Source organism: Eriocheir sinensis, chromosome 22, assembly GCF_024679095.1.
Source record: "Eriocheir sinensis breed Jianghai 21 chromosome 22, ASM2467909v1, whole genome shotgun sequence".
Taxonomy (NCBI): Eukaryota; Metazoa; Arthropoda; class Malacostraca; order Decapoda; family Varunidae; genus Eriocheir; species Eriocheir sinensis.
The window spans coordinates 5,851,661-5,995,839 of record NC_066530.1 but is presented as its reverse complement, the minus strand read 5'-3'; the positions used below and the strand labels follow the sequence as shown (position 1 = coordinate 5,995,839).

The following is a 144,179-nucleotide window of genomic DNA, read 5'->3' as shown; positions in this document are numbered from 1 at the left end:
GAGTGGGTGAAACGTGGTGCGCCGAGATGGTTTGGACATGCGATGAGAATGGGGGAGAATGAATTCATGAAGGGAATGTATGAAGGAAGGATTGAGGGAGGCGCGGCAAGGGGAAGACCACCTGTGAAGTGGATCAATAGGGTGAGTGAGTATTGAAGCAAGAGTTGAAAGTAGCAGGATTGAGTGTGCTGAGAGGGAGTGCCAGAACAGGGATAGATGAAGACACTTCTGCCGCGTCCACCCCCTGGAGGGAAGTTCCCGCAAGGGAGCAGGGTGTCTGAGATATAAATAGATAGATTGAAAATCAATATTATTCCCTCAATGAGACTGAATCGAGGCCTCTTACCTGCATTGTCCATGAACACCAACTCTGGCTATAAAAGCATGTGGCACAGTACCCAAAGTCAATCCTCCTCGCCAGATTGTTTCTGTAGGAGACAATCCCGAATGGAGGAGTCTGAGGAGATATCCAGAAAGTTAATGGATTGAGCAAGTCACTGGATCTTGCCATAAAGTTTTTTAAGATGGAAAGTAGGCCTGCATATATTGAATTGCTCAGAGGGACCCCTAGGATTGGCATTGTAGAGTGGGCAAGGCAACGTAGCCCCCAAAGGTATGCCTCTATTGACTTTTTGATAGATTTGCTTTTCAGTGAGCTGGTAATTAATGAAAATGAGGATAATAATGATGAAGTGTAACTTGATGCGAGAATAATGACATTTTTTTAATGGTATTTTGACTAATACCATAAGGTGGAAGTGCTTAAGCAATTTGTCTGATTTATTAACATTTATTAAAAATTCTAGTAATATTTTCAACCTAACATGTAATACAAGAATATCTGCCAAGCAAACTAGACATTTCTATCAGTTGAGACAAAGAGAAGGCTGAGCAGGTCTCTTGATAGTAGCTAGTTAATTTGTAGTTCAATGGAATGTCTTAGTATCATAAAATCACTGCCTATTTTTATTATGCTTCTCAATCTTTCAAACTGTGAGCATGTCTGCAACAATATAATTCACTAATGTAATAAGCAACACCAAGTAAGTTCCTGTTGGTCTTTTGTTACTTGCCTTTGCTTACATGCTTGACATATAGGGAGTTCACTTCAAATTCCAGACATTTATTAATTTTAAGTATGTTTACTTTCCTTCACAAATTTGACATGCACTTTCTTTCATTTCATGTTTATAAGAATTTGTACAACTGGGATTTTCAGATTATTTTTTTTTTACTGTACAGCAAATGTTTTGGATGCTTTCTAATGAAGTATATGAAATTATTTTTATTATATTTTATTCATTTTAGTTTTTTTTTATGCTCAGCCTATTGTACCAGTAGCTAGGCTTTCTTGATGGGGCCTACTGGTTGAACTCACCCCATAACGGCATAGGGAAGTGTTTTATAGTTTGCTTGTCTCATGCTGCCCCCACAGCTCATCTCTGATCCTCTTGAGAGTTTATCTAGAGTTCGGGTTGATTGGTGGTCTTCAGGACAGCATGTAAGGCAGCCTCAGGCCACTTGGCGATGACTGAAAATTGTAAGCTTGTAGCAGCGGGCGGGACTGGAACCCAGTGAGGTGTTGTGAGCTGCGTGGTTATCTTAAGCTGTCCAGGCTGATCTCCCCAAGTGCAAGCTCACCGGACTTCATTACAAACACATTTCATTCCCGAAATAAAGTCTTTAAAACCTTATAATGAGCTTACCTATTTTTTCACATGATTTTCCTTCTGTCTACTCAGAGTTCCCTTCTAACTCACCATCAGGTTAAACAGACACACCTATGGGGTATATTCATCCTTACGAGATGTTACCAACGACTACGTCTTTGTGCCCATAAAGCTTGAACTTATCTTTCAGTTAGTGTAAATTATTTGTGTTTCTCTGGGACTTGTAACAATTCCATTTCAATACAATAAGTGATACTATTGTTTATAAAAAGGTAGTTGATCAGTCTCGTTTTATTTATTGGTAAATGAAACAAAATAAATGACTAATTGGAAACCTATCCCTATTAAAACTCTTCTTGCATGAAAGCCCTGCAAAATCAAGCAGAATTGGACATTTTGAATTTTTTTGTCTATATGACAATATTTGCTGAGTACCTGCCGTGGGTATGTCAGTCTCGCCTTCAACCAAATTCTAATTAACCCCTTCACTATGGCCGGGCCAAAACAGCGCCCCGCGCCGTATCCAAGATCACCGCGCGCACCAAATTTCAAATGTCGCTATTGAATATAACAAGTTTTCAGCCATAGACTCAACATAATCATCATGTATTATATAATATATTTGAGGGACGACGTATAAAATTAGTGCCCCCCTTAGAAACACACCTGGGCAGCGTTTGAGAGAGGGAATCGGGACTCTAGGAATATCCCGAGTGCTCTCAAACGCTTGACGCGGCAGCACGAATTCCCAACTCGGCACGTCCGCTGGCTCCCGGCTTTGAGGGCCAGTCTTACAGTCCAGTCCAGCACGTTTGTAAGCTCCCCAACCAAACACAAAACACGACGAAAATGCCTTGTATAGTGTTTTTTTTTCTTCTTTAAGGGCATAAAAAAAAGTAACAAATGTGAAAAAAACACTATACAAGGAATTTTGGGCGTGTTTTGTGTTTGGTTGGGGAGCTTACAAACGTGCTGGACTAGACTGTAAGACTGGCCCTGAGAGATGGAGCGCCTCATGCTGTGATGACGTCATCAGCAAATATGGCGGCCCAAACAAACACATATAAGTGTTTCCATTGCATTTCACCTCTCTGTGCCACCATTCCTTTTCATCTTCTGTTGTAAAGAGTTCGTCAGCCACGACAGCTGGTAATGCATGTTAAACGTCACCAGGAAGATCAGCGTACAACATTTTGCTGCGAGTGAGACTCTGTTACCATAGCAATGACAAGGCTTAGTAAAAGGACGACCTTTATCTCCACTCTTGCAGCGCTCATGGAGCACTGGCAGTTACTGCGGCAAGAGGGAGTAAGCCGTTTCAAAGGCTGTAGTTAGGACCGAAAGGGACAACTACCTCCCGAACCAAGACCAAGACCAAGATGATAGATACAGCGAACCCTGCTCTCATTCACATGATATGCTCGCCCTACTGCAACGTAATTCATCCCAAAACGTAACTTCTCCTAAATCTGAATTCTTCTGCAAGGTGAACACCTATCTCGAACGCTTTGGGGTTCTTTCAACAGGTGTTTTGGTAGAACAGTGTTGCCACCCACGCCATGGCTACTTGGTGCGACGAGCGGTAAATTTAAAACTCCTAAAAAAAATCTTCTTTGACCATCAGTATAAATCCGGAACCGTACTATTGGAAACCGTACTATTTAAGGGACGACTGTATATGAAAACATGCAGAATTAAATGTTGCGCATAAAGAACCATAAATTAATTGATAATTTTGAGATGTAAGCATAAATTTAGAGATAAAATAACTCGTTTATTGGCTAAAGCGAGCCAGGACGCAGTATGCGCGTCCTCGGATATGGTAAGGGGCACGCAAGGACACAGTATACGCATCCTCGTGTTGAAGGGGTTAAAGTGTAAAATAAGTACGTGGTATCTCAATGACCATCCTGTATCCAAGACTCACCAAGACTTTTTACAAACTGTGGCACTTTGCTCACCTGGAGGGGCAATGGGTCTATAGCATAGCTGGGCACGATAACAGAAAACCTTATTCCCGATAACCGATAACTGATAATGGAAAACCTTATCGGTAATAACCGATATTCGTTAACTGGAAATACAAATATAGGCGATAACCGATAACCGATACCCGATATTAATCCACAATTCCGATACTAGCTAGCGATAAGTCCGATAGGCGAAAACGATACTATATTGATATTTCAAATAAAAAATATAGATGAATTCAAATTTTTATTATCTGTATTTTAGAAAACTTACAAAACCTGAAAACCACACGTTGACACGTAGCTACCGATGGACGGTAATACTGGAAACGCCTGAATTGGTGTTGTGTTATTTGGCGTCCCCACATTCATAAGCTGGTTTGTTTCACACTGGTCTCTCGTGAACTGCATGCTCAGACCAGCAGCGTAGACCTGTACAGTCTCACAAAGCTTTTAACCGTAATTAGGAGTTGCTGGAAGGCTGAATCAGACATACATTATCTCGCTGTTTCTAGAACGACACTGTACGAGTTGTATTTATATGTACAGAGTGTCGTCCTAGAAACAGCGAGGATGGTGGTACTGTTTGTCTGATTCAGCCTTCCAGCAACTACTCTTAATTAATGTGTTAAAAAGCTTTGTGAGACTGTACAGGGCTACGCTTACTGGTCTGAACATGTGTAGTTCACGAGAGACCAGTGTTTGTAAACAAAAGTGCCAGCTTTTGATGATGGGACACCAAATAACACAACACCGGGTGCCTTCAGTACCATGGCATGCTCACAAACGAATATGGATTATCAAATTTGAGGCAGTGAATAAACACTTTTTGGGCAAAGTTAAATGATTTTTCTCTTTGATATATTGATTATTGAGTCTAACATAAAAAAATAACCTAGTGTTTTAATGTTAATGATCTAAATATGAAATCTCTTCACCGAAGATATTTCATACCCCGAAATTTTTTCATACAACACCGGGCGCCCGGGCCACGCATGCGCAGTAGGGAGGAGACAACGTTTTTTTTTTTCTTCTGAGAGGCGGAAAAAGTAGCGATTATCGCTAGTTTAGTTACAAAAGTAACGAAGATACCGATATACATTTAAATAAGTAGCGGATGGCCGATAACCCGATTTTGTTATCAGCGAAAAAGTATCGCGATAACTTATTGCGATAACGCCCAGCTATGGTCTATAGTATAAGCCAGAGGTTCCCAAACTGGGGTCTGCAGACCCCTGGGGGTCCGGGAGAAGGCCCTAGAGGGTCCGCGACACAATGAAAGAAATTAATAGTATTTTTCAACTCTACAGAAAAAATATATTTACAATAAAAAAAAAAATATATCACCAATTCTCTATCCTCCTAGTGTCGTTGGTATCAATACTTTGGTGTGCTAACAGATAGCTTGTGCATTATTATATTATTATTTATATCATAAACTTATTCTCCAATTAATTACGACATAGCAACTCCTATCCGTCGCCATCCATACCGTCACTCGTGAGACTCGTGACTCTCGTCCCCAATCCAGTAAGATCTGGCTGATCCATCCATCTGGTTTCTACGCACTACATACTGTTGTGCTGGAAGCTTCCCCCGGCGACCATAGGCCTCTAGAAGGCTCCCGGAGAAACGAGCAAGGGGGCGCGGCCAGGCGCCAGGCGGGAAGTGTTGCCAACTCGCATATATTTTTGCTACATGTTCTTGTATGATCTAAAATATACTGTGACATTCTAGACTGTACTGTTCTGGATATATATAGGAGAAGAGGGCGAGAGAGTCCCAGTCATAATAAGCTAGTGGTAAGTGAAGAGTCCGAGTGAAGTGTACTACTAAGGAAGAATATTAAACTACAGAAGCTGTGCAAAGTGTTTACATATCTCCCTCCCACGGAGTCTCCTGACGGCGACACGGAACCCAAGTAACACGTCCGGCATAACATTGGCGTCAGGAGTGTAGCCATTTGTTTTTCGCCATGGAGACTCGTTCCCAAGCTGCCCAGAGGGACGACATGTTGACTGAACTTTTGGAAGCCTTGAGACTACAGGGGGAGAAACAAGAAAAAGCACAGCAACAACAAGAAAGAGCACAGCAACAACAAGAAAGAGCACTCCAGGAACTCAAAGAACAACAAGAAAAAGCACACCAAGAACTCAAAGAACAACAAGAAAAAACACTCCAAGAACTCAAAGAACAACAAGAAAGAGCACAGCAACAACAAGAAGGAACACTTCAAGAACTCAAAGAACAACAAGAAAGAGCACAGCAACAACAAGAAGGAACACTCCAAGAACTCAAAGAACAGCTAGAAGATCGCTTCACAGGATTACAGCTACAGCTAAAAGCAGTACAAGATGAAAGTGAATCAGTGCGAAGAGAAATGACTGATGTGACCACGAACTTGGGACAACGCCTGATAGAAGTGGAGAAAGAACACACAAATCTTCAACAAGAGATCGATGGAGGTGGTACGAGAGACGACACACAAAGAAATATTAGAAGTGCAGGGAAAGGTGAACCGTACAGAACAGGCAGTTTGTGATGTAAGTGACAGAGTGAAGGCCCTCGAAGACTGCTTGGCTGGAAACGGACAGCCAGTGCCTGCAGGGGCATATAGTTGTACCCAAGATGCTTCTACGCAAGTCCGGGGTAGTTTGAGCCCTGCTTCGCCTGAGTTTATCCCCGCAAGAAGTTCCGCCAGCCCCAAGAGTCTGCTGGGTTCGCCTGTTAGAAAGAAGCCTCAGGAGTTTGATGGCAAGGTCTCCTGGGAGGCTTACCGCGCTCAGTTTGAGCTGTTGGCAGCCCGGAACGGATGAGATGACCAAGAGTGCGCGGTACAGCTGGCCACTAGCCTGAAAGGGGCGGCGCTGGAGGTCCTTGCTCAGCTCGATAATGCAACAAAGGGCAGCTACAGCGGGCTGGCACAGGCGCTGGAGCAACGATATGGGACCAAGCACCAGAACGAGCTCTTCAGGGTTAGGTTCAGAACCCGCAACAGGAGGCGCGGCGAGTCTCTTCAGGAACTCGCTCAGGACCTTGAGAGCATGGCACACAAGGCATACCCAGGTGCCACCCCTGACCTGCTGACGGTTTTGATGCGTGATCAATTCATCGATGCCCTGGACAGCCCTCAGCTGAAGATACAAGTGAACCAAGCTAAGCCAACATCAATGCAGGAAGCTCTGGCACGTGCCATGGAGTTTGAGTCCTTTGTTAGGTCTAGCTTGTCGAGCTTCAGGGACGACTCGACTTCTGGCTTTAGGGCACGAAAGGGCGCTGTCAGCGACACAGACAGGTTCCAAGGAACGTGCTGGTACTGCGAGAAGGTTGGGCACAAGGAGAACGAATGCTATAAGAGGAAGAAGGAATATGAAGGTGCCGCTAAGAAGAAGCCCAGGGAAGGACCCAAGTGCTGGACCTGTGGAGAAAAGGGGCACTGGAAGAATGAGTGTCGGAAAAATGTGCCCCCAACGAGGGACCACCACTCGGGAAACTAAGAAGGACTGGTTCACGGGGGCAACAACCAGTCTGTCCTGTACATGCCCCGAAGATATCAATGTGCAGGAGAACCACCATGACGAGCTGCCAAGTGGAGGGCAAGGTTGACGGAGTGTTGTGGCCTGTGGTCGTCGACACTGGCTCGGAACGCACATTGGTGCGGCCTGACGTGGTGAGTCATCGTCGGCTTCCTAAGACGTCGCATCGACTGTGCGGAGTCACTGGACACTATGCAGAGCTCAGAGGCCCAGTGGACGTGAAGTTTGAGCTCGGAGGAAAGGAAGAGTCCCTCTCTGTGTACGTGGCTGACATGGACGACCCCTGTATCCTAGGTATGGATTATCTTGTCTCCCACAGGTGCGAGCTGAACTTCGCGCTAAGCAGCTGACTGTAGGAGGAAGGAGGGTGCCACTGACGACTGTGAACAAGGAAGACCTGCCAGTGACGGTCAAGCGCACCACCATTATCCCTGCGAGGTCGGAGATGCTGTTACCCTGTCAAATTACGGGTGCCCCCCCGGCTAGCCTGTGTGTGGTAGAGAGTGGAAGTCGATGTCCGGTAGAAAACGGGGTGATTGTAGGCAGTACTCTGGTAGACCCTGCTGCAGCGGAAGTGCCTGTCGTCGTGGCCAATGTCTCCTTCAGTCCAAAGAAAATAGAACAAGGGACCATGGTGGGGTTGTGCCAAGAGATCGACCAGGAACCGAGAACCTGTGTCTGCAGGAGAACCCTGACGAAGCCCCAGGAGGAGCTGCCCGACTACCTGCGCGACCTGTTTGACAGGAGCTCCAAGTGTCTAGAGGAGCCCCAAGTGGAACAGCTCAGGGAGCTTCTCGTGAGGAATGCAGATGTGTTTTCCACAGGAGACCTGGACTTGGGGTGTACGGACCTGGTAGAGCACCACATCGACACAGGTAGCCACCGCCCAGTGAAGCAAGCTCCTCGAAGGATGCCACCAGCCCGTCGCAAGGAGATGGATGAGGTAATGGATGATCTCCGGCAACAGGGGTTAATCGAGCGGTCCAGCAGCCCGTGGGCGTCTGCTGTAGTGCTCGTCAGAAAAAAGGACGGTTCCCTCAGGTGCTGCGTGGACTACCGAGCCCTCAATGATCTCACCATCAAGGATTCATACCCACTCCCACGGATCGACGACACGCTCGACGCTTTGGTGGGCTCCAAGTGGTTTTCAACACTGGATATGAAGTCTGGGTATCACCAAGTCAAAATGGTGGAGCAGGACAAAGAGAAAACAGCCTTCTCCTACGGTCAAGGCCTGTGGCAGTTTAAGGTCATGCCCTTTGGCCTGTGCAACGCGCCGGCCACGCTCGAGCGGCTGATGGAGAGGGTGCTGGAGGGACTTCACTGGAAGACGGCACTCATCTACCTCGACGACGTGATTGTCTTTGGCCAGACCTTCGAGCAGGAGATGGAAAGACTATCAGAGGTTTTCGCCCGGTTTAGAGCTGCACACCTTAAGCTCAGCCCGAAGAAATGCTGCCTATTCCAAAGGGAGGTCCAATACTTGGGACACATCGTGAGCGAGGCTGGAGTACGCACTGATCCTGAGAAGGTGGCTGCGGTAAGGGACTGGCCGACACCCACCAACGTGAAGGAGCTGCGGAGCTTCCTCGGGTTGTGCTCATACTACCGCAGGTTTGTAAAAGGCTTCGCTACGATTGCTGCACCACTGCACCTCCTGACGAAGAAGGGGCGCAAGTTTGAGTGGACAGCGGAAACTCAGGTTGTCTTTGAGAAGCTCAAGGAGGCCCTCATCAGCTCGCCCGTACTCACCTACCCAGACCCCTCTAAGCCTTTCATACTGGATTGTGATGCCAGTGATGAAGGGATTGGAGGAGTGCTGTCCCAGGCATGTGCCGACATGGAACGGGTTGTGGCCTACTTCAGCAAGAAGCTCACCCCAGCCGAGAAAAACTATTGCGTGACCCGGAAAGAACTCCTGGCAGTAGTCAAGAGCCTTGACTTTTTCCATGCTTACCTGTACGGTGCAACTTTCACCATCCGCACGGATCACGCTGCATTGCGGTGGTTGAAGTCACTGAAAAACCCTGAGGGCCAGCTTGCTCGCTGGATAGGTAAACTAGAGCAGCATCACTACACTATTGTGCACTGATCTGGGCTAACACACGGTAACGCGGACAGCTTGAGCCGGCGCCCCTGCCAACCTGAGTGTCAACATTGCCTCCAGAGGGAAAGCGTCCAGAATATGTGCCGCCGCACTACAGTGGAACAGACAGCGGAGGTGCCATGGGAAGACTTGGGAAAACTGCAGCGGGAGGACCGAGATCTGAGACCAATTATGGAGTGGCTGAGTCAGTCGTCAACGCGACCTGGGTGGGAAGTCATCTCGAGAGAAAGCCCTACCACCAAGAATTACTGGACTCAGTGGGACACTCTTCGAATAGACGACGGGGTGTTGCAGCGACGCTGGGTCTCTCATGATGGTCTTGACCACTACTGGTCCACGGTGCTACCTGTGAAGTCCCAGGAAGGCGTCTTGAAAGAAATGCACGACAGCATCACCAGCGGACACCTTGGGGAAAGAAGACACTGAGTCGCCTGCGCCAAAGGTTCTATTGGGTTGGCATGAGGAAGGACGTGGAAGAATGGTGTCACGCGTGTGAGGTGTGCTGTGCAAAGAAGGGCCCCAAGAAGCGTCACCGTGCCCCATTGCAACTATACCAGGTTGGAGCCCCCATGGAACGGGTGGCAGTGGATATAGCAGGACCCTTGCCTCTGACGACGAACGGAAATAGGTACATCTGCGTCACAATGGATTACTTCACCAAGTGGCCGGAAGCCTACGCCATCCCTGACCAGGAAGCCACTACCATCGCCAAGGTTTTGGTGGAGGAGTTCTTCTGTCGCTTCGGTGTGCCTAACAAGCTCCATTCCGACCAGGGAAGGAATTTTGAGTTAACAGTCCTTGCTGAGTGCTGCAAGCTTCTGGGTATCAAGAAGATCCGGACCACCCCTCTGCACCCACAGTCAGATGGAATGGTGGAGAGGTTTAATTGGACGTTGGGCCAGGAGTTGGCCAAGCAATGCAACAATGATCAGTCTTCATGGGATCAGAAGCTGCCTGCGCTCCTCATGGCCTACAGGTCTGCCGCCCACGAGACTATGGGGTATTCACCGGCAAAGCTGATGTTTGGACGTGAGCTGCGATTGCCGGTGGACCTACTGACAGGAAGGCCTCCTGGAGAAAGCCTTCCAAGGGACGCCTCCAGTTTTGCCCGTCAACTAGAGGAACGGCTGGAAGAGGTGCACCATCAAGTCCGAGGTGCCTTGAAGTTCTCCGGGGAGGCCATGAAGCGCGGTTACAATATGAGGGCAAGCCACGTTAACTTCAAGGAAGGAGACCAAGTCTGGCTTTACAACCCGCAGAGGAAGAAAGGACAGTCTCCGAAGTTACAGAGCCCCTGGGAAGGCCCTTACACTGTGCTAGAACGCCTCTCCAACGTGACTTACCGAATCCGGAGAACGGAAAGGACCAAGCCGAAAGTTGTCCATGTCAACCGCCTATGGAGGTACCACGGTCCGGGAAACTACACCTGGAACAACTACAGACACCCAGCAGCCGACGAAAACGCAAGGGACGTCCAGGACCGAGAGGAGGTCGACGACGACATAAGCCTTCTGGACCTTTCAGCCGAGGGAGATAACCTCCCGGCTTCGGCAGATGTTCCAGGGACACCCCAAGAAGCGGACGACGACGAGGCGCACCAGGAGACAGACGCGCAGGAGGCACCGAGCAGAAGACAGAGACAACGCAGGCGTCCACAGCGATACGACGATTATTATGTTTTTGATTAATTCTCTTACGTTTGTATATAGTTAAGTGTGTGATCGGGACGATCACAATTAAGAGGGGGGGATAGTGTTGTGCTGGAAGCTTCCCCCGGCGACCATAGGCCTCTAGAAGGCTCCCGGAGAAACGAGCAAGGGGGCGGGGAGCAAGGCGAGCCGTCCGCGCTCCGCGGGGCGCGGCCAGGCGCCGGGCGGGAAGTGTTGCCAACTCGCATATATTTTTGCTACATGTTCTTGTATGATCTAAAATATACTGTAACATTCTAGACTGTACTGTTCTGGATATATATAGGAGAAGAGGGCGAGAGAGTCCCAGTCATAGTAAGCTAGTGGTAAGTGAAGAGTCCGAGTGAAGTGTACTACTAAGGAAGAATATTAAACTACAGAAGCTGTGCAAAGTGTTTACATATCTCCCTCCCACGGAGTCTCCTGACGGCGACACGGAACCCAAGTAACACGTCCGGCATAACAATACTGTGGGTTAGCTTAGCTAGCTATCAGGTATAGTTTAGATGTAATGCGGGGAAAACTGAGAAATCAAAAACCTGTAATAACTAAAGTGTTGCTTGTGAATCAGGTGGTTACGAACCGCAAGACAGACAGACGAACCAGATGTGGAGCTGGTGGCGTGACTACGCCTCGGCCGAAGGTGCCGAATGATCATTAGATAGTTTTTTTCATGGAGGATATATAAGTTTAGCAGGTTTGGAGTTAAAGTCCTTGCTTAACTTATCTTTTTACTGGTTTTGTGTCTTACACGGAGCGTGTGATGTGAACTCTATCGAGACGAAATGATGACTGCTCTCGGCAGCCGCACAAGCTATGTGCGTCATCTTTCGTTCATGAGGTTGCCTAGTCACAAAAGGATTTATACAGATAGAAGGAGCAGAAGTGGAAACGGATAGATATTTAGGATTAATATTTACATGTTTACAATGCTCGGTCAGGCTAGCGTGGCGCCCACGCCACGATGAGAGTAAAACTCTATGTACAAGGATGGCCGGGCAAAATGAGGTATAGAAAGTATGAAGACGAGAAAGGAAGTACACAGTATAAGGGAATGGGAAAAAAAAAATAATGAATGGGATACAGGATGATAAGCCCATGAGGGACAAATAGCAGGTAAATGCAGTTAAACAATTGGCACATGGTTACATGACCTATAGTAATGGTGTATAAACAAATAAAAACAAGTGCACAAAAAAAAATATTTGTTTTCTAATATCTAAACTCCCGGGAGAATGATTTATTAACTAAATATAACATGAGAAATAATATATAGTAGAAAATATTATCATGATCATGGAATAAATGGTATGGGAATACATACATGGTTAAGTTAAAATATAGAAACAAAAAAAAATTGGTTGTATATGGAGATATAGGCGTATATACAAATGGTAAATAGATACATATCACAGAGGACTTGCATGTTAGTTAGTTATTGTAAGAAATTATCCTGTCCTCTGGGTATAGATAAATGGCATATGAATACAATTATGCTCAATGAGAAGAAAAAATATTATTGGACAACGGGAATATGGCCTATGCCGTTGCGGGCTGTAAGGGGCGCTGGAGGACGGCTCGACGCAGGAAGGCGTAGCGGCGGTGGAAGACACAGATGAGGAGGGTAGCCAGGATCACAGTGAGCGTCAGTACCGTAGTCAGTGACGCGAGGATGGGGTATACTGTGTCGGGGCGAAGTTCTGGCCAGATGGCGAGAGAGGAAATGAGTTGGAGGGTGATGTTCGGTGCAGTGAGTTTGGGTAAGGTGTCTCCTAAAGAGTGTAAGGGTTTGAGTTGTAGGGGAGTTGTTGGTGTCGGCAAGTGAAAGGGTTTGAGGTTGTAGGTATGAAAGGTTTGGTTAAGCAATAGATGGTTAGATTGTTTAGTGGTTAGGTTGTGGGATGTGAGACTGCAGGCCTCCAAGATGACAAAGGAGCCGTGGACAGCGGTGTTGCTAGGTCGGGATCCAGGGCAAGTAACTGTAAGAGCAATTGAATGATGGAAATAGAAGTAACGCCAGGGTTGCACTCTAAGGTGGAAGATGGTGGTATCCTCGACTGGGGTGAAAAGACATAGAGATTCAATTGGGGAGTTTCTAACTAGACCCAGCTCACAAGGATAATTACTGGTAGGCAAAAAGACGTACTGGTAAGCAGGGCAAAGGTACATCTGGAATCGGGTGATATGGCAATCATGAAAGTCAGCTGGAAAAGCAATGTGCATGAAATCTGATGAAACCAAGAGAGTGGTATGAGATGTAGATAGTTGGTAGATGGAAGAATTGACAACTGTAGGGAATGGATGAATGTGATAGATAGTGAACATATCTGGCGACCTAAAGGGTATATGCACCAAGATACCATCTGTAGTCAATGTTGCCTCCATGTAGGGATAATAATATTGAACCTGGGTCTCACTGAAAACAGGAGTTAAGCCTTTTTCTGTGCTGGCCCAATCAAGGACATGCTTAAGTTCCTGAGGGGTGAGAAGGGAAGGGGTTACAACACCATCTAACACGTCTCTGAGGAGTGTAAATGTGTCCTGCAGTGCTAATTTAAAATTTGTGATTGCAAGGTAGACAGCTCTGAGGTTTGCTGCCATTAAAGCCAAATGGTGAGCCAATAAGTACTGGTGTTGGTCCTGCTGAAGCTGGGTTATGAGGGATGTGAAGTTGTTGAGGCGGTCTATGATAACTTTTTGAGTCTGAACAACCGTCTCAATAGCTTTGTTTTGGGAACTGAGAACAATAGCCTGGTTATTCAAAATAGTACCCCATTTGTCTAACTGATCGTGAACTTCAGCAACATCGGCATCTGTAGCTGTACCAATGAGGCCTTTTAACAATCTCCCACCAATGTCGATGAGACCACGCTTGGACCTGGCGTGGGCTACTGGTGTTTTAAGGTAAGTTGAAAAAGGGGTCCATTCTAGCAGACTATCAAAGGATTGTTGGATATTTAGGAAAGATAGCATGAGAGTAGAGAAATATGTCAGCGTGAGTGGATGGTTTAGTTTATGAACTGTGTCCGAGGTCTGCTGGAGAACCGCTTCCGCTTGCTGGATCTGGCGCCGGAACTGGGGTATATGGAGTCGCTCCAGCTCACGAAAATCGCATAGGGTAATGCGGACATCGACCACGTCCTCCACCACCATCACGGGGCCGTCTGGCTCCACGATTGCCCCCACACGTAGGTGTTGTTCATAGGAGGGCTGCTTCGTGGCATGTGTGGGGAGGACCAGGAGAACACCTCCCAGGACACATAGGCAAGGGAGTAGCATCGCAACTGGGTGAGATAATAGAAAGTGGTTAGTGGATGGATAAGGTAAAAAAAATTTGTGGGAGAAGAGAAGGGATGAAGATGGTTCTCCGTACAAATGCATCAGTGTGCAGATGTGTATGATCTTAGTTTCTTCCTGTAGTCGTTGGTAGTGTCCACCTCAGCTGGGCCTGGAGTACTTGTCGGTGTCGTTAGAGGGTCGTCAGGCGCAGGGGTCGACGCCTCACAGGTTGAGGAAGAAGGTCGGTTAGTGCGTTTTAGGTGGTCTAGGTGTGCAAGCTTCGTTTCCAAGGTAGTCAGGTGGCGGATCTTGACCTTATTCCCTTTGTCGTAGGACAGTACTCGGTACGGTCCCTCAAAGCGAGGTGCTAGTTTGTTTTTGGGTTCCTGAATTTTTAAATAGACAATGTCCCCTGTGACCAATAATTTGTCGGTAGCTGATTTCCATTGTGACGCATTCATGGCAGCCTTGCTATCCTCGATGTTGGAGGTAACCCGTTTATAGATCTTCTGGAAGTCTGTCCCTCTGACTCGAACGTAGTCATCAAAATTATAGATGGGCGTGTCCTCTTTGAGGAGGAATGAGTACGGCAATCGATGGTCCTGGCCAAAAATGACAAAATGAGGTGTGTCACCTATTGATTTATGGAGAGATGAGTTAAGAGAAGCCATTACCTGAGGCATCCATTCGTGCCAAGTTACTGAGACATCACCGACCAGAGAGCGAAGTGTCTGAATGATTTTTCGATTTTGTCGCTCGACCATGCCATTGGAAGCTGGATGATAAGCCATGGTATTTACCTTATCAACTTGGTATTCCTTGCAGATTGCCTCCAAGATTTTATTGTTAAATTCTGTGCCATTATCTGAGATGAGGACTTTAGGGGTGTTATATTTACAAAAGACTTCATCAATGAGAGCTTTAGCCACAGTAGTTGCTTGCTTGTCCACAATGGGGACTAGAACCGAGAAACGACTGAAATGATCAATGGCAACCAATAGGTATTTGTGGCCTTCAGTAGTTTGGGGTAATTTTAATAGGTCAATAGCAATGGTATCCCATGGCTCCAAAGGTATGGGATAGCTTTTGATGGGGACTTGCTGAGTAATGGATCCATAATTTTCTGCACAAGTGTGGCAGTTGTTGATGTAATCAATGATGTCGAGCCGCATACGTGGCCAATAATATAACAAACGGGCTTGCATCAAAGCTCTACTTTTTCCAGGATGGCCTGCATGAGGGGAAGAATGTATGTTATGCAAGATCATAGAGACTAGGCTTTCTGGTACGACGATTTGTGTAACTTCCCTATGCGGACCGTATTTAGTTGTGATGTATGTATTCCTGACGAGAATGCCGTCGTTGAGATCAAAGTCAGTTAAGGGGACAGGTAGTGTTGGCAAGGAATTGGGGTCGCCACTCTGCAGATAGTATAGGATGGGTTGACAGAAGTTATCTGTTTGTTGCGCTGCGCGTATGGAATCATTCAGAGTTGGGTCATGAGGTCGACTTGGGTCTTCAAAATGATCTACATCCATGTCCATTATCGCGCCGATATTTCTGGATAGGGCGTCCGCTACCTGATTTACTGCTCCAGGGACATGAGCAAATGAAGGATTAAAGTCTTGGACAATGAGGCTCCATCGGGCCAATTTCCCCGTGAGGGTTTTAGTATTGAATAATTCCACCACGGCTGCGTGGTCGGTTCTGACATGGATATTGTAGCCATAAATGATGTCACGAAAATGACGTAATGCCCACACGACCGCAAGGGCCTCAAGGTGGGTAGTACTGTAGTTTGATTCTGCTTTGTTGAGCGTGCGACTTGCATATGCTAGAGGTTGTAATTTATTTCTAACATCATATTGCATGAGAGCGGCTCCTAGGCCCTTGCCACAAGCGTCTGTGTACAGGAAAAAGTCTTTTGTGTGGTCTGGGTAGGCCAGGACAGGCGGGGATGTTAGTGTTGTTCTAAGGTAATCAAAAGCTTCCTGATGTTCCGCCCCCCATGTAAATGTGGAGTCTTTGCGCAAAAGTTGAGTGAGGGGCCTTGCAATGCGTGAATAGTCCTTGATAAAGGATCGATAGTACCCGGACAGTCCTAGGAAAGAGCGGACAGATTTCACGTCTGTTGGCACAGGATAGTTAAAAATAGCCTTGACTTTGTCAGGAGTCGTATGTACACCATTCTGATCTAGGACATGGCCTAAGTATGTGATGCTTGGACGCAAAAAATGACATTTTGGGAAACGCAGAGTTAGACCTGCCTGGTAAAGGCGATCAAATACTTCTTGTAGTAAGGTAATGTGTGAGTCGACATCCTGTGACACTATGATGATGTCATCTATAAAGGCGAAAACCTGTTTGCCAAGGAGGCCATGCAAAACTTTGTTGACTAGCCTTTGGAACGTTAGTGGCGCACCACTAACTCCAAAGGGGAGTTTACGAAACTGCCAGTGACCCGAAGGGGTAGAGAAAGCTGTGAGCGGTTTACTATGCTCATCGAGGTCAACCTGCCAATAGCCACTTGCTAAATCTAAGGTCGTGAAAACCTTGTTGGTGGTGCCCATGCTGCTTAAAATATCCTGCAAGTGAGGTAAGGGGTATCTTTGAGGGTGCGAAACAGCATTTAGTTTCCTGTAGTCTACAACTGGCCGAAATTGGCCGTTTTTCTTCTTCACAAGGAAAATGGGAAAGTTCCAGGGAGAAGTAGTGTGTTCTATAATACCTGATGCTAACATGTCTTTGACTGCAGTATCTAGGATAGGCCTTTGAGAGTGTGGTGTTCTGTATGCAGGCACATAGATGGGGTTGGTATTGGGATCAACCGGTATTGAATGTGTTAAAACATTTGTGGATCCAATAGGATCATCCGGCAGACTGACAATGGAGTGGTATGTCTCTAGTAGGTTGTGCAATTTCTCCCTTGCTTCTGGAAAAGCCAGATCTTCTAGATGAGTAGTTAGGTAATCATTTACTTTTTGTTTATGTTGATCACTCCGCAAGATCTCAGAGGGGGAGATGATCTCTGATTCCTGCACGCTACCGATGCGTTCAGGTAGAACTTCAAAGTCAACGACGCATGTCCCTTGACGGAACTTGCGTACGTATGGGGATGAGTTGTGCATTATTAGGAAGGTTTGACCATTTTTATCTACTTTGCAAAGTGCATCCTCCATAGTCATGGCATTCATCTTCAAGCTCTCACTCATACAGATAGCCTCACATTCATCACTTATACCAGCAAGACGCATTTGAAGCATAGCTGATCCACGTCCTTCTAACGTGACGTCATTCGCCAGAACGCCGTGGACCCTCAAATGCTCTTGCGAAGAGGAAGAAGAGGGAGAGGGAGGTAATGTATTGGAGGATGATGCACTTTGTTCCTTAATAACATGCACTGCTGGAGATGAAGTATCAACCAGTGACCGCTGGGCCACGCTAGAAAGATGAGTATATTCTCCATCGGCGGAGGGAGAAGTGCACAACAATGGCTTTGGGGCCGTGAGTGTTCTAATTGGTGTTTCATGTTGGTAAACACAATCTTCTGCTGGAGCTAGGGACAAGCAGTGTTCCCGCATAGATTGAAGACCCAAAAGAATATCACCTGGGATATTCAAACCATGACACACATGAAAGGTGGCTGTAATCGGGGACAGGGAGTTAGCCAACTGGATAGACAAGGGGGTGTGTCCAACTACTTTAAATGATGTGTCATCTAGTCCACTTAATTTTAGGCAGGGAGGTTCCAATACCAAGGTTGTCTTTGCGTCATGTAAGGCACGCAATGTTCCGATGTTTATGATATTGGGACATGCCCCTGTGTCCATGAAAACACTAATTTGGCGACCATTACACTTAGCAGGGACAGTCATGGCAAGGGAGGATTGGGGATAAAGAGCAATGCGGTGGTGTTTCATGGTAGTGGTTTCAACATCCGTAGGTTGGGTTTCAATGTCAAAATGAGCTGTGGAAGTACTTGGTTTGTTTAAAGGTGTGCGGGTTAGGGTTGTTGTATGAATACCACGCACCTGGTGTGATTTTGTACCTGAGCCTATGTTATTGCGGGAGACATGGCGCGCGAGGCTTCCCCCGACGAGGTACCTCCCCGGGGCCTCGCGCGGCAATCCTTGGTGTTATGGCCTGATGTCTTATGGTAGGAACAATATTGATTTGACTGTTGGGTGTTGCTGCCGTACCAGCAATTACGTGTATGGTGTCCTGTGATTCTGCAGTTGTAACAATATTGAGTGTTATAGCCACGCCCGCGACCCCTGCCTCTAGTGTAAGGGCGGCGGCCGCGGGGTGTGGTAGAGCGGTTCCTAGGGGTCTGAGCTCCGGTCGGGGAGCGACTTTGGGGACGTCCCCTCTGAATTCTGACACCCCTCACCGCTGAGGATGGGGGTTCTGTTGGTGGCTCTCGTCCCGACAGGGGACTGATGTGGTTGAAAAGGGTTCTACCTTTTGGGAGGGGTTCTTCCTTTTGTAACTCTTTGAAGAGTGTCTCCGTGCAATTGAGGAGAAAGACAAAGTATGAGAAAAGGCGGCTCACATCCTCAAGGTTCATTTTCTCATCGGTAGTCCACGGGGAGTGACGGAATTGGGTTTCAAACTCTGTGAAGGCTCCACCCGCGACGCCTAAACAGTCATCCACTGCAATATTAGCCTTTATTTTGGGACGGTAGGTAGCCGCTAGGCGGAACAAGACTGACAGGGCACCTTGTTTGCATGTGGAGCCGAAATGGTTGATGAGATTCGCTTTCGCTTCATCATATGTTTTGGCTTTCTTGAATGCGTCACTTTTTATAATGGATTGAGCCCGACAAGGGCCCGTGTGGATGCTGTCGTAAAGGTGGGCCAATTTCTCCTTTTCATTTGTATAATGGAATTTGGTAAAAGCATCCTCTACCCTCTGCAGGTGAGTTAGGAGGTCGGGGCCGGTCTCCTCTGAGCCCGTATATTTTGGATTTTTATCCTCGCCCCTTAAAATGACGTTTTGAGGTTTGTCACTCATGGTTGGGTCACTTTGGTGCTGTTCTGTCTGGGAAGAAGTAGTCCGGGAAAGCTCTGGGGGGGAGTCTGAGGGGGGCTGCTCAGCAGGAGGTAATGGGGTTGCTGGGGGAATAGGTTTTGGATAAGCAGCTCCTGAACGGAGGACTGTGTGATGGGGAGTATCAATTGTTAAACCGCTGAAGGCAGAGGATAAAGCCTCTTCCAATTTTCGATCCTGGGACATGGGGAGTTAGACGGGGGAGTCACTTAGCTGTGTCTGATGCATTTGTAAGGAGACCAGAGCATGATGGTATGGCTGATGTATGGTGAGGGGGGAGACTGGGACGCAGGAGATGTGGGTTAACTCACTTCTCTCTGCTCACCGGCACAAGCTGTAATGTACGGGAGATATTAGGACGTATATAAGGAAAATTATAGGAAGGGAAATTTTTAGTAAGATTAAAGGGAAGATTATAGGAAGATTCGTAGGTAATCCGTAAGGAAATGGTAAGATACCTTGGGTGTGAAGCAGTCGTGAGGTCGCTGGAGGAAGGAGTGGGGCGGTACAAGGGCATAAATGACTGGGATCAGCAGATGTGCGGATGGAGACACATATCACTGGGATCAGCAAGGCGTGGCTGCCGCCGGTGAAAGAGGGGTAGGGCTGGTGAACGGGGAGGGGAGGAGCGCTGAAGGCGAACGGTATTGAATACAAGAGAGTAGGGATAGGAATTTAAATGTAATCCGTGTAAGGGATTAAGAACAAATGAAATGGCGATTATATATGGGTAAATTAGTGGAGAATGGGAGACGAGGGTGAGAATGTTATTTGAAGTGGGAGGTTTCGACAGTACATGTACTAAATTATGGAACAACGTTTCGTCTTACTTGAGTGATTGTTCAGGTGACAAACCAAAATTGTGCGGCGTGTTCCACTAGGCCGGGGGTGGGTGTTGACGATGCTGTGATTGACGGCACGCTGACGCTGACCGCTGACGCGTTGATTTGAGCTGCCTGGCCGCAGCTACTACCTCTTCACTACTAATACGGCTTCCTCTTCCTCCTCTTGTGACTGTGAAGATACAGGGTTGGGGGAGCTCGGCAGGGGTTATAATCCCGTTAATTGAGGTGGGATTTTTGGGTAGACTGGTCACGGACGTTTGCTGAGTGGTGGCAAAGATTGTTGTTTTGGTGATACAACGTAGGTGATGACCTCTTTTGTAGGTGCAAGTACGAGCGATGGGGCTGGTAGTCGTCTCATAGGGACTGTAGTAATCCCGTAATTGTAGAGAGGGTGTGCTGGATTTTTCGATTGTGCTGGAGTTCACACTGGTTCACTGGTATGGAGTCACCACGTAATTTGAGGCACTTTGTGTAGGCCAGTATTATTTGATGATAAATCCTTTGTAATCGCTTTGTAATCGCTCTGTAATCGCTTTGTAACCGCTGCCACCAATATAAGTTTAGCAGGTTTGGAGTTAAAGTCCTTGCTTAACTTATCTTTTTACTGGTTTTGTGTCTTACACGGAGCGTGTGATGTGAACTCTATCGAGACGAAATGATGACTGCTCTCGGCAGCCGCACAAGCTATGTGCGTCATCTTTCGTTCATGAGGTTGCCTAGTCACAAAAGGATTTATACAGATAGAAGGAGCAGAAGTGGAAACGGATAGATATTTAGGATTAATATTTACATGTTTACAGATTGACGAGCAGAATTTTTCACCTGTATTGAGTGAGAGAAAACCAGTTGCTTCGGAACTCCTTCTGAACTGGAAGAACAGGTCAATTGTATGTTAACTAAACCACCGATAAATGGGTTCACTAGCCTCTGGCTAGCCGCGGGCAGTGGGGGGAGGTGAGAAGCCGACTGTGTGAGGGAGTCTCATGTTAATGTTACTTAAAGAGTTGAATTGACACACACCGTCTCGACCTTACCCCCACAGGTTCCCTAGCACACTGACCGAGCTGGTACCTCACTTGTGTCATTATATAGAGTACGTATGTGAACATCCCCTTTTGTGTGGGCTTATGATCACCCCCTTGGTATCTTAACCCCACACGAATACCTTGCCCCATGATCATCTTTGTGAACGCATATCGGTGGTTGAAGGGAGACATTTTATGCACCATAGAAACTTGACTAGGGTAGTTTTGTTAGCTATGGCCAGGACTAATATATCTATATATATATATATATATATATATATATATATATATATATATATATATATATATATATATATATATATATATATATATATATATATATATATTATGAAATGTTCTGTGAAGAGAATGCCCTACTGGTGATTGGAATGATGAGTTGTAATCAGTATTGTAAAGTAACTCCGTTAAAGCTCGCTACCATTACCAACAGAATAATGAGTTGTCAATAGCATTGTTAATTAACTAAAGTAAGCTCGATACCATTACAAACAGAATGATGAATTGTAAATAATATTGTTACTTAACTTCCATAAGCTCGCTACCATTATATACCAACATAATGTGAATAAACCTCATAATAATTTAACCTTTGTGTTGCATCACCCTAACAACTATGATTGATTTGATTGATTGATAGTTTATTGTTGCAGGTAAACAACAAGGGAGAAGGGAGGAACATGCCATCCCAACCCCCAGGCAGGACAGAGTGTGATTATACAACTATTAATACATGTGTAGGGAGCATCATCAACTATGAAGCTCACTTGAAAGGAATGTATTAAAACAGAAGATCGAAGTTGAAGGCAACACATAAATAGCTAGTGGGTAGTCTAGTTAGCTAGCGGGTAGATTAGTCAGCTAGCAGGCACCGCCTGGGAGCCCTGTACCCAGAGGCAACTGAGTCAGTTAGGTGCATCCCTCCACTCTGTCAAGGTGCTCTACAGGCACCCGTAACTGCCTGTATAGGAGAGGGTTGATAGTTCGGTCGGTGGGATACTCCGGCCATTGCAATTTCTGAGGCTTCAGGGCCGGTACTTATAAAAGTTCATAGCGCTATGAATTTTTCATAAACCTTCAAAATGGCGGATATTTTTCATAAATATTTCATAAGCAGTTCATAAGCCTTAAGAAAAATTCATAAGCGTTAAGAAAAATTCATATGGTAAGACAGCGCGAGAGGTGTCATACGAGCTTATGAAATTTTCATAGGTACAAAGGACTGACTCTTCAACGGGTCACATGTACATGAAGGTTAAGATCAAGATCAAGGCATCATGGCTGGACAACAACAACAAGCCCGTGTACGTCAGCCAAGGGAATTTCGAGAAAGGTTCGATAACGGGCAGCCATCTTGGAACAAGTCCCCTTGTTCCCAGTCTGCAATTTTACCACTATCACCTCGGGCCCCGGCCCACAGTGCTTCCCAATACAACCCCAAGCTCTGCACGACACCCCAGCATACCCCTGGATGCCGTCAGATCCGGGAGAAGGCCGCGAGGCCATCTCCGCCCACCAACCTCCCCAGCTTGAGACCTCCCCCGACGTCTCCAGGCCCCCACCTTCACCCGTCATGGAACAGATGGACTCCGCCACCTTCTCCATCAAACGGCCTCGCTCCCCACTTGGTGATGTACCCTCCAGCGACCCCAAACACCATCATGGTTCTCCTCCCTCTCCTGACCCCATTCTCACGCCCGCCGCCCAGCCCTCCACACTGTCCTCCGCCCTCGACCCCGGGAACCTCCCCCCTCCTCCACCCCCCGAGGACCCTCCAGAGTACCCTGCCCTCACTCCAGCCCTCCCTTTCCCCAACAAGCGAGATCCCGCCGGCAAGGCACCACTAGTAGTATGCCTCTCCTCCTACGACCACACCCGCTGCTTCATCCACCCGTCCAAGGTGGCCAGTGCTCTGCACGGCTCCATCTTCCAGAAAAAAGTGATCGAAGATACCCTGCAAATCACACACGGGGGGTACGGGTTACGCTTCGAGGTCGCGAACCTCGACAACCTAACCCAGCCCCCAGAGTCAGTGACCTCCCTGGGGAAATGGCCCGTCCGCTGTCGGGTGATTGACCCTGACCCGGCCCACAAACATACATACGGCCGGATCTACCCGGTCGACACTGCCCTGCCTGACAGTGTCATCCTAGAAAAACTGACCGTTCTGGGGGGCTCCCACTCCCTCCCATGCGCCATCTGCCGACTTCCTGGCCAGTTCCTAGACGGTGCCAGAGCCAAGGGCCTGGCGATCCGCATTAAATTCCAAGGCCCTCTCCCTCCTCACGTGGCCATCGACAGTACGGCCTATACAGTGCGGCCCCATTCCATTCCTGTCCTCCAATGCTACCACTGCCTGGCATACGGGCATGGGACGGGGACCTGTAGGGGACAGGTCAGGTGCCGCACCTGCAGCGGTCTCCACGCTGCAAAGGACTGCACTAAGGACCCTCGCTGCCTCTACTGCCAGGGTGCACACACATCCACCTCCAAACTCTGCCCAGCTCATGCAGCAGCAGACGAAATTCAAAGCAGCCTTAACAACGGCGACCTGACGGTGCTTGAGTCCCGGCAGCGGATGCGGGAGCTCAAACCCGGATCCTTTCGCCCGGGACCACCACTCCTGCGCCCCCCCTCAGCCCTGCTGCTACCTGCTTCCGGAGTGTTGGATCCTACCCCTTCCACCCACTATCCTGGAGCCATTGTCCGTCCCACTCCCCGTCTCCTCGCCCTCGCGCCCACTCCACAACGCCCCACCACCCCGCCCCCACAGCCCCTCGGCAACACTGCTCCCCTTCCGCGCATCCCCCCTCAACCACCTCACTCTGCCCACCCACACACACAGAGGGCCACCCACTCCCCGCCCTCTCCCCGCCCACCCACCTCTAGGTCCACCACCCGCCCCCCGCAGCCACTGATTTCTCCCCGCCGTCGCCCGGTCAGCGATGTCCTCACCCCTCTCCCCAGCGCCATCAACGCCCCTGCTCCCGACCGCCCTGCTGATAGCTCCCCCGGCCCCGCTTCCCTTGAAGGGCACACCCATACCGCCCACCCCCTACCCCTCCACCCCTTACCCTCCACCCCTTGACCCTCCCCAGGGCCTCCCTGACAACCCATCACCACTCCTCCTCTTACCGGTACACCACGCCCACCCTCCATTCCAACCCATCTCCCACCTCCCAGCTGCCCCACTCCCCGACTTCTCCCCACCCCCTCACTCAGCCGACACTGCTGCCCAGCCCACCGCGCCCCTTTCACTCACCTCCATCATTTGTAACCTCGCCCCGGTCATCCTGACCTTCTGCTCTCTCCTTTCCGCCGGCCACTCCCTCTCAGACTGCTTCTCCAAAACCCTTCCTTCCCTCATCTCCTTCTTTGGTTCCCTTTCAACGTGAATCCTCCACCAACATCTCCCTTTCTTTTCTGGAACGCCAGGTCCCTTTATCACAAGCTACCACAATTCAAAACATACCTATCCTCCATCTCTCCTCTCCTCATAGGTGTCTGCGAGACCTGGCTCGCTGAACCCTACTCCCCGTCATTCCCTGGCTACTTTCCCTATCGGCGGGACCGCCGAACTGGAGCGGTGGGCGGAGGCCTCCTGCTGCTAGTCCGGCGGCCCCTTCCCTCCTGTCAGCTATCCCTCACCCCTTACCCGGGAGGCCACTTGGAGTTCCTGGGCGTCCGTGTCACCTTCAGCTCGGGTCCCCTTGACGTACTTATCCTCTACAACCCGTGTCAGGACATCTCAACACTAGAATACCGCCACCTCTTCAATCAGCTCTCCTCCCCTGCACTTATCATGGGTGACTTCAATGCCCACCACACTCATTGGGAGCCGTCCCTCTTTGCGGCTCAGCAGAACCGTTCCGGCCACTCCTTAGTGGATTTCCTCGCCGGCAGTGCCTCCTTCTCTCTTCTCACCCCCCCGGACCTTCCCACCCGGATTGATCCCGCCACAGCCAGGGCCTCCACCCTTGACCTGTGTCTTGGTAGTGGTCCATTGCACCTCATCACTGTCACCACCGGGCCACACATCGGCAGCGACCATCTTCCTGTCATTCTTACCTTCCCGTCACTACACCCGCCACCCCAGGCCCCAGGCCGCCCTAGATGGTCCCTTAGGGCTGACAACTGGCACTCCTTCCTAGAACACCTCTCTTCCTCGCCCCTCCCCCCCAACCCTTCTTCTGACACAGCCATAGAGGCCCTAGCTGACACCTTGGTGGTCGCGGGGTCCCATTGCTTCACCTTTCGTTCCTCTCAGCCCCCACGTCTCCTTCGGGCCCCTTGGTGGAACAGACAGTGCGAGGCTGCGGTGAGGGCCAAGCGCGGGGCATTCAATGCCTGGCGTCGCAGGCCCATCCCGGAGCTGCGCCGGAGGTTCCACCAGTTGGAGGCTCGCTGTAAGCGCACGATCTTGTCAGCCAAAAGGGCATCCTGGTCCGCCTTCTGCGCCTCCCTAGACTTCTCCACTTCACTCACAAAAACCTGGCTATTCTTCAGGAAGATGGTCCGGCCCCAGGCCCCTCTCATGTTCCCCCTCCACCACAACGGGGTTCCACTAGCTGGGGATGCCCAGAAGGTGGAACACCTAGCTTCACACTTCCGCACACGCCTGGGCTCCCCGGACCCGGTCCCTCCCCCCATACTACCCCAACAGTCCACCATCCACCCCATCGCCCAGCCTTTCTTGATCCATGAACTCGCCACAGCCATAGCTGCACTGCCGGTGGGGAAATCCACTGGGGATGACGACGTTCCCAATGAATTTCTCAAACACCTCCCAGAGGCCTACTCCCTCTTCCTCCTTCAGCTCTTTAACCACAGCTGGCTTTCTGGCACTTTCCCTCATCAGTGGCGCCACGCCATCACCCTTCCACTCCCAAAGCCAGGGAAGGACCCCGCCTCACCCTCCTCCTACCGACCTATCAGCCTTCTTTCCTGCATCAGCAAACTCTTTGAACACCTCGTGCTAACAAGGCTTTCTTGGTGGCTGGAACACAATCATCTCCTTCCCTCTAACATGTCTGGCTTCAGGCCCCGCCGAGGAACCATCGACACCCTCCTTGACCTAGACCATCATGTTCAGGAGGGTTTTGGCCGGGGGCGCTTCACGCTGACCGCCTTCTTGGATCTCGAAGGGGCCTTTGATTCTGCCTCCCACAATGCTATCCTCTACAAACTCTCCTCCCTGGGCCTCTTCGGCGCTCCTCTGCTCTGGGTCCGCTCCTTCCTCTCGAGTCGCACCTTCTCCGTCTCTATCGGGACCACCTTCTCCCACCCCTATCCTATCCGCAGAGGGGTTCCCCAAGGCTCACCCCTAAGCCCTCTCCTCTTCAACGTTCTTCTGTCCGACCTGCCTTCCCCTCCTAGCACTCATACCTTCCTCTATGCGGATGACATTTCCCTCCTATGCTCCGCTCCTTCTCTTCCTGAGGCACAAACCCTCCTCCAAGGGGGGCTCGACGCCATCAGCCAATGGTGCACTCAGTGGGGCCTCACCCTCTGTGCACCAAAGTCGTGCCTCATGTGCTTCACCCGTCGCCGCATCCCCGCCATCCCTCAAGCACACCTCACAGGCACAGTCATCCCTTTCCGCACAACACACAGATTCTTGGGTCTAGTGCTGGACGGCCCTCGCCTCACATGGAAGCGCCACATCAGTGCCCTCCGATCCTCCTGTCTGCCCCGGCTGAACCTCATGAGGGCCCTGGCGGGTGTCAAGTGGGGAGCCGACAGAGCGACGCTCCTCCACTTCTACCGCGCCTACATCCGTAGCAAAATCGACTACGGATGCGAGGTCTACGGTTCAGCCTCCCCGACGCTCCTCCGCCAGCTGCAGGTGGTGCAGAACACCGCACTGCGGATAGCCCTCGGCGCCTTCAGATCGTCTCCCACCCTGGCCCTGCAGGCAGAGGCGGGCCTTCCCTCACTAGACCACAGACGCAACACTAAGACAGTCACCACCTTCCACAGAATAACATCCTCTCCTCACTCCTCCCTTCACACTGTCCTGTCCCAACACCAACCTGACCCACTTCCAGCCCCACAGGCCTTCCACGCTCACACGCCATTCATCACCCGAGCCCTCTCTATCTACACCGCTCTCTCTGTCACCCCTCCATCCTTCTCCCCCCTTGCGCACCTCTCTCCCCTAGGTCCATGGTTCCCCCTTCCTTCATTCATTTCCCTACACCTTCAGACACCATGGACCAAAGCAGACTGTCCTCACCAGGGAAAGGCCCTCTTCCTGACTCTCCTCTCCACCAAATACAGGGACACCTTTTTCATCTTCACAGACGGCTCACACATTCCCTCCCCTCCCTCCACTAGTGCGGCCATATACCTCCCAACCCTACACACCTCCACCAACTGGAAACTCCAACCCCACACCACCATCCTTGGGGCAGAGCTTTTTGCCATCAGGGAAGGCCTCACAGCAGCAACAACGCTTCCCCCACACCTATCGGTCTCCCTCTTTACTGACTCCCTCACTTCCCTCCAACTCATCTCAACTCACAGACCTCACACACATCACACACTATGCTTTGCCATCCACTCCCTCCTGGCACAGCTGACCTCCGGGGGCAGACGGGTCCACCTTCAGTGGGTCCCTTCTCACATAGGCATCATGGGCAACACAGTGGTGGACCAAGCTGCCAACCTGGCACACACACATCCCCAGCCAATTCCCAGCCCTCCGGACCACAGTGACCTCAAGATCCACCTCCGACAGTCCTCCAACCGCCACTGGACCACCAGACTGACGATAGACCTCAGACAGCTCACCCTCGGCCGCTACAGACACTCCCCGCCCAGCACTGGCGCCCTTCTCCCCCCTTCGCCCCCTGGACACAGCCATCACCCGTCTCAGGATTGGACACACCCGCCTCAATGCCCACCTGCACAGACTGAACATAGTCCAAGACCCACACTGCCCATGGTGCCCCACACAACCTGACACACCAGAACACCTCCTCCTCCACTGCCCAAGATTCCACTCCCTCCGCACCACCCTCAAAGCATCCTTAACCAGTCTCCGTATTCACAGGCCAACCCTAGAGGACCTGCTGGGCAGCGACGCCCTCACCCCCACCACTGCCTTCCACGCCCTCAAGTGCACGCAAACCTTCCTGCAGAAGTCGGGGCAACTCGACAGGATCTAACTCCCGCCCTGGTGACAGGCCGGCCAGCACAACCAACAACTCCTGATAACAACTACCACTGACGGGGCTCTAGAGGCTGTGGGTCCACAGCCTAAATAGCCCCATAAAACACCCACGAAGAAGAAGAAGAAGAATTTCGAGAAAGGAGACACGTCCTGAATGAACTGAGTGATACAGAACTGATCAGTAGGTACCGACTTGATCGTGCTGGCATTGTTTTTGTGACAGACTTGGTGAGGCCCGTGTTACTGAGACCAACGGCGACCAACAATGCTCTCACTCCCGAGCATAAAGTTTTAATAACCTTAAGGTACCTAGCGACGGGGAAAATGCAGCTCTGTAATGGTGATGACTTGGGAGTGTCCCAACAGACAGTGAGCAGGGTCATCACGGAAACACTGGACGCCCTAAGTGCCCCACACATACTGAAAAGATTTATAAAGTTTCCCGCCAATCAAGATCTCCAGCAAAAAAAGACAGAATTCAGGGACGTTGCTGGCTTTCCTGAAGTGGTTGGTGTTATTGATGGAACTCACATCAGAATTATGAGACCAAGACAGTTTGAGGCAGAATATGTAAACCGCAAGAGATACCATAGTATAAATGTGCAGGTGGTTTCGATGCCAAATACAAGATTACTGACTTAGAAGCGAAGTGGCCAGGCTCAGTTCATGATGCACGCATTTTGAATGAAAGTGGGCTCAAGAGGATGTTCGAGACTCGTGCTGTTCCAGCTGGATGCCATCTGCTTGGGGACAGTGGTGGTAACAAAACTTGGCTGCTGACACCATATCTGCGACCTCAGCATGAATACCAGCTAGCCTACAATAGGTAAGATATGAAATAATCTGCATTTCGTAAAACTATATGATGAACTGCAATAGCTTCTTGATATGATTTGGATAAACAACGTATATTACAAACAAAATATTTGCCTGGCAAATTTGCAGTTTATGACCCCACACCCTATTTTGATTTTCAGTTTCCCTAAGAATAACAAACATGGGGACCTAATGGGAGTTTGTGATTTTAGGTGGGGGACTGCAAAATCGGGCACTCTTGCCAGTCTCGCAGTGTTACAACTTTCAGCAATCTAACCTAAACAGTATTATGTAAAAGAATTTTATTTCTACTTTTCAGAGCTCACAAGAAAACACGGAGTATTGTGGAGAGAGGAATTGGCCAGTGGAAGCGAAGATTTCATGTTCTCCACAGTGAAATTCGTGTAACTCCCCCAGGGAAAGTATGTAAGATTATTTTTGTCTGCGCTATGTTGCACAACATATGCAAAGACAGAAATATTCAAATACTTTTGGAGGGTGGTGAAGAACATGGCCAACCACAAGCAGAGGACAAAATCCAGATGGCTGCCGGAGAGGAAAATGACGACAATGGTGGTCATGCCGAGCCGCTCCCTGCAGGTCAAGACCGTGATGGATTGCGGTACAGGGACGAGTTTGTCAGACGCTATTTCAAGTAAGTTATATTAATGGAACTAATTTTAAACCCCAAAACTAATGGTATTATTACAGTGTGTTCCCTGTCTCACTGTTGCATTTCTCACCCTCATACTGGGTTAGTTCTCACCATTCTATAAATTTCTTACCCCTATAAACTGGTAGAAACGCCGTTACTGATTTTTTTTTAATTAGAGATTTCCTTATGGGCGACGCTCAGCCTGTGTCCCGGCGCATTACACGAGCCTTGGGCCAAGTGCACCATGGAAAATGGTCTCCAATGACATTTGACTCTAACCTAGGCTAGGTCTTCCGATAGATTATAGTCAAATGTCTTCCGGCGTAGGTTATTAGTATTAGAAAACACGCCGAAACATGATGCGTGGCAACCCTTTCCATTAGCTTAAAATTGAAAAAAATTAGTGAATCATTCAAAACACACAAATATACCAAGAAAATATATTCACTTCATAATTTGCGAGACAGGAGAGACACTGGAATTTTAATTACCAAACTAACAATCATGCTAAAACCACTGTTGTACATTTGGGAAGTACTAGTATTCAATAATGTGTAGTATAATTGAATCATTTCCTTGTAATTTTAGCAATCACTTGCCCTACAAAATCTTATTTTAGCTATGTCTTTTTTTTTCAGTGTTGAACTGTGAGGAACTTCGATGTACAATCGTGCCAGAAAAAACTGTGTAAGTAGAGGAATTTAATAGAAAGACAAGTTTAAGCAATCATATTTATTTATCATATTTATTTTGTATTTTGGTTCCACTTATCACACACTTGTGCAATTTTTTCCATTGCCATCCTAACTGCTCTTTGCTTGGATTTGTTCCTCCAGTAGCTGAAGCTCAAGTTTCCTTTTTTTTTTTATGTTGCAGCTCCTCCTCATCTACCATGAAGACTGTTCCGTCTTCCGAGGCAGAGGGAAGCAGCACACTGGTGACTTCTGTGGCAGGGGCAGAGGGAGCAGGCACGCTGGAAATCACCTCAGCAGCAGCAGCAAATAAGGCGGGCAGATCTTGGGTAGCACCCTCCAAGAGCGACGCTGGGCCAGTTTCTGCATGACTGGTTAACTCACTCATGCAGACACTAAGGAAAAAAAAGTTTAAATTATTGATAAGTCTAATTGTACAGTGCTCGCAAAAAGTTTAGACGCCTATCAGCGAACGCAGGTCGCTAGGTAACTCACGCATTAGAAGAAAAGAGCTGAAAAAATCTGAACAATGTATCGAAACTGCTTTGCTTTGTCTTTGCAACGTGGGTCTAGTCTCCCGCTAAGTACTGACAACACTGAAAATGAGCTGCCAGTTAGTTTTAAAAATTTAAGTAGTGAAGAAATAACCTTTCCACCCCAGCCCGCTCCACAGTGACGCTTTGAAATTATGTGTATCTACAGATTGTGTTGTGAACTGGATTTAATATTGGGAAATATGAACAATTATCACATGATATACTTGCAATGATAGTTGCTTTGCATAAGGCTGGGCAGCAAACCAAGGAGATCTTGATACAACTCGGTGTGAGTGAGTGTTCTCTGAGGAAGAACGTTGCCAGGTTTCACCAGCGTGGCGAGGAAACACCCACTCAAAACCTCGGTCTGTCCACCCTTATAAGGTCTTATAACGGCCGTGGAGCGGCTGGGGTGGAAAGGTTATTTCTTCACTACTTAAATTTTTAAAACTAACTGGCAGCTCATTTTCAGTGTTGTCACTACTAGCGGGAGACCACCAACGTTGCAAAGACAAAGCAAAGCATTTTCGCTACATTGTAACGATTTTTTCAGCTCTTTTCTTATAATGCGTGAGTTTCTAGCCGCCTGATCGGCGCTGCCTAAACTTTTAGCACTGTGCTATGTTAAGTCTGATACACATTGAGTAAAAATGCAGCCTCAACCTTCTTTCTAATACTCCCCAGTGAATCAAGAAAGAGTTCTGGGGGGCAGCATGAGCTAAACATAACAGGCACCAATTTAAACAAATTCCTTATGCCATGACGAGCTTCATGAGACTACCATGCCCTTAAAAATAAACAAATAAATTATTCAACAAATACATAAAAGAAAACTACAGGCACTATAGGTTGACTTGAAATAAATAAGTAAAGTTCCTAGAACCACGAGATTTCCCGCCAATATGCACTAGCATGTTTACGTCCAGCAGTTTTGGTGTTGGGCATACTCTGAATCCAGGTAAGCTTTTTGTGATTTTTCACTACTTGTATGTGATATTTCAGGTTCGTAACGTAAGCCTTAGATTTGTGAATATATCGGGCTGCTCACTGATATATTATCATGGTGATTCTTTGTTGTTTAATGGTAGTATTGCCATGCCTGAGTTATATGAGATGCTTGCATGTATCATCTGAGTGGCCATAACAAAAAAATAAACATTAGGGATGGTTCTGTCAACACCGAGGTGGGATGGTTCGTCAGTAGTCGAACTATGTGAGTAACCAGAAATCACTATTTCCTTTTTATCTTGAAATACAAATGAATATTATGTTCTTTAAGCACCAGTGAATTAAGGAGACAAATTACTTTACATTTTTAATGGTTGAAATCATTGAAATCACGATTTATTAAACAGTGTCTCTTTTTACAAAGGATGATAGGTATGGATGGTTTTCAATACAATAAAGTATTTATTTTCTACACACAGATGTTTCTTATGCCTATAGATAAATTATGTCATTATGGATTTTATTTTAAGTCTTGTACCTGTTTTGTTGATAGTCAATGTGCCTTGTATGCTCTTCTGTCCTCCTTCCCTTCTGACTGTGATATAGTCAATAAGTGCCTTAGTGCCCTTAGCCTGCAGCGCTGTGGTGCTACTGCACACTTTATCTCGGTGCCCTCACATGTTGGGCTGCCCCATAATGAAAAGGCAGACAGACTTGCTCGTGCTGCCTCTGATGATCTCAATGTACACCCAGGTGTTGAATACACCTATAATTATGTTAAGAATTGACTTAGATCCCTTGTTAGTGAGTCTGTTACCAATCAGCTTGCCTTGAGGTGTCAGGATGGTAGTCCCTCCAGCATTCACTATGCCCAGGTATCAAGTATCTGCACCCACACTTATAGTAGGCTTAGTGCATCCTATGATCTGATGGTGATGCGGCTGAGGCTGGGCTATAGATGTTACTGGAAGGTCAGTGGGGCTGACCCTGTACCTTGCCGCTTGTGTGCCAGGCCAGGGGGTCACACGCTCAAACACTATGTCCTGCAATGTTCTGCTGTTAGTGCCTACCGCCCACAGGGCCACTGGGACCTGCCTGGGCTGGTGGCCTGGTTCATTAACAATAATGTTCTTTCAGCTGTGCTTAGTATCCTGCATTTGCCTCTAGATTGTAGTCCATATGTACAGTCCCTTATGTCTGCTCCCTTGACTAAATCAAGGCCTTTATTTTTTTAGCACTTGTCCCCTTCCATTGTCTCTTTTTAGTTTCCTGGTGCTACTTACACATGTATCCTTAGTTGTATAATCACACTCTGTACTGCCTGGGGGTTGGGAATTGGGATGGCATGCTCCTCCCTTCTTCTTTGTTGTTTTACTTGCAACAATAAACTATCAATCAATCAATTAAACAATGAATTGTCGTGGTGAAATACAGGATGGCCGTTGAACCACCACTCACTTAATTTACACTTTCATGAAAATATCGTCAAAGGCAAGACCCAAAACAGGTTCTCAGCAAATATTGTAATGTGAATGGATTTTTTTAAAAAGTGGTAGTATCGTAACCAATGAGGTTCATCCGAGGTGTGTTGTTGCTGATGCGTAAAGCTCCCTTGTTTTGGGGTATTGGGAAATGAGCAATACGGCTACCCTCTGACTGGGAAGGTAGCCTACCCCATCCTCACCTTCACACGGTACGCACCGTTAGTATACCCTGCGGGGTAGCACCAACGGGGAGGGGGGCAGGGACCATCAGCTGTTGTTTTTAATCCTTTTAGCCCGGACAAGGAGAAAGTCTCCATAATACAACATTGGACTAGCCACCCATTGGTGGCCTCTAATACTTTTATCGAGTTTTAGAGGCAGGAGCAATAGCCAGGGGGCAGGAGAGTAGGGAATGCTTGAGACTGGTGTCTATAAATGTGAACGGGGTAGGTGATGAGGAAATGAGGAGAGTGATGATAGAAAATTTTGTGAATGGTAGAGTGGATGTGTTGGGAGTGAGTGAAACACATATTCGAGGAACTGGTGTGAGTGATGGTAGAGAGGGTACGTGGGAGGGTGTGCCTAGGGGGGTTGTATGGACGGGGATGGATGAGAAGTGTAGAGGAAGGATGAGCTATTGTGATGTCTAAAAGGGTGCATAATGGTATGACTGATTATGGTTCGTAGGGATCAAGAATTGTGCGGGTGAAAGGAAAAGTAGGTTTAGTAAAGTATGTTTGGGTATGTATATATGCACCAGTAAATGTGAAAAGTAAAAGACTGAGAGAAAGGGAAGCTTTTCGGGAGGAAGTGAATACATGTCTGAAGAGCTTTGAGAAAGAAAGGAAACTTATTATGATGGGAGATATGAATGCTAAAGTGGGTGATGAATGTGTGATGGATGTGGTGGGAAAATGGGGGATACCTGGAAATAATGAAAATGAAGAGTGCCTGGTGGATGTCTGTGCTGAGAGGGGGCTGTTCCTAGCGAACACCTTTGAGCACAAGAATATCCACCGATACACATGGAGGAGGGGAGAAGACTATGAGCAAAAAGGATTGATTGATTATGTGGCAGTAGATGGAAGGCTTAGAAAAGATATTTGTGATGCGAAGGTAGTAAAAGGAATGTTCGATGGCTCTGACCATCTTGCAGTGCTGGCAAAATTAAAACTGAAAGAAAAATGGGTGTTTGAAAGGTGAAGTAAAAAAGGAAGTACTGAAGATTTTTTTTTTTTTTTTTTTTTTTTACAACAAAGGAGACAGCTCAAGGGCACAAAAAAATATAAAAAATAATGAAAAAAAAACGCTACTCGGTGCTCACAAAAATAATCCAAAGAAGTGGCCGAAAGAGAGGTCAGTTTTGGGAGGAGAGGTGTCCAGATACCCTTCTCTTGAAAGAGTTCAAGTCCCTCACCAACGTGAGGGATGAAAGAGTGAAGATGCTGGTTAACTCTTGCATAAGGGGTTTGGACAGTATAGGGATGAGCATGAGTAGAAAGTCGCGTGCAGCAGGGCCGCGGGAGAGGGGGAGGCCTGCAGTTAGCAAGTTCAGAAGAGCAGTCAGTGTGAAAATATCGATAGAAGATAGAAAGAGAGGCAACATGGCAGCGGAAATTAAGAGGTAGAAGACTATCAGCAATAGGAGGAGAGCTGATGAGACGAAGAGCCTTAGACTCCACTCTATCCAAGAGAGCTGTGTGAGTGGAGCCCCCCCACACGTGAGATGCATACTCCATACGAGGGCGGACAATGCCCCTGTATATGGATAGCAACTGTGTGGGGGAGAAGAGCTGGCGGAGACGATACAGAACGTCCAACCTTGAGGAAGGTGATTTAGTAAGAGACGAGATGTGAAGTTTCCAGTTAAGATTTTGAGTTAAGGATAGACCGAGGATGATTAGTGTTGAAGATGGTGACAGCTGAGTGTTGTTGAAGAATAGGGGATAGGTGTTTGGAAGATTGTGTTGCGTTGATAGGTGGAGAAATTGGGTTTTTGAGGCATTGAAGAACACAAGGTTCCTTTTACCTCAATTGGAAATGATAGTAAGGTCTGAGGTTAAGCGTTCTGCAGCCTCCAGCCTGGAGTCATGTAATTCCTGTTGAAAGGGTCTTCTGTTGAAAGAAGTTGAATAATGCAGAGTGGAGTCATCAGCTTATGAGTGAATAGGACAGTTTGATATGGAAAGAAGATCATTGATGAATAACAGGAAGAGAGTGGGTGATAGGACAGCCCTGTGGAACACCACTGTTAATAGGTTTATGAGAAGAACAGTGACCGTCTACCACAGCAGAGATAGGATGACCGGAAAGGAAACTGGAGATAAAGGAACAAAGAGAAGGATAGAATCTGAAAAAGGGCAGTTTAGAAAGCAAAGACTTGTGCCAGACTCTATTGAAGGCTTTCGATATGTCTAGCGCAACTGAGAAAGTTTCACCGAAATGGCTAAGAGAGGATGACCCAGAATCGGTTAAGAGAGCAAGAAGATCGCCAGTAGAACGCCCCTTGCAGAACCCATACTGGCGATCAGATAGGTTAGAAGTGGAAAGGTGCTTTTGAATCTTCCGGTTAAGGATTGATTCAAAAGTTTTAGATAGACAAGAAAGTAAAGCTATAGGGCAGTAGTTTGAGGGATTGGAACGGTCACCCTTCTTAGGCACAGGCTGTACGAAGGCGTACTTCCAGCAGGAAGGAAAGGTAGTTGTTGATAGGCAGAGGCGAAAGAGTTTGACCAGGCAGGGTGTCAGCACGGAAGCACAGTTTTTAAGGACAATAGGAGGTACTCCATCAGGTCCATATGCCTTCTGAGAGTTGAAGCCAGAGAGGGCATAGAAAACATCATTAGGAAGAATCTTAATAACAGGCATAAAGAAGTCGGAGGGGGGGATGAGTAAGAGGAATTTGCCCAGAATTGTCCAGAGTGGAGTTGTTACAGAAAGTTTGAGCAAAGAGTTCAGCCTTAGAGATAGAAGAGACGGCAGTGCTGCCGTCTGGGTTAAGAAGAGGCAGGAAAGAGGAAGAAGTGAAATTGGAGGAGATATTTTTGGCTAAGTTCCAGAAGTCTCTGGAAGAATTAGAGAAAGCAAGGTGTTGACATTTGCTATGGCTAAAGGAGTTTTTGGTAAGTCGAAGAATAGATTTGGCACGATTCCGGGTGGAAATGTAAAGATCATGGTTAGCGGGAGTTCGAAGGCTCTGGTAGTTTTTGTGAGCTGCCTCTCTATCTTTGACAGCATGAGAATAAGCGTGATCAAACCAAGGCTTTTTAGCATGAGGAATAGAGAAAGTACATGGAATGTATGCCTCCATTCCTGAGACAATCACCTCTGTGATGCACTGGGCACAGGTCTCTATCCTGGAAGCAGTAATCATTCCACGGGAAATTGGAAAAGTACATCCTCAGGTCATCCCACCGAGCTGAAGCAAAATGCCAGAAGCATCGCCTCTTCGGTGGGTCCAGAGGGTGTACAGGAGCGATAGGACAGAATACAGAAATAAGGTTGTGATCGGAGGAGCCCCAAGTTACAGGAAAAAGAAATAAAAGATGAGTATAAACGTGAAATGGCAGAGGCTTTAAGTGAAAAATGGGAAAATGTAAAAGATAGTACAAATATTGAAAAAAGTTTTGGAACTTTTAAAGAAGTAATGGTAACTACAAAAAAAAAAAAGTGGTAGGGATGAAAGTGGTGAGGGATGGAAAATGAAAAGGAAATTCATGGTGGACAGAAGAGATAAGGAGCATAGTGAAAGAGAAAAGGGAACTTTTTAAGAAAACTCAAGAAAGAAGTGTGGCTGAGCAAGTAAAAAGGGAAAGGAAAAAGAAATATAGAGAATGCAAACTAAAACTAAAACAAGCAATAAAAAAAAGTAAGAAGAGTTGATGAAGACTGGAAAATGACTAAGTGAAAAATATAAAGGGAACAGGAAGTCATGTTGGAAAGAAGTAAAAAACGAAAGAAATACAGAAAATATCTCCCCAAGTAAAATAAATGAAGTTATGGATGAGAATGGAAAGATGTTGAAAGACGGGGAAGCTGTGAAAGAGAGATCGAGAGAATATTTCAAAAACTTAATGAATTTTGAGGATGGACGTCCAGCAGCTGTAACAGCAGCAGTTTTGAGTAGATGTAGAGGAGGAATATATGAAGAAAGAAGTATAACATATGAAGAAGTAAATCAAGCAATAAAAAGATAAAAAAATGAAAAGGCAGCAGGAATTGATGGAATCACAGCAGAAATGTTGAAGTGTGGAGATGTAGTTGTTAAATGGATGGTCAAGATATGCGAAGTAGCATGGGAGGGGGGGGGGGGTGCCAGCAGACTGGACAAAAGCCATCATTGTCCCACACAGTTGACCTCTGACCTCGTTAGGGTTCACAGTGCCTTCGCTCAGGAAGTGACCTCCTGTACAACCACGTGGCTTGGTGAGAGGAAGTGGTGGCCTCACCACAGTTCCCTCACTGAGTGGACCAATAGTATGGCTAGTGCTCTATGGCCTCCATCATTATTGCCGAGTGACGACGCTTTAGCGGGGAGAAATGAACTGGAAGCGAGAAATGGAGATTGTGAGATGGGTGATGGGAGCGAGAGCTTAGCTGCAGAGATGGACCACGAGACAACCAGCAACAAAAGAGGGAGAAGTAGCGTGGAGACGGAGGCAGTGGACAGGAGCAGCAATGAGGAGAGAGCCATTAAGCTAGCTAGGAAGACGAAGAATGGTGGAGATGGCAGCCAGACAGAGACGACCTCATCGGGCGGCGAGCTACACAAGAGGGAGGATGGCAGAGACGCGGAACCCAAGGTGGCGAGGCACAGACTCCTGTTTCCGGACGACTGTAAGCTCTCCTATCAACAAAAGGTACTGTGGACAATGAAGATCGACCGGGAACACAGAAGTTTTCCGCCGATCATGAAGGAGGGAAGGAACAAACCCTACATCACGGTTGGTAGCGAGGAGGCAGTGAAGCATCTTACTGAGAAAGGATATGAAGGTGTGGTGCTAAAACTTTTACTACAGGAGCAGGAACAGGCCAACAAAATCATCATTTTTCGGTACCCAGTGTGGCTCAAGACAGACTATCTACTCAATGATCCAAGAATCGTGTGGCCCAGGAGGAACAAGGTGAGAGGGGAAGCCAGAAGCCAAGTGATTGCACTGTTGAAAGGAGAGTTACCAGACACACTCTTTGTAACCAGAATAGGCAGGTGGCCGGTCAAGCCATATACCAAGGAGCAGCCCATGTGCCTGAGGTGCTGAAGGTGGGGACACCGGGCTTGGAGCTGCATGATGGACGAGCGGTGTCGTTTCTGTAGGGGGAATCACATCTCCACACATTGTGGCGAGAAAATAAAAGCCAGCATGAGGGTGGAGCCACGATGCTGCAATTGCGGTGGCCATCATAACGCAAAGTCAAGTGCCTGCCCAAAAAGACCCAGACTACGCAACGAAGCCTTGGACTACTCATCACATGGCGTGGTAGGGAAGCGACTAGAAACCCTTGAGAAAATAGTGAGCAACCAAGCGAGCAAAGTTGTGGAAAGTGCAGGACATGCTAGTCCCCCAGCTAAGGTGCTGGGAAGTGTGAGTGAGGAAAGAGAGAGTGTCAAGGATGAGTGTAAGCTGAAGGTAATGGGAAAACAGAAAGTCCTTAAAGCACACAGGTTGATGACAAGGGGTGTGTCTGGGTTGGAGGTTGTACTAGGGAAATGTGGAGATGAAAGTAAAAAAGAAATGTTATATAAAGGGTGGCTTGAAATGCACAGGCACATGGATAAAGTAATGGATATAATAGAGGGACTACCTAGACAACAGACGGATACTCAAGGTGAAAATGGCTGCTAAATCTACCGTAAAGATTATTTCGTGGAATGTTAACGGTTTAAAGACTAGGTGTTGTGATATACACTATTATGTCCATAAGCATGACATTGATGTAATTCTCCTTCAGGAGACTGGGGACAGGAATGGGGGATTGCTGAAGCTCAACGGTTTCACAAAGTATCAACTGCTGGCAGGTGTGGGCACTAGGGGCCCGGCAACATATATAAGAAATTCCATCTCTTCACAGCTGACAGAGGAGCCGAGAAAAAAAGATGGAGTTGAGTCTATTCTTGTGAAAGCTCACCTAAAGGAGGGGCAACTAAACATAGTGAATCTCTATGTCACCAAAAACTGTTTTTCTGTCCATGCATTACCTGACAATATATTTAATAGCGCAACAATTGTAGCTGGGGATCTGAATGCAAGACACAGGGAATTAGAAAGGATTGGGAAAATGAACACCAATGGTGTCAGATTTCATCAATTTTTAAGAGACTATCCTGATGCAACACTGCTAGGCTCAAGTGATGCCACACACATACATGGGGGGCGACTTGACTATGCATTTATCCTCAATGGGCAGGGACTGGGTGGAGATTGTGTGGTTGTGCCTGAGTTACTGAGTGACTATTTTTCTTTGGCTATCTCTATACCATTAGGGACCCTCAAGGCAGGCCGCAACACCAGAAAAGATTATTTCTTCATAAAGATAAAATAGGGTACTTCCTTGAAGGCATTCAGAACTGGTATAGAAACTATAATCCCGAGAGTGCAGATAAGTTTTACGAAGATATGGTCCGAGTAATGGATGATTTATTGCGCAGGGAGGAGAAAAATCCTAGTAATGAGCCCCGATCAAAGAGGGATTGATACTACAATGACAAGACACTGAGGGAATGGACTTTAATGTTACAGCGGGCCCACAGAATATGGGCGGACGAGGGAGGGGACGACTCCGAGAAAGACACCTTGCTTGAAGCTGCTAAAATTTGCGGTGAACTTCGTAGAGAAGCGAGAAGTAAATGCTGGGAGAATTTTGCTGGGCGGATAGGAAACTGCAAAAACATCACCGAAACATGGAAAGAAGTAAATAAGGTCCGAGGAAAAAGGGTGAGCAACGTCTCTCACTCACAGCCCGATAGACTGGCTAACGATTTAATGGACGACTGGGCCCAAACTGCCAGCAGCGCCTCGCTGCCTCAGGACGTCAGAGAAGCTCTCAAAGGGTGGGAGGGCGAAAGGCAGAAATTCATACTCCGCGCCTTAAACATTGGTGATGTGACAGACACAGAGATCACCAGAGATGAACTTCTCAGGGCAATCAAGATAGGGAAGTCTACCGCACCAGGGGAGGATGGAATTACTTATGATATATTGAACTGTCTTGCCAGCGTCGAGGACGGCCCCTTGCTGCACCTATACAATTTAAGTCTTAGAGAAGGAAAGCTCCCTAGAGCGTGGAAGAAGGCGATCATCATTCCTGTCCCCAAGGCTAATGGAGGCAACAGGCCGGTATCTTTAACATCTTGTTGCTCAAAAATGATGGAAAGGATAATTTTGAACAGACTGTTATATCTCGTTGGCGACCAACTTAGTGAGAACATATATGGATTTACAAAAGGAAGAGGTACATTGGACACTGTAATTCAATGCCTTTCCAGCGACTTCGACTACTGCCGGGTTTTTGTGGATCTCAAGGGTGCATTTGACAAGGCTAATGGCGAGGTGATTCTATACGAACTCGCTAGACTAGGTGTGAAAGGCAGGATTCTGTACTGGATTGGAGACTTATCTTTTTGGCTGAAGGGCACAGGTGTGTTACCAGGGGCACCTCTCGCAGGAGAGACACCTGGAGTTAGGGACGCCTCAGGGTGGAGTATTGAGTTCAACCCTATTCAATATATTAATGAACAAGTTAGCTGAGGAAAAATTGTCTGCAGGGGTTAGCACAATAATATATTCGGATGATATATTGTTGCAGGGCATCTCTACAGACTAGATGCAGGTAGCACTTAATAAATTCGGCCTTACTCAGTCAATGGGTCTGATTATAAATGAGGATAAAACAAAATTTCAGTGTAGGGCTGCAGGACATGTGAAGTATCCATAAATGGGAACCATATTGAGAGAGTACGCAGCTACAAGTACCTGGGCATGCACGTTGGCTATGGTACAGACAGCAAGGAAACAGAGCTGAACCATTTAGTGGTTCAGTGCATGGCCCGAATGCAGCCCTTGAGATCCCTGGCCTGGAGCGGCAGAGGTGTCGGAGTGCCAGTGCTGCGGATGATGTACCTCACCACCATAAGATCTGTGATAGAATATGCCAGTCCTGTCCTTTCTTGCTTTGCTGAGGGGAGATGGGAAAAGTTAGGAAAAATTCAAAATGAGGTGATGAGAATTGTTTTAACCCGCCCAAGGAATGCAATGATAGATGCCATGCATCTAGAGCTGAACTTGGGCGCTCTACGAAGTAAAGTTGAGGAAACAAACATTATAGCAGCACTGAGGCATATGAGATCAGGGGCAGGGAACAAGCTGGCATGTGTTGTGCAGGACAGTATTAGGGAAAGCAGGGCCCTCTGGAGGCAAGGCAAGAGAGGATACCAAAACAGGCTGGCGGAAGCTATGGGCAAATACGACCTCCAAAGTCATTGTGTAATTCAAGGAAAGATTTGGAATCTCCCTCCCTGGGAGGAGGAGTGTATAGCTGTTGACAGCCTCACCTTAGAGAGAAAAAAATGTATGTATAGTGCTGCCGACTTAAAGGCCAGAACTGATAATAAGATCATGAGCCTCTGTGACGAGGGAGTAATCCAAGTTTTCTGCGATGGCGCCGTCATGGAGAATGGCAGGGCGGGGTGTGGGATCTTGGTGCAGCAATTAAATGCGAGTTCCGTGGAAGAGCGGGAGTACAGCTTCCGGATATCGGACAATGTCTCCTCAACTCAAGCAGAATTGTATGCCATATTCCTCGGGTTGCGGGAAAGAGGATACGGGAGGTAACGTACTCTTTTTTGTAAACAGCTGCAGTGCAATAGAGTCCCTTACAAGCAGGCACCCCGTGTGTGAAGATACGGTCAAAAGGTGCAAAGTAACAATGAGAAAACTAATCAGGCAGAACAGAAATGTAACTTTTGTATTGATACCGTCACACATCGTGGTAGAATACAATGAACGAGCTGACAGACTCGCCAAGACGGGAGCAGACCGGGAGCTATAGACCTCACATGTACTCTAACCTTGAGACAGATTAAAACACATATTAGGAGAAGGCAGGATGAGGAGAATACTGTTAGGATTGGGGGGAAACACACAGGCAGTGAAACCTTCCAACACTATGTTAAAGTTTCACAGATGACTGACTTCACATATGGGAGAATGCACAGCTCGTGGAGGGTTAGGCTACAAATATCTGTGGCAGTTCGGGGTGGAGAAGGCAGAGGATGATATCTGCTGTAGACTCTGCAACGAGCCAAGATCCCACACCTTACAATCTTCGAGTGTCCAATTCTGTACAGATTCAGGAACCAGCAAATTATGAATGTCACTGACCAACTCATCTGGATGTTTAATAATACAAAGATAGAAGAAATGACAGGAAAGTGTAAAGATGTTATGTGTATCATAAGGCAATTACAAGTGTACTGGATGTGTCATAGTGTACGGAAATATAGTGTAATTTAACGTAAGGTAATGTTAAGACAATACAGCAGGGTTGGGGTAAAGTCAACAAAGGTACCTTCATCCTTTTGAGGCTATATATGTATGCTGTTATATGTATGTGTATATCTCAATAAATGTATCAAATCAAAAAATCATTGTCCCAGTTTACAAGGGGAAGGGCAGGAGAGGGGAATGTGGGAGCTATAGAGGTATAAGTCTCCTGAGTATACCCGGAAAGGTATATAGAAAAGTCATAATAGAGGGTGCAAAGACTTACAGAAGAGAAAATCAGTGAAGAGCAAGAAGACTTCAGGAAGGGAAGGGGATGTGTGGATCAGATATTTTCCTTCAGGAAGGTAGTAGAAAAAATAAAACCAAAAGGAAAGAAACTATACGCTGCCTTCATGGATTTGAAAAAAGCTTATGACAGAGTCAATTGGATTGCACTGTGGGATGTTTTAAAAATTTATGGTGTGGGAGGAAAATTGCTTAGTGCACTAAAATCTTTCTATGAGGATGCATCTGCATGTCAAAACTAGTGGAGAAACAAGTGAACATTTTGAGATAAAAGTAGGCTTAAGGCAGGGAAGTGTAATGTCACCATGGTTGCGCAATATTTATATGGATGGTGTTATTAGAGAAATGAAGGGCAAAGTTGGGGAAGTTGGAGTAAAAATGTTCACTGAGGGGAGGAAGTGGGCACTGAATTCGATACTGTTTGCTGATGACAAAGTGCTCATTGCAGAAAATGAAAGCGACTTACAAAATTTGGCAGTGTTTTTGATAATGTCTGTAAAAGGAAAAAGCTGAAAGTAAATGTCAACAAAAGTAAAGTGATGGTTTGTGAGCGAAGTAGAAGTGAGGTTGTAGATCTTGTAATGCCCATATAGAGTGGGTATTGAATGTGAAAAAGAATGCAAAATAATTTTGAATGGTGAAGAAATGGAGGAGGTCAATGAGTTTAAGTACCTTTGTAACGGTGTACAGCTTGGTTGCGTGGAGCTCAAACAGGGTCTTGGTGGGCGAACAGGGGCGTGAGGGAAACACTCACTGCCCTAGGTGAAATGTATTCTTAACCTAAAAATACAGCGAGCGTTGGAGAGAGAGCCGAGACAATAGGTCTGTGTCAGTCAAGCTCTCAGGAAGGAGTGACGTAACAGACTTGGAAAATAATGAAATTACAATTGTTCACGTAAGTCAAGGTGACCCCTAAGGTGACGAAGTGTTTGTTACACATACCGAGAACGAACGGATGATAAACACTGACAGATGACATTCCTACAATGGTGGCGTGATCTCTCTGAAGTGGGTATTTTCCACTATACATGCATTCCTAATCCATGGTAATATATAATGATAATAATGATACATTGATATAATTACAACTACTATAACACCTTGGATCAGTTATGTGTAAGCATGGTGGTACGGACGTAGAGATAAAAGAAAGGGCATTGCAAGGAAGAAGGGTGGTAGGGTCTTTGGGACGAATTATGAATGGCAGAAGTGTGAGCATGGAGGTAAAGAGGGATTTGAGAAATACAATAATAGTACCAACCCTCACATTTGCGAGTGAAACGTGGGCCTGGAATGAAAGTCAGGGGTCTAGAGTGCAGGCAGTGGAAATGAGTTATTTGAGGAGTGCCTGTGGTGTGAGTAGAATGGATGGAATGAGTAATGAAAGTGTGTACGAGCATTTTGGAATGTGTCACGGGGGTGAAGGGAAGAAGTGAAGCGACAGGCTTTAAAGTGGTTTGGCCACATGGAGCGAATGGAGGAGAGTAAGATGACCAGAAGGGTTATGTGAGTGAGATAGAGGGAGGGAACGCTAGAGGATGACCTCCAGTGAAATGGAGAGCTAGGGTGCAGGAGTACATTAGGGAGATGGGGGAAAAGATCTTTGAGAAACTTTGGGCAGACAAGGAGTGAGTGTCTGAATAGAGAAAGTTGAAAACTTCTGCTGTGGTGGTCATCCCCTGGTGGGAGCTACTAGGAGCAGGCATCGATGAAATGATGATGATGATCCAATTCTGCTTGATTTTGTAGTGCTTTCATGCAAGAAAGACTTAAATGAGGATATGTTTCATATTAGTATTTTATTTTGTCTCATTTGCCAGTAAAATAAAACAACAAAACCAGATCTGACTAAACCCCATTGATAGTTGACATATTGGCCTCCTTTCACCCTTGAACTCTGAGGGGACAGAAGGAAAATAATAAGATAAGCTATCAAAAGATTTAATGCAGTGTATGAAATTTGTAAACAAAACCTGGACAGCTCACGCATGCGCAGATCAGACCCGGACAGCTCACAACACCAACCTGGGTCCTCCAGGACACCACGCCCGCACGCTGACCACTCAGCCACCGCCTCCCCAAATGTGTACATGTTTCAGGTGGTGTCTCCCCCTGTCAGATATTTTTCATCCTGTGAGGTGAACTTCTCTGCCAAGTCCCGGGGCACATCCACACTGGAGAGGTCATCTACACCTATCTCTTCCTCTGTCCTGTGAGAGAAAGAGAAAAAATTAATATATACAATCCTGATTACTGTGTCTATTCATTTATTCATACAGAAGGAATCACAGAGTTATGAGATGACTGCAATAGCTTGCTTAGCCAACACATGGCAGCTTCTAAGTTCCAAGTTAATCATCATTTGCAATCCCAGTCCTTATATCTACCGTATTTGACGACTTATAAGACACACTTTTTTAATTAAAGCGGATGTTTGTTCACCAAACCTCTCCGCAAACGTAAACAAAGTGGCAATCACTGCTACGTCAACAACGGCAACTTTTTCTAAACTATGTATAATAGTAGTACTTACTGCTACTTCATATAAATTAACAACAGTTAGGAAGAAAATTAAGTGATGATGCTTAACCATGCTTGTATGAAAACAAACTAGCGAACGTCTCCTTCTCGCTCAGCCAGCGGTGCCAAATTATCATACTGGACATCGTATTTACCATTCTTAAGCCTCAAACTTTCGTGACCTACACAAATAACGATGGAAAATTAAAAGAGTTAGCAATAAGACTGTTATTCATTGATGTTTCTTTGTTTTTTGCAGTAGTTATCGGTCGAAAACTACGAAAAAATGCAATGCGATGAGTACGATAGTTTGGCAACAATGTGCTCAGCCCGTGGCATCAGTGTTTACTGGGCCCTTGAAATGTGTGAACGGCACACTGCTCGTCTTCCACCCCGTCATCAAGTATTAGTGAATTTTCGTCTCTCCCCTTTGTGTTAATGTTCATATGTATATCCATATAGGGTGAGGTGGACACAACCCGTACTACTAGTGGGAAATATTCATTAAAAATCTGTATTTGCCCTTACAGGCAAAAGAAAGAGTGCATAATACTCCTCAGGAAATGGGCTTCCCCAGATATTTTTTTCTCCATAGGAAGGTTTTTTTTTTTTTTTTCAATTGCTGTACGGCTTGTGACCAAGGGGGTTACGGCTCGTACACGAGGTGTTCACGGCCCATACAATTTTAAAAATAAATTTCTTAAAAATCTAGCTTTGCACCAAGACTCAAACCCAAATGCCTAAAGTAATCCTTAGGCTGTGGGCCTCCTTTAAGGTACTGTAGTGTGGCGACGGCCTGATGAGCAAGCCTCCCAATATATATATATATATATATATATATATATATATATATATATATATATATATATATATATATATATATATATATATATATATATATATATATATATATATTTGTGGATGTATGCATTTGTGTATGTAGGTATGCACACATATCTCTTTCTATGACTTGCACTTCATCTATTAATTTGAACTTCAACTTTTTTTTATTTGAACTTCAACTTTTTAAATTTCAAATTCAGCTTTTCTAATTTGAATTTCAACATTTTTAATTTGAAATTTGAATTTGAACTTTTTTTAATTTGAAATTCAACTTTTTAAATTTGAACTTCAACTTTTCTAATTTGAATTTCAACTTTTTTGATTTGAACTTCAACTTTTCTGATTTGAAATTCAACTTTTTAATTTGAAATTCAACTTTTTTAACTTGAAATTCAACTTTTTTAATTTGAGGGTGAAAAGGTGTAGACTCTAATAGACAATAAGGATACAATTACAGCAGCCATTGTTACTGTTCTGACAGATTATATATTAACAGAGACCCAGACAGATATTCCTTTATTCAAGGGCTGACTTAGACATGATCAAACAAGACCTAACTGCTTTCAGCACTGACTTTTTTGCGACACAAGACTTCCTTCCACCGACTGGAACAACCTGAAACACACTATACACGCCTCAATGAACAGACACATACCACCAAAAACACTTTCTAGTAGGTACACACTTCCCTGGCTTTCCAGGGACCTACGCAGACAACATCGCAAGAAACAAAGACTTTACAGACGTGCGCAACACAACAGATAATTGGACCGCTTACAAAAACTACCAAAAGACACTTGCCAAAAAACATTAGATTAGTGGAACGCAAACACATAGCAACTTACCTCGCAGACAACGTAAGAAATAACAAAAACTTTTTCAAATTCTTTAAGGTGCGCAAACATGACACTAAGATGATTACATCACTGAAAGACAACAATAACACATTAGTAACCAGCCCACAACACAAAGCACAAATACTCAACACAGTTCCAATCGGTGTACACACAAGAACACAACCTAACACCAAACATGCCACACAGCCCCTTCCCCCCGATAGCCCTCCTTGACGTTATGACTAACAGAATACAGAAACTACTGGAAGGACTTGACACAACTAAATCCACTGGCTCCGACAACATTCCCGCATTCATCATTAAGTCCTTTATCGGACTCCCAGCAAATCACAAGCGTGCTTTCAGAGCTCAGCCAATCGTAAGGCTTCATCTGTGGCTTTAAAACGACCCGTTCTCTTCCTGTTTTCTTCCTTTTTTCCAAGGTACGTATTTTGAGATAACAAGGGAGTAAAGGAGGAAAAAAAGTGAGCTCTGGGGGGCAGCATGAGACACTATAAACAGTTGCCTGCGCCATGATGTCCTCGGGGCCGACCATCAGGCCCAGATGTATAGTCTACCGGCGCCATAGCCCACATGTAAAATATAAAAAATAAAAAAATAAAAATCTCCACGGGTCGGAACAGATAAGCGCTTTTTCAGTGTTTTCAATACCTCGAGTTTCGCGATCCTCTAGTTTAGCACTATACCTTTGGAACGAAACGAGCGCAAAACTCAAGAGGGTACTGTATAGTCTATAGAATCTAACGAGCCTTTAGACACGGCTCCCCTGAGCACTAATGCCACATCACCCCATCATTCTCCTCAGAGGAGCTCGCTACCCCCCCCCCCCCCTCTCTCTCTCTCTTATTTACGTTATATATAATAATTTTTCCTTGGCTGGACAGGACATGAGAGTGAGACCTACGTGACCCTTCCGTTGGTGGAAGAAGGGTGAATGGTGTGGCACCATCGCATGAGCCACGTTGCCAAGTGAAATGGAAGGTTTACAGAGTCGTTGTCTTTCCCTCAAATCCCAAGCCCTTCATAACACCGTGCAGTCATATTATGAATATACATATACAGTGGTACAGTGTACCTCGTGATTCGAACGCCTTTCAATTCAAACAATTCTCAATTTGAACACATTTATCAAACAAATTTTGTCCTCCAATTCGCAAGTGCATCGTAATTCAAACACAAACAAACGGCTGCAGATGAAGCCACCAGTGTAGCCAGGTCGGTGAATGTGATAGCGCGGACTCCAGCCTCAAAAACCGCCAACCCGCAACTGCCATTTTTTCCCGCACACTCCCTTAAAAAATAGCCCAACTGCGCGGGATAACAATGTGTATAACAGTAGTACTTACCACTGCTTCGTATAAAATGACACTGGTTAGGAAGAAAATTAAGTGACTTAATGCCTGTACCTAAACAAACTAGTGGATGGCTGTACACGTACATCAAACCTGACAACACGCGCAAGACACGCTTCTTATGTCTTATGTTTCCTTAGAAGACAGGGATCATTGAGGTAAGACAGACCTTCTTCATAAAACTGTTTAACTTTGTTTGATTGATAAACACAAACAATTTATGGATAATATTGAAGAGATATTGAAAAGATCGATTATTATTCTATATTTACAAGTGCCTGTTTTATCATTTTGCACTTATCTTTTAACATTCGTACTTTACATATGAGTTCAGCAAACACTGAAGCACATTCAAGTTTGAAATTTCACACTTTCTTAAGTTTCAAAAATATACTAGAATATTACAACAACTAGACTTATGATGAAGAATAATAATAAAGAAATATGATGCATGAACTTTATACCCGTTATCCCTCTGAATGTTGATGTCTCTGCCATGTTTGTTTGCATTTCAAAGCAGTGCCATCGAGTCTATAAGACAGACCAATTCTGGTAGGTCCCAGCAATTATTAAGTGTTTTAAACGTATTTATTTGAGTGATCTGGCCACAGGGCACAACATAATCCCATAAAAATGTTAAAAAAATATGAGGATTTTGGGGCCTGGAATAGATTATTTTCTACATTCTACATTTCTACATATTTTCTACATTACAATGGGATAAATTGCTTCCTAATTCGAACATTCTCAATTCGAACAGCCCAAATAAACCAATTAAGTTCGAATCACGAGGTACCACTGTATATATATTCCATAAATAGATAACGTACAGACTAACAGTGAGACAGATCGCCATACGCAGGTCATCACTAGATGTGTAAACAATGGGGGTGGTACCCAGACTAAGCCACAGGGTTCAAGTTAGAGTCGATGGACTATAGGGTAGACAGCAAATATTGCGGTAGACAGCAGGAGACAGTGGCTGAGTGGTTAGTGTGCCTGCGCCGCGTCCGGGTGATCCAGGATGGACGCGGGTTCGAATCCTGGCCGCCACACAGCTGGGATTTTTCAGTCACCGCCGAGTGGCCTAAGACTACCCACATGCTGCCCTGAAGACCACCTATCAACCCAGACTTTAGATTACCTCTCCAAAGAGAGGCTCAAAGATGAGCTCCGGGGGGCAGTATGAGCCAAAACAAGATGGTGCCACTATAAACACTCACCTGCGCCACAACGGGCTAGGCCGACCATCAGGCAGTGAAAAAGCCTAACGACTGCGAAGTAAAAAAAAAAAAAAAAAAAAAAAAAAAAAAAAAACTGAAATAGAACTATCGCCACAAGGCTTAGACTGTGCTGTGCTGTGCTAGCGTATTTCCTTGTGTGCCTCTCCTCTCGTGTGTGCTACTACGTGGTGCTTTGCAAACTCATTCCGTGCTGTTGTCTGCAATTTTTTGGTGTGTATATTCAGAAACAACTGTCCCTGAACCCAGTTGGGCCATGCCTTTCAGATGCAGAAATCCCTCCTAGACCTAGCGCCTCCCTCCCACCCCACCTTAGTCTCACCATCTACTCCAGCTACAGTTCAAGAACTGGTCACCTGTTCAAGACAACACCTAGTTGCCTGCCCATCTTGCCAGTCATATCCTGCTGCACATGAATGAGTTCTGTGTGGTGTTCACTGATTCCATTCCATATTGCTGTGTGGCAGCTCAGTATGCACCCTTCAGTGTGTGCCTTTGTGGGTAATCAATTGGCACGGCAGTGATTGTGTGTTGTTGACATTTGTGATAGCATTTTTTTCATTGATGCGCACATGCTGGTGGCAACATAGATCAGAGTTTCATGTTGTTTTTTAAAAACTTGTGATACATTCATGCATGAGGAACTAATCTTGTTACCAGATGTTTCCAGTGAGTAGGTACAGTACATCTTTCTGCCCACAGTCTGAAATAATTCTTAATTAAATCCTTCCTGAATACAACAATTTTATTTATTTAACCCCTTCAACTTGAGGATGTGTATACTGCGTCCTGGTTCGCTTTAGCCAGCATATGTGTTATTTCTTCCTGGATATTGTACAGTAGTTTTCATAATGTAGATCGAATATGATACGGTGTCTTGTTTGACTTTCAGTATTATTACAATCAAACCTCACCATTTGCGCACATATGGGCGGTCTGAAGGAGCGCAAATGGCGAATGCGCAAATGGCGAACTTAATAACCTATAGGGGAAAATACATCTGGGCGGTCACGGCCCCAAAAAAACCCTACTAGCTAAAAAAAAATAATAATAATAATCTGCTGGCAGGAAACACGTCATACTCACGGCCAATCTCTCGCTTTTTTCTTTCACTGTCCACCTTCTTAATCACTTCCACCTGTGCTATGGTCATCATCGGGTTCTTCCGGTGTTTAGGCTTCGATGACGCTGCGTGCAGCATGATGGTGGTGCAAAGATGAGGCAGAAAACATCAAATAATCGCAGTCACCACGAGACCAGGAGAGGCGATGGGGTTATGGCGGGAAACGACATGTTGTGTACGTTGGCAGTGTTCTTCACTGGCGGCAGAGGGCGCGCGGGTGGTAGACAGCTGTAGCTCACCAGCGGACACCATTTTGCTGCCAGAACAGCTAGTAAACATCCTCAGAAGATCAGCGGACGCCATTTTGCTGCCAGAACAGCTAGTAAACATCCTCAGAAGATCAGCGGACGCCATTTTGCTGCCAGAATACCTAGTAAACGTCCTCAGATCAGCGGACGCCATTTTGCTGCCAGAATACCTAGTAAACGTCCTCAGATCAGCGGACGCCATTTTGCTGCCAGAACAGCACAGCAGAAAAGTTACAGGAAAAAGAAATAAAAGATGAGTATAAACGTGAAATGGCAAAGGCCTTAAGTGAAAAATGGGAAAGTGTAATAGATAATACAAATATTGAAAAAGTTTTTGGAACATTTAAAGAAATAATGGTAACTACAACAAAAAAAAGTGTTAGTGATGAAAGTGGTGAGAGATGGTAAAAGAAAAGGAAATTCATGGTGGACAGAAGAGATAAGGATAAGGAGCATAGTGAAAGAGAAAAGGGAACTTTTTAAGAAAACACAAGAAAGAAATGTGTCTGAACAAGTAAAAAGGGAAAGGAAAAAGAAATATAGAGAATGCAAAATTAAATTAAAACAAGCAATAAAAGAAAGCAAGAAGAGAGTTGATGAAGACTGGAAAAAGACTAAGTGAAAAATATAAAGGGAACAGGAAATCATATTAGAAAGAAGTAAAAAACGAAAGAAATGCAGAAAATATCTCCTCAAGTAAAATAAATGAAGTTATGGATAAAAATGGAAAGATGTTGAAAGACGGGGAAGCTGTGAAAGAGAGATGGAGAGAATATTTCAAAAACTTAATGAATTTTGAGGATGGACATCCAGCAGCTGTAACAGCAGCAATTTTCAGTAGAGATAGAGGAGGAGTATTTAAAGAAAGAAGTATAACATATAAATCAGGCAATAAAAATATTAAAAAATAGAAAGGCAGCAGGAATCAATGGAATCACAGTAGAAATGTTGAAGTGTGGAGATGTAGTTATTAAATGGATGGTCAAGATATGTGAAGTAGCATGGGAGGGGGGGGGGGGGGGTGCCAGCAGACTGGACAAAAGCCATCATTGTCCCAGTTTACAAGGGGAAGGGCAGGAGAGGGGAATGTGGGAGCTATAGAGGTAGAAGTCTCCTGAGTATACCTGGAAAGGTATATGGAAAAGTCATAATAGAGAGGGTGCAAAGACTCACAGAAGAGAAAATCAGTGAAGAACAAGGAGGCTTCAGGAAGGGAAGGGATGTGTGGATCAGATATTTGCCTTCAGGATGGTAGTAGAAAAAATATTAGCAAAAGGAAAGAAACTATACGCTGCCTTCATGGATTTGGAAAAAGCTGATGACAGAGTCGATTGGATTGCATTGTCGGATGTTTTAAAGATTTATGGTGTGGGAGGAAAACTGCTTAGTGCAATTAAGTCTTTCTATGAGGATGCATCTGCATATGTCAAAATTACTGGAGAAACAAGTGAACATTTTGAGATAAAAGTGGACTTAAGACAAGGGTGCGTCATGTCACCATGGTTATTCAATATTTATATGGATGGTGTTATTAGAGAAATTAAGGACAAAGTTGGAGAAGTTGGAGTAAGACTGTTCGATGAGGGAAGGAAGTGAGTACTGAATTCGATACTGTCTGCTGATGACACGGTGCTCATTGCAAAAAATGAAAGTGACCTACAAAATTTGGTCAGTGTTTTTGATAATGTCTGTAACAGGAAAAAGCTGAAAGTAAATGTCAACAAAAGTAAAGTGATGGTTTGTGAGCGAAGTAGGAGTGAGGTTGTAGATTTTGTTTTTGAATGGTGAAGAAATGGAGGGGGTCAATGAGTTTAAGTACCTTGGATCAGTTATGTGTAAGCACGGTGGAACGGAGGGAGAGATAAGAGAAAGGGCATTGCAAGGAAGAAGGGTGGTAGGGTCTTTGGGACGAATCATGAATGGCAGAAGTGTGAGCATGGAGGTAAAGAGGGATTTGAGAAATACAATAATAGTACCAACCCTCACATATGCAAGTGAAACGTGGGCCTGGAATGAAAGTCAGAGGTCTAAAGTGCAGGCAGTGGAAATGAGTTATTTGACGAGTGCTTGTGGTGTGAGTAGAATGGATGGAATGTGAGTAATGAAAGTGTGCACGAGCGTTTTGGAATGTGTCACAGGGGTGAAGGGAAGAAGTGTGGAGTGGTGGAAGAAGTGAAGCGACAGACTTTAAAGTGGTTTGGCCACATGGAGCGAATGGAGGAAAGTAAGATGACCAGAAGGGTGTATGTGAGTGAGATAGGGGAAGGGAATGCTAGAGGACAACCTCCAGTGAAATGGAGGGATAGGGTGCAAGAGTGCATTAGGGAGAGGGGGGAAAAGATCTTTGAGAAACTTTGAGCAGGCAAGGAAGGAGTGTCTGGATAGAGAAAGTTGGAAGCTCTACTGCCGTGGCCATCCCCTGGTGGGAGCTCCTAGGAGCAGACGTCGATGAAATGATGATGATGATGAACAGCTAGTAAACGTCCTCAGAAGATCAACGGATGCCATTTTGCTGCCAGAACAGCTAGTAAACGTCCTCAGAAGATCAACGGACACCATTTTGCTGCCAGAACAGCTAGTAAACGTCCTCAGAAGATCAGCGGACACCATTTTGCTGCCAGAACAGCTAGTAAATGTCCTCAGAAGATTAACGGACGCCGTTTTGCTGCCAAAACAGCTAGTAAATGTCCTCAGAAGATTAACGGACGCCGTTTTGCTGCCAAAACAGCTAGTAAATGTCCTCAGAAGATTAACGGACGCCGTTTTGCTGCCAAAACAGCTAGTAAATGTCCTCAGAAGATTAACGGACGCCGTTTTGCTGCCAGAACAGCTAGTAAATGTCCTCAGAAGATTAACGGACGCCGTTTTGCTGCCAGAACAGCTAGTAAATGTCCTCAGAAGATTAACGGACGCCGTTTTGCTGCCAGAACAGCTAGTAAATGTCCTCAGAAGATTAACGGACGCCGTTTTGCTGCCAGAACAGCTAGTAAATGTCCTCAGAAGATTAACGGACGCCGTTTTGCTGCCAGAACAGCTAGTAAATGTCCTCAGAAGATCAACGGACGCCATTTTGCTGCCAAAACAGCTAGTAAACGTCCTCTGAAGATCAGCGGACGCCATTTTGCTGCCAGTGAGACGCCGTTACCATGGCGGTGTGGTGCGCAAATGGCAAGACCACCTGTGCAAATGATGGGATGATGGCCGCAAATTAAGGCCGCGCAAATGGTGAGTGCTCAAATGGTGAGGTTTTACTGTATAAGTTTTACTGGCATAAGTGTGCCTTGCACGCATTTGTGAGTCACACTAACAATCAAATCAAACACAAAATAACCAAAATACTGAGAAACAAAAAATATATATATATATATATATATATATATATATATATATATATATATATATATATATATATATATATATATATATATATATATATATATATATATATATATATACGTGTGTGTGTGTGTGTGTGTGTGTGTGGAGTTCCTCTTCCCATGAGTTGCCAAGTAGCTAGCTGGTACATTATCTCACCACCACTTCAGTCTGGGACGTAAAGTCTATGACATGTGGTCACACTGTACAGCAACGCTGCACGACGCTCCCCCGCTACCACTCTTGACAAAATGTTTGATGTGGAAGAAGAAAGATAAATAGATGCAAATGAAGGTGAAAAGAAGAGAAAGGGAGAGAGGAAAGGAAGATGAAAACGAAAGAGAAGAAAAGAAAGCTAAGAAACGAGTAAATACGAAGAGGAATGGGAAGAGAAAGACAGATAAAAGCAAAAGAGGGCGAAAAGAAGAAGGGAAAGGGAGATGGGAAAGGGAGATAGGAAAAGAAATGAAAAAGAATGAAAGAGGAGAAGAAAGAAAGCTAAGATGAGAATAAACAAGGAAAGGAATGAGCGGAGAAAGATAGATAAAAGCAAAGGAAGGCAAAAAGAAGGAAGGAGAGAGGAAAGGATAACAAGACTTTGAAAGGGGAAGGGTGAAGGGAAGAAGAAAATGACTGAGGAGAAAGAGGAAGGCAAGATAAAAGTAATCAAGAAGAGGAATGGGAGGAGAAAGATAGATAAAAGCAAATGAAGGCGAAGAGAGGAAGAGAAAGGGAGATAAGTGTTACCCTTCCCGCCTTCCCCACACCCAAGAGAACGCCTTGGCCGCACAATGTGACATGGTACAGAAAATGCTGCGGAGCCGCTGCGGCACCACCACACACGGCGGTGCAGCATAGTGTGACACCGGCCTAAGCCTATAGGAAACATTTTTAGGCCTGAGAAGAGAGAGAGAGAGAGAGAGAGAGAGAGAGAGAGAGAGAGAGAGAGAGAGAGAGAGAGAGAGAGAGAGAGAGAGAGAGAGAGAGAGAGAGAGAGAGAGAGAGAGAGAGAGAGAGAGAGAGAGAGAGAGAGAGAGAGAGAATCAACAAGTTAAGCTTGATTCCGCTAAACACGAGGTACAACATGACGTACTTTCAAAGTCCAGTTCCAGCATGGCTTCCCTGCCAGTGAGACGCTTAACTCTCCTGCTTCATAAAACATATAATACCTAAACAAATTTTGTTCTAGTTTTCTTTTTCTTTTATTTATTTGTTTCACAGCCATGGTAGCAGCGTACGTGCCTCTCTCTCTCTCTCTCTCTCTCTCTCTCTCTCTCTCTCTCTCTCTCACACACACACACACACACACACACACAAAACAAACACACAAGACCCACCTTCAGAACTCCTGGAGGACGGTCTTTCAACCTTTTACTCAGTCAAATGTGCATATTTCCAGTGAATCAGTGGGATATGTTCCATGATCTTACGTCTGTGTCCTTCCTTTCCCTCTCCTCCACTTTCCTCCACAAATCTATTTGTTTATCACAACTAATTTAAGGAAATGCAATTCAGCAGATTCACGTCATCAACACATAACACAAATTTTTCTGTATATTTATGCATGCATCTCAAAATTATCAATTAATTTATGTTTCTTTATGTGCACCATTTAATTTTGCATATTTTTATACATAATACATGATGATTGTGTTGAGCTTATGGCTTAAAACTCGTTATATTCAGTAGCGACGTTTGAAATTTGGCGCGTGCGGCCAGACCAGATATCACATCATACCCCCCAGACCAGCGTCCCCAACTTCCTTGAAACACAGTGTCAACTGGTCAATTTGTTACTACGTGATAAAAAAAAAACATACAAACAGAAAAAAATGAAGTCGTGTGTATCGTCAATGAGTGATGACATACGCATGTACTTCATCGGTTCCTTAGCCAAAATTTTATATGAAGTACTATGGTACGGCATCGGTAATGAAGGGGTTAGGGTAACCGTGTCTAAAATTTGGTGTAAAGGGAAATGCAACAAAAACAAGAATTAACATACTTTACAACACAGCTTACCTGATGAGAAGGTTTACCACATCTTCATTAAGTAAGAGGCAGTGGCGGTCCTCCTCCCACTTGTGGTGTTCTCTAAGAATCAAGTAGGCATTCTGCTCCCTTAGCCTTTCCCTCCCTTGCCTTGTCACACACAGCTGAAGGGCAAAGCATTCAAAAAATTCAAAAAAATTCTCAAGGTGGTCATACTTGTTTTTGCATCTTATATAATACATAGGAATACATAGGAAGAACAGACACCAGAAAACCTGGCGGTCTATGGCAAGGGTGTCTGTCTACTACCGCTACTACTAGTAATCTACGTGTGGTAGGACAGGATAGAATTGATGAAGGCTCCTCCCCACCAACCTCTCCCTCTGGCAACGTGCCAGCAAGAAATACAGTATCTACCCTCTCGAGTTTCGCACTTTCCGAGTTTCGCAATCCTCGAGTTTAGCGCTTAATCCTAAATTCTTACCATCCCGACTTTCCCGCATTACCGCCCCGAGTTTCACGGTGCTTTGACATGTATGGGTCGCTTCTACCTACCGTCGGCGTCATGCGTGCTGCCTTAAGAGGCGGTGTCCAACCACTGGGGCTATGGGTAACCGCGGTTGCCCGTATGCCCAAACGGGAGCGAGTTAATTGTTGGGTGTCCGTATGAATGGAGAACGGTTGTGGGTACGAGCGTGGGTAAGTGGGTACCTCACAACTGTATGTAAACAAACAGATGACGGCAGTGGCTGAGGAGTGAGGAGCAGTGGAAGATGACCCACCAATAGACTCGTAAAATGAACTGGCAGAGCTGGTTTGCTTACTACTTAATTAACAAGATAAGAGAAAACCCCGTGCTGCGGAACAACAGTCCAAAAAACTTTTCTCCAGTCTATGAAAATTGTAGAACTCTCGGTGTTGTTTTCCTCTTCTTCTTTTGACCTGTAATGCATGGCAGCGACAGTGAAAAGTAATAGTGGAAAATAGCAAAAGGGCATAGAAAAGCAAAATCAGGGAAAGAAAAGGACAGAAAAACACCTAAGTTCAGGGTGAAGTGAATAACCGCCATATTCTCAGTGAAGCTCTTCCTCTTCGTCAAGCGTCTCTTAGAGAGTGTGTTTCCGTTGAAGGGTATGCCCAGTCCCTAACCTTCGAAACAATCTTTCCGTGTAGTGTTGGTACTACTGCAAATCAAACAAACGTTGAAAACCGAAACCTTAATGCAATTTAGGTACATTTCTATAATGGATTATATAGTGTGACTAATGTTTATGTAAACAGTGCTTGATACAGTGACATACATTATATATAGCAGAAATTTTACATTGATGCATTTAATTGGTTGGTACCCATGGCTATGTTTGCTTCGCTTTCATATCATCCCGTTACCTGTGGGCGGAGCTTAGGAGACCTCGTTAGAATAAACTGCTTTTATTTTCTTTATTTTCCTCCTGTTCCATGAGACATCTCTTTCTCCCTTCGTTATTTCTCACTTGTAAATATATTTTAACTAGCTTTAGAGCTCCTATCAGTGGGTGGAAAATGATATCATCTATATTGCTGAGCTTTGCTAAGCTCCACCCACAGGTGACGTCACGAGTTTGGAGATTGGCTGTGGTAAGCCCAGCACGGAGTACCGAATACCACCACATATTCATACAGACTTGTGAAACAAACGCCCGGAGAAAGCCTGTTAGTCCGTCACTTTAAAATTCATCCCAGCAATCTTAATTCATGCTTACGCTCAAAAAAGATAACTGTTGTGAATAGTTGAGACTAAAGGGCGGGGCGTGCTGGTTGAGAGGTGTGTTCCAGTGTTGTCTTAAATTATCATAGGAACCGTGAAGTCTTGAATAAACAGAAAAATATTGTTTCTCACATTGTATTATTTTTTATATAAGGCCTAGAAAACTTAAATTGTTCTTATACCCAATTAATAATACAGTAACAAGGAAAAATGTTGTAATAAAGCATTAAATGTGCGAAGATATTAGCGAAGTGCGGGCCTTCACCTCCTCTTCGTCAAGAGAGGAAATTAGTTCATTTTTTTCCTGCTCGCCGCTTCGCGCGCTGCATCAAAGACACTCCTCGTCACTGAGAATACCGTTTGGTCCACGAAGCCTTGTTTCCTCGCGTGAAGGGGGAAGAGATTCACTGAGATTACGGCCGTAAGTGTGCACTGTGAAGTAACTAAGTGCATGGTGTGAAGTATAAAAGTGTGGAGAAAGAGGACCTAAGAAGCGATACAAAGCGTTACAGGTCAAAAGAAGAAGAAGAAGGAGGTCCACTACACTGGTGCCGTTGTAAAGGCAATACCTCCAACACCATCACATCACATGGCAGCAACGGTCGGGTCCACTACACTGGCCGTGTCATGAGCTCATTCCAAGAAATAGCCAAGGGGAACTTTCCATTTTCTTACTCTCCAACGGGTCACCTGTAGGGTTGCACCAATAAGCAATTTGGCCGATTACCGATTAATCGATAACCAATAATCGGCTGATACCGATTAATAGGCCGATTATTTAGAAATTGTAAATGTAATTATTCTTCATTAATTACTGGACATTGATACCACAAAGTTAAAGAAATACCGTAACCCTCTTGTTTACAACTTTGTTTACTGGCCAACTGTCATCTCCTTTATGGAGAGCAAATACTTTTCGTAATTTGTTACTTATAATTTAGCCTTGCTTTGTGGAAACATCCTGATTTTAATATGTCAGAATTTGCCAGTTTTCTCGTTCTTGTGGTGATCCTAGATGCTAATAGAAATGGTAGTGTACAGAAGGTTTATCAATCTTTCGTCTTCTACTAATTTACTGTTTGTTACACTGTGTTTGCTTACTTCTAAACTAAAAAATGCATGTTTTGATTTATTTTATTAGTACAAAATATACAGTATGATTACTGCATATTAATATGAAATAACTTTATGTAGCTACAGTGATGATAAAGTTGAATAATGTCCCTCAATTAGGTAAAATTGAAAATGGTATAAGCGTACCGTATGAAGTCTGTATCTGAACGTGTCCACTACCAGTACGGTGAGACTCGGTGAGAGTCCGTGAGACCCATGCCACAGGCTATCATTTGTCTGTCAGTCAGTCAGTGTGTCTCAGTGAGCATGTTGCCTATGTTATGTAAGGTGGTGACGTTCCACATATTATTTATAAAAATTCATATAAGTTTTGTGGGGACGATCTACTGAGTAGTGACATAACAATGCGATACGGACTTAACACTTGCAGGACAGAATGGGTAAACGGAAAAACTCTTACAGCGGTGGAAGGTGTTCCAGTGAGAAGTGGAAGACAGAAAGGGTAAATCACAGTGGCTTTACACAAGTTTTGTGGGGACAATCTAGTGAGTACAGAGTAGGGCTGGGCAGGTACCGTTAATTTGAGTACTGGTAGTGCCTGTACCGTAAACTCGGGTGCCGTTAGTACCGGTACCCGATACCGGTACCCAAAGGAGTATTTTTTTTTATCTTAATGACATCTGATGAAATTCCTAAATAAATTTTCTGTAAAGAAAACTCTCTCTCTCTCTCTCTCTCTCTCTCTCTCTCTCTCTCTCTCTCTCTCTCTCTCTCTCTCTCTCATTTGCCTCAAGATAACCTAAAGGTCCTTAGTTTCAATGGGCGTAGCCTAAGAAATAAGTTTGATGAACTGAGATGTCTTGCTCTGACAGAAAATTTTGACGTAATTGCTATAACCGAAACATTTATCGACACCACAAATATTGATTTAAGTACAGAATACATAGATGGCTACAGACTCTTCAACAAAGATCGTGTAAACCGTAGAGGTGGAGGTGTCGCCCTTTTTGTCAAAAGCTATTTGCAACCCACTGACAGAACACCAGGAGACAGTAATGTTGAACATTTGTGCGTGCGAGTAAACACTGCAAAGGTTAATTTAAATATATCTGTCACCTACAGGCCTCCGGAGCAATCACTCGATGTCGATCTTGAAATGTAGTGTTTTAAGGCAGTCAGTTAATAACAGCGACTCACTGATATTAGGAGACTTCAACCTCCCCCATATCGACTGGGCTACACTGTCAGGTACAAAAGACGAGTCACATAGAATGATCGAATTTTAAGAAGAAAATTATCTAAGCCAAATGGTTTCTGAACCAACTCGACAAAATAACATACTAGACCTTGTTATAACGACCTAAGATAACCTAGTCAATAATTTCACGATAGGAGAACACCTCGGTTCTTGCGATCATAAATTAGAGCGCGTCGACATTAGAGCTCAAACATCAGTGACTAAAAATAAAGTAAAGGTGCCCAGTTTCAAGTGCTAACTTCGTAGAAATCCGACGTAAACTAACAGAAATGCAACTATCAGATGACGATAACGTAGAGGACACCTGGCTAAGCTTTAAAAATCATCTACTCACTCAGCAGAATACATTCGTCCCTTTGTGTGAGAAGCGAAGTAACACTAATAAAAGCCCACCTAATTTAATAGCGAAATTAAACACTCAGTCAAGGAGAGAAAATTATTTTACAGGCTGAAGAAAGAGCAAAGCCCGCCCGAAAACATTAGACTTTATCATGATGCCAGGCGACGAGTAAAAAGATTAGTATGTCAGGCAAAGCGTAGATATGAAGAAAATATTGCGGCCAACTGCAAAAATAATCCGAAATCCTTCTTCAGTTACATAAACAACAGAAAGGTGATCAGAAGTGGAATTGGACCCTTAACAAACAGCGACAGTGCACTAGTAACTGACAGCCAACACATTGCAAACCTATTAAACAATTACTTTTCCTCGGTGTTTAATATTAACAGTCCTCCCACCACTACCACCAACACCAGCACTAATGTAAATCCCAAGCATGTCTTGCCTAACTTTGAAATAACAACCGATGAAGTCCTTAAACCCCTCAAATCACTTAAAACAAATAAAAGTCCTGGACCTGACAAAGTATATCCTACACTGCTCAAAGAAACAAAGAGCGAAATACTCTCCTCCCTCACAACCGTATTCAATATGTCCTTGCAACAAGGAATCATCCCTTCGGATTGGATTGGAAAAAGGCTAATGTGACACCGATTTTTAAGAAAGGAGACAAAAAATTACCAGGTAATTACAGGCCCATTAGTCTAACTTCAGTTGTAGGTAAGCTACTTGAGAGCATAGTTAGAGACAAAATTGTGAGTTAACTTGAAAGCCACTCATTAATTGGGGACTCTCAACATGGCTTCCGTAACAAAAGATCCTGCCTATCAAACCTATTGACCTTTAATAACGACCTCTCCACAGTTTATGACATAACCAAATCACTGGACGTAGTCTATCTTGATTTCCAGAAAGTGTTTGATAAAGTCCCACATCATAAATTACTTTACAAATTAAAGCAAATAGGTATTGACAGTCAAGTACACCAATGGATAGCGAATTGGTTGAGTAACAGACAACAAAGAGTGGTGATTGACGGATTTAACTCCGAGTGGGCGCCGGTCACTAGTGGCGTCCCTCAGGGCTCGGTTCTTGGCCCAGTGCTCTTCATTATTTACATCAACGATGTGGATGTTGGACTCAATAATCGCATTAGTAAATTTGCAGACGACACAAAGATTGGTAACTCGGTTCACACTGACGAAGATAGGCAAAGCCTCCAAGAGGATTTTCACAAAATTTCAGCTTGGTCAGATAGATGGGAGATGCCCTTTAACGAAGATAAGTGCCAGGTCCTTCAGGTTGGAACAAGGAATAAAAAGTTCGATTACGAAATGCGCAGCGTTAAACTCAAAAGCATTCAGTGCGTTAAGGACTTGGGGGTTAAAATCGAGTCAAACCTCAAATTCTCACAGCAATGCATCGATGCAGCAAATAAAGCTAACAGAATGTTGGGCTTCATTAAAAGAAACTTTTTATTCAAAAATAAAGATGTAATACTTCCACTCTACAACAGTTTAGTCAGACCCCACTTGGAATCTGCGGTACAGTTTTGGTTTCCCCACCATGCAAAGGACATTACTTAATTAGAAGGTGTTCAGCGTCGGGCAACAAAAATGATCCCTTCCTTGCACAACAAATCTTACGAAGAAAGGCTTTCCACCCTTAACATGTTCTCTCTTGAGAACGTCGCCTCCGTGGAAAACTGATCGAATATTTTAAAATACTTAATGGTTTCACAAATGTAGACAGATCAACATTGTTTATGATCGATGACACTTTGCATACGAGGGACAAAGGCGTAAAACTCAAATGTAGACAAGTAAATTCAGACTGCACCAAATTTTTCTTCACCAACGTTGTAGTGCGAGAATGGAATAAGCTCCCACCGTCAGTGGTCCAGTGTAACACGATTGGCTCCTTTAAAAACAAGCTTGACCGTCACTTCCTTCAACTTAATATTAACTAGAGCTGAAATGCAACGTTTTGGAGCCATCTGATTAATGTAGAATCACTTAGGTTTAAGGACAGACCACCTAGTCTGGACCATAGCGTCTGTGTGGTCTGATTTTCTATGTAAGTCTATGTAAGTCTCTCTCTCTCTCTCTCTCTCTCGCCTGATTGAAGTGAATATTTTTTTTCAAAAAAAAAAAAAAGCATGTATACGTAGTTATTATGGATGTACAGGAAATCCCCGATATACGAAAGCTCGATGTACGAAAATTCGGATATACGAAAGTGAAAAATATAGGACAATTTTCGGTTCACGAAAGACATGCTTCGCATATACGAAAAGTACGACAGTTTCCGCCCACTGTTTCGCACTGATGTCTATATCGGTCGCCACGTCAACAGCCTCACGCACACTCGCAGTGATTAGGCAGCAAGTGTCCATGTCCAGTCCCCTCCACTTCAACGCTCATCACTTAGCGTTGCCAGTTTGTGAACCCCTTGCTTCGACTCGAATCCGAAACACATCCCAGCCAGCGTGAGGAAACGTGAGGGTGATGGAGGGGTTGGGGGGGGGCTTGGAGTGGTGCGGTGGTGTACTGTTTGGCACGTGTTTCGGGCACGAGAGTCGAAACTGGCCTTTCACAGCTTGGGAAGTAAACATTGGCAATGTTAAGTGATGAGTTGTAGTGACGAGTTAGAGGGGATTGTCCTAACATATGTAATGCATTTCTATAACAGTAAAGGAACAGGAAATGGTAATTGTTTTTAATTATTTATGAGCCTTGCGTTTCATTGTATTGTGAGTAGTAAATTGCTTTTAAGCATAGTTATATTTAACTTTGGTTTTTTTTTTTTTTTTTTTTTGCTGGTCCCTAACCCCCCTATTTATTAACAATCCTATGGGGGAAATGGCTTCGAAATACGAAAAATCGATAAACGAAAGGTTTTTTCAGTCCCTAACCCTTTCGTATATAGGGGATTTCCTGTACTCATAGTCTAATAACAATAACAATATATATTAGCATCCTAAAAAAAAAGAATCGGACATGAAGAATTATTCAATAAATAAATCCAATAATAAAATAATGGAGACGGGAGCTATGATGGAAACGAAAAGCAGGACAAAATGGTGGGAACTTGGGAAGACGGTCAGTGAGGCAGTGACTCAGCAGCCAGCACAACATTCAAGGCTTAATTTCTCTCCACAAGGCCAATACCGCATGGCGACTGGCTACCGCCGAGCAAGATCCAACCGGTATCTGCACTAGTGGCAATGGTCAGTGCCGAGTGATCATGAGTCTTCTCGGCACTGGTTACCGGTACCAAGTGCCGACTGAATCGATTCCTCTCGGCACTTGGTACCGGTACCGAGTGCCGACTGAATCGATTCTTCTCGGCACATGGTACCAGTACCAAGTGCCGACTGAATCGATTCTTCTCGGCACCTAGTACTGGTACCCAGTGCCGAGAAGACTCATGATCACTCGGCACTGACCATTGACAATAGTGCCGGTACCGGTTGGATCTTAGTGACGCTCGCTAGCCAGTCGCCATGCGGTATGGGCCCTGTGGAGACGAATTAAGCCTTGAATGTTGTGCTGGCAGGTGAGTCACTGCCTCGCTGACCGTCTTCCCAAGTTCCCACCATTTTGTCCTGCTTTTCGTTTCCATCACAACTCCCGTCTCCATTATTTTATTATTGGATTTATTTATATATATTGGATAATTCTTCATGTCCAATTCTTTTTTTTTAGGATACTGATATGTATTGTTATTATTATTAGACTATGAGTAAATACATAATAACTACGTATACATGCTTTTTTTTTATAAATATTCACTTCATTCAGGAGAGAGAGAGAGAGAGAGAGAGAGAGAGAGAGAGAGAGAGAGAGAGAGAGAGAGAGAGAGTACAACAGAAGAAACATCCTAATTATTTAATTAATAAATGAAAGGAAAAAGTCCACTGTGTCTGTGTGTGTGTGTGTGTGTGTGTGTGTGTGTGTGTATGTGTGTGACACACACACGCACACTCATACACTCCCCCATACACACACAGTAGACTTTTTCCTCATTTATTTCTGCCCTTAATTAGGATGTTTCTTCTGTTGTACACACTCTCTCTCTCTATCTCTGAATGAAGTGAATATTAATTTTTTCGATAAAAAAAATAGCATGTATACGTAGTTATTATGGATGTAATTGATCATAGTCTAATAACAATAACAATATATATTAGCAACCTAAATAAAATTTAAAAATCGGGCATGAAGAATTATCCAATAAATCCTATAAATCAATCCGAGCAATCTGGTACTGGTACCGAGCAATCTGGTACCGGTACCGTACCGTTTAGCTGGTACCATTAGTACCGGTACTGGTACCGGTACCTGTCCACCCCTAGTACTGAGTAGTGACATAACATAGGGACTTGTTTGAAATAAATGCTGTGGAAAGGTATCGAGAGTATTCTTTAAACATCACCATCCTTACATTAACATTATTAATATTTTGTTATGTACATTATATTATAAAAGAGAAAAAAAAAAATAATCGGCCCCGATTAATCGGTCAAAAAGCCGATTACCGATTAATCGGCAAAGTGGCCAATTAGGCCGATTACCGATTACTTACCGATTAATAGGTGCTAACCTAGTTACCTGTACAGCGAGAGCAAGAGTGGGCAGAGCTTATTCAAATAATATTATCGCCTATTGCTGCCAATGCTGAAATATTCGTGGGATGCATGACCCACTATTACTTAGTGCATGGTGTTAGGTTATTAATAAATAATAACCCATAGCCGTAAAGCCGTTAGATTAAGTGTAATCCAGAGCAAGAGATGTCAGTTGTGGCGAGTGCTGGCATCTTGGCTGCTGGGCAAGCCGTGGCGAGCCAGCCACACGCTACTTCTCAGAGTGACCCAGCCGTGACCGGAGGTGCTTCCCTCTACCTCCCTCATCCCACGTGTTCGTGGTGGTCTTCCTCCCCTGCCATATCCACAAGTCACCTCGACTGTGTCTGCAGGCAAGGAAAGCCCTGGGAGGTTACAGGACGGCCCTGGGAAGTACAAGAGGCGGCGTGTGGCTGGATTCGGGACATCATCGTGGGCGTGAGACCACGTGGCACCCGCGGGCGGCTTCAGGCGCGCCCATCCACGGAGCTAAGTATAGTGTTCTTGTCTAGGGTATTTTAAGACAGTTAGCTAGGTAGCTGTGTGCCTGGATTTATTAATTATTCCTCATTTCCAGCAGAGTTTTCCTTGTTGTGTCAAATATACTTATGAGTACGATACAGCTGGTTTTTGCTTATCCTATGAGAGTGTGATCGGTCAAAATAAGACTTAAAAGCATGTTGTGCAAAGAGCCCATTTTGCAGCTGCCTGATTTCAATAAACAGTTCATTCTGCGTACCAATGCATCACAGGAGGGCATTGGTGCCGTGTTGATGCAAGAGAGTAATAATCAGGTGTTTCCTGTAAGTTACTACAGTGGGAAGTTGCGTGCAGCAGAGAGAAATTACTCTACGGTAGAGAAAGAGCTCCTTGCAGAAGTAGAGGGAATCAAGAGATATTATCTTTACCTATATGGCGATCAGTTCATTCTCGAAACTGATCATTTGCCCCTAGCCAGTTTAAAGACTTCCAAGAATGCAAATGCACGCCTGATGCGTTGGCCGTTGTATCTCCAGCAGTTTCAGTTCACAGAAAAGTACATAAAGGGGCAAGCCAACGTTGGGGCAGACTTCTTGTCACGTCTGGTAGCAGAGTAATCTGATCGAGGTGGTAGTGAGGTGTGGGTGCAGTGAGGTGACAGGATACTGGAGCATACTCTATACCAACGGTAAACGAGGATCAAGCCTCTACCTGTGACCCCTGAAACTACACCTCACCCATTATGAGTAGTGGGGGTATTCTGGTGCTGCCCCATGTAGGCCACTCGGTTTCCTGCAGTCTTTCCGTGTTCTTATGTTCTTATGTTCTAACCAAGTTGTCATGCCCCGACGAGCTTATTTTCCTTTCTATTTCCCAACACGACCTCTGCGTGTATCGAAACAACACACGAGAAATTAATCAAGACCAGGAGAGGGTATTTGCCGGCTGCCTGGGCTGGGATTGAACCCGCGACCAGCGTGACGGAAGAGCCACTCCTTACCGAGTCGGCCAAAGAGGTACCCCACTGGCTAAGTGGGTTATGGGAGGCTCGTTCATCAGGCCGTCGCCGCACTACAAAGTGACTGAAATGGACAGATTAGGTGGCTCGGAGACTTTATGTTCGGATCTTGGGGCCTCAGATTCAGCTGAATCGAGGAACCAAGTGATGAAAGGTGCAGATTAGGTGGCTCCGAGGGTGGTTGGCGGTGCACCCCACCATCCAGGCATGTGTTTTTCGAGCAGATAGGAGCTGTCATAAACCATAGGTGGTGGAGTTGTAAATGCAACCCTGAAAAAGCTGGTTTGGCCTGAGAGTTTTACGGCATGCTTAAAATTTAAGTTGCATGGTATGGTGCATGGTGTGATAATGTAGGAAAAATTAGGCAGATGGTCAGGACTTTATACAATAAGTTACACCATTTTACACCTATCTACATCTACTCCACATCTGTCCCACATACACTGTGTATACATACATAACACCACTCACATATTGTGAATAAATGTGGTGAAGCTCGCCAAGCCGCTCTAACATGCAATGGCACCTTGCTAGGGAGTTTTCCCTCTAGTTTGAGTATTAACGTAAATGTTGAGGTTTTTCACTCACAGGCAAACCATCATTTACCTGAGCAGAGGTTAACTGACATACACCACAGTATGAGAGGGTGCATGGAAGCGTGTGAGAACGTGCTGTCAGGAACATGCTAAGTACTATTAGGAACAGGTATCCTGTAGGTGCAGGTGTAGGGCTTGATAACCATCTTGGCAGCGTAGCACAGTAAAAACTTTTCTCCTGGAGAAAAAGGTTTCTTAGAGGGGGGGTGAAATGTCATGAACTCCTCATTCCAAGAAATAGCCAAATGGAACTTTCCATTTTCTTACTCTCCAATGGGTCACTTGTACAGCGAGAGCAAGAGTGGGCAGAGCTTATTCAAATAATATTATCGCCTATTGCTGCCAATGCTGAAATATTCGTGGGATGCATGACCCACTATTACTTAGTGCATGGTGTTAGGTTATTAATAAATAATAACCCATAGCCGTAAAGCCGTTAGATTAAGTGTAATCCAGAGCAAGAGATGTCAGTTGTGGCGAGTGCTGGCATCTTGGCTGCTGGGCAAGCCGTGGCGAGCCAGCCACACGCTACTTCTCAGAGTGACCCAGCCGTGACCGGAGGTGCTTCCCTCTACCTCCCTCATCCCACGTGTTCGTGGTGGTCTTCCTGCCCTGCCATATCCACAAGTTACCTCGACTGTGTCTGCAGGCAAGGAAAGCCCTGGGAGGTTACAGGACGGCCCTGGGAAGTACAAGAGGCGGCGTGTGGCTGGATTCGGGACATCATCGTGGGCGTGAGACCACGTGGCACCCGCGGGCGGCTTCAGGCGCGCCCATCCACGGAGCTAAGTATAGTGTTCTTGCCTAAGGCATTTTAAGACAGTTAGCTAGGTAGCTGTGTGCCTGGATTTATTAATTATTCCTCATTTCCAGCAGAGTTTTCCTTGTTGTGTCAAATAAACTTAAAAGTACGATACAGCTGGTTTTTGCTTATCCTATGAGAGTGTGATTGGTCAAAATAAAGACGAGAAGGGGCTGTGAGTCTGAGAACTCAATTTTCAGATATTTTATTTTCTATTTTTTTATTGCTGAGAATCTTCGAAATCTTCAGAAGTCCAGACCTTTTCAAGAACCCCACAGGCCAGTGTTGTGAGAAATATCTCCACGCTGAAATTAGTCATTCTGCTGTCCAACACGCATGTGCGCTGTGGGAATACACAGTATTAAAAGTATTAATTTGCCTTGTTTTGTTTTAGTTTGTCCACTTGTGATCCTTGTGAACAGTGAGAGAAATATTTAACAGTAAGCAAGTTGAACCTCTGTGCGAGCTGTTTTGCGGCTGCGGCGGCAGTTTACGTTCAATAGGCATTGAAAAGTCAATTACAATATTAGTGATTTAATGATTTATAGCTGAAAGAGTTAGCAGACTATATCATAACACACACAAAACTACCAGAAGGTTTGTCCAACTGTACCACGGGTGACCGCGAGCGACCGCCCTTACTTTAGCAGACGACACCACGTGGATCACAAGCGTGGTTTCAGAGCTGCCAGCCAATTGTAAGGCAGCCGCCTTCAACCGCGGCTTCAAAACGACCTGTTCTCACTTCCCATTTGCTGCCTATTACCACGGTACTATTTTGAGATAACAAGGGAGTAAAGTCGAAAAATTGTGATAACAAAGGAGTAAAAAAAAAAAAAAGTCATTTTTTTCCACAGGTCGGAACCAATAAGTGCTTTTCCATGGATTTCAATACCTCGAGCTTCACAATCCTTGAGTTTAGTGCTATACCTTCGGAATGAAGCAAGCGCAAAACTCAGGGTACTGTAGTTAGAAGAGAACACCATGTGCCTTTAAGGAAGAGAGGGACATGGAAATTTTACAGTAAAAAGAGAAATAAGAGGAAATTACTGCCCTTAACTTGCACTACTGGTGACCTAAGCTGTGGGAGAAATTATTAACGTAAAGTCTTCAGGTTGTAGCCGTGCTGCAGCGTGTCTGAAACATACGAAAAGGGTCAGTAAAATCCTATATCCCTGAAGTACGTGTACTTATCTAATGAAGACTTGAAGCTATTGATACTCTGTGAGCTAACTACTGACAACGGGAGTATATTCCAGTGATTAACGATTCTATTATTGAAATAACTTCTGCACGCCAATGTGTTACATCTGTTTTCCTTTAACTTCCTACCGTTGCTGCATGTAATTGTGCTGGGGTCTCTCTGAAATAGACTATCTGGGTTAATGTTTTCGAATCTATTAAGGATTTTGAACACTTCGATTAAGTCCCCTCTTACCCTCTGCTTTTTTAAGGCAAACATATCTAAACGCTTTAAGGGGAGTGTCCGCCATGTCTTAAATCATTAGCATATGATCCTGATTATATTCATGTGAAATGTATGCTTATGGGGAAGTAATATGCACTTACTTTCAGATCTATAAGTTGATACATAATAGCAGGAAAAAATAAAATGAAAATTTTCAACAAAACTCAACTCTCAAAATCTCTATCATCTAAAGACCTATGCTGCTGAAAAAATACCAAGAAACTTAAAGCAGAATCCAAAAGATGCATTGTTGAAATTTTTTCAATTTTGCTTTTGTTAAATGATGAGAATTTTTAAAAATTCTGTTGGTGTATCTAACAATATTATTTTTTTCCGACAACTGTCCCTCAATTAAAAAGAAAACTCATGATGGAAAGTTTGCACTTCTGCTCCTCTTTCCAATGATGTATTGTTTATTAAAATCGGTCAAATAGCAGCAAAGATTTTGAAGAAAAAATTAAACTAATCCCGTTTTCTAAAATGGAGAGTTAACGTCCACGAATTTATAGAGTTCGCCCTTTAAACCAAGATGCCTTCCCAGTTGGTATTCTTTACTGAATTGCAGTTTTTTCTTTGTTTTGAAGCCCCACCACTACCCGAGACCCCCTATACCCTTTTATATTGTACATTTTCCTTTTTTTTTCTATTATATTTCAAAATTGTATTTTTGACATGTATATTTTCAGCTTTACAGCTGCAATCACTTAATAAACCATTTATTATTATTATTATTATTATTATTATTATTATTATTGTTATTATTATTATTATTATTATTAGACTACTCATAAGACTCCTCTTGCTCCCAAAAGAGCTCTCAGTGTGAGTGCAGTTGGGAGAGAGCTGAAAGTGACTTTTTCAAGCTTTGAAAGCAGTGTTACTGGTGAAGACAGTGACATCAACCACTGAACTCCAACCCTCGTCTTATCAGGAAGGCTGCGCCTCATTTTTGTGCAACCTAAGTTTAGTGGTCATCCTGTAGTTCAATCTCATTACGGTGATGGTGGAAGTGATATTCAGGCCACTGAGGATGCATCCCACCACCCTTCAGTGTTATCAAGTTGAAAACACGAGGGTAATGAAGGGGTTTGTAATGGGGTCGAGGGTGAGGGGGGCTGCCAACTACGCAGTGCTGCGCACACAGGCTTGCTTCCACCAAAAAGTTACTGCGCTTCATCACATCACCACGGAAACACCACATGACGTAGAGATTTCGGGTTTGAGGCAGACTGAAGAGGAAGGATGGATTAAGTGAATGCTTATAAATTTAAAGCTAATGGCTTAGGTAGAGCCGTGAAATTGATAATGGATAGTGACCAATTTTCGGGATAGCATCAGAACTTTGCCGTATGGGGAGAACCGACTTCACGGTACACCCCCGCCCTTAAGGGGTTAACAAACATTTTGGGAAATTGTACATGTAAAGTAAACCGTACATATTTCTGAGCATTTTAAGCAGTGAATATTTTTTTTCCAAAATTGTTGTCTTAAAGATGCGTGTTATATGCTGGAGCACGTTATACGCCGCAAAATACAGTAATTAAGTGACGAGCAGAAGAGGCGGGGAGGGGGGGAATTCAGCCATAACTCTGTCATTTTTGCTTATTCTTCATAATATTTTGCCACAAGCTAGCTGAGGGGTGTACATATACATATCGATTCAATTTTTTTTAAAGACTAACGCTGGACGCTCTCCTTAAACGCTCATCATACAGCAAGTTACGGAACGCTGGAATTTGTTTGGTTGCTCATCTCTATCTTTTTTAGCAAAACTTAATTTTTCATATAATTCGGTGACCAGAACTGAACTGCTAGGTGTGGTTTTACAACTGCTGAATATCTCTTCATAAGTTCAGGTGATACAGGTAACTCTCAATTTACGTGAGTATTGTGTCCTTGAAGAGGTCGCGTAAATCAAAAACAATGTAAATCAAACAAGAGGTAGGTTTCTATCAAAAAATAAATATTCACTCCATTCAATGGAGAGAGAGAGAGAGAGAGAGAGAGAGAGAGAGAGAGAGAGAGAGAGAGAGAGAATAACCATATCACCGTGATATCCACTCAGGCACTCAGTCTCAGCCTCACTCGTGTGAGGAAGAAATGAGGGACACCATGAGCGACTAGCTAGTATTGGTACCGGTACCGAGCAGTCTGGTACTGATACCGTACTGTATAGTTGGTAATTGCTAGTACTGCATTGGTACTGTACTACCTGCCCACCCCTATTGCTGAGTAGCGTGGCAGCGTGGGTACTGTATTGTTGTTCAAGTGGCACGCGGGAAGAACTGAGCTCAGCTGTGTGGCCACGGCGCCATGTGAGTCCAGTTGCGTGAGACATCCATAAAATATCGCGTATAAGTGAAAAAAATGTGTAAATTAAACCTTTATTTAAATTTTGGACCCCGCGTTATTTCAAAAATGCGTAAATCGAGTTACCTGTATATAATCAAAGTTTCTTGAGATTAACCTTAACATCATATTGGCTTTTTTACTCGCCGCAGTAAAGTAATCCCTCGCCATATCGCGGCTCACTTATCGTGGTCTCGCTGTATCGCGGATTTTAAAATTGTAAATATTTAGTTTCGTATCGCGGATTTTTCGCTATATATATCGTGGAATTTTGCGGTATAGAGGTATTTTAATATATTTATTATTTTACTTATTTTGCAGTAAAATAAGCATTTTCTAGCCTAAAAAAATGTAAACAATATAAAAAAATTAAGAAAGTATTAATAAGAACATATCAAAATAATATTAAATTGAAATAAAATACGTAGCGCACAGCAGATGAGTAGACAAAGACTCGCACGTATGTGAAACACAGCTACGGCCGCTTCCGCTTGAGCTAGTTTGCCCACGTGTGATCGTATACGCCACACTATTGGCTGATGGATGGGAGGCGACCAACCAGAGCACTGTGTTCTGTATCCTGGGCGCTGATTGGCTCAGCGACCGTAGCATTTGTTGGTTCGTCAGTGGTTAGCTCGAAGACAAAGGGAGAGTGTGTTACAGCTTGCTACCGTTAAATGCTCGAGAAATTGGCAGTGAGGACCCAGACAGGATGAGGCAATGACTACACTTGAACAAGACTAAAGTCCTAAACTTGCTCAAAATGATTACTCCAAGCTTATCTAGTTTCTGGAACTCTTTGCGGTACTGGAATAAACACGTGGAGAGCTACTGAACCGAACAGCCGATACGCTCTTCTTCTTCTTGTGACCACAACTTACTGACCGGCGACCACACGAGTAACCGACATGTTGGTGACTGAGTTTCTGACTAAAATTTCGATGAGTTTCCCGTGAAATGTAGCCGACTTTGAATCTCGCGAGAAACTAGTGGTTGGGTGACCTTGTTCACATGGACTGAGGCGAGATTCACAGAGATATGCGTGCTTATATAAATAATATATATAAAATATAATATATAAATTATATAAATAATAAAATAAATATAAGGTCGCTATTTCGCGGATTTTCGCCTATTGCGGGGGGTTCTGGAACCTAACCCCCAAGATAAACCAGGGATTACTGTACATTGATCTCTCATTTTAACCCTTAGATTACGGCAATCGTATATATATAAGTGCGCTACCACACGCCCCACCCGTACGGGGATCATATATATAATCATCACACTCTACGCTCCCTACGTTTCAAATATACCGCCAGTTCTTGACTCAGAAGAATGGTGGAGGCATGTGGCATCCGTACACACTCTCATTCGTCTCCAGCGCGTGGCCTACCGAAGGCCACAGATCATTTTCCACTTTTGTTCGAAATGCATCTGTCATGTCTCGTGACACGTCAAGCAGTTCCTCTGTTCTGGGCGGAAGTAGAGCGCGAGCGAATCAAAGTGACAGTGACTCTGATGACTGCTATGGTAGTGACATTGACAGTGATCCTAGTGACAGTGACTGGCTATCCAATTTTGGAGACATTAGTCAACGAAGCAGTGATAGTGATGTATATATACCGCCTGCCTCGCAGCGTCTCCCTACCCCTGCCCCGAATACTTCAAGACAGAGGCGTGGCCGTGTTTCTTCACGATCTAGGATTACTGCAACAAGAGGGTGTGCAAGAGCTAGTGCTGCTTCTAGTGACAGAAACTTTCAGTGGACCAGTGGTGATTTTTTATAACAAGTGTGCCTCAGTTTGACGGTGTTCAGGTGGGAAACACAGATAATTTCCCAGAAGTGCAACAAGAATGTGATTATTTTCTTGCATATATGGATAATAATTTACTGGATCTAATTGTCACGGAAACAAACAGAAATTTTGCATAGCGTGGCGAGCACGTGGGCTTGTATGAGAGTGAGCGGGGTGCTTCCATGCGACATGTCACGGCCACGAGAAAATGTGCAATATTTTCGGCTGTCATAACTTTTTTATTATTATTAGGAGAGAAGTTGTATTACGCCAGCATATATACTAGAATAACTAGATGAATATACAATCATTGCAAAGAAGAAAGACACCATTTCCACCTCTTTTAAATGTCTAAATTTTCCCAGTGCACAGCATCCAGAGAAATATATCGCCACCCGTACTCTAAGGGTTAAGAGTCTTACTGATAATGACACCAAGATCTTTTTCTTGTTTTACTTCGCTGAGCTCATGTCCTTGAATCTGATATTAAAAGTTAGGGTTCTTTTCACCTATGTCCATTACTTTACATTTATCTACATTGAAACACATTTGCCACTTGTCACTCCAGTCGGCAAGTCTTATTAAATCTGTTTACGCTCGCAATTTTTACTGTTCATTACCGTACCTCCTAATATGGTGTCGTCGGCGAATTTGGCTACTTTTGACAGGATATCAGTCTCTAAATCATTCACGTAAATTATGAATAATGTTGGCCCCAGGACCAATCCTTGGGGCACGCTACTAGTTAAAGGTTGCCAATCTGATGCTTCGCCATCGAGAACTACATGCTGTTGTCTATCTGTGAACCAGTCATGAATCCACGCGCACAGATGGTCCATTATATCATGAGAATGCAGTTTTGAAATAAGCCTAAAGTGGGGAACTTTATCAAACGCTTTCTGAAAGTCTAGTTAATTAAATTACATCACATGGGGCTCGGGCGTCCCAGCATGAGTAAACGTCGTTGAAGACAGTTAATAAGTTGGTAAGGCAAGATCGAGTACTACGAAAGCCGTGCTGATTATCAGTTATCAAATCATTTGTTTCGAGGAAAGTGATCACTATATCCCTTATTATTTTTTTAATACATAGTTTAATTAGGACAGACATAAGGCTTATAGGACAATAATTACTGGCTCTGCTCCTCATATCGGAGAATAAATAACATGTATTTTTAAATGCTGCTACTCAAGTGAATCAATCAGATGTAAAAGTCAACCCACTCAAGGTTATGGTGTGTTAGATTAAGAAATAGATTAAACCCCGTGAACATGGGAGTGTATAAAGGGAAAAAGCTGGAAAAGTCCCCCTACACTTTACAGCACTCTCAGTCCAAGAGTACAGGCCAGTCAATGGACCAACGATCCTTGCAAAATCCCATGGAGTCACAGGAGATCCCAGAATGCCTTGTGATTTAAGATCAACATTGGCTGCTAGCATTCCCTGTTGAAACTTACATTGGTGCTCCACCAGTATGTGAAGTGCTAGAATGCAGTCAGTTATTGACTTGCCAGGCAGGAATCAGACTGTTCAGGGGTGAGATTCTTGAAGGTTATGCAGTCATATGCCAATGAAGTCTTAATTGAAGAGTACAAACGACTTGTGCCTAAAGCTAATTCTCAAAGGAGATTGCAGGCAAGCCCACTGGTGAAAGATTTGGAGAGGGGTGATGTGACATCATTAGTTACCAGTAGATCAGTCACTTCTCGAAGTGTGCCAACCAATCACAAGCCATGCCTGATGCCCTGCTGCAATGATGAGTGACCCTCTCCCTTTCACCATTGCCTGCCTCAACAAGTCAGTTGCTACATACTCATTAACCCCAAATGGATGCAAAAAATCTAAAGGGTGACTCCAGAGAACACAAAAAATATCCATTTTCTTGCAAAAACTCATTTGATTAAAGTATTGCAGAATTTCAAGCAGGTTCTAATGGTATAAACATTTTGTCAATTATTCTTATAATTACCCTGGAAATTATGAAAAAAACTGAAAATAAGTTTAATTTTCAAATTCACTGGCGAAAAGTTTTAGATGTCAGAGATAAATACTAAAATGTAAAAAAAATTTATGAAAAAATCAAAATTGTAATAATGTCAAGGCAGGTTAGGAGTGGCGCAATAGGACGTACCCATAGCTGTGCACTTCAGCGGCTTTGGAACCTTCCACAGATTTTAGAGCCTGATGAGGTGTGGGTGAAGGGGGCGTCATGTTGTGTGGTCAGGGGTCCATCCAGACATGAGAGGATGAGTCACAGACCCACAACGACCCTCACCCTGACCTGACCACCTGGCACATGATACGTGGGCGACAGGGGCAGGTACTGAATACTGGCAATTGCCAGACCAAGTGCAGTAAACATCTGGTGTGTATTGAACATTTTGAGGTCCCCTCCTGGTAATCCAGAAAATCTGCTATAGTGAAACCATTTCACCAAGTCCATTGAGTTGCTGGCTCCCGCTGGTCCTTTCCTCCCCTCTGCTCTGCCACACAGTCCCAACACCTATCTCTTCCTCTCATATGTTATCTATAGGTAATAAATGAGGAAAAAATAGATGCTGGGACTGTGTGGCAGAGCAGAGGGGAGGAACGGACCCATGGGAGTCAATGCCTCAACGAACTCAGCGAAATGGTTTCACTATAGAGTCACCTCTCGATTAACATGAATTTAAATAACACGTTTTTGACTTAACACAAGTTGATATTTAAGGATATACGTTTAACTAACGCTATATGGGGAGGCGGTGGCTGAGTCGACAGAGTGACGGTGCCGCATTGAGGACGCGAGTTCAATCCCCGACCGGTGCCACCAAGCTGGGATTTTTCAGCCGCAGCCGAGTGACTTAAAACTACCCACATGCTGTCCAGAAGACCACCTATCAACCCGGACTCTAGATTCTAGGATTAAAGATGAGCTCCAGGAGGGCAGCATGAGCCAATGCAAAATGGCACCACTATAAACACTCGCCTGTGCCAGAACGGGCTGGGCCGACCATCAGGCCCCACCGGGAAGAAGCCTTGGGCCGACCATCAGGCCCCACCAGGAAGAAGCCTACCGCTAACAGGCCGCTACAAAAAAAAAAAAAAAAAAACAAAAAAAAAGTTCAATTTAAAACTTAACTTCAGGGCCCAAATTCACAAACAGACTCAATAACTACGAACTAACATAACTACGCACTATTGATTTAGCTACCGACGTTAGCATCAGATTCACGAAGCAAACCTTAGATTGTAGTTAACCCCTAAAGGACCGGAGGCGGCTATAGCCGCTTTATCGGGGAAGGGCCGGAGGCGGTTATAACTGGCGAGCTCACTCCAAAAGTCTATCCTATTCAACTCGCTGGTTCTCCGTAACCACGGCACGTAGGGACTTCTAGAGACTTCTGGATGGCGTCTTTGGAAAGAGGAAGACTTGGTGGTTAGTAAAAAATCTATCTTATTCACTCGTGCAATGTAGGTTAAGCGTGTGAATACAGGAAATTTCCGGGTTTAGCGCGGGAAGGCCGGTCCCAGCGGTACCGAAAATAGAGCCACCCCCGGTCCTTTAGGGGTTAAAGGCGCGCTAAGTCAGCGAGGCCGCTGATTGGTTGATGACGTCATTGGCCTTGCAGCGAATCGCAAGCACGTTTACAGAACCGTCAGCCAATCCTAGAGAGCCCCCTCCAGCTGCTGGTTCAAGAAACCCATTCTCTTTTCCCATTTTTCTTCCTTTCAAGGCAAACTGTACTAAATCGTAATCTACGAATTCAATTATTTCGTTGTTTGCTGCACATTTACGTCAAAGTAGCTCTGCTGTTCGATGTCTTGTTACCTACAAACATGCTTAAGATGAAGAAAAAGAAGATACGGAGGAGATTGAGGCAGGAAGAAAGCAAATAGAAATATGGGACAGATATCGAGGCAGACAGAACGAAGGACGGAAGGAAGGAATAGGGAAAATTAAGACTGTCTTGCCATATCTGCGGCCCAACTCATGGGCTAGCTGTCACCCGACAAAGGTCCATGGTCCCTCCACGGATGGGGGCGGTGTCACGGGCAAAATTAAGCCCGGGCATCCACATGCCTCTGTTATCTTAGCTCAAGCTCGTGTATGTGGAGTTCTTTTCGACTGATATGGCGTCTAGAACTAGCATGATCGTCATTCTTTATTATGATGACAAAGAGCATGTCAAAATTTGCCTCATTAAATAAGAAAGTACATAAAGTTCGGCAGCTTTTCCTCATCGCCAAGCCATCCTCCAGAGCAGCACTCAGACACCCATGATCGCACATTCATTTTTCTCAGAAAATAGGATACCAATCACATATACATCAATATATTTCCACAGGTGAATACTTAGGCCATGTTCACACCAAGTTGCGACACCTGAGATTCATTAATAATGACAGGGGAAGGAAAAATATAGGCCCCTGTCATCAACAAAATTGAGCCTCAGGCAGAATTGAGCCTGGGCATCTATATGCCTCAGATTTCTTCGCTATTATATATTGTAAGATCATTCTGTTGACATGTATGGGTAAATTAACGCTTTCTGTATCTACATATAGAAGGAAAACGCAAAATTCTCCCTAGTAAATCAGAAATTACATAAAGTTCGGCAACTTTTCCTCGTCGCCAAGCCATCCTCCACAGCAGGCAGAGGAGGGATGTCTGGCAATCCCCCGGCCGGGTCTTCCCATTCCGCCCACACTTATCATATACCTCTCAAGGGGTGCATATCTCAACATTTTGTAAAGAAATGGGCCTCCTCTACTCGCAAAGTTATATTTCAAGTTGAAAAACGCGATTTATAAGCATTTATACGTAAATCTGATAATATTGTTAGCATTACCGTCAGCTCCAAGGCAGTAGTTATTTAACAACAAATTTAACGTCACACAGAGCGCGGTGAACGTTTGTAGATCTGCGCGGTAACCCGTGACGTCATCGATTAGTTGGTAGTTATGCAGCACGAGCTTTGTGAATCTCGATGTTCTCAAAACTACGCACTAAGGGCCCAAAACTACGAACTAAGCCTTTGTGGATCCGGGCGCAGGCCTTCTTGATGCCCTTGATAGGTGTTGAGATCGAAGGGCCTCCATCTTGTGGATGAAATTCACTGGAAGGTGAAAAGAGGTGGGATGTCTAGCAGACATCTTCTTAAAGCTAGCACAAGGCATACACTGACCAATAATTAGCCAAGGGAGCATGGTTGGGTATTGTTTGAAAGAAAACGACATCCTTACCCTATTTCAGCATAAACAAATTAAATTTGATGGCACGCTAATTTAAAAAATGCCTTGTTGACTATTGTCAACACCCACAGTTTGAGCCCAGGCACCAGGTGTCGACACCCACGCTTTAAGGGTTAATGAGCGATGACGTACGCATGTACTTCATTGGTTCCTTAGCCAAAATTTTAAATGAAGTACTATGGTACACCATCAGTAATGAAGGTGTTAAGAAGATCCCATGTTTTCACTAACCAACAATACTTAGGGTCTAATATTTCAATTAGATAACTTCTAAGGTTTGAAGGAAATAAAACTTATCCAGTCCACTCCATCCACTAATAGGTGTGGAATAAGCATTGCTCACAGCTCCGATTACATTGTCTTAGTTGAATTTCTTTTTATGACTTCCTTCTGTGCATACTACTTTGTTAGCATTTTTCTTGTTGCCTGTTTTTATTACTTTGTATGTTACTTATCAAATACAAAAGCATCTCTGGGCCTGATATAATGCTGTTCTTTCATAATGGATTTTCTAATTTCAGTTTCTTCTGATGCCACAAAGTATCTATCACCATCACCCACCTGCATGAGAGCCTCCAGCAGCAGTTTGCGAATCTCAGGATCTGGCTCCCTGGTCTTATCATCGGGCAGGTACTGGAGGTCAAGGGGTAGGCTGTCATTTTCTTCCTCAGTAAAGGTGTCAGGGCCAGCAAGGGGCAACAGCATCCTGCCAGCCACCTCCACGTCCTCCCCAAGAAGCCATGCATGACTCGCTGCCAAAGAAGAGTAAATGAAAATGCATTTCTGACTACAAGGTTACTTGACTTTATTATCTAAACAGGTAAGAGAGACTCACAGAAGGAGGATGAAAATTTAATTGCACCGAATTAAAATGTTTCGACCCACAGCAATGGGTATTGTAGTAAAGTAGTCATTACTAAGGGTCCCAGGTGTGTGGTTGAGTCTGCTCCAAATCCTACTCAGAGCTAGTCCGGACATAAGCAAAGAAACTTGGCGAGTGTGTGAAAAAGAGCGTCAGTCACTTCCCAGCCCTCATTCAGTCAAGGTCTTTTCCTTGGTGTTACTCCAGGTGGTTGTTATAGTTTCATGGTTGTGATAGTTTACTGTACATGGTCCCTAGGGTTGTTGTATTTGGGTTGCTTTTGTCGAGTGTCACAATGGGTTCGGTCGCTCCTATATGTGTGGTGTACTGAGGGGTCCTGAACAATGCCCAATACAGTTCTGAGGGTGATTAACTGTTAAGTATGTAGTAGCTGATTTTAATAAGTAGCTGTAGGGTAACCCCTGCAGTTACTTTAGGTAGGTCAAGCAGGGGAGGCGGTGGCTGAACAGATAGCGAGACGGCCCCGCGTTCAGGAGGGCGTGAGCTCAATCCCCGACCAGTGCCACCAAGCTGGGATTTTTCAGCCGCCGCCGAGTGGCTTAAAACTACCCACATGCTGTCCAGAAGACCACCTATCAACCCGGACTCTAGATTCTAGGATTGAAGATGAGCTCCGGGAGGGGAGCATGAGCCAATGCAAGATGGCGCCACTATAAACACTCGCCTGCGCCAGAACGGGCTGGGCCAACCATCAGGCCCCAACGGGAGGAAGCCTTGGACCGACCATCAGGATCCACCGGGAAGAAGCCTACCGGCGCAATAGGCCAAGACGTAAAAAAAAAAAAATAAATAAAAAAAAAAATAAATCCTGGTTTAAAAGGGAGAGAGAACCTACTATGATATTCAGAGCCAGCGTTACACTGTTTCTCGTTAATAACTTTTTAACAAAGCGTCGGATGAAGATGACAATCTGCCAGGGTATGTTTTCCACACCATCACACCATCCACACATCAAAAAATCATACAAAAACTAGGGCGTACGAAAACCGAGGTTTGACTGTACATTATAATGTAAAAAATTATGTTTTGATAGTATGGAAAAGAAAACGCAAGATATTCAACTGAAATTTGGAAATTAATTTGAATATACTGTTATGGTGTTTGTGTCCTTAACCCCTTCAATACGATGACGCCTACGTAGGCGTCATGAAGCCCCAGTAGCATATACGATGACGCCTACGTAGGCGTCATATTTCTATTCTGTTTCTTCTTCTATTGAGTTGTCCCGGACTTTGTGTTGGTTACTAAGTAAAGACGCCGTATGCTGTCCTTGAAATCCTATTGCTCCTCCCACCATCCTTGTTCCCACCAATCACAAAAAATGAGCTACAGTATGCACCGCCTTCTTCCTGCATTGTGTCTAAGATTAGGAAGTCTCATTGGCTGTCTCTCTCTCTCTCTCAGACACTGAGGCGCCGACACCATCACGTCTCGCCCACCTCTCTCTCTCTCTCTCTCTCTCTCTCTCTCTCTCCCAGACACCAAGGTGCCAACACCACCACTCCTTGCCTTTCAACGTGACCGTGACGTGTTGACTGAAAATTAGCAGCATAATATACGGAGGCGACAAGCAGATACATGCCGGCTCAGGTTTCCCGCGCGCAGTAGCGCGCGGCCAAGCACGCCGTATATCAGCCAGGCGGGCTTTTTGAACGTCCAGTGCGAAGGGGTTAAGAAATATATTATAGATATACAAAAGAAACATCCAACACAGGACAACATTTATTCCATGTCACTATTGAGGAAGAGGTCTTCATCCCCATCCTCATCATCACTGGTGATGTTAATGATGACAGGCTCCACACACTCGTGAATAGTCATCGTCCAGTACTCGTCCCAAAGTGCTGGGACTGTCGAACAGAACCCGCCCACACTTCCTGGCGCAAAGCCTGGCATCCTCCAACCTGGTCTACAGCTCCGTCTGGATGATCTGCTGGAGGCAGGAGCTCACGTAGCGCTTCATACACCCCCTTACCTGCTCAAAGGCGTTGAGCTCGGGGTGGGCGGGTGGCAGGCGTATGACCTCATGGCCCCACTCACTGATGTAGTTGTCCACTTTATACCGTGGCTCTGGCCAGTTCATCTATCAGTTTTCACGTCGTAGCCTCTAAAACCACATCTTGGTGGGCGGAGCCTTTTGACGTGTTTTACATCAAGGAACGTCTCTGAACCCTTAACTGAAGATTGAGACGGTTCTGGCTTCGCGGATGCTTATTTTACTCCTATAAGTACTTTAATCATTAACACATATCTTGTGGCTGGCAGCAACCCCGCCACCACGATGTTGCGGTGATTTGAATGTGAATATCTCCAGTTTGCCAGTAGCCACTGGACAGAGAAGAGGTTGGTGTTATGCTGGCGGCTTGTAGAGCGTAATTGCACCTGGCAGAAAGCCTGAACCACATGGGGGCAGGCCGCAACAATACAATGTTTTATGAATCTGTTGCGGCCTGACCCATTTTGGGGCAGGCCATCAAGATGGCTTTTCTGTGCATATAAGAGAATATAAACTACTGTATATGATTTGTTATTACAACTGTTCAACTGATTGCCTTTCAATACAGTAAATTAACCAATTCAACTTGTATTTTTTTACTGGTAATGGAACCCATCAATTTGTCTACCGTGAAGAAGGCGAAGAGTGTCATTCCAGAATATGGCTCAGGTAATGAAGATTCTTGTGGTGACTCCTACAGTCCATCTTCAAATTATGACTCCTCATTGAACGAAGGATGGAAAATTGCAGCAAAAAGAGCAAAGAAAGTTGGCTGTGAAGGTAGTCCATTCATGTGCCTGGATTGCTTCAGTGTGAAACATCATGGCTAAAATTATGCAAAGAGAGAACAATGAACTCAAAATATGGGAATGCATATCTTTCTTTTATTCATTATGTGTTCCAAGCCAAGGATAGTTATTTGTCATGAAGAGGAAGATTTTTTTTTTTAATGTTATGTTTTTTTTGTCGATTTATATTCTATGATGAAAAACTATAGGGAATATTTGAAAATAAGACAATTTTCAACCACTCAAGTTAAAAAAAGACCAATTAAATGTGATTTAGCATATTTCATAATAGTCTCAATTCAAAGTAAAATTGAAATGGTTTAATGGTCAACAAACAATATTATTTTTATTGATTATCTTTCTTCAATGCCTTATCCATAGAAAGAGAATCTTTAATACAAAAAAAGATTAATAGGTGGATCCTATATTGGATAATAAGGAGGATAGTAATTACCATTAAAATGACCATCAGTGGGTCAGGCCGCATGGAATGTGTTAAACATAGGTACTAAAGCATACTGTCGAAAATTAGGAAGAGGTGTAAAACATATTCTAACAAACTATCGTCTTTATCCGACACTGGTAAAAAGTTAATGCCAAAAACAGTGTAACACTGGCTCTGAATCCCATAGTAGTTTACTAATACAGTAGTGTATGAATAATGCTTTGTTTTTAACTATGGTGCTGGCACAGTAATAGACTTTTTTAGTGGGGCATGACAGTCAGCCCTAGCCCATTATGGCACAGGCACATGTTCATAGTGGCACCATCTTGCTTGACTCATGCTGCCCCCAAGGCTCATCTTTGATCCTCTCTTTTTAGAGGGAGAATCCAGAGTCTGGGTTAACAGGTGGTGTTCAGGACAGCATGTGGGTAGTCTTAGGCCACTCAACGGTAACTGAAAACTCCCAGCTTGTGGTGGTGGATGGGATGTGAGCCGCGTCTTCCTGGATGCTTCGCTGGCACACTAACCGCTCAGCCACCACCTCCCCAAGCCAGTGGCTGAGTGAAACATTTGCAATTCATGCTAATGCAACTCAAAATTTTATATGTAAATTAAATATATTTATGGGCAACTGATGAAAAACAAGTGCTTAGAAGCTGCCATATATGGGCTGCGTTCCAGTTTTCTGAGACCCTTATGTATCCTGCAGTATTACATGTATATTTTCATTCAAAATAACTTTTCAAGTCAACTTTCATATTACCTAACCTCACTGCTGAAAGGAGCTATTAAATTTTGTATGATTTACCATTTTCCTTCAACCCTTTAATGAACAATCAAAAGAGAAGCCAATGAATAGCTTTCAGCTCTGTGATGCTGAAGAAATAAGGCAGATTTGTTTACACTTTTCCAACAGGTATTCAATGGGAAAAATGTTACTTAGGAAAACTGAGTAGACATACTGAAATTACTACTATTGTCAAAATAATGATTAACCCTACATTAGTACCCTGGTGTGTTTGAACACCCCCCAAAAACATTTTTGATCACCGTCTTGAATTGGCAACACTTAGATCCCTCTCCTTTCAAGTACCTTCCTGAATACGTGAGAGGAGAAACCACTGAAATTTTCACAGTCCTGTGCCAGGTCCTCTGAAATATAGACACATCTGTTTCCTTTGGGGTGTCTTGTCACCAGCGTTGCCAAATTATCGTACTCATCGCATTGCATTTTCATAGTTTCTGACCGATAACTTAACAAAAAACATGAACATCAATAAATAATAGTTTTAATGCTAACTTTGATGATTTTCTGTCGATATTTGTGTAGAGTTTGAGCATAAAAAATTATAAATACGTTGTGGTGAATACGATAATCTGGCAACGCTGCTTGCCACCCCACGGTGCTAATAAACTGACATTGTGAGAAGCATGTGTGCAGTGACCACAGCAAGCTGTCTGTAAGTTGCATGTAATGCCAAGATTCTGTATCAGGTGACGGATTCAAGTGATGAGTACTGGTGATGCTGTTGCAACAAGATTATCATATGTGGTTTAGAGTTACCTTATTATGTCAGTGGGTATGGAGTTAATATACTATGCTTTTTTCTGCAATGTCATGTTTATTTGTTTATTAGATAAGTATACACGTCTTACTTTTGGTGACACACTTTTTTTTTGTGTGGTTTAGGAAGCATGAACAATATATTTTTTTTTTTCATAGCTAAGCACCAGTAAAACTACTTTTACTAATAAGCAAATCTAACTTATTTCTTTAGGATTTTAGTAATGAAACTCTAAATGAAAATTATTTAGGTCATCATGTTCTTGACGATAATACTTAGGAAATGGAAACGACATTGTATGAAGTACTGTATACCTTTATCTAAGAAATGATCGTTAGAGTCCAATTTTTTGTGTGCGTGTGTGTGTTTGACCAATTCCTTTACACAAATATTCTCCAATATCAGCCATAATGACATTAAGCTATTCGTTAGTGACTGAAGTAATGTTTGAAATCGAATATATGCATATATTGGAAATAGTATCAACGATACATTATTTCTTAGGGGAGGGGTGTTCAAACACCCCAGAGTACTAACGATGTTCCAAAACCCCAGGGTACTAACGCAGGGTTAAAAAGTATCAGGGAGGCAGTGGCCGAGTGGTCAGCATGTGGGCGTGGTGAGCCTGGGGACCTAGGCTCAGAGTCCCACCAATGAACACTGACAATTTTCAGCCATCGCCAAGTGGCAGAAGATTATCCACATGCTGTTCAGATCTTCAATCAACCTGAACTTCAGCGACTTCGGTCTGGAGAAGCAATAGGGTGAAGCATGGGTCAAGCAAGAGTCATACATCACAGCAGCCACTATAAAATGTGCCTGTGTCACTAACAGGCTGGGGTCATTCAAGTAACCCCTCAAGAAAGCCAACCAGATCTACAGGCAGCACCTAAAGTTTATTTTTTTAAATCTAAGTTTTGACAGTTCATTTTTATGACAGCTTGATTTAAAGCTTTTTTTCTTGCCCTTGAACTACCTCCTTCATTGTATAACAAAATTCTTTTCCTGATTTGAGTGAGTAGTAGTTGGAAGGGTGCATACAAAATCCCAAACATAAGCTATAAAAAAGGCTACAGGAACAGCCCACCTTTGTCGAAGCAACAGTTGTGAACAGTGGCAACAGCTGAGTGTCGGCGACCCTTTGCTCCTTCATAGGACATGAACGGGAGCAAACGGTGTAGCACAAAGCCGTCCTTGTCCATGATCTGTCTGGGGGTAGGCAGAGGATGATGTAAACATAACCACATATATCCCAGTACATATTCCTTAGAGCCTATATCTGCACATAAATGAATATACAAGTTGTCACTGAGTTACGATGTATACAGTGGGACCCCATGTATAGCGATAAGAAGAGATTGAAAAGACGTCACTAGTTCTGAAACTGCTGGTTTGGGGACAAACTTTAAATGGTAAAAAATAAAAACTGACTTGAATTCAACTTTTCAGTTGACCTTTTTTTTTGCTCTATTTCACCTGCTTTTAACAACTAAATTTTATATACAAACGTAATTAATAATAGGCAAAGGCAACAAAAACTTGCCATTTAATACTTTGAATGTTCTCTCTGTTGAATAAGGAAATTAGGAGTGTGTCTGCTTACTCAGAGCTTGCCATGCCACCACCACCACCACTGCTGCCTTGCTGCACACCAAGATGGGCAGAAGCTTCCCTCAGCAACTCATCTTGTATTACAGCAGTTCATTATCATTAATGTAAAGTAATGTAAAAGTATAGTAAAATGAAGTAAAGTCCTCAGGGTAGGGAAACAATCGGAAATTGTATGCCTTGTTGAAACTTCTGTAAACTGTGGTATACAAGTCGACCTAGCATACAAGTTGACTTCAAGATTATTAGCTCAAAATTATGGGTTAGGCCTATACTTGCCATATAAGTTGACCCCCAAAATACAGTAGAGGCACCATCTGGCTATCAAGAAGTACCCCAGAGTGAGCAAGAATTTCCCAAAATCTTGCAAAATTCTTGCATTTCTTGTTCTGGCACGTCAGATTTTCAAGACGTCCTTCCAATTCTTGGCAAGAAATGGGGATCCAGCACAAGCAGCGACAAGGCTGGTTTAGCCACTTTCTTGCCAGCGACAGGTAAGCACACTGCGCCACACCTCCTTAGGCCTGTGGTGATGACCATTTCCTGAGCTTTCACCTTGCCAGGTAGGGGTGGATATAGGGTTCAGGATTTTACTGTTGTGTTAAAGATGCACCATAGACCATTTTAAAGCATCACTGTAGGATAAGCCACTCCTAGATCTCAGGCACTTTCCAATGCACTCCTTGGCAGCCCACAGAGTCTCATGTCAAGGGTGCTGAGCACATCGAACTGATTTGAGACTGTCACTACATAGTCTTGAGCACATGCCAGGTCTTTCAGCCTCTCGAGATGGAACACAGCATTGTTGCATCTCGAGATTCTTCTTGACCTGACGTGAAGCTTGAGTGTGGCAACATCAAGCCTATGGTCAGTTGCAAAGAACTCAGCACTCCGGTAAACCCTGCAGTTCTGAAGGATCCTCCAATGAGTACTTACGAGGATGTGGTCAATCTCCTTAGCATTGCTATACCAAGTCCAGCGATGCAGCTCTGGTCTCTGGTACCAGGGGAGGGCACGTGTGTAATAAGGAGTTAAGTTTGGCGTAGAACATCTTTCATGCATCTCGGTAGGAGCGTACACTGCACCAAGACACATGAAGCCCAGTGTGTGCTTCAGCCTCACTCGCATTATATGCTCATCAACCGTAGCAACCTCAACAACAAATGGCATCAGTTGACTGGATATGCCCATAGCTACCCCCTTGAGATAGAAGCCATTGCTCATGCCGGACCAGTAGATGGTGTACCCCTCCTTGCTGATCTCGCCACTGCCAGGCCTCCTCATCTCAGAGCGTGCCACTTTGTCCAACCTTGGCAGCCTGAGCTCATTTGATAGGCAGGGCAGTCGATCATCATCCCAGAGGCTCCGGATGTTCCAGGAGCCCACATGCAGAGAGCCCTCTGAAGGTTAACCCCGGGCCTGGTTCTGCGGGCGGGCACAGCCTTTGCACCACCCCGGCCACCCCCAAAACGAAAAGAGGGGCTAGGGGGTCCTTCCTCCTTCAAGGTGCAGGGGTCCTGAAGGCTTTGCCCTGCACCCGTCACTGATGGCAGGTTCCCCGTACGTGGATGCATCAGGAAAGCCTGCCGCACAGTCGTGCCCCCCAGCAAGACCGGATCAGGGTCGAGGCTCACACCACGACCCCGACCTCTACTTTTAATTTTGTTTTTGGCTGAGATAAGATATTTATAGGATGTTATAGTAGGATATCAATGTATTATTATTATTTAATATCACCACGAATTAGGCATACAATTGTCAATGGAAAAACCCACGACAGACAGATCACGCCACCTTATAGGAATGTCGTCCGTCAGTGTTTACCGTCTCAGTTTTGTCTACTTCGCATTTTATGGTGCGTAGAGGTCACCTTGACATACATGACCAATTGTAACAATTATTTTCCAACCTGTAACTCGTCAATCCTTCACGAGAGTCCGACTGACACACAACGACAGTCGCTCTCACTCCGACGCTTTTTGTACATAAAGGCTATGAATATAATTCGCCTTAAGGAAGCTGAAGTCTTAATCAACACCCTTTAAACGCCCCCCGACAAGCCCGTTACATTTGGTTGGCAGCGGTCACCCGCGCCTTGTGTTTCGCTACCTCGTTCTCCTCCAAGCTCCAAGCCACGAGAACTCACCAACAAACTCCAGGGACAGGCGTACAAGGGAAGAAGGAGTCAACGCACCTGCCGTCCGCGGCAACGCACCTGCCGTCCGCGGCAACGCACCAGCCGTCCGCGGCAACGCACCTGCCGTCAGCGCGTAACGCACTGCCGTCCGCGTAACGCACCTGCCGTCCCGCGTAACGCACCAGCCGTCATGTAACGCACCTGCCGTCCGCTGCAACGCACCTGCCGTCCGCGGCAACGCACCTGCCGTCCGCGGCAACGCACCTGCCGTCCGCGGCAACGCACCAGCCGTCCGCGGCATCTCACAAGGCGCCAGCTACAAGCTCCTCACAGGGCGCTGGCTACAAGCAACTCTACAGGCGTCCAGCCTACAAGCCTCGAGCACACCAGCTACAAGCAACTCTACAGGCGTCAAGCCTACAAGCCTCGAGCACACCAGCTACAAGCAACTCTACAGGCGTCCAGCCTACAAGCCTCGAGCACACCAGGTACAAGCAACTCTACAGGCGTCCAGCCTACAAGCTTGAGCACACCAGCTACAAGCAACTCTACAGGCGTCCAGCCAACAAGCTTGAGCACACCAGCTACAAGCAACTCTACAGGCGTCAAGCCTACAAGCCTCAAGCACACCAGCTACAAGCAACTCTACAGGCGTCCAGCCTACAAGCCTCGAGCACACCAGCTACAAGCAACTTTACAGGCGTCCAGCCTACAAGCCTCGAGCACACCAGCTACAAGCAACTTTACAGGCGTCCAGCCTACAAGCCTTGAGCACACCAGCTACAAGCAACTCTACAGGCGTCCAGCCTACAAGCCTCGAGCACACCAGCTACAAGCAACTTTACAGGCGTCCAGCCTACAAGCCTCGAGCACACCAGCTACAAGCAACTCTACAGGCGTCCAGCCTACAAGCCTCGAGCACACCAGCTACAAGCAACTCTACAGGCGTCCAGCCTACAAGCCTCGAGCACACCAGCTACAAGCAACTCTACAGGCGTCAAGCCTACAAGCCCCGAGCACACCAGCTACAAGCAACTCTACAGGCGTCAAGCCTACAAGCCCCGAGCACACCAGCTACAAGCAACTCTACAGGCGTCAAGCCTACAAGCCCCGAGCACACCAGCTACATGCAACTCTACAGGCGTCAAGCCTACAAGCCCCGAGCACACCAGCTACAAGCAACTCTACAGGCGTCAAGCCTACAAGCCTCGAGCACACCAGCTACAAGCAACTCTACAGGCGTCCAGCCTACAAGCCTTGAGCACACCAGCTACAAGCAACTCTACAGGCGTCCAGCCTACAAGCCTCGAGCACACCAGCTACAAGCAACTCTACAGGCGTCAAGCCTACAAGCCTCGAGCACACCCACCGGCCTACGCAGCCGAACGCGAGGGACACAATCTACAAGCCGCTCCCCCGCTTCAAGCCAGCACTGCTACGAACACTGCAAGCCACTCCACGATACGGCGGAAGTATTCACACGAGCAAGGAGGAGGCACGCCCCGCTGACCTTGGGACACCCCACATGCCCCTCGCTCCACAGCTGGCGGCAACACCGCCGCTGCCGAGAGCATCGGCCCAAACCTCTTCCGGCAAACAGTCAGCAAGGGTACCCGCGGCCATCTCCCGGTGACTGCAAGCTGTTCCCACTACCGTTTCTTGCTAGGCGTCTTCTCAAGAGGTTACACACCCAAGTCGTCTTATCTGCCACCGCCGCCCATCTCTTACTATAACAAGGACGACGCGGCCATCATATGTCTGGTGGCAGTGTACCGGCTCCCAGCCGCGGCCGCTCAAATTGTTGGGTCAGCAGCTTTTCAACCTCCATTGCGAGTCCTCCGATGTCAGCCCATCCCTCACCTCTCACTGCCGCTGTGGCTGCGGCCGAGGTTCCCTGACGCACCTACAACGACTGCACGTACCCCAGGGTGTCACAAGCCGTCGCCCTCTCCACTACATCAGCTGATTAATCTTGGTATTTGTGGATATTCCCTTCTTGTCCAAATATGCCGACTCGGCTTATTTTCATTACTGTCCGTGCAGAGGCACGATTTTTTTATTTCTGTGTTCCTAACACTGTTAATCAGTCATATTTGTGAGAGTAACGTTCATTCGCATACGATATTGATTCTTTCTTATTGTTTGCTAGCGAGTCTATTGAGTATAGTGTGAGTTCCCTGATCAAAGTTAATCTTCATCAGTGTGCCCTGCCTCCGTTTTCTTTTCACCGCTCGAGAGAAAACGTGAGCTTCAATGGTATACCCACTTAAAATACCACAGTGTTTATAAAGGCACCTTGCTAGCCATTCTTTCTTGCCTTTTTAGGTTTTCGACGCAAACTATTAATTCATACACGTTCCGTTTATTGGTTCATATTTCCAGCTATCAACATATGCTCCTATTCTGTAAATGATTTACACCATAGTATGAACAAAAGACACTCTCGCTAAACTCGGCGACACCTTTAAACAGTTGGCTCGTCCTTCAAGTGAAGAGGGACCGGAACACGATACCACAACCGGTGAATTAACTAAGGTAATCTTATGTTCAGGCACTCATTATTTATCAATTACAGGCCGCAAAATTCGTTCACCCCTGGGTTCGTCTGCATACTTACAACCCACTCAAGGTTCAAGGACACCCTCACCAGCATCCCCTCGCAACAGCCGCAGTATTACAGGCTCAAAGTAAGGTCTCTCTCACCTGTAGTTTTTGCAAGCAATCAGGACATTCTGAACATTCTTGCTTCACGAAACGTAGGGAATCAACACATTCAAGACAGGGCTCAGATAGGAGGTCAGGAGGTTACAGGGGCAGGCATCATTCATCACACAGGAACCCTAGGTCAAACCATCAGCGGAAGGCTGCCTTTTGCCATATCCACGGGAATTGTTTTCATGATTCAGACTGTTGTTCTGCAATACAAAAGGCCAAGGAGGAACAGAAGTACAAGTCCTCAGCAGACAGTAAACCACACTCCTCTTCTCAGAATAAAAAAACATGACTTCGTGACAGCCCCGAGATTTCTTTATGTCTCTAGCAGGTTTGCTTTACCTGTGGATGGGATCTTAGGATTAAACGCCATGAAAGACCTGCACATCACCATAAACCCTGTAAGCAACGCGATCGTGTATCAAGGCCGATACAGGGATGGTAAATCCATCGCCTCTGTCACCTGTAATCCCACCCTCAGAGGGGGAAAATGAGCAACCCACCACAGACTCAGGGACTGCCACCGCCCAAGTGTCACCTCTTACGGTCAAACCACACGAAACCATTGCAGACTTGTGGCGGACAGTAACGGCAGTCGTAGAAGGTCCTCATATAGTTCCGGATCGTGCTGCAAAGCTTGTTAAAATCCGTTTGCCTAACGCCCCTCCGACGGGTAGTGATGTGTGTATCGACGGAGCTCCTCACATACACCGCGTGACGGTGGAGGTAACTCTTGCAACAGTCAAGGAAGGAGGTTTTGCAGAGGCATTGGTAATAAACACGTCTGGATCCCCTGTATCCTTAAGACACGGTGTTCGATTGTGCCAGTGTCTAGTGTATGGGAGAAATGTTGCCCCGGAACCTGCTGAATACCCTTCAGCCCAAGTCTCAGGCATAACCTCGGCGTGTCAGGCTTCTCCCGAACAAGACACAGCTAATTTAGAGGCATTCCTAAAAGTTGCACACTATTCCGAAATTAAGCCAACCTTAGTCCAGCTTCTGGAACATTATAGGGGCGCTTTTCTACCAGGCGAGCAGCTTGAGTTACGCAGTGTGCTGAACACCACATTAAGTTAAAACCCAATACAAATCCTGTATATATCAATGCGTACAAGCTCCCCCACAGTCAGAGGGAGGTGGTGCAACAACTTATCTCTGAAATGTTAGAACAAGGTGTCATCAAAGAATCGAATTCCCCATGGAATTCACCCTTGTTTCTGGTTCCAAAGAAAGACGGCTCTTATCGCCCTGTGATTGATTTCCGGCGTGTGAACACCGCGACCGTGGATGATCATTTTCCGCTTCCCGTTCTTAGAGATCTTCTGATGTGTCTCGGTAGAGGAAATAAAGTCTTTACACTAGACACTGGTGCTATGTCTCCAACTGACCTCGCGCACCGTGCCTTACACACCCTTCTCTCTCTCTTTCTCCTCGTGTCTCTCTCTTTCTCTCTCACTCTAGTATAAAAACAAATATGGTTTTTATGATTGATTCTCTATCTGTGAGTGAATACAAAGAAATTTGTACAACACTTGGCAGCGTTGCCACCACGGCGTTGTCAGCTCAAGTCAACCCAACACACCGCAGTTGCCAGTTGCTCTGCCTGCTTTAATTATAGCATTTCTGCCATTTTTTGGTGTGTCTGCCATCTGCCATACAATATCAGCCATATGGCATAATTATGACAAAATATGGAGACTGTACCTGTATATGTAATGCCAGGACCGTCAAGCAAATTTTGATGTGAATCATCCAGGTGAATGGTGAGGTTCCGCTGGGGATGGCCAGGGAGTGGGGAAGGAGTGGTCGCTACGAATATTAAAATATTACACTTTGACCTTATTTCCACACCACCCAAGGGGTAAAGAGTTAATATTATTAGTATTATGCATTGTCGTGCACCATACTCCCCGAATGAGAGTACACCCCCACTTTTCTCGCACACACACACACACACACACACACACACACACACACACACAGAAGAGAGAGAGAGAGAGAGAGAGAGAGAGAGAGAGAGAGAGAGAGAGAGAGAGAGAGAGAGAGAGAGAGAGAGAGAGAGAGAAGGGTGTGACAGGCATGGTGTGCGAGGTCAATTGGAAACGTGGCAACAGGGTCAAGCGGGCCGTCTAAGTCAGAGCCGCCACTTAAGATTTGCCGGACTATAGCTGTTTTGGCAGCAAAATGGCGTCCGCTGATCTTGAGGACGTTTACTAGCTGTACTGGCAGCAAAATGGCGTCCGCTGATCTTGAGGACGTTTACTAGCTGTACTGGCAGCACAATGGCGTCCGCTGATCTTGAGGACGTTTACTAGCTGTTCTGGCAGCAAAATGGCGTCCGCTGATCTTGAGGACGTTTACTAGCTGTACTGGCAGCAAAATGGCGTCCGCTGATCTTGAGGACGTTTACTAGCTGTACTGGCAGCAAAATGGCGTCCGCTGATCTTGAGGACGTTTACTAGCTGTACTGGCAGCAAAATGGCGTCCGCTGATCTTGAGGACGTTTACTAGCTGTACTGGCAGCAAAATGGCGTCCGCTGATCTTGAGGACGTTTACTAGCTGTTCTGGCAGCAAATTGGCGTCCGCTGATCTTGAGGACGTTTACTAGCTGTTCTGGCAGCAAAATGGCGTCCGCTGATCTTGAGGACGTTTACTAGCTGTTCTGGCAGCAAATTGGCGTCCGCTGATCTTGAGGACGTTTACTAGCTGTTCTGGCAGCAAAATGGCGTCCGCTGATCTTGAGGACGTTTACTAGCTGTTCTGGCAGCAAAATGGCGTCCGCTGATCTTGAGGACGTTTACTAGCTGTTCTGGCAGCAAATTGGCGTCCGCTGATCTTGAGGACGTTTACTAGCTGTTCTGGCAGCAAAATGGCGTCCGCTGATCTTGAGGACGTTTACTAGCTGTTCTGGCAGCAAATTGGCGTCCGCTGATCTTGAGGACGTTTACTAGCTGTTCTGGCAGCAAAATGGCGTCCGCTGATCTTCTAAGGACGTTTACCAGCTGTTCTGGCAGCAAAATGGCATCTGTTGATCTTGAGGACGTTTACTAGCTGTTCTGGCAGCAAAGTGGCGTCCGCTGGCGAGCTACAGCTGTCTATCACCCGCGCGCCCTCTGCCGCCAGTGAAGAATACCGTCAACGCACACAAAATGTCGTTTCCCGCCATAACCCGATCGCATCTCCTGGCCTCGTGGTGACTGCGATTATTCAATATTTTCTGCCTCACCTTTGCACCACCATCACGCTACACACAGCGCCATCGAAGCCTAAGCCCCGGAAGAACCCAATGATGACCATAGCACAGGTGGAAGTGATTAAGAAGGTGGACAGTGGAATGTAAAACGAGAGATTGGCCGTGAGTATGACGTGCTTCCTCCCAGCAGACCTTTTTTTTTTTTTTTTGGTAGGGGGTTTTGGGCCGTGACCGCCCATATGTATTTTCCCCATAGATTATTAAGTTCACCATTTGCGCATTCGCCATTTGCGCACTTTCAGACCGCCCATATGTGCGCAAATGGTGAGGTTTGACTGTGCATATATATATATATATATATATATATATATATATATATATATATATATATATATATATATATATATATATATATATATATATAGTCACCTCTTGATTAACATGAGGGTTGCGTTCCTGGAGCTGTCGTGTTATTTAAAATCGCGTTATTTAAACATAATTTTCCCATAAGAAACAATAGTTAGAGTAACAAAATCCCCAAAATAGGCAGACTTTCCCAGTGTCCAGGAATGTAACCCCCCCCGGTTACATTCCTGGACACTGGGAAAGTCTGCCTATTTTGGGGATTTTGTTACTCTAACCTTAAAAAGAAAAAAAAAATCATTAATACATTAGTAGGTCACAAAAACAACAAAAACACACATTTTCATTTTATTTACATTTGTGATCTTGATCTTGATCTTGATGTCACAGGTGACTAGTTGTCTCTGCCGAGTCCTCATCCCGCTCTCCCTCTTCACCCCGCTCTCCTTCCTCACTCTTGTCTCCTTCCTCACTCATGTCTCCTTCCTCTTCCTCTGATTCCTGGACCTCTAATGTCTTCTTTCGGAAGAATTTATCAAGTTTTGTCTGGGTTGTCAACTTTTTTCTTTCCTGTGAGGTGGAAGGACGCTTGGGTGCTATAGTAGAGGTGAAAATGCAGTGTATTCCAGAGAAACGTTCCACCCAGTCACTCACAGTTCGGGCTAGTTTAGACTGAGGAGAAACAGAGCGTCTCAGCACAGTTCCCGCCAGAAGTTGCTTGGGGGCGCGTGACATCATCAAGCGTGACGTCATCTATTAAACGCGCGTTAAATCGAAAATAGCGCGTTAGTAATCGTATCTCCTTAAATATAAACTCGTGTTAAATCAAAAACTTTTTGTTTAAACTCGTGTTAATCAAGAGGCCTCTCTCTCTCTCTCTCTCTCTCTCTCTCTCTCTCTCTCTCTCTCTCTCTCTCTCACCTCCTTCCATCTTCTAGCTGAGAGAAGTTAGTGATGACAGGAGCCAGCAGATGCAGCTTGGCACCCTTCTTGTTGTAGTCCATCTGGCAGAGTATCTTTGTTAGCCCCTCTAGCTTCAAGGGCCCAGCATTTACCTTGTCCAAGACCTTTTGGCACATTGCTCGACTTGGATAAATTAGCCAGAACCCCACAAGCAAAGTCAGCATGTGGATAGTCCCTGTCTTCAATACACTGCAAAAGAAACAAAGAAGTGTTGGAGGAGAAGGATGGGGAGCAAAAGGGTCAGGAGCAAGAGCAGGAAGAAAAGGAGAGGAGGATGAATAAGAGGGGAAGGGAATTCCTCAACACTGTTGGATGCAGTTTACCAATGAGTGATGAATAAAAAGGAAAGGATACTGGTACTGCAAAGGGTACTGGGGTTTAGCTGATAAACAGGAAAAATGGAAAACAAAACAGTGCAAGTGTAGTGCGGCGACTAGCCTGATGGGCGAGCCTTCCATAACTCACTCTGCGAGGGGGGTCTCTCTGGCCGACTGGTTAGGGAGTGGCTCAACCGTCTCGCTGGTCGCGGGTTCGATCCCCGGTGCCAGCAAACCTTTCCTTGTCTGGATTAATTTCTCGTGTTTCGTTACACGAAGAGGTCGTGTTGGATTATAGTAAAGAGCAAAATCCTGGAATTTCACAATGTAGGCTAGTCTTGTAACAAATGCTACTTGTGATCAGCAAAACAAACATGGAAATATATGGTGTGCTTTTGCAAAGTGGAAAGTACTGAGTAAAGAGTGAAACAGGAGACATGGCCATACCTGTAACTATTATAGTGACCTACACTTCATAACTATTTAGGGTTATTGACCATTTGTTATGCACTTTCAAATTAATATTCATATGAGGAAAAAAAAATAACATGAAAATTGGGCTGAGGTATAAAAATGAGCTATAGTAATCCATAAAGTTTAAGACATTTCATTTGTCAGATATGTGTTTTGTAGCAATTCGTCATAGCTATATTTAATAATTATTATCACAGAAAAGGAAAAATGGCATTATTAGCAAAATTGTTAATGAAGTACATTTAGGCCTTTTTGGTTGTGCAAGTCTGCAACCCCAAGAATTTCACCCATGTTTTGCTTTTCAAGTCCTCATTACACTTTTTAACTAAGAAAAAAATCTTTAATACATTACAGTAAAACCTCACCATTTGTGCACTCACCATTTGCGCCCTCGTCATTTGCACGGCCTACATCACAGTAGCTGAGCCATGATTCAGTACGTTTCCTAACTAGTAGAAGGTAATGTTATAATTGTATTTCATAAAGAATCCTTATAACCAAAAACTAATTAAAATTATGGGTATTCTTTTTCTTGAACAGAACATTGAATAAACAACAGAACAATAATATGAAAATACGTATAGCCACCGTTGCCAGATTGTCGTACTCAGAGCACAGTATTTAGCTGTTTCTGACGCCTAACTATTGCCAAGAAACATCAGGATCTAACTCTTTTAAGGGGGGCGACTACCCCCCCCCCTACAGCTCTTTTGGTAGGTCCAATAGCCTTGAAATTTTATTATGTTGTTTGTTGGTGTTAATGAGGAGTGTATAGTGAATTTCATGGAGATTGGGTGAATGATAGGGGGCACTGAGGTAAAACGCGTTTTTTTTCAATTTGTTTCACAGGCTTTATTTTTAAGTCAATCACTTTGAAAAAATTACCAATGAAACTTCGATTATATATCTACATTTTGTCGGGAACAGATTTTTGATTTTTGCTTTTATCTTTGAGAGAAAATTTAAAAAAAAAATTTTTCACACTTGATTTTCTCCGCTCTGTATCCCGTTTTCTATGGCCATATTGAAAAATCTATTCCAATAAAAAAATCGGCCTTTGATTGAAGTTTTTATTGATACCTAACAATTGTCAGTCAGATGATTTACTGATTTTTTGAAATTTTTTGAAGTGTAAAAAACCAACTTTTGAGAAATCGGCTCTAATTTTTTTTGAATTTACACCTGTCATGCCCTTCATAATTGTCCGATTGAGATGAAATTTTCACACATGATTGTGCAAACCTTGCTGATTGACTGGAGATATTGATAAGGCATCTGGTCCCCCTTTCTCAGTGTTGAGAAAGTATTATTCACTGGTATGTGAGGGTGTCAAAAGGCGCCACCTTTCTCATTGTCGCCAGATTTTATCAATATTCTCCAGGCTGGTATTCTTCATCCTTCTTCTGCTGTTTTTCTTTTGGACTTGGGTGTTGCATGTCTGGCTCTTTCAAGGTCTTGCCAGTGAAGAGATTTTTGTAATCTTTCTTGAGAACCAAACATATGTAATATTATGTTCCCATCCTCATAGCCAAAGTTGTGACGCGTGATCTACAGTCCTCTCGGCCCTCGGGCAGCATGACTCACTCCATCCACCCTCTCTGAGATGCCAAGTGATGCAGATTCATAAAGAAGAAATCATTTTTTATTGAAAATTTACGCGTATATAAGCATTGAATGACACCACGTGTGTAACCGCGTGACTCAGGCCTCTGACGCAACCGCGCGGGGTATTTAAACATGGCTTCCCGGCCGTAAGGGATTTAATTTGACCAAAACAAACCTTACCACTTGATAATTTAGGCTATCTCGGCCACAGTGAGCGAAGAAAAAGAATTTCTCAGATTTCAAAAATATTCGGCCAAAAATACCCCGTAGCCGCCCCCCTTAACGATAACTGTAAATCAGTTTCGTTACTTGAGCCCAGAAGACAGTTTTGGGGTAGGAAGTCGGGAAATATAATCGGCTGAGTACGACAATCTGGCACTGTTGAGGCGGTAGCTCCGTGGCCCGAGCCAGCCTATACGCCATTTTGCGGGTGTCAGGTACCATAAATAGCATATTTTTACTGCGCAAAGCAGATGTCACTTATTGTGACTTCGTGAGCTTTCATATTTATCTCTTTGTGTATATTTCATCGTGGCATAACTTTCATTACTTGTTTCATTTTTACTAGTGACACGAATTTATGACTTTTTCACAACAGAATTTCACTCAAACAAGTGAATCAGATACCACAGAAATATTACCAGTGTGTGTATGAATGAATATATAGATAAGCACATACTTTGATTTAACTCTTGGATGTCTTGTGGATCATTATTAAATAAAAACAAAATATCTGGATAGGCTACTCTTTAGCCCGTTGCCGGCTATGGCTGCCAAAAAAGTCCCTTTGCCAAGTTTGTACCCCCTATTTGGTGATTGTTAGCTATGCCTATTTGCGGCCATCATCCCACCATTTGTGCAGGTGGTCTTGCCATTTGCGCACCTCGCCGCTATGGTAACGGCGTCTCACTGGCAGCAAAATGGCGTCCGCTGATCTCATGAGGACGTTTACTAGCTGTTTTGGCAGCAAGATAGCGTCCGTTGATCTTCTGAGGACGTTTACTAGCTGTTATGGCAGCAAAATGGCGTCCACTGATCTTCTAAGGACGTTTACTAGCTGTTCCGGCAGCAAAATGGCGTCCGCTGATCTTCTAAGGACGTTTACTAGCTCTTCTGGCAGCAAAATGGCGTCCACTGATCTTCTAGGGACGTTTACTAGCTGTTCCGGCAGCAAAATGGCGTCCGCTGATATTGAGGACGTTTACTAGCTGTTCTAGCAGCAAAATGGCGTCCGCTGATATTGAGGACGTTTACTAGCTGTTCCGGCAGCAAAATGGCGTCCGCTGATATTGAGGACGTTTACTAGCTGTTCTAGCAGCAAAATGGCGTCCGCTGATATTGAGGACGTTTACTAGCTGTTCTAGCAGCAAAATGGCGTCCGCTGATATTGAGGACGTTTACTAGCTGTTCTAGCAGCAAAATGGCGTCCGCTGATATTGAGGACGTTTACTAGCTGTTCTGGCAGCAAAATAGCGTCCACTGATCTTCTGAGGACGCTTGCTAGCTGTCCCAGCGGCAAAATAGCGTCTGCTGATCTTCTGAGGGCGTTTACTAGCTGTTCTGGCACCAAAATGGCGTCCACTGGCGAGCTACAGCTGTCTACCACCCACGCGCCCTCTGCCACCAGTGAAGAACACTGCCAACGTAAACAACATGTCGTTTCCCGCCTTAACCCGATCGCCTCTCCTGGTCTCGTGGTGACTGCAATTATTCAATGTTTTCTGCCTCACCTTTGAAACCCCAGAAGAACCCGATGATGACCATAGCAGAGAAGGTGGAAGTGATTAAAAAGGTGGACAGTGGAAGAAAAAAGCGAGAGATTGGCCGTGAGTATGACGTGTTTCATGCCAGCAGACCTTTTTTTTTTTTTTTTCTGGTAAGGGGGGTTTTGGGCTGTGACCGCCCATATGCATTTTTTCCCCATGGGTTATTAAGTTCGCCATTTGCGCACCTCCAGACCGCCCATAGTGACAACATCATCATCAACAACATGACATCTACCTCATCAGCAAAATGATGATGAAAACTACACCAAAGACTCGATTTCTCCGCCTGACAAGTAGACACCATCTTCCAGACATTAATCCCTGTGCTTTGATAACACACAGCCGTCCCCTTCTTTTACATTAAAACAAACTTGGTCTATCTTTAACTGTAAATCTTAACTGGAAACTTCACATCTCATCTCTCCCTAAATCAGCTTCCTCAAAGTTAAAATAAGTGACCCAATATAACCATGGCCAAAAGCTGTCAAGATTAAAGAGTAGAAAACAATGGTGAAGTCCATGGAGGTGAAAATGCATTGGTGAAGGGCCGACGGTTATCCACTTTCATACATGAATTCAATTTTAGAGGATTTTTTTCTGGTGAGCAGTATTTGGAAAGGTATATTTAAATTACCAAACAGACCCTATAGAGTTTAGTGCTTACCTTCACCATCTCAGCCACAACCTCAGGCTCCTTTACAGCTAAGAGGGCTGATGCACCCGCCTCCTCTGCCGACACATTAACAAGAATCCTCATGGAGTCCTTGGCAGTGAAGATTTCAGGATCATGGATTAGCTTCATCACTGCCACCAAAGCATCAGAGCGAGAAGATAATAATTGCAGGCCTTCAGAGGTGCCAGTCAGTTCTGAAAGTTGACAGACCATTGTCATACAACCAGTTTGTTTGTTTATGTTTTTTTATAAAACCTACAGTAGGATATGTTCACCAATTCATTTGCACCATTCCAATTATATAACACTTTGTTAATTTACATCCTTATTTTTCCTTCTGGGGTTGGACATGCTATGAGTCTCCTACTCTTGACGATCATAAACTCTCTTCCCTCTTATGTACATATTTTTCATGCTTGCCTCCACACACCATCTCCAGGTCTTCTTCTTCATATACTCTCTCCCCCCTAATGTGCATATTTCCCATGCCTCCCTCCACACACCATCTCCAGGTCTTCTTCATATACTCTCTCCCCCCTAATGTACAGTCGCGATATGAAGTGATGTCATTGTACGTTTATTTTCGATCACGCAAGTATTGTTATATATTTTCAAGAGTACCATTATTTTCCTGTACCTTCATCATAACTTAAATAAATATATTTTACAAGCTAGGAAAAAAAAAAATATTCAATGATGTCTTACGAAGAGTTGTTGAAATATTTTGATACGAAATGTTTTCGTTCACCAAGGAACAAGTCAAATGAAGTCCAAATATTGACATATTACTCAAACAGAAAGTAAAATAATCTTTTCATGATCATTGTTGACAACAATAAATCAAACATATGCACACTAAATAGGACATGCATAATTAGTCGATATCCTAAACTAGGATGGCGTAATTTATTTAATTTATACTCTCGTTTGATGATGACGTCATCGCCCGCGCACCATTTTCCGTGGACTTCTAATGCATGACAGTGATCATGGGAAGATGCCCACAGTCTATAACTACCAAGGGATAGTCGGAGATGGAAAAATAAGAATAAATAGCTTCAGAATAGTCATGTTTTGTAACTCCAAGCTCACTCTTTGCCGCCGATCACAAACATCATTGCCTTTTTTGGTCTATATATCGATGACAAAAGCTTCATGTAGACTTAAAATGCTTGGAGGTGATCAAAAGAACATGTCCACAGCTTATAAGTGCCATAGAATAATCGAGGAAGGTGGGGAAATAAGAATATATGGCTTTGAAATGGAGGTGGTGGTCGTGGTTACAGGCGGGTAATCGCAGCGTTGCCAAACATTAGGCTATGGTCAAGTGTTTGTAGAGGCGTCCGGAGTTTTGATAGTTCAGATATGGCAACCCTACCTATGAAAGCATTCTTCATTCATCATCATTACTGAGCAATGTTACTATATATTTCAGTGCCCAATGCCCATGCTTATGATAAGAAACATTGTGAATAAAAGGTGATTAATGTGAAACCTTATTATTTGATAGTTTCTTAATCAATAAAATGCAAAGTAATGCCAGTAACTGTCCATTCACTTCGTGTCATACTGTGTGTGTGTATTAATGACTGCAGAAGACAGTTCATGGAATGACCCAGAAAAAAAAAAAATATATATATATATATATATATATATATATATATATATATATATATATATATATATATATATATATATATATATATATATATATATATATATATATATATATATATATATATATATATATATATATATATATATATATATATATATATATATATATATATATATATATATATATATATATATATATATATATATATATATATATATATATATATATATATATATATATATATATATATATATATATTGCCTAAATCTTAACGACGTATAACAACAGTTTTGCAAAGATAAGCACGACTTGAGCTAAATCATTTCAAGGTTGTCTTCAGTACTGAAGACAACACATGACATTCATGAGTCGCATTTTTAAAACAAATGAATGTATAATTGTAATTCAGGTACTACTACATTATTTTACTGTGTTTAAATCACAACGTATTACAGATTATCATTAAAAGGGAACATTATAACATAAACAATAAATACACATCACTTCATACCTTCAAATGCTCCTATAAAAATATTTTGGGAGTGGCGACATCACTTCATATTGCAACTGTACATATTTCCTATGCCTCCCTCTACACACCATCTCCACGCCTTCTTCGTACAGTACCCTCCCGAGTTTTGTGCTTGCTTCGTTCCGGAGGTATAGCGGTAAACTCGAGGATCGCCAAACTCGGGGTATTGAAAACACTGAAAGAGCGCTTATTTGTTCTGACACATGGAGAAGCTGACTTTTTTTTTAACCCTTTACTCCCTTGTTATCTCAAAATAAGTACCTTGGAAAAAGGAAGAAAATGGGAAGAAGGCAGGTTGGTTTGAAGCAGTTGAAGAATGGTTGACGATTTGAACTTGTGATTCAGAGTTCGCTGAAATCATCAAGCGCCACCCAATCAGCAGCCTCACTGCCTTAAGGCTGTGTCACACTGGCCATTCTCCTCAAACCGTTGGAGCTACGGGCAACGCTCGTACACCCAACCGGGAGCAAGTTGTCCGTTGTCTGTAAGCTGGTGTCGCACTGGGCCTTTTTCCTCCACGTTGGCGCTGTTAGCAACCAGCAACCAACCTATTCAGCAGGCCACACACGCCAAGGTCGGTTGCCATCCACATCACAACATAAAAGCGCGCTTGCCTGTCACATGGCGGCGTCTGCTAAATTGCTGCCAAAGCAGTGGGTGACTTGTTGCTGTTCTCCTCGCCAGTTATCGTTGTCACCACTGCACGCCCTGGTTAACCCACTCTACATAACACGTGGATCAAGTAACAACACACACACACACATGACATCATCGCGAACCATGGCAGATGTTTGTCAGAAACATAAACCATGGTTCATGAGTCGCAAGCGTGTGTGTGTGTGTGTTTGTTGTTACTCAATCCACGTGTTTATGTAGTCAGAGTCAAGATGGCCAAGCATGTGCAGTGGTGACAACGAGAACTTCTGGCACGGAGGAACCACAGGCACGCCACACCCACAACTGCTTCTTCCTTCCATTTAACTGCATCAACAAGTCCATAACTTTGGTAATGGCAGTACAAGCCGCGACAGCCCTTACTTTAGCAGACGACGCCATGTCAACACAGGGCAAGTGCTTTGTTTACGTTGTGGATGTGGATACGGGCAACTGACCTTGGCCGTGTGTGACGCACACTCGGAAAGATTGGAGTTGCCAGTTGCCCTAGCAGCCGCCAACGTGGTGGGAGGAAAAAGGCCCAGTGTGACACCAGCTTACGGACAACACACAACTCGCTCCTGGTTGGGTGTACGAGCGTTGCCCGTAACCCCAACGGTTGGAGGAGAATGGCCAGTGTGACACCGCATCAAGGCAGGGAGGCTGCTGATTGGGTGAGTGCCGGTAATGACGTCATCGGACTCCCAGCGAATCATAAGCGTGTTTTCAAATCTGTCAGCCAATCGTAAGGCAGCTGCCTTCAACTGCTACTTCAAAACGACCCATTCTCTTCCTTTTTCCAAGGTACGTATTTTGAGACTCTACTTGGAAAGGAGTTCCTCACATCCCCCCCTCCCACTCTCCCCAACTCTGGCTTCATCATTTAATATGTCTCTCTCTCTCTCTCTCTCTCTCTCTCTCTCTCTCTCTCTCTTGCCGTAGTCCCAATGTCTGGAGAAAAATGGCTAGTGTGACACTACCTTTCAAGGGGTCTGACTAGGCCATAGTGAAGGAGTACTCCAGTCGTCATGAAACGTGCATGGTTTGAGGTCAGTATTATACTGATTATTCACAGCAAATATCAAGATGATACCTCAAGAATATTCTTTTTTATAAATTTAAAACATTTTTTTTCGTATCATTACTACCACCTGTAAAATGAGATGAGATCCTGTGTTTTTCACCCGAATTCAATTTTCTTTAGATAGGATTAAAGAAGACTTTCCTTTATTGTCTTGCCACAGAATCCATGGATTCGAATAAGCATAATACTTACGAGTTTTCAAATCAATGTACAGTCGTCCCTCAAATAGTATGGTTTCCAATACAGTACGTAATTCCTCGCCAAATCGCAGTTCACTTATTGCGGTCTCACTGTATCGCGGATTTTTAAATTGTATCGTATCACAAATTTTTCACTATATCGCAGGATTTTATGGTTTATAGGTATTATTTATATACAGTCAAGTCGCGTATGATGCGGATTCGTAAGGCACGGTTTCCTATGACGCGGTATGGTTTCAGAACTGTACGTTCAGATCACACGGGTAAAACCATCTATGACGCGGTTCGTGGTCTCCCCTGGGGTGCATTTGAGAGAGCGACTCGGGCTGCCCCCGGCGCCCAGACCTCCTGGAACCCTCTATCAAACGCTTTTGTGCGCCTCTCAGTTAAGCCTCGTCGTTGCTATGGTAACAGCATCTCACTGACAGCAAAATTGCGTCCGCTGATCTTCCTGATGACGTTTAATAGCTGTTCTGGCAGCAAAATGGTGTCCACTGATCTTCCTAACGATGTTTAAACATGCATCATTAGCTGTTCTGGCCGACGAGCTCCTTGCATCAGAAGATGAAAAGGAAGCTGCAGTGGTTATGGTGGCACAGAGAGGTGAAATGCAATGGAAGCACTTATATGTGTTTGTTTGGGCCGCCATATTTGCTGATGATGTCATCACAGCACGGAGGCGCTCCACCTCTCCAAACCGGGCTGGAGCGGGCACTCCGAGTTGGCAACTCGTGCTGCGGCGTCATGCATTTGAGAGCACCCTGGGCGGTCCCAGCAAGCCTGCTGGGAAACCCAGGGGCAAAATTCCCCCACGCATGTAAGCGCAGATGGGATAAAATGGCGGCTAGCCAGTACCAAATTGTATTTTCCCCATACATACTGAGTGAAAAAGTGGGTGTTGGCAGTGGCTGAGTGGATAAGGTGGTGAGCGTGGGGTCAGACTGAACAACATCAAAAGACAGATAATGCCTACCGGTGCATGGGCCAGAAAGAACGAAAAAAAAAAGTGTGGGTTGGGCAAAATGGCAAAGGCCAGAACCAAATAGAATTTTCTCCATAGGTTTAGTTATTCCTATGACGCGGTTTCCTATGGCGCGGCCGTTGCTCAGAACCAATTAACCGCGCCGCATACGCGACTCAACTATATTTATTATTTCAAATATTTTTGCGGTAAAATCAGCATTTTCTAGCCTAAAAAATTTCCGTCGCGGCCTATTGCACCGTTAGTTTTTTTCCCTGGTTCACTCCTTCCCCACTTCCTTTCTTTCTTCTCCCTCTCCATCCCTGTATTTTCTCCTTCCTTCTCATTTCTTTCTTCTTTTCCTTTCCCCTCCCTCCCACTTTTTCTCTTTAACCCTAGATTACTATCGTTGTCCGGAATCCCGGCACTGGGGGTTAATTTGCGTCGCAGAAGGAAATCTGTTAGGCGCACGGTGCTGTACGGCCATGACATTTCAGTTACCATTCTGCCCTTGGTGCATGAGGTATGTTTGTGTTTTTCTTGTGCTTAATTTCTAAACTATTCCCAACTGTCCAGAATTCCAGACAACGATGGTAATAATGACATATCAAGTGTTATACATAAGTTTTTATGTAACATGACCTTCCGAGTGTATAATATGTTTACTTTTGTGCTTGATTTTATTAGGAGTCAGATACAAGTACTCTGGCCCAATATGGCGGGATCTGATAAGCCATTTGACCTTGACACAGGCAGTGACCTTCATGCTGTTATGGATTTATTAAAGAGTGTTGTTGGTGAGCTATATGAGGAAAGTGATGTGCAAAGTGATGAGAGTGATGACAGGTTGGAAGGGTCAGGTAGGGATTGTGGTGATTATAATAGTGATATAGAAATGTACGTCTGGCAACGGCGTACACGTCACCATGGGCCTACCTCTACTTCAACTCCTCACAAACACTTACCCAAACCAGTATCAAACAACCACCCCACTGAAAGTGAACCACAGCCTAGCACCTTACCATACCATTACAGGTCTCACAGGCAGAAACAATGAGAATGGGAGAGGGAACAACATTTTCTATTTAGTATTCAATATTCATATATTCATATTATTTTTATTTATTATTTTTTGCTGCTGTTCCGTTGCTCACCAGTACAGGTCCCACAGGCAGCACCAACGAGAATAGGAGAGGGAACAGCATTATTTTTCATTTTGTATTTATTCTACAACACAGCCTATTTTTTTCAACCTGTCCTACAGCAACTGAACGGCATAAGGGCTTCCGAGGCTGGAACATTTCGGGGAACGTGTGAACTCCATGTGTGGCACAACTCAACACAATCAGCCAACACAGTGCCTGGCAGTGGTGCCTTCATTAGGGAAATATAGCGTTTTATGAAAGTTTCAAGCATTTTTTTTTCGTAATGTTATTTTTGGGTAATATGTTAAGTTTATAAGTCATAGAATTAAGAATGTACAGTCGTCCCTCAAATAGTACGGTTTCCAATAGTACGGTTTCGGTTTTATACAGATTGTCATTGAAGAATTTTTTTTAGGATTTTTAAATTTCCTGCTCGTCCCACCAAGTGGCCATGGCCTGAGTGGCAACACTGTTCTCCCAAAACACCTGCTGAAAGCACCCCAAAGCGTTCGAAATAGGTGTTCACCTTGCAGAAGAATTCAGATTTAGGAGAAGGTACGTTTTGAGATGAGTTACGTTTCCGTAGGGAGAGCATACCACGTGAATGAGAGCAGGGTTCGCTGTATCTATGATCTTGATCTTGGTCTTGATGTCATAGGTGGCCTGGGATTTCTCCCTTGGTCTTGGTCTTGGTTCGGGAGGTAGTTGTCCCTTTCGGTCCCAACTACAGCCTTTGAAACGGCTTACTCCCTCAGGGCCAACACCCTGAAAATCAGTGTAAAATAAATTCTTGCCGCAATAACTGCCAGTGTTCCAAGAGTGGTGCAAGAATGGAGATAAAGGGCGTCCTTTTACTAAGCTTCGTCGTTGCTATGGTAACGGCGTCTCACTCGCAGCAAAATGGCGTATGCTGATATTCCTGGCGACGTTTTACATGCATTACTAGCTTTCCTGGCTGACGAACTCCTTACAACAGAAGATGAAAAGGAAGCTGCAGTGTTTACGGTGGCACAGAGAGGTGAAATGCAATGGAAACACTTATATGTGTTTGTTTGGGCCGCCATATTTGCTGATGACGTCATCACAGCATGAAGGCGCTCCACCTCTCAAACCCGGGAGCCAACAGATGTGCCGAGTTGGCAACTCGTGCAAGGCCACGCTGCTTGAGAGCACTCGGGACGCTCCAAGAGTCACGATTCCCTCTCTCAAACGCAGCCGGGGGTGTTTTTAGGAGAGGGGGCACTAATTTTATACAGATTTTCGAACAGTACGGGGATCCTGGGTCCCTAACCCCCGTACTATTTGAGGGACGACTGTATTCTAGTAAAAAGTAAGTAAAAATTTTGTTATTAAACTCTGTACCATTCCTATACGGGTTTTCAAGACCGCAAAGTTTGTCCAGAATTCTCGACATCGATAATAACCACATTAGTCCGACAACGACAGTAATCTAGGTTAATCTCTTTCCCTCCCACCCACACCTTTTCTCTCTCCCTTTTACCTCACCTTTACCTGACCCTCCCTCCCTACTTCTCTCTTCTTCTCCCATTCCCTCCACTCATTTCCCTTGTTCCCTCCTTTATTACACCCTCTTATCTTAGCCTTATCTCTCACTCTTATCACTCTCTTACGAAGTACAAAGTAAACATTGCAATAAATTGCAAGTCAAATCCTAAAAGTTTTTTTAGATATAATATAAACAACAAAAAAGAGATTCGAAGTGGGATTGGCCCATTAACAGATAATTTGGGCAATATCGTGACAGACAGCCAACGCATAGCGAACACGTTAAATTCTTATTTCGCCTCGGTTTTTAATAGTAATGCTACCGATACTGCTGCTGTTCCTAACACTATTGAAAATCCCAGTCATACCCTCCCTGACTTTGACATCAGTACAGATGAGGTTCTCAAAGCGCTGCAGTCACTTAAAACTAACAAAAGTCCAGGACCTGATAAATATATCCAAAATTACTTAGAAATATCAAGAGAGATACTCAGACTTTTAACAATGCTGTTTAATATGTCTTTGCACCATGGTATCATTCCTAGTGATTGGAAAATGGCTAACGTAACACCCATTTTCAAAAGAGACGACCGAAAATTACCAGATAATTCCAGGCCAATCAGCTTAACTTCAATCATTGGTAAACTATTTGACACAATTATTCGAGATAAAGTAGTTAACTACCTAGAGTGTAATTCGCTAATCCTGGACTCGCAACATGGTTTCCGTAACAACAGATCTTGTTTGTCGAATCTATTAACATTCTATAACAAGCTTTTTGCAGTCTATGATGTTTCTAAATCACTTGATATTATTTATTTGGACTTCCAGAAGGCATTTGATAAAGTCCCACACTACAAGCTGCTTCACAAAATCAAGGAAATAGGTATCGGGGGTAAGTTTCACGAATGGATCAAGCACTGGCTAAGCAATAGAAAGCAGAGTTGTAATAAATGGAGTGACCTCTGAGTGGATGCCAGTCACTAGAGGTGTCCCCCAAGGCTCTGTCCTGGGACCCGTTCTCTTCGTCATTTACATCAACGACATTGACCTTGATCTCAATAATTTCATTAGTAAATTTGCGGACGACACGAAAATCAGCAATGCGGTACTTACGGAATGTGACAGGCGGAGCCTACAAGAAGATTTGCGTAAAATATCAGATTGGTCAGTAAAATGGGAAATGCCTTTTAATATAAACAAGTGCCAGATTCTGCAGGTTGGATCTAGAAATATAAAGAAAGACTATGAAATGTGCGGCGTTAAAGTTAAAGGCGTTCACTCAGTCAAAGATCTTGGCGTCACAGTCGCGTCTGACCTCAAGTTTTCCCAGCAGTGCAACGAGTCCGTTAAAAAAGCAAACAGGATGATCGGTTTGATTAAGAGAAATTTTTCATTCAAGAATAAAGATGTTATACTACCTTTGTATAATAGTTTCATGAGACCTCATTTGGAGTATGCCGTGCAGTTTTGGTCTCCCCACCATGCGAAAGACATTGCTAAATTCGAAGGTGTTCAGCATAGAGCAACCAAGATGATTCCTTCATTACGAAACAAATTCTATGAGGAAAGGCTGTCACATCTAAACCTGTTTTCTCTTGAAAAACGCCGGAACAAATTACCACCATCACTGGTGCAGTGTAACTCGATTGCATCGTTTAAGAATAATCTTGCCCCCTATCTCCTCCATCTAAATGTTCATTCGGTCAGTTACAATGCCATGGTGGCCGCATAACAACTGTCAGTTAGGTTTAGGACAGACCACCTAGTTTGGGCCTTAGGGCCTGTGTGGTCTGGTTATCTATGTAATTCTATGTAATTCTTCCTCCCTTTCTCCTTCCCCATTAGATTATATGAACACACACACACACACACACACACACACACACTCACCCTTTCTCCTTCCCCATTAGATTATATGAACACACACACACACCAGTGCTGGGCACTTGTGGTACTTTTTGCGGTACTGCAGTGCTGTGGTACTACCACACTACCAAACCAGTACCGCAGTACTGCAGAGGATTGCTGAAAGTACCAGAGTACCGGTACCGTGTTCAAATTTCCTGCGGTACTTTTTGCGGTACCGGCAAACACTTTAAAGAAAAATAATGATAATAATTAATGAATAAATAAATATGTAAATAAAAATAAACAATACCACTGTTTGAGTGGCTGGGGGGGGGGAGTGGGCACCTGACCCACCAGACAGACAGACAGTCGGAAATACGCACAGACACCGTGGGAAAGACTGAAAAGGATAGGTACCTATTGTTAATTAAAAGGCTGTGATTTTTCATCGGAGGGAGGTTGGAACCAGGATTTTTTCACCTATGCTTTTCTAGGAGGAACCATATATACTTGTTTCTAAAATTAATCAACACCTCATAACTCCTATAGTACGGTAAATCAATTCATCTTTAGTTGCGTGCGCGCCGATTATCTTGCTAACTGGCAACAGCGAAAGAAGGGGGAGAGAGACACTTTACTAACGTGTACCGTGCTAACGTAGACGGACTTAGAACGTGTAACGTTCTAACTCTAAGTCTGGGCTCAACTTCACTACTGGCAGGTTGGTGAAAATCTTGCTCCTAGGAAATAATCTATTAAATAATTACCTATATATATTATTGTTATCTACAACATTATTATGTTACTTATTCCGTGCACATTTTTCGCAGAGCTGTTTTTTTTCTTTTTAAGTGCTGCTTTAGAAACCAGGTACCGCAGTACCGCAGTACTGAAGAACGCACCAAGGGGGGCGGGAAAAGTACCGGAGTACCGCGGAACGCACTGGGCATGCTGAGGTACCGTAGTACCACGTAACGCAACCCCAAACTTTTGTTACCGCGCCCACCACTGACACACACACACACATACACACACACACACACACACACACACACAACATATAGACCGGATAACTGGGGAAACATACAATCTTCTTAGAAACATAAAAGCAGCATTTACATATTTAGATGAAGAAATGGTGAAGAAGCTAATAACATCGATGATACGTCCAAGACTGGAATATGCAGCATTAGTGTGGTCACCTAGATTGAAGAAAGAAATTAGAAAGTTGGAAAGAATACAAAGAGCAGCGACTAAATTACCGGAAGCTCTGAGAGAACATACTTATGAAGAAAGACTGGAGAAATTAGGACTAACAACACTGGGGAGCAGAAGAGAGAGAGGGGACCTAATGCACTGTACAGGATACAAGAGGGATTGGAGAAATTGGACAGGGAAGACCTAGTGGAACGTGACAGAAGTGTGACAAGAGGCAATGGTAAGAAATTGAAGAAGAGCGACTGGAGGAGAGACATCAAGAAATACAGTTTTCCATACAGAAGCATAACAACATGGAACAGACTTGACAAGGAGACTGTGTGTGCAAAAACGATTCATGAATTTAAAGCCATGCTGGATAATAAACGTCATGGAGACGGGACAGTACGAGCCTAGTACGGCTCTTTTCCTGTATTTCACAACTAGGTAAATACAACTAGATAAATAAATACACACACACACACACACACACACACACACACACACACACTCACTCACTCACTCACACACACACACACACACACACAAAGTGGGTACCAAGGATGAAAAAAGGACAGAAATTAAGAGAAGAGTGGTATAATAGATAGTGTGTAGATGCCAAGCAGGATAAGGAGAAGGCACAGAACAAATGGAGAAAAAATGGGAGGATGGATCTATGGAATGAGTGCAAAAGGAAGAGGAATGCTTATGTCAAAAGTAAGAAGAGAAGAAACAAGGAATTTTGAGAAAAATATTGTAGATAAGTGCAAAGACCAGCCAAAACTGTTTTATAAGTCCATAAATGTAAAGTTGAAAAACAGAAATGAGATTCAGAAAGTTAAAGTTAATGGTGAAACTTTTGATAGTATAAGTGAAATAGTAGAAGTGATGAATAATTGTTTGCAAACAGTGTTCACAAGGGAGAGTGAGTTTGAAGGTGTAGATGCAGTGCCAGGGAATAGAGTGGGTCTGGAGAGAATACAAACATCAGCAGAAGAAGTTAGAAAATTATTGGAAAAATTGGATGCGAGGAAATCAGCAGGACCGGATGGTAGTATATCAAATTGGGTGCTAAAAGAGTGTAACCAGCAAATAGCTGAAAAGTTGAGCAACTTGATTACTGTCTCACTAGCACAAGTGAAGGTATGTACCAAGAGACTGGAAGAGGGCTAACATTGTCCCAATACATAAAGGAGGAAGTAAGGAAGACCTGTTGAACTATAGGCCAGTGTCATTAACAAGTGTAGTAGCAAAGATGTGTGAGAAAATTATAAAAAACAGATGGGTAGAGTATTTAGAAGAAAACAGTATATTAACAAATAGCCAATTCGGATTCAGAGGAGGATGGTCTTGTGTAACTAATCTGATCAGCTTCTGTTCAAGAGTAATTGATATAATACAGGAAAGAGACGGTTGAGCAAGTTGTGTGTATCTGGACTTAAAGAAGGCATTTGATAAAGTACCACACAAGCGATTAATATGGAAACTTAATCATGTTGGAGGTCTGGGTGGTTCAATATTGGATTGGATTATGGACTTTTTGACGAAGAGAAAAATGAGAACAGTAATTAGGAATAATACATCAAGCTGGATGGAAGTGACTAGTGGAGTCCCCCAAGGATCGGTGTTGGCTTCGATTATGTTTGTAATTTATATTAATGACATGACAGAAGGGGTGACAAGCTATATAAATATGTTTGCTGAAAGAAAGCAAGAAGAGAGTTGATGAAGACTGGAAAAAGACTAAGTGAAAAATATAAAGGGAACAGGAAATCATATTAGAAAGAAGTAAAAAACGAAAGAAATGCAGAAAATATCTCCTCAAGTAAAATAAATGAAGTTATGGATGAAAATGGAAAGATGTTGAAAGACGGGGAAGCTGTGAAAGAGAGATGGAGAGAATATTTCAAAAACTTAATGAATTTTGAGGATGGACGTCCAGCAGCTGTAACAGCAGCAGTTTTCAGTAGAGATAGAGGAGGAATATTTAAAGAAAGAAGTATAACATATGAATCAGGCAATAAAAATATTAAAAAATAGAAAGGCAGCAGGAATTAATGGAATCACAGTAGAAATGTTGAAGTGTGGAGATGTAGTTGTTAAATGGATGGTCAAGATATGTGAAGTAGCATGGGAAGGGTGGGGGCCAGCAGACTGGACGAAAGCCATCACTGTCCCAGTTTACAAGGGGAAGGGCAGGAGAGGGGAATGTGGGAGCTATAGAGGTATAAGTCTCCTGAGTATACCTGGAAAGGTATATGGAAAAGTCATAATAGAGAGGGTGCAAAGACTTACAGAAGAGAAAATCAGTGAAGAACAAGGAGGCTTCAGGAAGGGAAGGGGATGTGTGGATCAGATATTTGCCTTCAGGATGGTAGTAGAAAAAATATTAGCAAAAGGAAAGAAACTATACGCTGCCTTCATGGATTTGGAAAAAGCTGATGACAGAGTCGATTGGATTGCATTGTGGGATGTTTTAAAGATTTATAGTGTGGGAGGAAAACTGCTTAGTGCAATTAAGTCTTTCTATGAGGATGCATCTGCATATGTCAAAATTACTGGAGAAACAAGTGAACATTTTGAGATAAAAGTGGACTTAAGACAAGGGTGCGTCATGTCACCATGGTTATTCAATATTTATATGGATGGTGTTATTAGAGAAATTAAGGGCAAAGTTGGAGAAGCTGGAGTAAGACTGTTCGATGAGGGAAGGAAGTGAGTACTGAATTCGATACTGTCTGCTGATGACACGGTGCTCATTGCAAAAAATGAAAGTGACCTACAAAATTTGGTCAGTGTTTTTGATAATGTCTGTAACAGGAAAAAGCTGAAAGTAAATGTCAACAAAAGTAAAGTGATGGTTTGTGAGCGAAGTAGAAGTGAGGGTGTAGATTTTGTATGCCCATATAGAGTGGAAATTGAATGTGAAAAAAAATGCAAAATAATTTTGAATGGTGAAGAAATGGAGGAGGTCAATGAGATTAAGTACCTTGGATCAGTTATGTGTAAGCATGGTGGTATGGAGGGAGAGATAAGAGAAAGGGCATTGCAAGGAAGAAGGGTGGTAGGGTCTTTGGGACGAATCATGAATGGCAGAAGTGTGAGCATGGAGTTAAAGAGGATTTGAAATACAATAATAGTACCAACCCTCACATATGCAAGTGAAACGTGGGCCTGGAATGAAAGTCAGAGGTCTAGAGTGCAGGCAGTGGAAATGAGTTATTTGAGGAGTGCTTGTGGTGTGAGTAGAATGGATGGAGGAGAATGGAGGAGAGTAAGATGACCAGAGGGGTGTATGTGAGTGAGATAGAGGGAGGGAATGCTAGAGGCGACCTCCAGTGAAATGGAGGGACAGGGTGCAAGTACATTAGGAAAGGGGGAAAGATCTCTGAGAAACTTTGAGCAGGCAAGGAGTGTCTGGATAGAGAAAGTTGGAAGCTCTTCTGCCATGGCCATCCTCTGGTGGGAGCTCCTAGGAGCAGGCATCAATGAAATGATGATGATGATGATACTATGCATAATCTTACATTTTATATATCGCATAATTTTTAACTAATAGTTTTATTATTATGTACATGTATACTAAAAGGGTGTGAGAATACATAGCATATGTGGAGCACTTTATTTTTTGCATTTTTCACATACGGTATTGAGTGGAAATATGAATACACAGATTTTCAAAGGCATTGGTAAAAAATCGGTCGCGCCACATAAATTTCTGCAGATATGAGTGAAGGAAGTCTCACCTGCAGCCCCTCATCATCTTGAGGGGGGACTTGTGTTTGTTCCAATATGACTCAATTGTTTGAGTGTGAACCCCAGTTTGAGGATCAACAAAGTTCAGAGAATGGTTGACCGTCCTGTGCACAAATCCCTGGCCCTGGATGTTGTGGTATGCCTTCCATTCATCAGAACGAATGATAGACCCTGGTTGCACCACTGCGTTGATGATAGAGAAGGGTAGCAGCATCTCTTGCGTCCACGATTTCAAGTAGCCGACCGCTGGTGATGTGCTGGTGTCGACCATGCCAAACACCCATATAGAGGTGTGTGGTCCTCGACCCTGATGATGCTTGGGCTTATGAGAAAAGCAAGATTCATCCACTTCTACCACTGTCCCGGGACTGCCAAGCTTGATGGGATTGGCCTGAAGGTATCTGCTGCACACTTCTCTAAAAAAACTGTAGCAGTCGACCATAGTTTTCATTGAAACACCTGTTTGACGGGATGCTTGTTTTTCGCCAATGCATTCACTCCATAGATACAATGCATGGATCCAGGTCTGAAGTGATAAATTGGAGTTGGCAAAAAATTATCCAGTCCTTTTTTTTTTTTTTTTTTTTTTTTTTACAGAAAAGGAGACACTTCAAGAGCGTGAAAAAAAAAAAAATAATAATAATGAAAAAAAAGCCTGTTACTTACTGCTCTCCAATAGAGTACATAGGAGTGGCCAAAAAGAGAGGTCAATTTCGGGAGGAGAGGTGTCCTGATACCCTCCTCTCGAGAGAGTTCAAGTCATAGGCAGGAGGAAATACAGATGCAGGAAGACTGTTCCAGAGGTTACCAGCATGAGGGATGAAAGAGTGAAGATGCTGGTTAACTCTTGCATAAGGGGTATGGACAGTATGGGGATGAGCTTGATTAGAAAGTCGTGTGAGGCGAGGCCGCGGAAGGGGGGGAGGTATGCAGTTAGCAAGTTCAGAAGAGCAGTTAGTGTGAAAATATCGATAGAAGATAGAAATAGGGGCAACATCTCGAAGGAATTTAAGAGGTAGAAGACTATCAGTAAGAGGAGGAGAGCTGATGAGACGAAGAGCCTTAGACTCCACTTTGTCCAATGGAGCTGTGTGAGTGGAGCCGCCCCACACATGAGATGCATACTCCATACGAGGGCGGACAAGGCCCCTGTATGTGGATAGCAATTGTGTGGGGAAGAAGAACTGGCGGAGACGATACAGAACGCCCAACCTCGAGGAAGCTGATTTAGTAAGAGACGAGATGTGAAGTTTCCAGTTAAGATTTTGAGTTAAGGATAGACTGAGGATATTTAGTGTTGAAGAAGGTAACAGCTGAGTGTTGTCGAAGAATAGGGGATAGGTGTTTGGAAGATTGTGCTGAGTTGATAGGTGGAGAAATTGAGTTTTTGAGGCATTGAAGGACACAAGGTTCCTTCTACCCCAATCAGAAATGATAGCAAGGGCTGAGGTTGAGCATTCTGCAGCCTCCAGCCTGGAGTCGTGTACTTCCTGTTGAGAGGGTCTTCTAGTGAAAGAAGTTGAATAATGCAGAGTGGAGTCGTCGGCATATGAGTGGACAGGACAGTTTGTTATGGAAAGAAGATCATTGATGAAAAACAGGAAGAGAGTGGGTGATAGGACAGAGGCCTGTGGAACACCACTGTTAATAGGTTTAGGGGAAGAACAGTGACTGTCTACCACCACAGAGATAGAACGGCCGGAAAGGAAACTGGAGATAAAGGAACAGAGAGAGGGATAGAATCCGAAAGAGGGCAATTTAGAAAGCAAAGACTTGTGCCAGACTCTATCGAAGGCTTTTGATATGTCTAGCGCAACAAAGAAAGATTCACCGAAACGGCTAAGAGAAGATGACCAAGAGTCAGTTAAGAGAGCAAGAAGATCGCCAGTAGAAAGCCCCTTGCGGAACCCCAACTGGCGATCAGATAGAAGGTTAGAAGTGGAAAGGTGCTTTTGAATCTTCTGGTTAAGGATTGACTTAAAAGCTTTAAATAGACAAAAAAGTAAAGCTATAGGGCGGTAGTTTGAGGGATTGGAACAGTCAACCTTCTTAGGCACAGGCTGTACAAAGGCATACTTCCAGCAGGAAGGAAAGATAGATGTTGATAGGCAGAGACAAAAGAGTTTAGCCAGGCAGGGTGTCAGCATGGAAGCACAGTTTTTAAGGACAATAGGAGGCACTCCATCAGGTCCATAAACCTTCTGAGAGTTGAGGCCAGAGAGGCCATAGAAAACATCATTTTTAAGAATCTTAATAACAGGCATGAAGGAGTCAGAGGGGGGGATGAGTAGGAGGAATATGCCCAGAATCATCCAGAGTGGAGTTGTTACAGAAAGTTTGAGTGAAGAGTTCAGCCTTAGAGATAGATGAGACGGCGGTGCTGCCGTCAGGGTTAAGGAGAGGAGGGAAAGAAGAAGTGAAATTGGAGGAGATATTTTTGGCTAGATGCCAGAAGTCACGGGAAGAATTAGAGAAAGCAAGGTTTTGACATTTTCTATTGATGAAGGAGTTTTTGGTAAGTCGGAGAATAGATTTGGCACGATTCCGCGCAGAAATATAAAGATCATGGTTAGTAGGAGTGCAAAGGCTCTGGTACCTTTTGTAAGCTGCCTCTCTATCTTTAATAGCATGACAACAAGCATGATTAAACCAAGGCTTTTTAGCATGATTAAAACAAAGCCCTATCGCTGTTGTATATTTGTACTTAACACAGCCTTTTGTTTGGCATCTCCACGCATAACCATCCTTACACTTGGCATGTTTAGTCCAGTTCATCGCATTGTCACAATTGCCACACTTTTTCATTTCTTAAAAGTCAATGTTGTTTAAGCCAAATGATCACAGGCAAAGGATCCTCAGTCAGCAGAGGGAACACGACAGACTTGAATGTCTCACGGGCCATGTCGAACTACAGACTGAATACATGAACCCAATGGTGCTAAAACTGATCACAAGTTGTGTCAGGTTAGTCAAAAATGTAAAGGTGAGATCAGGTCAACTGCTGAGGTCTTGATCCCCTGATGTCAGGTCTACCGGTGAGGTTTTGGCCACCCACTGTAGTCATGTCATCAACTGAAAAATTGCCCCCCCAACTCTGCCCAGCTGAAGAATCGCCCCACCAGAGCGGTCTGGGGGGGCAATTGTTCAAATGATCCAATTACTTTTTGAGTTATGGGCATTTAAACTTTTTACTTATTTCGCCACGCTTTCATCTTTTTCTAGGCGTTTCTTTTGGCCAACAAATTTCATCATATCATTATTCATTGTATTCTACAACAGTTTGGATGACAGCATTTGATTTTGATAGCTACCATCCCCCTCCTCTTGATGAGGATACTATATATCTGGTGTCAACCTCAATCATCATCATCATCATCATCATCGTTTAACGTCCATTTATTCCCTATGGTGGGGTTGGACGGGATATGAGCCTCCTCTACTCTTGCCGGTCCATAGGTATTTCTTCCGTGATGTTCAGCATCCTTATATACCTTCCTCCACGTCTTCCTCGGTCTTCCTGGTGGTCTTCTGCCCTCTACCTCAAAGTTCAGTGCACTTCTCAGAATGTGTTCTTCTCTTCTCACATGCCCAAACCACCTTAATCTGGCCATATTCAGTAACTCCTCCAGGCCACTCCTCTACACCATTTCTTCATTTGAAATTCCATCTTGTCATCTGATTGCCATCAAATATCTAAGCATTCTCACATCACATCGTATCAATATAGTGCTTCCAGCTGTTTCGTCATAGCCCAAGTCTCTGCCCCATACAGGAGCACCGATCTCACACACGCTCTGTACAACTGTGCTCTGGTGCCAAGCAGGATATTCTGGTTCACTAATAAGCTTGCCAGTTCCCTCCAGCTCTTCCAAGCACAAGCTATCCTCCCTCTCACCTAACCTCAATCACAAGACCAATACCAATGTGACTTGTGTGGCCTTGAGTCATCCAGGAGCCGTCATAGCTTACGTTGATGTCCATAAGGCCATTATCCCTCTGCCCAAGCCTGGCATAGTGTTGTCTTATGGCTTTGTGGGCTTCCTTAATGGTGGTGTTGTAGAATTTTTCCATTTTCCTAAAGAGATACTATGCATGGGACTCATACCCCTTAGAATGTAGGCCTGGCAGTTTCATTGAAGCTGCCAATGCAGAGAAGCCATTGTAGCCTTGGTTACTGAGAATGGTGTGCAGTACTAGGGTCAGGTTGTTCTCTGTGAAGCCTCCTTTAGTTGTAGTGGCTGGTATTGTGGGTTATGTGGTGAGAGTCTGGCTTTTCTCGCACAAACATTCAACTTCAAGACCACAGTCTATCCCCTGGTTGTCAGCTTTTACAAAGAAATCTCCTCCATACTCCTTGCACTGTGCTTTCTTGAATAATTCTTGGAGCTGAACATTTGACACGATGTATATCTCCTCGTCACGTCTTGGTGGTGGTAGTGGTGGGACAGAGCAGCTTAGCCTTGAAGCTGCTGCTGCTTCCCTCAGGCCACCACAATCACATTTATGGGCCACAGCCAGCTACCTAAAGCTTATGTAAGAAACAACATAAAATTTAGGGAAAAGTAATATTTACTAAGAAATCGGGATATTCAAATGATGCGCGGTCCTTTAATTAAGCACACGGGATGCAATTTTAAGGGCTTAAAACTGATCACCAAGAAGACATAAGTGTCCCAAGACACTCTACATACATGGTTTTATCTTGTGCCAAAATAAAAAATAAAAACATTTTTTGAGGGTATACTGACCTAGTCAGACCCCTTAACCCTTTCCTTGCGCGCGGTGCGGACGCGACTATCCCCTCAGGCGCAGTCAGGCAGCCCAATGGGGGGTCTCTTTTAACCTCTGTATCTCAAAAACTATTCATCACAGCTAAAAACCAAAAACACCACTGGAAAGAGGAGGTCCAGATCTATACGAGTCGGTTATGTATGCCTCTCTTGTGAACGTACATGCACGTTCAGGGAGTGTTGAATGTTAACACTTACGTCGGTGTGTGCGGGATGATCAGCCATATTGATGTAACTGCGGACATCTCTCCTTCAGACTCTGGCAAGGGAGTATTGCCAACTGCAATATTTACAACTATTTGGTCAAAGAATCAGTCAGGTGATAGGTGAAACTATGCAAAAATGCCGCTATATTGGGCTAGAACATCCACCAGTTACTCGTCCATAGATTTGCCACGCTGGGCTGATATGATTTTCCACCAAATTTAGTGAAGAACCCACTCAACTGGCAATCCTGTGTTGTGGGAATTAGTGTTGGAACACTCTCATACGCGGGAGATTTGAGTGCGGGTGGAGCTCGCGGCGAGCGTTTAGCACCACAAGCAAATACGCCTAACGCTCACTGCGAGCGTTTAGCAATAAAAGGGTTAAGGACACCGATGGTAAGTAGACATGACCCGTACATGTCAAAGCAGCGCAAAACTTGGGGCAATGATGCGCGAAAGTCGGGATGGTAAGAATTTAGGACTAAGCGCAAAACTCGAGGATCGTGAAACTCAGGAGGGTACTGTATACTCTCTCCTCCCTAATGTACATATTTCTCATGCCTCCCTCCACACACCATCTCTAGGTCTTCTTCAGTCTTCCAGCTGGTCTCCTCCCTTCTACCTCTACCCCTGCAGCTCTTCTGAATACATGGTCTTCCTCCCTCCCCTTGACGTGGTCATACCACCTTAATCTTTGCCTCCTCACCAAACTCACCACATTTTTCACACCACACATCATCACCTCCTTGTTTGATGCCCTATCTTCCCTCAACAAGTAAGGGGCATTGAGGTAGAGGCAAGATCAACAGCCATACAGGTGGGTGGTGAGGTAGAGGTAGTTGTAGATAGTCGGGTCTGACGCACTATTCCAGTGAAACGACAGTTGATATATGGCGCACACTCGGCGAATAAATTAAACATCTTCTTTGTAAATGCCCATAGCATTATTCAGAAGCGTAGCCACTTGTTAATACATGCAATTACTGAAAAACCCGACTTCATTTTGATCACAGAAACATGGCTGAATACACATGACAAGCATCAGTTAAGTGAAGTAGTTATCAATGGTTACAATGCGTTTGCTAAGTGTCGTCTACACAAAAAAGGTGGTGTAATAATATATGCTAAAAGTAATTTAGAAGTCATTCAGCTTAACACAACCGAAACAGAGGCTTATGATTCATTGTATGTACAAGCGACGATCAATAATGAAAAGTATGTTCTGGGCGCAATTTACCGACCTCCTAAATCAAATGAGGACATTGATGGAAATCTCTACGCAGAGATAAATAAAATTATCAGAAATAGAAATGCAATAATATGCGGCAACTTCAATAACCCCTCTATTAACTGGTCTGCACTATCTGCCGACAGGGAAGGAGCTAGATTAATAAATTTTGCACAAGATACATTTCTTTATCAAACAGTTACCACGCCAATGCGAGGAAATAACATTCTGGATTTAGTCTTCACGACCGACAGCCACCTCATAACCGCATGTGAGGTCGGCGAGCCTTTTGCAAGCAGTGATCACAACATAATCAGATGCATTTTGAATATTGAAACAGAAGCACGAGAAAACTCACTCTTAATACCTAACTATAGTAAAGCAAAGTTAAAGGACTTAAGAAGAGAATTGGCTTCAGTAAATTGGAATCATTTGCTCCATAACATCAGCGTTCAAGAAATGTATAATCGTTTTACGCACAAATCACAACGAGCGTAAATAAATTCATTCCACTCAAGCCACGAAGGACAGAGAATCAAAAGCCGTTATGGATGACTAATTACCTGCAGAAAATCATCGTCGAAAAAAGAAAAATGTATAAGAAATTTAAGCTGTCACACACTTCACAGGATCAAACTAATTATATCAATATCAAGAGAGAGTGCGAAAGGAAAATCAGAAAACAGAAACACGAATATGAGATGAAAATATCACGATGCGAAGAAAAATCCCAAATTATTTTTCAGTTACATAAGAAGCAAAAAAACTGTAAAAAATAATATTGGCCCACTATTAGTAAATGGCGATATGATTCATGATGATAAAGGCATGGCGTCGGTCCTAAATTCAACCTTTAGCAGCATATTCACAAAAGAGAACATGACATCAATCCCAGTCCCGAGGACTATTTTTCAAGGCCCTGAAGAACATAAGCTTGCGTTGACCGAAATCGATATCAGTGAAGTGCGTGCATACCTGCAAAAAATAGATTCAAATAAATCTCCGGGCCCCGACAATTTATCTCCTCGCGTGTTAAGAGAATGTAGTCAACAGCTAGAATTACCCATAACGTTATTGTTCAACAAGTCATTAGCACAGGCTAGTCTGCCTCTAGAGTGGAAAAAGGCCAATGTTACCCCGATATTTAAAAAAGGAGATAAAAAACAAGCCAGTAATTATCGTCCTATCAGCCTTACGTCTGTCCTAATTAAATTATTCGAAAAAATAATCAGGGATAAAATTATCACTTTCCTAGAAACAAATGATTTGATAACTGATAATCAGCATGGATTTCGTAGTAATCGGTCTTGCCTTACCAACTTATTAACTTTTTTCAACGACGTTTATTCAAGTTGGGACGCCCGAGCCCCATATGACGTAATTTACCTAGACTTTCAGAAAGCATTTCATAAAGTTCCCCACGTTAGGCTTATTTTAAAACTGCGTTCCCACGGTATTAGTGATCATTTATGTGCGTGGATTCATGACTGGCTCACCTAAAGAGAACAGCGTGTGGTTCTTAATGTAATGGTGAAACATCCGATTGGCAACCCGTAACCAGTGGCGTGCTCCAAGGTTTGGTCCTGGGGCCAACACTATTCATAATTTACGTGAACGATTTACAGACTGATATCCTGTCAAAAGTAGCCAAATTCACCAACGACACCAAATTAGGAGGTACGGTAACGAACAGTAAAAATTGCGAGAACATTCAATCAGACTTAATAAGACTTGCCGACTGGAGCGAAAAATGGCAAATGTGTTTCAACGTAGATAAATGTAAAGTAATGCACATAGGTGAAAAGAATCCTAACTCTAAATATCAGCTTCAAGGACATGAGCTCAGCAGTAAAACAAGAAAAGATCTTGGTGTCATTATCAGTAACACTCATAAAATGAGTGATCAATGTTCTGCAGTGAGTAAAAAAAGCCAATATGATGCTAGGATTAATCTCAAGAAACTTTGATTATAAATCACCCGAACTTATGAAAAGATTATATTTAGCATTTGTAAGACCACACCTAGAATACGCCGTTCAGTTCTGGTCACCGAATTATATCAAAGATCAAGTTTTGCTAGAAAGGATACAGCGACAAGCAACCAAACAAATTCCAGTGCTCCGTAACTTGACGATGACGAAGCTAAAGCGTTTAGATATGTTTTCTTTAAGGAAGCGAAGAGTAAGAGGGGACTTAATTGAAGTGTTCAAAATCCTTAATAGATTCAACAACATTAACCCAGATAGTCTATTTCAGAGAGACACCAACACAATAACACGCAGCAACGGTATGAAGTTAACCCCTTCACTCCGGCGACGCCAACGTCGGTGTCCGACGGCATCACTGTATGGAAAGGGTTAGTCCTCTTCTAAACTTCTTAATCATCTTCCTTTCCTCTTACCCCTCTTCTAAACCTCTTAAGAGGAAATGGACGTGGATTAAGAGGAATTTAGAGGAGGATTGAGAGGTTTAGAAGAGGATTAATCCTCTTCCATTTCCTCTTGACCCTTTCCGTACTGTGACACCGACATCTGCGTCATGGATGGAAAGGGTTAAAGGGAAACCGATGTAACACATTGGCGCGCAGAAGTTATTTCAATAATAGGGTCATCGATCACTGGAATAGACTCCCACCGTCAGTAGTTAGCACACAGAGTATTAATCGCTTCAAGTCTTCATTGGATAAGTATTTCAGGGATATAAGATTTTACTGACCCTTTTTCATATGTTTCAGGCAGTGAGGTGTGGGAACAGTAAGGTTAACAGGATACTGGAGCGTACCCCTGTACCGAAGGTAAACGAGGATCAAGCCTCTACCAGTAATCCCTGAAACAACATCTCACCCCATCGTGAGCAGTCCAATACTAGCTTTTATTTATTTATTTATTTTTATTTTTATTTTATTTTTTATTATTATTATTTTTTTTTTTTATGATTCAACTACATACACTGTTTACTGACCCTTTTTCGTTTGTCTCAGGCAGCCTGCAGCACAAGTACAACCTGAAGACATTAGTTTCCCCCACAGCATAGGTCACCAGTAGCGTAAGTTAAGGGTAGTAATTTCCTCTTATTTCTCTCTTTACTGTAAAATTTCCATGTCCCTCTCTTCCTTAAAGGCACATGGTGTTCTCTTCTAACTATTTCCTCCCGGCACGTTGCCGGAGGGAGAGGTGGGTGGGGAGGAGCCTTCATCTATTCTATCCTGTCCTACCACACGTAGTTTACTAGTAGTAGCGGTAGGCTTATGGACCTGATGGAGTGCCTCCTATTGTAGTTAAAAACTGTGCCTCCGTGCTGTCACCCTGCCTGGTCAAACTCTTTCGCCTCTGCCTGTCAACATCTACCTTTCCTTCTTGCTGGAAGTATGCCTTCATACAGCCTGTACCTAAGAAGGGTGACCGCTCCAATCCCTCAAACTACCGTCCTATTGCTTTACTTTCTTGTCTATCTAAAGCTTTTGAATCAATCCTTAACCGGAAGATTCAAAAGCACCTTTCCACTTCTGACCTTCTATCTGATCGCCAGTATGGGTTCCGCAAGGGGCGTTCTACTGGTGATCTCCTAGCCTTCTTAACTGACTCTTGGTCATCCTCTCTTAGCCGCTTCGGTGAAACTTTTGCTATTGCGCTGGACATATCAAAAGCTTTTGATAGGGTCTGGCACAAATCTTTGCTTTCTAAACTACCCTCCTACGGTTTCTATCCTTCTCTCTGTACCTTTATCTCCAGTTTCCTTTCTGACCGTTCTATTTCTGCCGTGGTAGACGGTCACTGTTCTTCCTCTAAATCTATTAACAGTGGTGTCCCACAGGGTTCTGTCCTATCTCCCACTCTTTTTCTGTTGTTCATTGATGATCTTCTTTCCAAAACGAACTGTCCTATCCATTCCTACGCCGATGATTCCACTCTGCATTATTCAACTTCTTTAATAGAAGACCCACCCTTCAGGAACTTAACGACTCAAGGCTGGAGGCTGCAGAACGCTTAGCCTCAGACCTTACTATTATTTCCGATTGGGGCAAGAAGAACCTGGTGTCCTTCAACGCCTCAAAAACACAGTTTCTCCACCTATCCACTCGACACAATCTTCCAAACAACTATCCCCTATTCTTTGACAACACCCAGCTATCACCTTCCTCAACACTAAACATCCTCGGTCTATCCTTAACTCAAAATCTCAACTGGAAACTTCATATCTCATCTCTTACTAAATCAGCTTCCTCGAGGCTGGGTGTTCTGTACCGTCTCCGCCAGTTCTTCTCCCCTGCACAGTTGCTGTCCATATACAGGGGCCTTGTCCGCCCTCGTATGGAGTATGCATCTCATGTGTGGGGGGGCTCCACTCACACAGCTCTTCTGGACAGAGTGGAGGCTAAGGCTCTTCGTCTCATCAGCTCTCCTCCTCATACTGATAGTCCTCTACCTCTTAAATTCCGCCGCAATGTTGCCTCTCTTTCTATCTTCTATCGATATTTCCACGCTGACTGCTCTTCTGAACTTGCCAACTGCATGCCTCCCCCTCCTGGCCCGCTGCACTCGACTTTCTACTCATGCTCATCCCTATACTGTCCAAACCCCTTATGCAAAAGTTAACCAGCATCTTCACTCTTTCATCCCTCACGCTGGTAAACTCTGGAACAATCTTCCTTCATCTGTATTTCCTCCTGCCTACGACTTGAACTCTTTCAAGAGGAGGGTGTCAGGACACCTCTCCTCCCAAAACTGACCTATCTTTCGGCCACCTCTTTGGATTCTTTTAGGAGCAGCAAGTAGCGGGCTTTTTTTTTTATTAGTGTTTACTTTTTTTGTGCCCTTGAACTGTCTCCTTTGCTGTAAAAAAAAAAAAAAAAAAAAAAAAAAAAAAAAAAAAAAAAAAAAGACACCCTCGCCATAGACCAACAGGTCTTCTGGTGTCTGTTCTTCCTATGTATATCACTTGCTCCATGCATTTCAGCATTCTACAGTCACTGTTCTTTATTGTCCTCTCCAACTCTTTATCTGTTGACCATGTTTATGCTCAGTATAAAATCACCTGCAGGCTGCATCACAAAGGAACAGTTGATTAAATATTAACCCTGTTCCTTAACAGTAATTCTCTGTTGACCGACAAGCTTGCTAACTATATTTTCTTCAAGCAGCTGATATTCTTGTTCTCACCACTGTCTCTTCTCCAGCCTTATAAGACAATTATCTCTACCGGATAGCAGGACTGGCCCACCACTTTTTCTTTTTTACGTTGATAGGTACCAAAGAAATTCTTATTAAATGGAATTTGTGCTATATATATCTGTTATTTCAATAGGATTTAAGTTTTGAACTGGTTAGACCTTTTTATCAAAAGTCAGTTCATGGGCAAAATTGAAGATACAAAATATACCACTATAGTGCTGTTCCTGCAAGCAGAAAACTGTAAAAGTAGCTGAAAGAGTGTGTCAATCAGTCTAGAAATGCAGCTAACTGCTTCTGTTACAAATCATTAAATGATTGACTTTTCAGTGCCTGTTGTTTGTACCCTGCTGCCACCGCAGCCACAAAATAGCTCTCAGAGAGAGGTTCAACTTGCTTACTGTTTCTATATCTCACTCACCACTCACAAAAATCACAAGTGGACAAACTAAAACAAAACCCAGCAAATTAATGTTTTTTTCTGCTGTGTATTCCCCCAGTGGGCATGCGTGGTGGACAACAGAGCAACTTATTTCTGCGAGGAGATATTTCTTGCAACTACAGCCCAGGTAATGGACCAGCCCCACCACCGCCCTGATCCATCCTGCGCTGCATATTTCAGCTGCCCCACAACGTGTGCCAAATAAATTTAAATTAACCGAACCTAACTTAACATAACCTAACCTACCTAACAGACCCTTTAAACTGTGACAGCACTGACACTCATAAACATGTAGTGTGGGGCGGCGGAAATACACACCACAGGACAGGACATGGCAGCAACGGTCCATTACGCTGGCAAGTGTTGCGAGAAATACCTCCTCACAGAAATAAGTCACTCTGCTGTCCACCACACATGCACACTGGGGGAATACACAGCAGGAAAAACATTAATTTGCTTGGTTTTGCTCTAGTTTGACCACTTGTGATCTTTGAGGAGGTATTTCTCACAACTACAGCCCACGTAATGGACCACCCCCGGACGGCGCCCTGTTCCGTCATGCGCTGCGCATTTCCGCTGCCCCATACTGCGTGCCGAATAAATTTAAATTAACCAAACCTAACTTAACCTAACCTATCTAACGGACTCCTTAAACTGTGACAGCACCGACACTCACAAACATGTGGCAATTTTCCATTACATTTACGTCTTGGATTGATGCATAAGACTTTTTTGTAGTGTAAATACGTTCATTTGAATGGGAACCACAAAGAGGAAAATATTTCATTAGGTGGGCTGAAAAAGACAACAGTAACCAAAGGATGGGACAGCAGATGAAGGGAGGAGGGCAGGTGGCCAGCAGATGCTATTGTAGTTACTGGGCGTGGTTGGTTCGAAAACTATTCTCAGTCGGTCCCCGTGGATTTCTGACCCTCTAACCTTGTCCGTTATATCCGAAATCCGTCATAAGCGGGTCCGTTATATCGATGGTTTACTGTACTTAAAACATGGATTCTTTTTTGGTCCCTGAATGCACAAGTGACTTCCAGAAAATAGAAGGGAGTCGAGGGGAGCGAAATCCCATCAGTATTATTCCAGAATATAAAGTATTTTGTGTCCACACAACACACTGCTGTATTGCTTTTCCGTCACAAATGGAGGAGGGGTCAGGGGGGTGAAGCCCCCTCATTAGGTACGTAGGTAACATAAAGTTAGGTTTGGTTAGTTTAAATTTATTCGGCACGCGGTGTGGGACAGCGGTAATACACAGCACAGAATGGGACATGGGGGCAGCGGTCCATTACGCTGGCCGGTGTTGCGAGAAATACCTCCTCACAGAAATAAGCCGCTCTTGTGTCCACCACACATGCACACTGGGGGAATACACAGCAGGAAAAACATTAATTTGCCTGGTTTTGTTCAAGTTTGTCCACTTGTGATCTTTGAGAGCAGTGAGTGAAATATAGAAACAGAAGGCAAGTTGAACCTCTCTACAAGATATTTTGCGTCCGCAGCGGTGGGCAGCTGCGGGTGTACAATAGGCATTGAGAAGTCAATCATTTAGTGATTTCCAGAAAAAATACTATCTCCATAATAAACAGCATCATATTTGGTAAGGATTCGTTTTAGTACCGTGCCAGTATTTCATTGCCTACGTTATGAAACATCACTAGCTCTTCATATATCTTTTCTACAAACTTTCAACAATCACAGAAACGCTTTCAAAATCCAATTCAAGGAGTATTTATTGTTGACAATAGGGGATAATATTTACGAAAGTGTAGCCTCCTCTGGCGGCGGCCGCGGTGACAGTACCACCACAGCCGCGAAATAGCTCGCAGAGGGTTTAGGGTGGGGGGAACATATTTAAACTACTCCAACCGAACTTTACAACCTGCTAACAGGGGCTTCACCCCCCTCGACCCCCCCCCTTCTGACCAGGGGGGGCTGTCCCCCCCCTCCCCCATGTATATGCGACTTATTTCTACGAGGAGGTATTTCTCGCAACACCGACTGCACCGCTGCCGAAAGCATAGCCAGAGGAGGCTATGCTTTCGTGAATATTATCCCCCATTTTTTACAATAAATAGTCCTTGAATTGGATTTTGAAAGCGTTTCCATGATTGTTGAACGTTTGTAGAAAAGATATATGAAGAGCTAGTGATGTTTCATAACGTAGGGAATGAAATACTGGCACGGTACTAAAACAAATCTTAACCTCATATTTTGTCCAGAAATAAGCAGTCAGCATCTCAAAATTAGAAGGCTACCCTCTCGTGAATAATCCCCATTGTTAGTCTACCTCTGAGGCGTGATGGTTAGCAGTATCAAATCTATTCATAATTTCTTCTATGAAACTGCATTTAATTATTCACATATAAGGTGGGAAAGGAAATTGAAAGAAAATATATGAAGTAGTTATTCTTCAGATTTACCAATTAAAATGATTGGGGGAGGGTCATTAGTTAAGGAAATTTCCCTTGAATTTGGGGATCTAAGAAATTTCCATTGAATTTACATAATTCCCTAAATCTGAGAAGGCCCATATTTCTGTCAATTTAATTTCCCAACCCAAAAACCTGTACTCCAACAGGTCCCTAAGTTTGTTAACCATAGAGCAAGAGAAAAGAGATAGGGAGTAGTGTCCTAAGCTGCAAGTTTACCCATTAATTTTGTATGTTGGGATGTAGCTCTATTGTTTTCTCTGCAAAAGTAGCCAATTTAAAGGCCTGGCCCGAGAAGATGAGACACCAATAACATCAAGAATAAGATTAAGTTTCCCCAAGCTGTTTTAGGTTGACCTACGTGCAACAGTCATGCAGGCAGCACTCTTGATGTCCTTGCGGCCCTCAGGTGCCAGGAACTGTACCAGCTCATCTACAGTGTCCATGGTGATGTCAACCTTGTTCCAGCACTGAGAAGAACCTGAAATCATGCATGCTCTCAGTTTTCTCATTATCGTATAGCTATATCAAACTATGTTATGAAGATTTATGCCTTAACCTTGTGCTTTCACCCTCCATGACCAGGAAATTTTAACATTAAACAACTAAATTCAGGCACTGCTTACCAGAACTATCTGATCCTACTTAATTCCTGCTTTAAAAAGTTGTTTAAGTAATTGAAAATCTTGTGACATGAGAAAATTAGACTAACTTTATAAACTATCAATGAACTGGATACAACTGCTATTTTTCTAGTAAATTGACCAAATCAACTTCTCTTTTTTGGCAGACAGAGTTTGGGTTTTTGGTGTGTACAAACAACACCCCGCCTGCGTCACCTTCCCAACAAGCTATAGGGGCATATCGTTTCTTACCTACGGTAGGTAAGACTGGTAGGTAAGAAACTCTTCAAGACTACGAAAAGACGTTTGAGCTATTGAATGATTAGGAATGAACGAGTGGCATATTCACTGTTTCTTCTTCTTCTTGAGTGTTTTATGGGGCTAGTTAGGCTGTGGTACCATATTCACCGTTTCCTTCGGGTTACAAAATTTGACACCGGAGGGAACACGTGCGCCGCCACAACAAACTTCTTCTTCTTCTTCTTTTACTCAGCTGACTGCTGGGAATATACGTTTCGGTCCGAGTACTATTACTCGATTTACTCGGTTCTTGGATTTGCGTGAATACTCCTCGGTTTTTGCTTGATGGATTAAATCCCCCCAAAAATGGTGGTATTTAAGCGGTTCTACTCGATCTTTAAAAATGTTTCTTGGATGTATAAGCCCTGCAAAATCAAGCAGAACTGAAATTAAAAAAAAAAATTGTTTGTATAACAATATTTGCTGAGTAGCTACTATCGAAACCAAATGGCACGAGAACACCAAACTCAAGCTCAGGCTGTCAAGAGCGTCGCTCTTCCCCACTCCCAGGGGGCCGGGACGGATCGAACTGTCAGGCGTCTTTAATATTCTCCAGGTGTGTGTGTGTGTGTGTGTGTGTGTGTCATTGATCTCTAATATACAGAGCTGGGCACTTCCGTACCTCTGTCCGCACCTCCGCTCCTCCGGACCTGCGGACCTTTAAACGAGGTGCGGAGGTCCGAAGTGCGGAAAGTTTTTCAAAAGTGCGGAAGTAACAGGTGCGGAACGGCAGTATTTTAAGTCCGTACCTCCGCACCTGAGGTTTTCAAGGATAAAAAAAATGAAAACGACAAACAGTCCGCGCTCTGCAGTAATACTTCCGGTCGTTTACGCGGTCTGTGCTGCAGGACATGTTTTCCCGCCACTTGAGTGACGTCACTCATTCAGATTTACGGCCCGGTGTTGCATGTGTACTGAGGTATGATAATTATGATGAGTGTAAAAGTAGTTACTTTACTTCAGGTGGTGGAGATTCTATGCGTTAAAATGACAATAATGATAACAAAAATAATGGTAATAATAATAATAATAATAATGATAATAATAATGCTGCTGCAGTATTGCCTTGTATTTCTTTTTTTTAAGGTACGGACTAGATTTTTCAGGCGCGCTTTAATAGTTTTGGGTACGGTACCGGAGGTGCGGAGGTGCGGTACCGGAACGAGTGAAAAAATTTTAGGCGCGGAAGTACAGGTACGGACTATATGTTTCGAGGTGCGGAGGAGCGGTACCGGACTACCCGATATCCAGTAACGCGCCCAGCTCTGCTAATATAACTGGATTGGTTGACTCCGTGAAAATCCTGAGGCCCGCAGTCGCCATCTTAAGATTCCCTCGGGCCGAGGAATATATGTAAAAAATTCTGCATCAACGCTCGCTGAGTGGCAGCTAGTAGCACGTGGTAAAACACTTCATTACGAAGTTATTAATTTATTGAATTTTTCTAGGCCCTATAGCTACTATAGCTATTATTGGTTTATGGAAGAAAAAAACACTCGTTACCCAGTCTCCATATTTAGCACAAAGCAGTTCTTTTTCGCATGATTTGACTGTTACATCTTCTATATAGCATGTATGATATGTGTTTCCTTGCAAACTATTTTTGAAATTTATTGGGAAATAACAAATGTTAGTCATCATGAAATAAAACAGAAAAATGTAGGTTCTTTTCATATATTTCTTTTGGTTACCCATTAAAAAATTCTCTATGTTCTAAATTTAAGATTTGAAACAGAAAACGAATAAATTTGATGAGTAACTAAAGCAGGTTCAACTAACTAATTAACTATATAATACACGTAGTGACGTACATTGTTTTTTGCTTTTCTTGTAAACTATGATATTTATGTTGACTGCATTATATTCGTCAATTACACAAAAACTTCAACGTGGCCAACACGAATGATTAGGTTCAAGCATCAGTATATGCATATATAGCTGGCCACGATAACAGAAAACCTTAATTATTCCCGATACCCGATAACTGATAATGGAAAACCTTATCGGTGATAACCGATATTCGTTTACTGGAGACACAAATATAGGCGATAACCGATACCCGATACAAATCCCCAATTCCGATACTAGCTTTGCGGTAATTAAGTCTGATAGGCGAAAACGACACTATTTGATATTTCAAATAAAAAACATAGATGAATTCAAATTTTCATTATCTGTATTTTAGAAAATTTACAAAACCTGAAAACCATACTTTGACACGTACATATATGGACGGTAATACTTGAAACACCTGAACCGGAGTGATGGGATGTCTTATTATAGCGGCTGTCTCATGACACCACACCGGTGTTGTGTTATTTGGCTTCCCCACCGTCAAAAGCTGGCGCTTTTGTTTACAAACACTGGTCTCTCATGAGCTGCGCATGCTCAGACCAGCAAGCGTAGACCTGTACAGTCTCACAAAGCTTTTTAACCGTAATTAAGAGTTGCTGGAATGCTGAATCAGACATGCAGTACCACTACCACCATCCTCGCTGTTTCTAGAACGACACTCTGTACGATTTGTATTTATATTGTTATTCCGGACGTATTACTTGGGTTCCGTGTCGCCGTCACAAGACTCCGTGGGAGGGAGATATGGAATCACCTTGCACAGCTTATGTAGTTTAATATTCTTCCTTAGTATTACAATTCACTCTTGACTCTTCACTGGCCACTAGCTTACTATGACTGGGACTGACTCCTCTCGCCCTCTTCTCATATATATATATATATATATATATATATATATATATATATATATATATATATATATATATATATATATATATATATATATATATACAGAACAGTACAGTCTAGAACGTTACAGTATATATTCGATCATACAAGAATGAACATGTAGCAAAAATATGTGCGAGTTGGCAACACTTCCCGCCTGGCGCCTGGCCGCGGGCTCCGCGGGGCGCGGGCGGGGCCTTGTTCCCCGCCCCCCTACTCGCTCCTCCTGGAGTCTTCCAGAGGCCCATAGACCCCGGGGGAAGCCTCCAGCACAACACTATCCCCGCTCTTAATTGTGATCGTCCCGATCACACAGTTAACTATATACAAACATACGAAAATTAATCAAAAACATAATAATCGTCGTATCGCCGTGGACGCCTGCGTTGTCTCTGTCTTCTGTCCTCTGCCTCCTGCGCGTGTGTCTCCTGGTGCGCCTCGTCGTCGTCCGCTTCTTGCGATGTCCCTGGAACATCTGCCGAAGCCGGGAGGTTATCTCCCTCGGCTGAGAGGTCCAGAAGACCTATGTCGTCGTCGACCTCTTCTCGGTCCTGGACGTCCCTTGCGTTTTCGTCGGCTGCTGGGTGTCTGTAGTTGTCCCAGGTGTAGTTTCCCGGACCGTGGTACCTCCATAGCCGGTTGACGTGGACAACTTTCGGCTTGGTCCTTTCCGTTCTCCGGATTCGGTAAGTCACGTCGGAGAGGCGCTCTAGCACAGTATAAGGGCCTTCCCAAGGGCTTTGTAACTTAGGAGACTGTCTTTTCTTCCTCTGCGGGTTGTAAAGCCAGACTTGGTCTCCTTCTTTGAAGTCAACCGCGCTTCATGGCCTCCCCGGAGAACTTCAAGGCACCACGGACTTGATGGTGCACCTCTTCCAGCCGTTCCTCTAGCTGACGGGCAAAACTGGAGGCGTTCCTTGGGAGGCTTTCCTCAGGAGGCCTTCCTGTCAGTAGGTCCACCGGCAATCGCAGCTCACGTCCAAACATCAGCTTTGCCGGCGAATACCCCGTACTCTCGTGGGCGGCAAACCTGTAGGCCATGAGGAGCGCAGGCAGCTTCTGATCCCATGAAGACTGGTCACCGTTGCACTGCTTGGCCAATTCCTGGCCCAACGTCCAATTAAACCTCTCCACCATTCCATCTGACTGTGGGTGCAGAGGGGTGGTCCGGGTCTTCTTGATACCCAGAAGCTTGCAGCACACAGCAAGGACTGTTGCCTCAAAATTCCTTCCCTGGTCGGAATGGAACTCCTCCACCAATACCTTAGCAATGGTAGTGGCTTCCTGGTCAGGGATGGCGTAGGCTTCCGGCCACTTGGTGAAGTAATCCATTGTGACGCAGATGTACCTATTTCCGTTCGTCGTCAGAGGCAAGGGTCCTGCTATATCCACTGCCACCCGTTCCATGGGAGCTCCAACCTGGTATAGTTGCAATGGGGCACGGTGACGCTTCTTGGGGCCCTTCTTTGCACAGCACACCTCACACGCGTGACACCATTCTTCCACATCCTTCCTCATGCCAACCCAGTAGAACCTTTGGCGCAGGCGACTCAGTGTCTTTTTTACCCCAAGGTGTCCGCTGGTGATGCTGTCGTGCATTTCTTTCAAGACGCCTTCCCGGGATTTCATAGGTAGCACCGTGGACCAGTAGTGGTCAAGACCGTCATGAGAAACCCAGTGTCGCTGCAACACCCCGTTGTCCATCCGAAGAGTGTCCCACTGAGTGAGTAATTCTTGGTGGTAGGGCTTTCTCTCGACATTACCTCCCACCCAGGTCGCATTGACGACTGACCCAGCCACTCCATAATTGGTCGCAGATCTCGGTCCTCCCGCTGCAGTTTTCCTAAGTCTTCCCATGGCACCTCCGCTGTCTTCCACTGTAGTGCGGCGGCACATATTCTGGACGCTTTCCCTCTGGAGGCAATGTTGACACTCAGGTAGGCAGGGGCGCCGGCTTAAGCTGTCCGCGTTACCGTGCGTTAGCCCAGATCGGTGCACAATAGTGCAGTGATGCTGCTCTAGTTTACCTATCCAGCGAGCAAGCTAGCCCGGCCTCAGGGTTTTTAAGTGACTTCAGCCACCGCAATGCAGCGTGATCCGTGCGGATAGTGAAATTTGCACCGTACAGGCAAGCATGGAAAAAGTCAAGGCTCTTGACTACTGCCAGGAGTTCTTTCCGGGTCACGCAATAGTTTTTCTCGGCTGGGGTGAGCTTCTTGCTGAAGTAGGCCACAACCCGCTCTATGTCGGCACATGCTTGGGACAGCACTCCACCAATCCCCTCATCACTGGCATCACAATCTAGTATAAAAGGCTTAGAGGGGTCTGGGTAGGTGAGTACAGGCGAGCTGATGAGGGCCTCCTTGAGCTTCTCAAAGGCAACCTGAGTTTCCGCTGTCCACTCAAACTTGCGCCCCTTCTTCGTCAGGAGGTGCAGTGGTGCAGCAATCGTAGCGAGGCCTTTCACAAACCTGCGGTAGTATGAGCACAACCCGAGGAAGCTCCGCAGCTCCTTCACGTTGGTGGGTGTCGGCCAGTCCCTTACCGCAGCCACCTTCTCAGGATCAATGCGTACTCCGCCCTCGCTCACGATGTGTCCCAAGTATTGGACCTCCTTTTGGAATAGGCACCATTTCTTCGGGCTGAGCTTAAGGTGTGCAGCTCTAAACCGGGCGAAAACCTCTGATAGCCTTTCCATCTCCTGCTCGAAGGTCTGGCCAAAGATAATCACGTCGTCGAGGTAGATGAGTGCCGTCTTCCAGTGAAGTCCCTCCAGCACCCTCTCCATCAGCCGCTCGAACGTGGCCGGCGCGTTGCACAGGCCAGAGGGCATAACCTTAAACTGCCATAGGCCTTGACCGTAGGAGAAGGCTGTTTTCTCTTTGTCCTGCTCCGACATTTTGACTTGGTGATACCCAGACTTCATATCTAGTGTTGAAAACCACTTGGAGCCCACCAAAGCGCCGAGCGTGTAGTCGATCCGTGGGAGTGGGTATGAATCCTTGATGGTGAGATCGTTGAGGGCTCGGTATTCCACGCAGCACCTGAGGGAACCGTCCTTTTTCCTGACGAGCACTACAGCAGACGCCCACGGGCTGCTGGACCGCTCGATTAACCCCTGTTGCCGGAGATCACCCACCACCTCATCCATCTCCTTGCGACGGGCTGGTGCCATCCTTCGAGGAGCTTGCTTCACTGGGCGGTGGCTACCTGTGTCGATGTGGTGCTCTACCAAGTCCGTACACCCCAAGTCCAGGTCTCCTGTGGAAAACACATCTGCATTCCTCACGAGAAGTTCCCTGAGCTGTTCCACTTGGGGCTCCTCTAGACACTGGGAGCTCCTGGCAAACAGGTCGAACAGGTAATCGGGCAGCTCCTCCTGGGGCTTCGTCAGGGTTCTCCTGAAGACACAGGTTCTCGGTTCCTGGTCGATCTCTTGGCACAACCCCACCATGGTCCCTTGTTTTATTTTCTTTGGGCTGAAGGAGACATTGGCCATGACGACAGGCACTTCCCCTGCAGCAGGGTCTACCAAAGTACTGCCTACAATCACCCCGTTTTCTACCGGGCATCGACTTCCACTCTCTACCACACACAGGCTAGCTGGGGTAGCACCCGTAATTTGACAGGGAAACAGCATCTCTGACCTCGGAGGAATAATGGTGGTGCGCTTGATCGTCACTGGGAGGCCCTCCTTGTTCACAGTTGTCAGTGGCACCCTCCTTCCTCCAACAGTCAGCTGCTTAGCGCGGAAGTCCAGCTTGCACCTGTGGGAGACAAGATAATCCATACCTAGGATGCAGGGGTCGTCCATATCAGCCGCGTAGACAGAGAGGAATTCTTCCTTTCCTCCGAGCTCAAACTTCACGTCCACTGGGCCTCTGAGCTCTGCATAGTGTCCAGTGACTCCGCACAGTCGATGCGGCGTCTTAGGAAGCCGACGATGACTCACCACGTCAGGCCGCACCAGTGTGTGTTCCGAGCCTGTGTCGACGACCACAGGCCACAACACTCCGTCAACCTTGCCCTCCACTCGGCAGCTCATCATGGTAGTTCTCCTGCACACTGATATCTTCGGGGCATGTACAGGACAGACTGGTCGTTGCCCCCGTGAACCAGTCCTCCTTAGTTTCCCTCACCCGAGTGGTGGTCCCTCGTTGGGGGCACATTATTCTGACACTCATTCTTCCAGTGCCCCTTTTCTCCACAGGTCCAGCACTTGGGTCCTTCCCTGGGCTTCTTCCTAGCGCCACTTTCATATTCCTTCTTGTTGTTGCTGTGCTCTTTCTTGTTGTTCTTTGAATTCTTGGAGTGTTCTTACTTGTTGTTGCTGTGCTCTTTCTTGATGTTCTTTGAGTTCTTGGTGTGTTCCTTCTTGTTGTTGCTGTGCTCTTTCTTGTTGTTCTTTGAGTTCTTGGAGTGTTCTTTCTTGTTGTTGCTGTGCTCTTTCTTTTTGTTCTTTGAGTTCTTGGTGTGCTCTTTCTTGTTTCTCCCCCTGTAGTCTCAAAGCTTCCAAGAGTTCAGTCAACACGTCGTCCCTCTGGGCAGCTTGGGAACGAGTCTCCATGGTGGAAAAAAACAAATGGCTACACTCCTGACGCCAATGTTATGCCGGACGTATTACTTGGGTTCCGTGTCGCCGTCACAAGACTCCGTGGGAGGGAGATATGTAAACACCTTGCACAGCTTCTGTTGTTTAATATCCTTCTTTAGTAGTAAAATTCACTCTTGACTCCTCACTGGCCACTAGCTTACTATGACTGGGACTGACTCCTCTCGCCCTCTTCTCATATATATATATATATATATATATATATATATATATATATATATATATATATATATATATATATATATCTATATATATATATAGATATATATATATATATATATATATATATATATATATATATATATATATATATATATAGATATATATATATATATATATATATATATATAGATATATATATATATAGATATATAGATATATATATATATATATATATATATATATATATATATATATATATATATATATATATATATATATATATATATATATATATATATATATATATATATATATATATAAATATATATATATATATACAGAACAGTACAGTCTAGCGTTACAGTATATATTCGATCATACAAGAATGAACATGTAGCAAAAATATGTGCGAGTTGGCAACACTTTCCGCCTGGCGCTTGGCCGCGGACTCCGCGGGACGCGGGCGGGGCCTTGTTCCCCGCCCCCCTACTCGCTCCTCCTGGAGTCTTCCAGAGTCCCATAGACCCCGGGGGAAGCTTGCAGCACAACAATATGTACGGAGTGTCGTTCTAGAAACAGCGAGGATGGCGGTACTGTATGTCTGATTCAGCCTTCCAGCAACTCTTACTGTGTTAAAAAGGTTTGTGAGACTGTACAGTGTACAGGTCTACGCTTACTGGTATGAGCATGCGCAGTTCACGAGAGACCAGTGTTTGTAAACAAAAGCGCCTGCTTTTGACGATGGGACACCAAATAACACAACACCGGGTCACCCCACTGACGGCGGAATTTTCAGTGAAGCTCTTCCCTCTTCGTCGAAGCGTCGCTTAGAGAGTGTGTTTCCGTGAAGAGATATTTTCAAACCCTAGTTTCTCTTCCCCCTTCGAACAATCTTTCCGTGTAGTGTTGGTACTACTGCAAATCAAACAAACGTTGAAAACCGAAACATTAATGCATTTTAGGTACATTTCTATAATGGAAAATATTGTGTGGCAAGTACTTATGTAAGCAGTGCTTGATACAGTGACAGACACTATATATAGCAGAAAATTTACATTGATGGGTTTAATTGGTTGGTATCTGTGGCTATGTTTGCTTCGCTCTGATATCGTCCCGTTACCTGTGGGCGGAGCTTAGGAGACCTCGTTAGAATAAACTGCTTTTATTTTCTTTATTTTCCTCCTGTTCCATGAGATCTCTTTCTCCCTTCGTTATTTCTCCCTTATAAATATATTTTTAACTAGCTTTAGAGCTCCTATCAGTGGGTGGAAAATGGTATCATCTATATTGCTGAGCTTTGCTAAGCTCCACCCACAGGTGACGTCACGAGTTTGGAGATTGGCTGTGGGAAGCCCAGCACGGAGTACTACATAGCACCACATATTCATACAGACTTGTGAAACATTCGCCCGGAGGCCGAAGCCTACCTGTCAGTCCGTCACTTTTAAATTTGTCCCAGCAATCTTCATGCTTATGGTTTGAAGTGCACGCCCTACAAACGCTTAAAAAGGAGAACTGTTGTGAATAGTTGAGTCTGAAGGGTAGGGGCATGCTGGCTTGGAGGTGCGTTCCAGTGTTGGCTTAAATTATCATGGGAACCGTGAAGTCTTGAATAAACAGAAAAAAATAATGTTTCTCGCATTGTATGACTTTTTATATAAGGCCTAGAAAATTTAAATTGTTCTTATACCCAATTAATAATACAGCAACATGGAAAAATGTTGTAATAAAGCATTAAATGTGCGAAGATATTAGCGAAGAGCGGGCCTTCACCTCCTCTTCGTCAAGAGAGGAAATTATTTCATTTCTTTCCCGCTCGCCGCTTCGCGCGCTGCATCAAAGACACTCCTCGTCACTGAGCATACCGTTTGGTCCACGAAGCCTCGTTTCCTCGCGGGAAGGGGGAAGAGAATCACTGAGAATACGGCCGTGAGTCTCCTCGTGACGACGGCGACGCGGCCGCTATCACTACTTATTCAGTTATTCTTACTTATCAACACTAACACTTTACCAGTCACTTCAGTAAAGAAGCACTGAAGCACTGAGAACCAGAACAATGGCACTCACTCTGTCACTCGAGACGCAGCTGAGAGGCCACGCGGCACGCCGCCACGTGATAACACAATCCGCTGGTCTCTGTTTGCGCTCTTTACAACGGGATCACAAATATCAGGCAGTGAATAATCATTTTGGGGGAAAAGTTAAATGATTTTTCTCTTTGATAGTGATTTTTGAGTCTAACATAAAAAAAATAACCTAGTGTTTTAATGTTGATCTAAGTATTGTTATGCCGGACGTGTTACTTGGGTTCCGTGTCGCCGTCAGGAGACTCCGTGGGAGGGAGATATGTAAACACTTCGCACAGCTTCTGTAGTTTAATATTCTTCCTTAGTAGTACACTTCACTTTGACTCTTCACTTACCACTAGCTTACTATGACTGGGACTGCCCTCTCTCGCCCTCTTCTCCTACACTTCCCGCCTGGCGTCTGGCCGCGCCCCGCGGGGCGCGGACGGCTCGCCTTGTTCCCCGCCCCCCTGCTCGTTCCTCCCGGAGCCTTCTAGAGGCCTATGGTCGCCGGGGGAAGCTTCCAGCACAACAGTATGAAATCTCTTCACCGAAGATATTTCATACCCCGAAGTTTATCATACAACACCGGTCGCCCGGGCCACGCGAGCGCACTAGGGAGGAGACAACGGTTTTTTTTCTGAGAGGCGGAAAAAAGTAGCGATTATCGCTAGTTTGGTTACAAAAGTAACGAAGATATCGATATATTCATAACTAAATAGCGGATGACCGATAAACCGATTTTGTTATCAGCGATAATGTATCGCGATAACTTACCGCGATAACGCCCAGCTATGTCAGTATGTATATATAGATGATTGGTACCATAGCCTATTATTGAAGTTCTATGCATAGCCTACATCACCTTTTTTCCAAATAAGTATGTGGAACAAATTATGAAATTATTATGGTCTTTTTAATGCTGAGCCTAATACATTCATACAACCACCCTGGGCCCGAATTCATCAATCTTACCAGCCACGCCTCCGGTATCTCTCACATTTACCGGAGCGCTACCAGTGCTGCGGCATCTTTCAAACACGGCATTCATCAACGGTATGGTAACGCTCCGGTAACTCGCACCCTAGTAACGATTGGTTGGGCTGGATAGCCAATCACGTGCGATCTTTGATACTGTATTTCAGCTTTCACGTGTCGTTTGTTTACTAATACACAGACCTCAAAATCAAGATATGTGTATTGTACAGGCGTAAATACTGCCTTAAAACAAATAATTAGCGTGGTAATCCCTCAATTAGATGAATTAATACTCGTAACTTGTATATTTATTTTTGAACTAAAAATATACTCGCTTATGTAGCCTATATTCTGAACATTTTTGTATGTTACCTTCATAGTTTTCCGTCGCTAACGCCAGCTGCGTGCCTCGCTATCACAAGATTGGGTATTATTCTAATGTTTGCCCATACCCACCCCTCACAACCAAAATTGGCTAGATGGCCATTGTCATCATGCCTCACTGGTGCAGCCAAGCAATGGGCGTGGGCGTGGGAGGCTGTGGCTGCTGAGGTGAATGGCGTGAGTGGCTTCGTGAGTAGTGTGGTAGAGGTCAGAACAAAATTCTACGACGTTAAACTCCACAGCAAGAATATTGGAGACTTGAGACGGGAGGTGACTGTCACAGATAGAACATTATTCCCTCTGCAGTGTTTTAACAAGCAGGGAAAAGTCATGTGGGTGGACAGTTCCACAGACTTACATACTATAGAGTGCAGCCTGCAAGTGAAGCCGGCCTGAGGCCATGCACGGGTGTGCCCAGTTCATCCCAAACCGACGACTTCACACACCTCACTCCCACCCCGTTTCCTGACCCCAACATTCATTTGTGAGAAAAATGGAGACCACCATCATCTTCCTGAGAAAATTCTGCATCACACTTGGATAAAATTGTAACAATAATGTGTAAATACACATGCGAAAATCAGAGTTAAATGAATAGGGAGTACACATTTTCTTGCATTTATTTATCTTCAACTCCTTCGTACTCAGCTGGTTGTCGTCACACCGCTTTTATAAACCCAGATCCTAAATCTGCATGCTTTTCTGCTTCTGATGGTGTAGGGCACGTCACGAGGTAAAAATATACATAGGCTCAAAATCGCCTCCGAACATGAGCCGCGGCAATGTCTACCCACTTACCACGCCTGCGGTAACTCAGTTACGGGTGCTCGGAGCCGCGGTAACTTTTGGCCTTACCACGGGTGCGCTAAGTGGTTGATGAATGCAGATTTACCGGGTGGGAGGAGACACCGCGATACTTACCAGACAGAGGTCCGGTAAATGGTATGATGAATCCAGCCCCTGGCTGGCAGTTACCAGACAGAGTAAAACTACAACACCCATATGAGAACTGCAGTTGAGACTGTGTTGAATGAAAGAATCACAATGTTGGCCACGTTGAAGTTTTTGTGTAAATGACGAATATAATGCAGTCAACATAAATATTACAGTTTACAAGAAAAGCAAAAAACAGTGTACAGTCGACGATAGAGAGTAGTGTCACGGTTTTCAGAATGTTTAGTCTGGTGGCGGTATCTGGCAACTATACCATGGTGGCGCATTCACTGGTGATGTTAGTGACTCGTTTCAGTGTGTATCGTGTGTGTGTGACCGTGAAATTATAATATTGTATAATATTATATTATATTATAATATAATGTAGTTAGAAATATACAAGATTACATGAATTCAATTTAGAAATGCGATAATGAATGTCTTCTACATGATGATGATGATGACGACGAGGTAAAACATCACGAACAGTCCGAAACACTTTCTTATTAAACTTTGAAAATACCGTGTGCAATGCTGTCCTTCACAGGGGCAGGCAGTAATTCATGCTCCTTACCATCAAACAGCAAATAGGCTTGAGGGTCTGTTTAACTCGCAGCCTTAATTCCCGTTACTATCAAGCCTCAAAGACAGGGGCGTCATTTAGCTTAGGGGGGGTCTTGGGGCAGTTGCCCCCCAGACTCAAGTTGCCCCACCCCAAGCCTCAGTTGGCCCCCCCTACCAGCGAAGCCTCAAGAAGTAACAGCAGCTGGATTTAGTTATATATATATATATATATATATATATATATATATATATATATATATATATATATATATTTTAATTATTATTATTATTATTATTTTGTTGTTGTTGTTGTTGTTGTTGTTGTTGTGTGTGTGTGTGTGTGTGTGTGTGTGTGTGTCAGTGCTGCCACTCCTTGGATTTTTCTACTAGATCTTGGTTTTTCTGCTCCAAGCTTGGAGTCTTGGATTTTTTTCATTTAAATTCAGGAAATCTTGGTTTTTTGGTCATGGCAATGAAATTCATGTATTTTTCCCCATTTCCTCCAGTATCAGATATTTAATGAAATAAAATACGTATACATAGTGATAATAATAGGAAAAAAAAATATTTATGTAAATAACATTACATATTTTCGTCAGTGTAAATTATAAATGTACTATATTGTCGACTGAAGTCGTTGGGTTTGAGATTCGGACACCTCTGCTGAGCCAAACGGAGTCAGACCTGACTAAACTGTTTCCGTAGGATTGTTCGAATATTATGTTAGACAAATTTTCCCAACTGATTTGCCGTTCCTGTTCTTTTATGTATTTATCTCGTTCATCGTCACGTTACTCACGTAACTCATGTGTAACTCGTCAGAATAACAGTGCGCAGCGTTTTGGCCTTCTTGTTTTACACGAACCATACTTGTCAGAATACGGGCGCGAAACATCGCTTTGTCATACTACACGTACCATTC

The 144,179-nt window shown here is 44.3% G+C and overlaps 2 protein-coding genes and 1 long non-coding RNA gene across 4 annotated transcripts; 1 reads left to right on the top strand and 2 right to left on the bottom strand.

Moving 5' to 3' along the window:
- Positions 1–11,657: 11,657 nt before the first annotated feature.
- LOC127001968 (uncharacterized) lies at positions 11,658–20,900 on the bottom strand. 2 transcript variants are annotated; one of them, XM_050867264.1, is made up of 3 exons: positions 19,759–20,900; positions 19,612–19,634; positions 11,658–14,255 (listed from the first exon to the last, which is right to left on the bottom strand). In XM_050867264.1, the coding sequence occupies exon 3, from the start codon at positions 14,248–14,250 to the stop codon at positions 12,511–12,513; it is 1,740 nt and encodes a 579-aa protein (XP_050723221.1). In that variant the 5' UTR covers positions 14,251–14,255; positions 19,612–19,634; positions 19,759–20,900; the 3' UTR covers positions 11,658–12,510. The 2 variants fall into 2 exon arrangements, with proteins under 2 accessions (XP_050723221.1, XP_050723220.1); XM_050867263.1 differs by having other exon boundaries at positions 19,612–20,900.
- Positions 20,901–29,120: 8,220 nt separating this feature from the next.
- Positions 29,121–30,858, top strand: LOC127001967 (uncharacterized). The gene is made up of 4 exons (XR_007755612.1): positions 29,121–29,188; positions 29,498–29,833; positions 30,472–30,520; positions 30,710–30,858. It is a non-coding gene; the product is annotated as an uncharacterized LOC127001967 (long non-coding RNA).
- A 14,345-nt stretch (positions 30,859–45,203) lies between these two features.
- LOC127001966 (protein HGH1 homolog) lies at positions 45,204–131,002 on the bottom strand. Its single transcript, XM_050867262.1, is given in 9 exon segments — positions 45,204–45,488; positions 56,860–56,993; positions 80,184–80,374; positions 86,387–86,508; positions 96,235–96,399; positions 96,401–96,465; positions 101,103–101,305; positions 130,255–130,374; positions 130,769–131,002. Coding segments are annotated over 8 exon segments (1,080 nt in total). The 5' UTR covers positions 130,340–130,374; positions 130,769–131,002; the 3' UTR covers positions 45,204–45,373.
- Between the last annotated feature and the right edge of the window lie 13,177 nt (positions 131,003–144,179).

Bases quoted from the DNA above. Each gene is read 5' to 3' on its own strand.
- LOC127001968 (XM_050867263.1), bottom strand. From the start codon at position 14,250: ATGCTACTCCCTTGCCTATGTGTCCTGGGAGGTGTTCTCCTGGTCCTC.